The sequence below is a fragment of the Rhododendron vialii genome, chromosome 10a (assembly GCF_030253575.1).
Source record: "Rhododendron vialii isolate Sample 1 chromosome 10a, ASM3025357v1".
NCBI lineage: Eukaryota > Viridiplantae > Streptophyta > Magnoliopsida > Ericales > Ericaceae > Rhododendron > Rhododendron vialii.
In genome coordinates, this window is record NC_080566.1 from 13,064,578 (window position 1) to 13,208,756 (window position 144,179).

At 39.8% G+C, this 144,179-nt stretch overlaps 6 protein-coding genes, 1 non-coding gene and 1 pseudogene across 8 annotated transcripts; 2 read left to right on the forward strand and 6 right to left on the reverse strand.

Annotated features, from left to right (window-relative positions):
* Positions 1–3,679: 3,679 nt before the first annotated feature.
* LOC131303858 (probable N-acetyltransferase HLS1) lies at positions 3,680–6,806 on the reverse strand. The gene is made up of 3 exons (XM_058330917.1): positions 6,197–6,806; positions 5,836–6,029; positions 3,680–4,956 (listed from the first exon to the last, which is right to left on the reverse strand). Exons 1-3 carry the CDS (start codon positions 6,383–6,385, stop codon positions 4,092–4,094), a joined length of 1,248 nt encoding a protein of 415 aa, XP_058186900.1. The 5' UTR covers positions 6,386–6,806; the 3' UTR covers positions 3,680–4,091.
* A 15,661-nt stretch (positions 6,807–22,467) lies between these two features.
* Positions 22,468–22,570, reverse strand: LOC131305750 (U6 spliceosomal RNA). Its single transcript, XR_009193312.1, has one exon. It is a non-coding gene; the product is annotated as a U6 spliceosomal RNA (small nuclear RNA).
* A 3,935-nt stretch (positions 22,571–26,505) lies between these two features.
* On the reverse strand, positions 26,506–32,780 carry LOC131303422 (uncharacterized). Of its 2 annotated transcripts, none has more exons than XM_058330277.1 (7): positions 32,363–32,780; positions 30,267–30,504; positions 29,985–30,175; positions 29,666–29,901; positions 28,662–28,905; positions 28,401–28,508; positions 26,506–26,839 (listed from the first exon to the last, which is right to left on the reverse strand). In XM_058330277.1, exons 1-7 carry the CDS (start codon positions 32,579–32,581, stop codon positions 26,717–26,719), a joined length of 1,359 nt encoding a protein of 452 aa, XP_058186260.1. In that variant the 5' UTR covers positions 32,582–32,780; the 3' UTR covers positions 26,506–26,716. The 2 variants fall into 2 exon arrangements, with proteins under 2 accessions (XP_058186260.1, XP_058186261.1); XM_058330278.1 differs by lacking the exon at positions 32,363–32,780 and adding an exon at positions 31,233–31,494.
* Positions 32,781–33,495: 715 nt separating this feature from the next.
* On the reverse strand, positions 33,496–60,907 carry LOC131304340 (phospholipase D beta 1-like). The gene is made up of 8 exons (XM_058331559.1): positions 60,801–60,907; positions 36,346–36,579; positions 36,188–36,256; positions 35,945–36,092; positions 35,567–35,715; positions 35,177–35,356; positions 34,879–35,076; positions 33,496–33,846 (listed from the first exon to the last, which is right to left on the reverse strand). The coding sequence occupies exons 2-8, from the start codon at positions 36,457–36,459 to the stop codon at positions 33,547–33,549; spliced, it is 1,158 nt and encodes a 385-aa protein (XP_058187542.1). The 5' UTR covers positions 36,460–36,579; positions 60,801–60,907; the 3' UTR covers positions 33,496–33,546.
* Positions 60,908–65,149: 4,242 nt separating this feature from the next.
* Positions 65,150–67,165, reverse strand: LOC131304341 (phospholipase D gamma 1-like). Its single transcript, XM_058331560.1, has 2 exons — positions 66,957–67,165; positions 65,150–66,869 (listed from the first exon to the last, which is right to left on the reverse strand). Exon 2 carries the CDS (start codon positions 66,196–66,198, stop codon positions 65,401–65,403), a length of 798 nt encoding a protein of 265 aa, XP_058187543.1. The 5' UTR covers positions 66,199–66,869; positions 66,957–67,165; the 3' UTR covers positions 65,150–65,400.
* Positions 67,166–74,944: 7,779 nt separating this feature from the next.
* Positions 74,945–75,677, reverse strand: LOC131302902 (MDIS1-interacting receptor like kinase 2-like). The gene has a single exon (XM_058329693.1). It carries the CDS (start codon positions 75,675–75,677, stop codon positions 74,994–74,996), a length of 684 nt encoding a protein of 227 aa, XP_058185676.1. The 3' UTR covers positions 74,945–74,993.
* An 18,734-nt stretch (positions 75,678–94,411) lies between these two features.
* Positions 94,412–96,285, forward strand: LOC131303920 (scarecrow-like protein 32). Its single transcript, XM_058330984.1, has one exon. It carries the CDS (start codon positions 94,813–94,815, stop codon positions 96,226–96,228), a length of 1,416 nt encoding a protein of 471 aa, XP_058186967.1. The 5' UTR covers positions 94,412–94,812; the 3' UTR covers positions 96,229–96,285.
* A 4,634-nt stretch (positions 96,286–100,919) lies between these two features.
* LOC131302903 (scarecrow-like protein 32) lies at positions 100,920–105,989 on the forward strand (annotated as a pseudogene).
* Positions 105,990–144,179: the final 38,190 nt, after the last annotated feature.

Below are 144,179 nucleotides of genomic sequence, written 5' to 3' on the forward strand. Positions count from 1 at the left end.
GCAACTTGGCTCGTTAGTGGCTCGTTCAAGCTCGGCTCGGAAGTTAAACGAACGAGCTCGAGCCGATTTTTTCAGCTCGTTTTGTAAACGAGTCGAGCTCCAGCTAGGATAAGCTCGGCTCGAGTCGGCTCGCGAGCCGGGGTATGTATACTTAATTTTAGGATTTTTATTGTTATTTCATAATTTGTTATTTATGTTTTTACTTTCTAGTCAACTAAGGGAGGCTAGAACACACGCACGCCAGTACACCTCTGCTCCATAGGAAAATGAAAGATATATACCTTCACAATCAAAATATTTTTGGTTGTTTTAGGCCTATGCGAAGATATATATTCGTTGGTTCGTTGAAGCTCGTGAATAAGCTCGAGCTCGTGTCAAGCCAAGGCCCGCTCGACTCGAGCTCGACTCGTTAAGTTTTCACTAAGCTCGAGCTCGAGCTCGTGTTCGTTAAAAACTTAATAAACAAGCTTGAACACCGTAAAACTCGGCTCGGCTCAGCTCGTTTGCAGCCCTAGGTGCATATTGTATGCCAGATGTGCATCGTAGCCGTTCCCTAATAATGTCTTTGATTTATATAGACATCGTAAAGAACTGCATGGGGGGAAATCATGTCATTGGACAAATGCAATTTTCAAACGAAGACATAGGTAGAGTTTTTCCTTCCTATGCCGTTGCAAATATTGTTTTTCTAATTTTTGGGTGAGTATATTCGAAAGACAAATTGAGATAGCTAGGGTTCGCCAAAAATTATGCCTCAAATTGGGCCTCCTCTCAATAGCCTTCTCCACGTTAGAGTCTCCTCTCCATAATGAAAAAGTTTGAGCTCGACTTAGATAAAAACTAGCTCAACCCGAGCTTGACTAGCCAAATTTTCATTAGGCTCAAACTCGAGTCCAAACTCGCTAAAAACTTAACAAACTTAATGAAAATCCTAAAGACACCGACGGTGCAAGGGCTCACTCTGGATCCTGCACGAATAATTCGAGCTGTTCAATAATTTTTGAAAAAAATTCTATAATCTGAATGAAAAACGAAAGATTGGATCAATCACATAAACATGTTCAATTAAGCTAATTTTTCTCGGGCCCACTCGGCATATATATTTTTAAAATGATTGAACAGCTCGGATTATCTGTACGAAACCCAGAATAGGCCCCGCGTGCCTATATGTGAACCATCGGTGAACACACCGTAGGTGTCCATAGCAGTTCTGATAATTTAACTTGACTCCACTCGTCTATCCTACTATTTTATATATCTAGTAAAAAGAAGACGGACTTAGTGATCATTGTGATCTGTGCATCGACCAATATTAAAAGGAAGCAAAATGAAAACCAAATTTGACATCATAAGACAATGCCAGTTTCTTGCTCACCTTAAGTATACCTAAACCACTCACATTAGTTCAAGTCAACCAGAAAAATAGATGTGTTCGAAAGTATCAATCACTTTCTAGCCTTATTATCATATACTCCTCCTTAATATATATAAAGGTGATCTATGTTGGGGAACACCTTTTCATAGGAAACTTTGGAGAAAAGGATTTGGGAATGCTAGCATTTTGGATCTTGTTCATATTAGTAATACTATTTTGAGTTAGGCTTACTTTGGGCATGTTTCCATGAAATAACCATGGTCAAAACTTGCCAAACACTCTCTCACCAACCATGTTTCTTTCTCAAGTCTCAGGATGTCATGGCCAGCTTATGCACACCTTAACTAGCTAATTCTGAGGAAACAATCTCATTGTCCACTAATAAGAAACCCAATTATAGTTATGGCAAAGACCCGAATGAATTGACCTCATAAAAATTGATAGCATTTGAAAGATTTCAAATCATGTTGGGTTTAGTTTTGAAAAAGAGAATCCCCACGGTTAAGTAGAAAATATTGTCATTGACCAAACAAAGCTTGGTGGCGAAGTTTCTAGTTGGATCTTGAATTTCTGGCAGAAGAACAAGAGATTCTTCTTCAATGCATAAATAGGAAAGGGGGAAAAAAAAAGTACAAGAAGGAGAATCCTTTTTAGTTTTTACTCTTGTTTTTTCCTCCACAAAATTCAAATTCATATCATATCCCTCGTAATCTTAAAAAGATGGTTATAGCTATAGCGGAGGTGTGTAAACCGGTCAAGACATCTGAATTATCAAAAATACCTTAATCGCCTAGTGGACGTACTAGACAACAAAACGGTGTCACGGAGTAGTGCCACTTTCATCAATCACATTAATTTTGTCACTACAACCATGTCTACCTTCCCTTCACTTTCCTCATGAATCATATGATTTTCATTAGTGCGACACCCGTGAAGGCCATGAGTGCTTTCCTCACAACATCCTAATCCAAACACTCCCCTTTTTTTTGAGTCAATTTGTAAAACGAAATAAAATCCTACATCAGTTTTTAAAAACAAAATGGGAAATTTCACCTGAATGCATGTACCTCGCGTTGTGCGGTAGGCCCCTTAAAGACCCAACCACAACGTAGTAATCGTTGATGGCCATGATATATGGGAAAAAGAGAGACCAGTAAAACGGTGTCATGGAGTCATCGCGGCACAATTTTAAATCCAGACTTTGGGATTTACTGTGATAGATTTTTGGGAAACCATTGACACCAACTTTTCTGGCATCAGTAACTAGCAAACGGTTGCCATAAATTCTGTGAGAAATTTCGCCAAATTATTACTTCAACAGCTTAGATGGCTGATGAATGGGAGAAATTTTTGGGCCGTCCAACACACTTTTGAACAGTCTGGATGAAGAGTGCTAGGTACCTCGAAAGAATATCCAAAAATGACGCCGAAAGAATAGCCAATCAATTTCTGAGTACTCTTTCGGAGTACATAGAATTTTTCCGGCCTGAATGGGCTGCTCGGGTACCGCGTGGGCACAGCCACGTGATACCCACCCGGTACCCAAAAATTTCTGGATGAATGGACTTGCTCTCGCACGAAGAGCAAAGAAGCTAAAAGCCAAATCACCCAATCATTTCATATAAAGAAACATAGCATCCAGTAAAAGAGTATATCTTCCAAATGCCACCAAAGTTAGTCGACACAAAAAGTTAGAACCACTATAATCCCATCAATCATACGCATCCCCCACATTCCAGGTAAAATTCCTATTTTTATGTGCTCATTGTCATTGATGTAAGAAAAAATATACAACTCTTGCACAATGATATGGTGGTAAATTTTTAAAAATATCGTACGAAAAAGAAAAAAAAAAAACTCATCCCATTGCACTATCGAGACTTTGGACCATCTAGACATATTGTGTCGTGTTTACAAGAAAAAAAAAAACTCATGCACAACGATATGGCAGTGAATTTTTAAAAGATGAACAAAGTAATATCCCATGCACCGGGCCATTTGGTTAGAAAACTTTGGTTAGAAAACACTAGTGCCTCCTAAAATATTTTTACCCAAATTTATCTGGCTTAGAAAAGCAAAACTTTAACCCCATAGAATTTGGCCAAGTGAACATGAGAAAAATAATAAGTGTTTGTCTTCAACGAGATCTCATGTTCGAATTTCACGCATGCCAAACATTCGAAACCCTTGGGGCCACCTGAGGTTCGCGTTGGCCCGAACATCCGGTATACTTTTCTTCCAATTCTCATTCTATCCCACACAACTACACTACAAGAAGAAGAACAAAAAGCCTTATGGTCTCACTTTACAAAGAAAAAGAGGGATTCCACAAACCTCTTCAAAGGAACTTTCTAGTTTGGATGCACAAGATTTCATAACCACACCCATTTCCCAACCGTTAATTGCCAAAAACATAACAAACCCCACATGGAACACCCCAACTTTCTGATTTTGGTTCAAAAAGAGGATCCAAAAGGCCACATCCATTCACAAAATAAATTAAAAAAAAGGGGAGCAATTATCCATTTACAAACAAAAACCCATTACCCTCCAAAAAAGGTCAAGAACACCCCATACTTTTCATGTTTCCTCTTTTGCTCCCCCCACCACCACTACCCTCATTTAACTAAACCTAAAGTTAAACCCCAAAGAGAGACCCAAAAAAGAAAACAGAAAAACATTCTTTCGAGTTCTCAATTTAGTTTTCTTGGTTTGGTTAGAACTCTCTGGGATCAACGAAAACAGAAACTCCGGGTGGCGACTTGGTCCAGTCGCCCACGGAGCCGTCGCTGTAATCTTCCCCTAGCCTCTTGATGCACCACAGGTCCTCGGGGCACGATAGCGCCTTCCAGTGTGGAACCCCTGACTTGAGCGGGTCGTGACTCAACACCTCCGTCGCCACCACCCCACACCCGCTCTCCATAGCCAAATTGTGTGCGAATCTGCAAAGGGCCTTCATGTATTTCACCGCCATTGGGCCTTCCCCGCCCAGCCCATACAAAAAGTGCAGCCCAAAGGGCCGGAACACTTCCGGCACCGACGGGACGTGTAGCCAGGGGAAGGCCCGGTCCACTAACCGGGTCGTCCTCGCCAATCCTTTCCTCACGCGCGACGCACCACGCACCTCGAGTGTAAAAACATCCTTGCAATTCCACACGCTTAAAACCGCCCACGAACTGGGTGGGTCGGATAAGAACCGATCCGCACCCGGCCACGACCCGGGAAAACAAGTCCCTTTTGGAAAGGCAATGAAGGTGCCCAGATTGAGTTTATTGTTCAGCACCGAGTCAATGTCTCGGGGGAAGAACTCGGTGGTGGAGAAGCGGCGGCGGTAGAGGGATTCGGCCTCGGAGGGGGCGAGTTTGAGGATGGCGATTCGGGCGCTGACCCGGACCCGGTGGGCGAAAACGGGCTGGACCAGGATTGAGGGGGTACGGAACTTGGAGTAGCCGCATTTGACGGTGAAGAGGTTAACGGACGGTTTGTTGTCGTTTTCGGTTGCCATGTACGAGTATTCAGCTCCGTTTTCTCTGAACCACTCCTCTATTCTTCGAACCAGCTCCAGTCCAATTCCCATTCGCCTGCAAAATTACAAAAATCACTGTATTTTAGTTACTTATATATATAAGAGTATTGCTACGGTACAGATGTTCAATAACAACGCACGATGAACAGAGAATTCGTACGTAAAATTATTCAGAATCCTCAGAATACTGTCAAGTAATACTCCTGATCTCTTTTTACTATAGTTTGTGGTCGGATGTTAGACAAAGTGTGTAGACCCCATAGTTCATACATATTCAATCTGTGTCTAAACATGTCTCGAGGACACTTTGAAGGAACTTTTTTTTGGCTTCCTTTGTCTCATATTGTCTAGCGGCTATTTTATTGTGAAATTTTTTTGTCCTTCGCGGAAGAAAAGAGTGCGTAAATTTCTACAAATTAATCCTCAAAAATAATTAAAAGTAGTTTTCAAAGTTACAAATAAAGGGCATGTTGAAAATTGAATAAAACTTTGTAATTAGACATTCATCAAAGGTAAGTCCCATTAAATTTTTTGAAGGTTGTTTTGTACGGAACAAGTAATAAGGATTGGAGAGGGTATAAAATAGTCGTTATGAACATTTATCGTACCATAAGCAAGGATAACGCGTGAACCGCGAGAAGTGAGAACTCCATGTCCCAGTTTTTGCAAAGAGGGGTCCTCTTGGGGTCCAGAGTGTGCTCCACGTGCCCGTCAAATCATGGTCGGTTAGCACCTTTCTCCAACAGTTTTTGAACTGATGAAGAGGTGATGAAGAGGTGCTGTAGGTGAGGGGTGGTATTAGGATCGGAAGTGGGTCCCATGAACCCGTTGGTTGAAAAACCGTCGGTACCAATAGCATTACTGTATGCAAAGTCCTAATGATTGGAACGTGAGAATATGTACGTGTGTTATTAAGAGAGAGAAAGAGAGATACCGGTGAGATGGAGAGACGCGGAGGCCCAATATGTAGGCGAGTTTGGTGTAGATAGCGGTTGGGCAGTTTTTACCACTACTGCTTCTGGAGAACTTCTTGCCGCACGTAACGCTTTTGATGCACCCTCTTATCATTCCTACTATTTCTCTCTCCTCCTTATCTCCTCCTTCACCCACCTTCACTGCCTCCGCTACCTACTCAAACATATATCATATCATATCATACGTATGTATGTATGTATATACCCATATCAATATACATCTCCAAAACAGATTTTGAAAACAAAATTCGAACTAGAAAACAGCAAAATTAAAAGTGACAGTGAAGGTATGTATGTATGTATGTATGTATGTATGTATACCAGCATGAGATAGGCAGGGGAATGGCGAACCCTGCAAATGGGGTCGCCGAGGAGATCGGTGAACAGAGACAGCTTGCCGCCGGAGCCGACCTCGCACCGCCTCTCTACTTCCTCCACGCCCTTGCAATCCTTCTTCCCGTCGAACTCCCTCACCACCAAAACCGCCGTTGTTTCGCACCCCTCCACCATTTTTTTGAGATTTAAAAAATAAATAAAATTTACTTATCCGAAGCAGAACAGAGCCAAACAGGGGCCCAGTTATGGGAAGACGATCGATGTTCGCGGAACTGTGACTATTGGGCAAACGGTTGAACAGATTCTGTGTATGTGTAGAGAGAGCAGAGTGCAGAGGAAGAGGACAGAAAGGAGGGTGCAGTATTTACAGGGATTCGAAATGCTGGATGCCTACTACTCCTATGTAACGTGTATTTCAAGCAAAGGGAAAATCTCTTCGAAATTTGTGAAACTGATAAGCAGTTGAGGGGGCAGGGAAAGAGAGAGAGGGAGGAGCTCGTGAGACACGAAAGGGAGGCAGTCATGCGGCTGGGCCTTAACCTACTAGAGTAGTGACTAGTGAGTAGTTCAACATTGCTTTTGAGAGGCTCTGCTAGTGGTTGTGGTGGTGGTGCCCTTAAATACCTGATTTTCGGGCTCTCTTTTTTTTTTTTTGCCTTGCTCTAGAATCAATAATTGATTAATTGTAACGGTACTAATAGCTGAACACACACACACACACAAAAAATCCGAAATTTAATGTGGGGGCCTTTTGTTTTTTTTCTTTTGTTTTTGGCCTTTTCTATTGATTCGAACTTTTTATCTTACAGTAGAAATCAATTTCTTAACATGCCCTTATTTATATCAATAGAAGTTGGGACATACGCGATGTATGTGCTTGAATTTCGCCAAATTTTTTAACCGCAACTTTGTATTTCAAAGTCCGTTCATGGTTTAAAACCTCTTCTTTTTCTAAGAAGAAAGATGAAATTTAAAGAAAAACAAAACAAATATATAAAATGGCTAGTGATTATGGACCAATTGGCGCTGATTGTGTGAAGAAATTTGAGTGTCCAAAAGATGGAGGATATCAAATATATTTCTTCTTTGCACAGCCGTGGCGTCTCCGGCCCTCCGAGAACGTACTCCGATTGGCTTCTCCCACAACAAACTAAAATTGTACAATTAGAGGTTCAGCATTAGAGGTCTTTTTGTTGGGTTTCTAGATTAGCAGTGCTTAGAGAGGTAGAGAAGAGACATAACTTTGTAAATGATCAAAACCTTATCTCTAATCGAAATAGATAAATACTGGGAATTACACTGATGTTGCTCTCTTGCAAAATTATAAAAGCTTACCTATAATCGAATATATTCTAATTCCATTATTTTTTTTTTGGTAACATGCAATTCATTAAAAATATAATTAAGCATTTACAATTATCTCTAATGGAATTTACTCTTGAAGTGATTCCGTTTTCCATGTCTGTGCGTGGAGAAGAACAAAAAGAGTAGGGTGGACAAAATTCAAAAATTTGAATTATTTGATTCATAATATAGAAAACGAGGGTGGGCTCTTTTCTGAATTATTTTGTCAAAAGTTAAGTTGTTTCCACTAAATTGAAATGAGTTTAAAATTTTCCACCTTAGGTATAAAAAACTTGGGGTTTCCAACACCGCAAGTAGAGCTCGTGGAGCCGATCAAAAAAAAAAAAAAAAGTAGAGCTCGTGGAGTAGTATATATCTAAAAAAAATAAGCTTAATTGAATATCGATAGGTATATAAAAAATTGAATTTTGAATTATAAAATGGATGGTCGATAAGTTTAAAGCTTAATTGTCCATGACCTTATATTTTATAAACCAGAATTTAATTTTTGAAATACCTATTAATGTCTCATCAAGTTATTTTTTTGTGTGAATATATTATTTATAGGTCCTACAAGATGAACAATTTAGATTGCTGTAATAAACGTACGATGAATCTCGATCATAAAGGGTGGCAGAAGCCGGAAGGTTTCAACCTTCTGTGGAAAAAATTTAGTATACCAAACACTTTTTCAACCAACACACCCAATACGTTTTCTGCAATTTTTAGTTTAGCGATAACAAGTAGTAGTCCACAACTTCTATCTTAGCGAAAACAGACCAAATACGGAGTAAAAATTGGCCTTGTTCACTTCATAATTCTATTCAAAAAATATTTCTCAACTCAATCATTTATCTCTTTAACTTTTCAATCATTACTCTCTTTTCTCACTCTAGCTCTTTTCACTTTTTACCTCTCTTTCTAATCATTACTCTCATTTATCTATCTACTCATTTTTTAAAAGCACTATTTAAATCACAAACAAAACAAAGCATTAATGATTACAAAAGTGGTGGAGGGACATGGCGGCTATGGCTGCGCAATAGTGGCGGTGCATTCAAATTTAATCATTAATTTTCCACGGAAGGAGACTTTTGCTGTCATGATCACCCCATTCATTAGGCAATTAGGAGAATGATACCTCCACCGCGGTTTTCCCACCGAACCGCCCACTGCATGCACACAGGGCCCACTCCGGCCATCAGACGGTCGATCCGATCCGTCCAAAAATTCTATAAAAAAAAACGAGTGTGTCAACGCGAGAATCAACGGCATCCGACGTGTGTAGATGCTCGATCCGAACTTTCAAAAATCAGAGATCCGAGCCGTTAAAAGATGGAAGATTGGTTCGAGCACTTACACACGTCGGATGTCATTGATTCTCGCATTGACCCACTCGGTTTTTTTTTATAGAATTTTTGGACGAATCGGATCGGTCATCCAGTGGCCGGAGTGGACCCGGCGTGCATGCGGTGGGCGGTTCGATGCGGGAACCGCGGTGGGGGTATCATTCTCCTTTCTATAATCATTACCACAGTTTTACCAATAAATTTTGTCCCTTGTCATTCCTCTTACCATTATGAATTATAGGGTTTATCTGCGCCTAAAGGTACGGCACAATGTGTTTTGAACGTAATTAAAATGAATTATGAAATTATTGGCCACCCCTGTTAACGAAATTGATTTATACGGGAAGATTTTTACTTAGATTAGGTTCAAACAAAGTTTCTTCCGGGGCCATGAATTTAAAGACCCCGCTTTGTCTGAAAATTACAAACACAAAGAAGACCAATGTGTAGTTTAAAGATGCTCCACATTTTGGCATTCAACTCCCGTTCTTTTCTCAACTGTACAAAGCTATCAAAAGAAAGCCAGAAGATACCCATGAATTTTCCTTTGCATTGCCTACATGTTGTCTTTTCTTTCCTAGCCATTGTTTCTTTTCTTGGTATTTTTGGTTAAGAAATACGTAAAACGATTAAGGGTACTAAATGCATATGGATGACATTGTCGCCCCAATCATCTCGGATTACAATCTTGATATTTCTGTTTCGAAGTGGTTGAATCTGCACGTACAAAGTCAGTTGAGAAATGTCAAAAAAAAAAAAAAGAAGGTTCGAAGACTATAAACATTGTTTTTTAAAAAATGTAAGGGTTATACTTGTGCATTCTTGTTTGTTTCTCATGGGATAGGTTGCCTTTTCTTTCCCTTTGAGCTAGACTTTAGCTGTCAACAAATAACGGGTGTTCAAGTCTCGGATTAGAGTGGTTGTTGGATGCTAACGGAGAAAGTACAATTCTCACAGTCCCATTCCCGAAAGCCTAAAAAAATTAATAAGGTACAATTCCTAGAATAAAAATTAACTAAAATAAAGAAATAGAACTTGACAGAGAGAGAATACCTAGAATTAAAAAAAAAAGGAATGAAAAAAGATTGGTAAAAGGCTTTTCTTCCACTTTTGGACGACCAATTAGAGCAGCGATTATTTGCTGCAGGTGAGAGGGAGACGAAGAAGGGGAGAGAGAGGTGGAAACCAAAAGGTGAGGGTGGAAAGGAGAGAGGTCATCCTTTGGATTTTGTGTGAGGTAGATGTGTGTTTGAGAGAGAGAGAGAGGGGAGGGCTGCTTCAGATTTGGGGAAGAGAGTAAGAAGAGAAGACCAAACGTACTGGATTTCAAATTTTGAAAACCAAATCTTAATTTTACCAAAATGCTATTTGACCAAACTCTACAGAATTGCCCTAAATCAATTTGAGATTTCCTGAATTGCCATCTTTGTTCTCAGCCCTTAGATATATGTGGGGATAAATTTGGACCATTAATTTATGTATATAAGTTCAAATAATGAGCTCCCTTATTATATAGATTATGGGTTAAATTACACAAGCACCCCTTCATCAATTGGCTTGTATCACTGACAACACCTCAACTTTAAAAGTGGACAACGACACCACCTAATCCATCTGTGATTGGTAAAAGGCCAACTCTGTCAAAGGATAGGTCAAATGGACCATTTAACCCTCACATAACATCTATTGGTTAATTCCATTCCAACCAAGATAGAACCCACCCGCATTTTCTCTCTCCGTTTCCCTCTACACACACACATGTATATGTATATATTCACGAGTCTTCCATGAGGAAGTTGATTCCCATTCGTTGTCTCTTCTTTTCTCTTCTAATGTATGGAGATTTTAAGTATTTGGGGCTCAATTGCATTGAGAATTTTAAAGTGAATAACCCTTTAATTGCTGAAGTTCAAGAGTTGATATCGATAGGGAAGAGATACACACTTGAACTCCCACTTAATGGTGACACATACATGTTTACATAATTTTATTTGACGCATTTTTTGAGATGAACCTATAATTTAGAGTTTTGAATGCTTTATACCTTGCATATAAAAATTGGGGCATGTGGTTTTGTGTTCAAATTTTGATGAAGAGGAAGGAGAGGAGAATAGGAGAGATCTAGAGAGAGAGAGAGCGAGGGCATAGTTGTTTGGTACATTAATAAAACTATATTGAGGATGAAATAGGAATGACATAGGTTACTCCTTGGCATAGCCAAACAAGAAATTTTTAATGAATATTTCATTCTTAATTACCCATTCTCACTACTCCCTCCTTTCCCATTTATTGGTCTTTTTTTTAACATTTTTACATGTCTCAAAAAAGATTATCTCTGTTCAAAATTAATGGGTCAAAGTTAATTTTACCGTTCACTTTAATTTTAACTCAATTACTGAGGAAAAGACAACAATATGTATCTAAAAGACAAAAAGGGTGGAAAGGAATAAGAAAATATATTACAAGTGCAATGTTTAGTTTTGAAAGGACTATAGGAACGGTAGGATATTACAGTCTCAATTTCGTTCCTGCGTTCATTTCATTCTAATTAAGAAATGGATCATCTCCGGTCCAAGTTTTGGATTGGAGCAAAGAGTCGAAATCTGAACCATCCAATCCTATAATCAATGGTTTGGATCTGCCGAGACACTTTTCGAGTGAAGAATTGATTTTTTCTCATTAAGAGTTTGTAAGCAGATCTCAACCATTGATTTTTCCAATGTGTTGTCTAAATTAGGGCTGTTTTTTCCGATTTGAGTTTTGGACTAGCAAGGATCCGATTCCTTCCGGTTAACCCAACGCATCCTAAGAGTTTGGGCTAAAAGTTGTGCAACCAATATTCCTCTTTCAAGAAAAGCCAAAAGTCATAGCAATTCATGTTACTCATTCCGTCCGTGATTGATGGTCCATTTTTGGCATTTGTATCATGATTTAAATTGTCAATATCTTTTGAAAATTTCGTACAATAGAACTAATTGAAATCCATCAAATAAGATTCATATTTTACATTTTTTAAAATTCATACTGAAAGATATGTGCAATTTTTTGAGGCGTGTTAAATAATGAAAGTGAATAAACAAACGCGGACGAAGCTGATAGAATATTAAAGGGACACAGATATCATAAATTAAATGGAAGACTTGTGTGCATATTAAAAATCAAACGTCAAACATTTTTAAACAAGATAATACAAAGCTAAAAATAGTTTAAAAAGCTTACAAAAAAATAAACACGATCCAAACAACAGTTTATTATACGGGATTAGTATATGACGTACAATCGATGTTTCCATGCATTATCCTGAAAGAACAAATGCAGCTTCCACGTAAAAAAAACTTCAAATAAAATATTACTCCATCTCAATAGTCCACTTTCTGTCAGTTGTCACTATAATGCTTCTCTTATTTTACTAACAATTATTAAGGAAAATACTAGACTTATTTAGGTCCCGTTTCATTAAAGTTTTTATTGTTTAAATATTTATTTTCTGTTTTACGAGACAAGTCATTCTCAATTGTAACACAAGGGATTAGCTGGACTCTTTTAATCAGACACCAAAACAATAAGAAGGATGGGTGTGCGTAGGTGGAATTTTTTTAGTAGGAAATGGACCCAGCAGAGACGGAGTTAAGATTTTTATTAGTGGGGTCAAAAACTAGAACTATGTACAATTGATCCCGACAATTTTTCATAGATGGAAAACGATGAATATGATAGCTTCCTTTTTTCCTTTTTTTTTGGAGGGTAAAAGTATGATAGCTTCCTTTGTAATGCCATTAACTTGCGAAGAAAAAAGAATGCTTGTGCATTGTTGCATGACGTCTGATTTAGAAGAAAGCTAAGGCAACTTAAAAAAAATTCTGGGTCAAAACTCCAAAGTTTTTGGGCAAATTTTAATACTCCGTATATACTTATGAGAAATCAAAGTGGTGTCGAATGACCCCACTTGTATTATGGTAATTCTAACACCACATCCAATCACACACCCACATTCACAACAAGGGTAGAGTCCACACACATTGGGTGTGAAGTGTATGCGGGCCCCACTCTTGTTGTAAGTGTGGGTGTGTGAATAGGTGTGGAGTAGAAGGATTGCTCGTATTATGGTAGCTACGCCCTTGCTCCAGTCCCTCAAAAGGATTAAGAGAAAATGACGGTCAATGACGTGTTTTGATAATTAATACCTACCAATGATATTTTCAGCATTAACAAATGTTCTCAGCATGTCTTTGACTGGTATTAATTATCAAAACACGTCCTGGACCGTTATTTTCCCAAGGATTTAAATGGTTATACCTGGCTCCTTTTTGGGCCTTTTTTTAGGCCTAATTAACAATCAGGATTGGTCACATTTGGGACATGCTCAAGAACATTTGCCTCGTCTAAAATTATGCCGATCGGATATCATCTGATATATTTTCGGAACACATTTATCTTGAGAAAAATAAATTTTGATTCAGTATGGCAATGTTTTTGAAGACGAATGTGCTCCATAAATATATCAATCAAAATTCGATCAACATAGTTTTTGGTTGGGCTAATGTTCTTGATAAGATCTAAAAGACAGACGATTCCAACCATTCATTAATCAATCTTGAATTTTGCCATGCAATAATTGACTCTTAGACAGTGGCGGAGCTACCTTAGGGTCGCGGGTCAGGGCCATCCCAAGTCCCTTCCGAGCTTCCGAGTTTTAAAATTTTTATTTTGTACATAACTAATTTGGAATATTATTGATAATTATTCGTGTATAGTTATTTATAATCTTAATAATTTTGGTTTGATTTGATAAAAAATTTGTTATTTTACATTCTCATTTCTCAAATTTTTTCATAAATAAAAATAATCACATGACTGTTGAAGTTGCCTAATGAAAAAACAAAATGATTGGTATATTTTAACTGCATTAGACTATAATCATTTCAATATATAAATGTAATGTATTGTAAAATATAAATTTTATGATATAATAAATATACGTTCCGATAAAAAAAAATATGTCTATTTATTCAGCGCCTCCTCGGATTTAAATCCTCACTCCCCCACTGCTCTTAAACCGTCTCTATCAAAGTGTACAAGGACAGCAAAGTAGTTGGCAGCACAGTAATCACCACAGGTTAAAACAATTTCCTTGGGATGATAAATATACTACTATCAGGGCCCGATTGGATGACGTATGTGTTTGGGGTGTATTATTATGAAGGGGCGATAAGATAGTAAGAGGTATTAGTTAAGAAAGGAGAGCCCACATTGATGTGACATTTATAGAGGGGGTATTAAAAAATAGATGGTTTGGATGATGTATTAGAAGAAAGTGTAGATGATGTAAAAAACTATCAAATGACTCTTTTACCCTTATGCAGTTCCAAACTTTATTATGCCTAACATTAATTATATAATTGCAAAAGTTAATGTATTTAATGATTTTTTCCAGCCATCTATTTGTATCCATCCAACCGTTCATTTTTATTATCCTGTGTTCCAATACCCCAAATCATTTTTCTTTTTTGCCCTCGTTCTTATCGTTTACTCCGAGAGAGAGAGAGAGAGAGAGAGAGAGAGAGAGAGAAACGATGAAGAAAAAAGAAGAAGAAAAAAGAAGCAGCGGCGGCGGCAGCCACTGGTCCACTGGTCCTCACTCTCCGATCGTTTCTCTCTGTCTCTCCGATCGTCTCTCCGACCGTTTCTCTCTGTCTCTCCGATCGTCTCTCCGACCGTTTCTCTCTGTCTCTCCGATCGTCTCTCTCTCTGATATGTACGGAACCTAGGTACGTCTCTGTCTAGTCTCACATATACATACATATTTTGTGTGTGTGTGTTTTTGTGGTGATGGCGGCCTGTTCTTCTTCTTCGTTGCTATCTCTGTTAGCAGTTAGAGACAGAGAGAGGGAGAGCTGTTGGGGAGGGAATGAGGAGGGGTGTTTTGGTCAAAAATCAAACGTATACACCCGGATTAGCTATTGCTACCTGGGAGGGTAGCAATAATTTATGATTGTTCTTGGTGTATTAGTGAATACAGGGATTAATTAATACAGGGGAAGAATTGGATGCCAAATGGTGTATTGACTCCTCATCTTGGTGTATTGTGTAATACACCCACCCAATACACCATCCAATCGAGCCCTCAAGGTAAGGGATCTTGTTAAGCACTGTGTGTATCACCATAGGTTTTCTCTTTTGTACTCCCATCATCCCAAAAAGTTAGACATTTGAGAAATAGTGTGTCATTTTTAATTGCTTATATATTTTAATGTGAATATTAAAAAGGGAAATTTTTAAAAATGGTCCCTCTAGTTTGCACGAGTTTTCATTTTCGTCCCTCTACTATTAATTGTATCATTTTTAACCCTATAGTTTTCATTCCATCTCAATTTCGTCCTTCTCCCTGACGCCGTCCATGAAACAAACGGAATTGAAGGGCAAAATTGTCATTTTCTCTCACAGAAGGACCAAATTGAAATTTTATGCAAACCAGAGGGATTATTTTTAAAATTTTACATTTTACTTTTGTTTTTTGCAAATAAAATAAAAAAGACCATAAGAAATGTATTTGACAACTGAATTATTTTTTATTGGGTAATCAAACTATATTGAAAAATTTATATTTCATTACACATTACAAAAATATTAGAAAATGCACAAATCAACCCCTTAGCTAATGTCTTTGTATCATGTTCTTATAATCTTCTTATTTTTTCACCCAATAAAAAAATGTTTAAAATCCGTGTTTATTTGTTATATGAGTGATCTTATGAGTAAGTCCAAAAATAAATACACTTATACCCATATTTTAATGTATTTGATCTCTTAATATTTAATAGTGTTTCATTGCTTAATTAAACACAATTACAAAATTTCTAAATACTACTGAACAACTTTTTCTTTTTAATCATATGACAAAAAAAATAACGATAGCGAAAATTCAATTGAAAAAAAAATACAAGACCAAGACAATTAACATAAGGGTTGTTTTTTGAATTTTCTCATATTTTTTGTGATGTATATAATAAAAACTTTACAAAATTTCAACATATATTTTATTATTCACTATAAAATGAGATGAGAAATATATTATATATGATGTATTTTAAATTTATTTACAAAAACAAAAGTAAAAAACAAAATTATAGAAATAGTCCCTCTAGTTTGCATGAAATCTCAATTTAGTCCCTCTGTGAGGAGAAATGACAATTTTGTCCTCCAATTCCGTTTGTTTCATTAACGCCGTAAGTGAGAGGGACGAAATTGAGACAGAATGCAAATTATAGGACTAAAAGTAACACAATTGATACTAGAGGGACGAAAATGAAAATTCATGAAAACTAGAGGGACCATTTATAAAAATTTCCCTATTAAAAAATATGTAATATGAATGTTGTTCAATAGATTTAATCAATTCTATTAAATAAAGTTTTTAAAATCACATAAAACTCTATATATAAATTGAAAGATATAAGTAATCTAAAATGACAGATAGTATAATGGAGTATCATTTTTAATGATATGAAAATTCTTTCTTTGCTGATTAAAAAAAAAAGTTGGCATAAAAAGAAAATAATTGTTTGCCATTCATGAGGACGTATGTCCGAATTCGACGGAGGTAAAATATTCAAAATCTTAAGGCCGTTGAAAGATTAGCTCGGTTGTTAATTTTAGGGTTTCGAAATTAATCGAGTTGTCTGCGATCTAACCCCGACATCCAGTTATTATTAGAAAAAAACAAAAGTTAAGGGATCTTGTTCCCTTGTTTGTAATCTTTACTACTATTATATTATTATTATTATTTTGATCCGCTTTTATTATGATCCGTAGGTTCTTCCTTTTCCCAATCATATTGCAATGAATAGAAAGGACAAGAAGCACAGGCAAAATTGTGGGGCCAGTACGAGTATGCAATAATATTGCAATGTCCCTTCTTCGGTACTACCAACGTGGGTGTGACAAGAGAGCGATGACATAACCAATTGGGGTTAGCTCAATTGCGCATAATTCATGCATTTTACTAAAAGATTAAGAGTTTGAGTCTTTTCATTTGCGTACGAGTGTACTCTCTTTTGTATTTGTTGGAGTTATTTCTCCATTTTATGAGACTTGTAGTTGAGTTAGATTTATTAGTGATTGTGGTCTCTTTGATGGATTTATTTATCCAGCTAGTTCGGTTGTTGGGCTCGATTATCTCGTGGACGTACTCTCACACAATAAATGTAGTGTCTCGTGATTAGTATTTGTATTTCATATATGATGAAATAATCTCTCCAAACCGATTTGAAAAAAAAGAAAAGAAAGAGAGATGACATGAAATCCAAATCCTAGCTAATTAATTAAAGGGTAAATTTCATGGCAAGGGCCTGCTTTTAGCGCTGTTTGGATAGTTTAGTATTCACGTGTGTCCGGCGGTGTTCTGGTGGCCCTTGGGCTTTGAGTTGTTTTTTTTCAATTTTAATTGTATTAACAGGTTGTGTATTGTTTTGGTTTTGTTTGTTGGTACCTGTGCGGATCGTTCGTTGCCCATTGTACGAGGGGTCAAAAATCATGACCTTTCTCCTCAAGGTTCAAAATAGAGCCCAAAATATTCATGAGAATAAAATATGCTGGAGAGGTAAAGAATGATTAACGTTTAGAATGAAGAAATGGAGGAGTGATTTAGAGGGGTCGAGGAGGAAGCATAAAACACGGCCGAGCCCGAGTCATTTGGGCTGCCTACGTACCCTGGTGTACCGAGAATCAGGTCAAACGTAGTTCCATCTTCTCGGGGAGATGGTTTCTCCATCTCTCTGAAAAACTATTTTCTCTTTCTCGAGGAGATGACTCTCTCTCTCTCTAGAAATCTGTCCGCTCTCTCTAAAGGAGATGGCTCTTTCTCTCTCTCTAGAAGTCTGTTTGTCTCCTCTTTCTTTCTGTGTGTGTCTCTATCTTTGTATGTCTCTCCGTCTCTGTATACCTGCACTGGTATTTAGGACCCATCCTGCCGCGGATCTTGCCCGTTTGCGGGCTTGCCGTGGCCTTGTCTGTCTGCGGACCTGTCGCGACCCTACAGCGGCCCTGTCGCGATCCTGTTTGTTCCTGAGCCTGTTGCAGCCCTTTCTGCGGGAGCTACTTGGTCACGGGTCTATTTGGCTCAAGCCTTCCTGTTGTTGAAAGTCATCTGCATCTCCAACAGGCCCCAGCCTCTCTGTTGCGTGTCACTCATCTGCAGGTGTCACATGTCTTCTTCTGATGAGGTGGTCAAAGCTCTGACCTTGTCAAGTAAAGTAATTTTGACATTTCCTACACCCGTTAAGGGTTTGGTTTTCTGTATTCCAGAGATTTCTATCCGGTCCCCATGGATAACCCGTTTGTTGAGGTTTCTACCCAACCTAGGGCTCCAGACTCAGTTCTTATTTAGTCTTTGGGCTTTTTCTGTTTCAATGAAAACCTTTAAGGCGTAGTTTCAAATAAAAAAAGAAAGAAAGTATATTTGTCCCCATGGCTTTGAGAGCAATGCTACGTACACTTTACCGATCACTCATTTCTCATATAGGTGTCGGCCCCATACATTTAATTATGGAATGGGCTCCACACATATGTGAGAGAAGAGTGGTCAGTAGAAATATACTATACTTAGACTTATTGATTGATCGAATGATGTGCACCCTGGATCAACGAATATTATGGGATTGTTTTATAAAAGTTTGGAGTGAGATTTTTGGGGGTAATGCGTGAAAAGAGATAAATTGAAGGATATGATTACCATAGAAATTATTTATTGAGAATTGTGCTGACAATCCAATAGCTTGACCATCGATGTTCCGATCATTAAAATTAGTTTATACATTCGAGTTGGATCCTTTCCAATCCCTGATGTACTGCACTATCTAGTTTTGGCCCATTTTGGGTACTTCTTAGACCTATTTTAATGATTGGAATCGTTTACCATCTAGAATTTAGTTTTGGCCCATTTTGGGTACTTCTTAGACCTATTTTAATGATTGGAATCGTTAACCATCTAGAATTCGTCGAGGATTTCAATCGTGACCAAAATTATACTGATTGGATCATGTTTGATAGTAGGATTCTTTTAAGATAAATGTCTTTTGAAATTATATCAAGCAATTATATGCGATCAATGTGAAGTTACATGATCATGCCTTGAGATCAATGAATAATTACTCCTCTTCTTCTTGCCCTAGAATGGGGTACAGCTATGAGTGTTGGTTGAGGAGGGATTAAGAGCCCGTTCCAGAAAACAAATAAGAACTTATTTTTTGTCCAATAATAAGGGCTGTTCCAAAAAAATAAGGTGGTACTTATTTTTTCAGAATTTACATAGGTACCAATGGGCGCCGGACCGTCTCCGGCCATCGGACGGCCGATCCGAGCCGTCCAAAAATTCTATAAAAAAAAACGAGGGGGCTTACATGAGAATCAACGACATCCGAGGTGTGTAGAGTGCTTGATCCGAGCACCCCTTTTCCGTGTAGGGTGCTTGATCATATATACACGGAAAAGGGGTGCTCGGATCAAGCACCCTACACACCTCGGATGCCGTTGATTCCCACCATAGCCCCCTTCTTCTTCTTTTTTTAGAATTTTTGGACGGCTCGGATCGGCCGTTTGGTGGCCGGAGACAGCCCGGCGTGGCCGCTGGTACGATTTTCCTCTGCCGGCGCCCATTATCATAGCAACAGTTTTATTTTTTGTATAAGGCAACTTTAAGCTAAAAAATCATGTGTTTACGCAAATAATTTTCCTACCACTATGGATCTTGTTTGATAAATCTCATTGAGATCTTTAATACGGTGCAAAAAAAATTGAATTTTTTTTTCATTTACATTATTTTTGAGTTTGAAAATGTGAAAGGAACTTTTTATTTGAATTTTGTGGAATGACCCTTCTTATTTTTAAATGAAAAGTGGCAAAATAAGTACTTATTTTTTAAGAAGGTTTTCGGAACGGAGCTTAAGTTTAAGAGAACGCCGCCTAAATGCTCCTGTAAGATCATCAGGGAAAGGGAAGGGGAGAGAGGGGGACAAAGGAGGTTGGCTGAGGAGAGATAAATGCTATTGTAAGATTATCAGGGCGGAGTCAGGGCTAGTCCAATTTTTTAATCCAATCTGGTCCAATTTTGGGCTGTTGTGGGCTTCTTTCAAGCCCACATAATGATCGAAATCATTAATTTTGTAAAACTCGTCAAGTATGTCATCCACGTAAAAAATTAACTTAATCAAACATCAATAGATACACCGAAATATATTTGTACAAGAAAAGGCGCAATTATTAGCTTTAACTTAATTTTTGTCATCGCATGTTTCTCGTACAAAGCTGTTTCGTTCATGTACCTATTGATGTTCGATCAAGCTAATTTTTTCATGTGGATGACAAACTCGGCGGGCTCTATAACATGAACAATTCTAATCACTGCCGGGCCCACAACAGCCCAAGTTTGGACGAGACTGAATCATATTATAAACTGGACTGGACCTGACTCTATCAGGGAAGGGGAGAGAGAGGGGGACAAGAGAGAGAGAGAGGGGGGGAGAGAGAGATATTTAGGGTTGATGTGGTTATGAGTACTAGAGGATTGAGTGGGGGGACGTATTTAGAATGGTTGAGGTGCTGTCATCTCAGTTGATTATTTTTTTTGTTGTTGTTTTGTTTGGTTTTTTTGGGCTTTTGTGTCCGACCGGGTTTGACACCTTGCCTTAAATTATCAGCCATATCCCAAAGATCAATTATCTATGCAACGTGTCTCCTCTTTCAGACTTGCCCATAGCTACCCTAGACACACACACACACTCTCTCTCGTCTTGTGCATCCTGAAAATGACCACTCATAAGGAGTGTATCATGGGGTGAGATATTTTTTTCGACGATCAGGAGTGTTTGAGCACTTGTTACGTGTATCTCGATTCATTTTTTCTTCAATTCAATTAAATTAAGAGAGATCGTACACACCGGGACTATGAAATTTGCAAAAAAAAAAAAATTCTTCATGCTTTAAGAATCAAATCCTATCGAATATGGCTGGAGTTTTCACTTGCTAATCAACCTGGCTAACTCTTGAGTCCCATGGGGTAACTCATCGGGTGAGATACAGACAGCATTCGACTAGAATCATCCAAGTATAGATGATGCCAAAATCACGACCATCCATTTGACGTCTCAATTTGTGTCCTTTTTGTTCGACCAACTATGACTTTGACTTGCATTTCTTTGTTTCACGTGCCCATGTCTAGTTAACCGGATCCAGGGTGTTGTAGTGTACAATCGTGTAGTGCACATATAGGGTGGCACACAATCGTTGATCTCATCAATCAACGGTCTACATTAAAAATCAATTATGACCAGTAATAAATGATTCTCACTACTACAATATTGTTAAAAGATGACGCTTTAAAAAGTGAAAAGATGTCAGTTTTTAAAAAAATCGTAATTAAAAAGATTGCAATAGATAAATAATGTCAGTCATCTAAAAAATTGTGATATAATATATTTATGATGTCACTTTCTAAAATAGTGACATAACTATTCTTTCTTTTTAATGTCAGTTTCTCCTAAACTGTGATCTAATATATTTATGATGTCACTTTGTAAAATAGTGACATAACTATTCGTTCTTTTTAATGTCAGTTTATCTTAAACTGTGATATAATATATTTATGATGTCACTTTGTAAAATAGTGACATAACTATTATTTCTTTTTAATGTCGGTTTCTTCATATAAGTGATATTGAAGAATAAAAATTTATTTTTGGAGAAAACAGCGCCATCTATGAGCGTTGTTGCTCTGAAATCTCAAATCGGGAGCGGGTCATTACATATGGTATCAAAGCCTGTACCAACTGGAAATGTGAGACGGAATCTCGACCCCATACGAGGATGTGTGTTCCTAAGTGGGGGAGATTGTGACGCCCTACCGCTGGGGAGTTCCAAGTAGTGGTCAACCGGCCTGATGGCAGTTGGGACTCGTGCGAGGGGCTGTCGGATCGGTGACTAGAAGGGTCAACCGAGGGTAGTTCCACATCGCTTGGTGAAGTATAAGTTGTGTGCTATAAATAATATGAGGGTACAAGGACTTTTAAAACTATGAGGGTACCAAAGTCAATTGAAACTTCATAGTTAAGCGTGCTCACACTGGAGTAATCCTGAGATGGGTGACCTCACTTGGAGGTTTGATGGAGTTTGGTGTTCAAAACAGACAATATTATACAGGGAGGGAGCAGGTCATTACAAAAGATGACGGTTTTAAAGTACTTTAAACCGTCATTTTAAGATTCAAACTTTTAATGACAGCTCCATAGATGAAAGTTTCAAAACTGTTATCTTTCACGTTTAATGACACTTTTAAATTGTCATCTTTTATGATTATTGTAGTAGTGTCTTATCGGTCATAATTAAAAATCATATCTCAATTATTTATTGTCAAGATCGATGACCCATATGCGTCTTACAGAGCCTTGCAGGGCCTTGCATTATAGGATTTCCTAATCCCTAGTGAACTACTATAAATAAGTAGTAGTAACTTTTATAGATGAAAGATATTTGCTGGGAAGTTCTTTTTGGTAAATAAAAAAAATTGGTAAAAAAATTTTGGATTATTTCTCGATTTGTTCGTGTCATTCTTGTGTAGGGGCCATGGTAATCTTCTCTATATCATTTCAATTTAATCAGATGTTCCCGAAGGAACTATTCGCTCGGAAGTTGATTGGATAGGACATATGATTTTTCTTTTTATTCACAAATCGGCGAATGTAGTTGCATATATTTTGGCAACTTCAGATTTACAAGGTTCTGATATTCGTACTTGGAAAATTAGACCTCCTTATTGGGTATTGTGTCCTCTGTGAAACAATAATCCAAACTAGTTAAAGATTAATTAAAGCCCATAAAAAGTTCAATAAGAATAAAATAACTACTCCTCACGACCCATATTGCTTGCCCTGTACGAGAAACTCATTTTAAAATAGGACAAATTTAGCTCTTAACATTTTTCAAATAGGACAAACTCATTTTAATACCATACTATCGATTTTAATTAGCTCTTAACATTTTTATCAAATCACTTTTGGGCTTAAAAAGGGTAAAATTACACTGACCTCCACTGATGACAAATACACTGACCTGCCCTCTGGCTCTAGAAATTGTTCACATCTCTTACTTTACAAATTAATATACACATCGATCATTTGATCTCCTTGCCGTTAAAATAGGACAAAAGGTTTTAACTTTGATAAGGAAAAGATCAAAATACCATGAACACATGTGGATTAGATTGCTTTACCTCTCACACTGTATGTTAGCACATGTTATTTTAGTATATCCACATATCACAAGTATAGAAGACTATTTATTTTCTGAACATTATATAATATAAGCAACATAAGAAATTAAAAAAGTTAAATTTTGTAAGACTTTATATTGTTAATTAGTGCCTTATTTATGGTTGATACATCAGTGACAGGAATGATGGTTTCTAACACCGAAGCCTTTTTTGGTAGCTTTTGTTTTTTGTTTGTATTATGTTAAAATCTTTTGATCTTTTTTTTTTTTTTTTGTGTGTTTTTGTTATAATTTTATTTTCTATATATTGAAGTTCTTGCTTTTAAAAAGAGAGAGTAGTACTTATCAAAGTTGTCAATTCCGTAATGACAAGTGTTCCGTTTTCTCTACTAAGACGGTACATATCGTTACTAGTATGTATCTTGGTACCGTTTCAAATTGAAAAGTAAAACAATTTCTAATACTTTGATATGTCTTAACATCAATATAATAACCAATTTTAGAAGATTCACATATTGCATATCGACACCCAATTTTATTAAATTATCTTAAGATTCGAGCTTTTTTTAAGCAAGAGAAAAACATACGTATTTTTTTTTTTGTACCGGCCAAGATTTCGGTGTATGTCTAAGTATGAACCAGTACAGACCGTCTTTTGGGTTGATTGGTACACCTAGATATGTGTATCGTTGCATTACCGGTAAGATACGATTGACAACACTGGTACCTATGACCCGACCACAGAAAATGGTGACCATAAAAAGTACCTTCATAAATACTTCCATATTATTCTATGGGCAGTATAATAGGCCTTAGCCTGGAGTTCACTGCCGTACACAGGATATGACATCTTCGATCGGTCGGAAGAATCCTTATCCATATTTATATTGAGCCCATAACCTGATTGACTGCATCCCGGGCCTGTAGTCCAGCTACTTTTCCATAACTCTGCCACAAAGAAGACATCGACTGCAACTGTCAAACAAAGTCAAATTCCATATCATATTGCTGCATCCGTTTCATATTAAGAGTCCACCTTTAAAAAGTCGTGTTATTTTTTAAATTAAAAAATTAACTACTTCTGTATAAATTTTTTGAATTTTTTCGCACCAAATTAAAGTACTAATCGACATATTTAATACGGTGCAAAAAAATTTAAAAAATTATACACGAAAATAATTGATTTTTTGATTTGAAAAATAACAAGAGAGAGAAAATGAGATTCTCAATTGGAACGGAGGGAGTAGTAGGCTACTGGAGTAGCTCTTTGTCAACTTCAATTTTTTATCTGCAGTGCTACATCCACTGTTCTGTTTCATCGTTGCTTCTATCGTGGCGCTCAATCTCACCATCTATTCTTGATAAAGTCTTTTTAAAATCCGGAACGTTCAAAACACTTTTATACGGTAAAATTGAAAGCGGTAGAGGGAGCAGTAAAACATAGCCGTAGGGATAGTCTTTCTGATTTTTTATTGAAAAATGCTACAAAGACCGCTCAATGGGCTTTCATTAATGTTTAAAAAGTACTGTAATATTGAAATGGGTGAAAAATACATAAAAAGTGTGTGAAAGTGTATTGAAAAATGTAAAAAATATAATTTTTTTTGGCCATATTTTATAGTCAACAAGGGTTAGCGGGACAGTTAGATTAGCAATAGGGGAGTCCAGTAACTTTCCATAGCTCTGGGTTCCAACCACTCCCAAGAGACCTTGAACCTCTGCCTCTTGGATAGAGGAGTGTAATTTTTTTTTTTTGTCTTTTTCTTTACTTATTGACACTAGGCTGTTAATAAAAAAATACTTTATTTTATCTACTAAATAAATAAAAGGTGCAATCATATAAATAAAGAGTTCACAATCGCGGCCACTATCCAATCGGCACCAAATGAACTAGCATTACAAGGTGGATCAACATGTAAGTATGGAAATCCCCCAATGAAATCAGAACATCATTTGCTAAAGCATTTGCACATCAATTTTCCTTGCGGTAGGCATCAAACAGAGGATTTTAAAAAAATTTAACGGCACCACTTCAAACCGCTCCATGATAAACTGCGGACAGTCAAAATGTTACCCAAAGGATGACGTGCAATGTCATATTTTGTTAGTAATTGTGTGATGTCCAAAGCATCCACTTCAACTTCCAATATTCTCATAATATTCTCTTCCATTGGAAATTTCAGAGCGCGCGAAAACCAAATTTAGGCCATGATGCTTGCGTTTGCATGCATGTCCTGGTGAAAACCCCTTAACGATCTCCCGTTTGGACCCCAGATTAAGCCTTCCGTAGAGGCTTCCCCCATTCGTGAATCAAAAGCTCCATCGGTGTTGAACTTGGCAAACTTTGGATGTGGAGGTACACATCCGACAGCAATGGGTTCTCTCCCTTGGATGGGAAATTGTTGCACAACCACTCTATAGATTTTGCCAAAATTGTTTTTGCGACTTGAGTTGGTGGTTGGGCATTCGAGTTAGAGCTTGAATCGACTAAACGCTGATTTCTATTGATGCAAATATGCCAAATGGCGGAGGGAAGATAATAGTGCTCCATGGAGCTATGGATGAATGCTTGACTGGAAGGTTTGGAATTCTAAGAACCCACTCCAAGCGAGTTTCGGGTTTCAGGATGTGGTAGGGTAGTAAGGTATTCCAGGTTGCCCTCGCCCATGGACAATCGCGAAGGCAATGGCAATGGCATGCATCTTCCTTTAAATTGGAACACCATTAGCAATAGATCGTAGGGTAGTGCAAGGCATTCCGTGTTGCTAACCGTTCTTCAACAATTAACCAAACAAAGTATTGAATTCAAGGGGTGCAAGGAAGATGCCGAATTCGTTTCCAATTCAGGGAGGATGGATTGGAAGCTGTGAGGATGTTGTGGGGCGATCTAGAAGTGAACTCGCCACTGGCAGTGAATTTCTAAATAGTTCGATCAGGCAAATTGGACTTAATCCCTCCCGAATCGTGAGCGGATTTGACAATTCATTTAGTCGTATATTTTTTCTTCTGTTTTTGTGTCGACTCTGTGGATTTGGAATTGTAGGATGAACGTTTTCTTAGTATGTGCTACATAATGGATCATTGTGAGTAACTGCAAGCTGGAATACGGCGATAGAAATTCATCCAGTTTTGAGTACTGCCGAATCTTTGAAACTGGTTTTGGCCTTACAGATCTTTTTTCAAAGACGCCATTGTATTTTCTTTTTGAGTCGTGTAGCATTTCCATCGGGCTTAATGTTGAGCTACGAAACTTTCTGCCGCAATTCAATTTTGTAGAAGTTTTTTCTTAAAGTTCGAGGCAGGACCACGTAGGGGCCAGCTTCAATCAGCTACTTGCCATGATTTCAGTGCCTTACTTGAAGTTGTGAACTGATAGTCCAAACATAGTGTACAGGAGAGCTTAGAGTACATTGTTCCTCATAGTTTCAAAGTATCGCTTATTCGATTATTTCCAGCCACTAGAAAAGTACCCTGTATTTGCATTATCTCTACATGCATTAAGGGGATATTTTTGCACGATAATCTTTGCATTGCTTGCAGTTGTTGGTAGCGATTATGTAGCGGAGCAAGGGTTCTTTGTGGTTGGAAGATTGCCATCGTACGTACATTTCAGCACATCTGGATTCCTCACGAGCCGTGGCCCAACTGGCACTTTGCTGACTTTTGGACGAATATCCTGCAAGATAACGATGCGTGTTAGAAAGATCCCAAATGCATGATTCAAAATAACTGATATATGGATAATGGGTGTTCGCATAAAGAAACGTAGTTATTGAACATTTTTAGATCAAAGAAACTATGCTACCCGCTACTAATGCTTGTCACAGTGGCTAACAAGTTGGGGAGGCATTCGATGTTCATTTGCCGTATCCTAATAATGTCTCCTTTTTTCTACAATGATGTATCTTACATTCCTATCAATTTCGACAGGCATTTGACGGAAAGGCTCGGGGCGCCCCCAGTTTGCTAGTGACAACACTCCAGTATTTCATATCATAGTAGGATAAATACGGTATAATGGCACCCCTATGTAAGACCCAAAAGCTATTACTATAGTAAAATTCATCTGGGATGGGGCTCCTTATCAATCTATGTACGTTTAACCATTAGACTTTTGTAAGTTAGGCCTTAAAAATTTGTTCCAAATCAAGAGATAGGCTTCAGTACCCCACCAATTAAAAGTAAATAAAATACCCTGAAATGTATTCATAGATAATCTATAGATAGACTTTTCTTATCTATGCCTAGACTTTTCTGCTCCAAATCAGTTCAAATACTAGCATTGAAGGTTGACTCGGGAAGCCCACTTATGGATGAACAGCAGGTGGTAATCCTTAGCAAAAAGGTACTCGCGTTCGATTGATTGAAGTTTGATTCTTACTAACGGACTCTCAGATGAAGCAGGTAGGCAACTCAGTGAAAGCGCCCACTTTCTATGGAACCTTAGCTGTTGGTTAAAGACTTAACGAACTTTTGTCCATTAAAAAAAAATTACTTTCACATTTTGCATATGAAATTTTTATGGCAATGCTTAAATAGTACTCTTTCCGTCCCTTTTTAAGTGTCCTGCTTCGTAACTCCAATTTATTAAAAAGACATCATCATTACACCTTTCACATCGACTTTTTCCTCCACTTTCCCTACTTACCCATCATCATTACATTTTTACTCACTAACTTTTCAAAATAAAATCTACTTTTAGGGACAAAATAGACAATATACCAACTTTTACCCCCTAACTTTACAAAATAGACACTTATTAAGGGACAGCCCAAAATGGAATACTGGACACAAAAAAAGGGACGGAGGGAGTAATGGTTTACAATTCCTTCGCGGCCTTGCATTCTAATATATTTGTTATGCTTGAACTTTCAAGATTCTGCACCCCTAGTAGGAAAATCCTAGTTCCGCCGCTGCAAACACCTCTTCTTTAATGAAAAGTTTCGGATGCAATATTTATTCAAGTAGAGGCGCTTTTTTTATTTTATTTTTATAGATGTAATGGTTCATGAGTTTTTAACTATACCAAAAGTGAAGCAGCAAGGCACTGAGGAAAAACATGAATAACTGCTTTATTTTAGGCATTCAATGTTCGTATATTTCCAATCTGAGTAGGTCGCGGAACTTTGGGCAGTGTGTGTGGACTGTGGCGTAATGCAGTAGTTTTGGTTTTTCCCTAATTGGTTCAAATATATTCAACTTAGAAGTGTTCTAAAAAGTTGGCAGATTGTTATTACCTGATCAAAGATGGCTGTTGGGATTGCAAGGGTAGCACAAGCATTGGGGGAGTCTACTATTCCGGAAATCCTTCCTTCGCATGGGCAGCATGATAGCAAAAGATATATCTGATAACCAACATCACATATACCTCGTTAGTCAGTAACATACCGAAATCAGAAATAGCACACTCGAGGTTTTCGTATGCTTCCTACGTGTAAGCTTGTTTGAAGTGTTCTTAGAGAAAATACAGATGCTGTTTCGGGACAGAGATGTTTGACCTGTTCTTTAGAATACCCAAATTTTGACAGGTAGTCGATCGCATTGAGCACTGCACGTTTATAAGCAACACTTGCGTCGAGGTAGTGCTGCCTTCCACTTTCGTCGACACTTATTCCCTCAAATACTAACCATTCTGAGAATCTGGGCTCAACCGGACCTATCTCGAATATTGGGTTTACGTGTAGGGGAGTCGGTCCCATTGGTGTGAGGTACTCTTTCATTCCACCTCTGATGATTTCACATCTGCGAACAAGCAGAATCACCAAGGTTAAGTAATGAACATTACATATAAGTTAAGTCACGTGAGTAATCATTGATACATAATTCTTGAAGAATAGTTCAGCGCATCATGAAAACATTTCTCATGTCTTCAATTTTATGGCATTAGTACGGATGAAATTGACTCTTTTTAAACTTAAACTGTGGTCCAGACTCTAGTGTCCTAAACTTTGTGACCAAAATGAATCAAACATCACATTCTAGCTAATAACATCATCAGGTGGCCGCATATCCTGTTGTTGGATTGGTTTTTTCGGTTTAAAGCTTCTATCTAAGTAAGCCATGTTACTCACAGGTGTTTAACGAACCAATGAACTTAGGTGCTTGGTTGTAAATTGCAGCTTTTAGCTGCAGTTTCCATTCATTGATCCTGAAATTCGACAGTCATTGAATTGATTATTCAACAGATAAGCTTGTCCTAATTCTTAGCATCATCGCAACTACTTGTTCATACTCTTGTCTCTGTTGTAGAGGGTTTAAGGAGCAGTAGAACTCAAAGTTTCTTGTCCGAAACTTGATGGCAAATCCAATCTGCTTTGTTTATCTGGCCGATTTTGGTACCTCGTTGTTGGAGATTTATGACTTACAGAGTTACAGTTTAGTTTGTCATCCAATTGTGCTAATAATAGTTACTAAACTTCTTCCAAGTTATAGTTATTGTGGTGTGAGTCAGAGGTCCAGAAAATAGTGTAGAATTCTAGTAGCTGAGAGATATGAAGTGTACTTGAGTTCAAGAAAGCCACTCATCTCAATTGCCCCGCAGAACGAGACTTCACCATCGCCTTGAGAAAAGTGCATGTCTCCCGTGCTAAAATTCGCTCCCTCTACAAATACCGGGAGGTATATTTTTGATCCTCGGCTGAGATTTTTGATGTCGCAATTTCCTCCATTTTCTCTTCCTGGAATCGTCCTTGCAGCCTCGTGAGTGATTTTTTCCCATTCTGAAGTACCCTCTTTAATCTGCACCCAATCATGACCAATAAGATAACCCATTCACATAATTTTTGTTGAGAATACCACTTACTACCAGAACTAATTCATACCTTGCCAAGAAGGCAACCTTTGGGTGATGGTAGGTTTGCCAGAGGCCTAGAATGCAAAACTTCACATAATTTCAGAGTTTGAAGGCCAGTTTCTTCTACTTCCCTCTCCCTTTCATTCCATATATTTAGTAGTTCCATGGAAGGTGCAGTTCCAATAATTCCAGGGTGAGTTAAGCCAGGAAACCGTACACCTGTTGTGCAACAAAAAGTGCGTCGTAGTTTAGTAGCATAGGAAAGATATGCAAAATTCAAAATTTTGTCTCGTGTCTTTTTTTGTTTGACCTGGTATGTGAGGAGAATAGGCGTATATTCCTTCAAAATACCAGATGGCTTTTGTTGCACATGGGAAATGGTCAGTCAGAAAACCGCCCCCATTTTCTCTGTCGAACGTCGCTGTATAACCCCACTCATCCCCAGGTAGAGGACCCAAGTTGCAGATTTCAACTACAAGAAGATCTCCTGGTTTTGCCGGGGCACCATCTGCATCTGTAACTCTAATCGGCCCGCTAAGGTAATGCACCTGTACCAGTTACACTTATTTGATCATCTTGGTTTTTATGCAGGATTATCACTCGCTCTTTCTTGTAAATGGACTCCAAAACTTGTCGCGCTAGAAGAGTTGCATTTGGTGAAATTCTAAACACTAAAGGATTTGGAGTGGATTTATAAATAAGAGTGAAAATCATTCTTCAAACAGATACTATACTATCATGTTAATTACTAGTAAACATGAGACATTGCAGAATAAATTCTCCTGCTACATATTCCCACTTAATGCTACATTGTTTCTGGAGTCAGTTGTCAGTTGCCCTGCTCTGCTATGCAGTAGAGTTATCTATCTGGTCATTGGAAAATAAGTTGTACGAAAAAGAAACTACGCCCTGTTAGTACCCATTTAATGGGCCCTGAATTGGGGGATGCTGCCAAGGACCTCCTGCTAAGCGGGTGCCAAGCAGCCGTTCATCTCGACAATCGATGGCTCAGATCATTGCCGAGCAATCGACGGCTCAGTTTTGTATGCGCTCAGATTCAATCTGAGCTATTCGTGCCGAGATGAACGGCGGGATCGACCGCTTGGCAGGAATGCTGCTCGGCATCTAAAGTTACCCCACTTAGAAAACCAAATCTTTGGCATTAAATACACAAAATAGTGTACGTCGGACTCGAACCCACAAACTACCTGAAACTTTAATTGCTTGAGTCTTTTATAATAACAGTAATATACAAAGTTCATCTTCGCATACTTACGATTGAGAGGTCTATGAACTTCACATCATTTGCAGAATCATCGTCCTTTATAATGCCTCCAGTCCAGTCTAACATCTCCACTCTGATGACCTCTCCGGTCTTAACCTCTGCAACCGGCGGTATATCAGGATGCCACCGGTTGTGGAGAGGGAACTTCTGTTCCTGTGGTTGCTTTTTCAGGTCTATGGGGACTACTAGTCTTGGAGTTGGAGGAGCCATGTCCGGATCCCTAGTAGAGTAGCAGAAGTTATTGCTTTCTTTTCTGTCAGCTTATGTAGTAACCAACTTGGCATCTTTTGGAGGAAGATAGAGGTTGACTTGGATCGTTAGGTGACAAAATAGTGTGACTGTTTTTCTAAATGGTCCCCAACTACCTTTTACTATTAGACAAATTGCCGAAAAATTGTGGATCACATTTTTTTTAATAACCGATGTTTGGGTCAGCTTGTGCACACATCGATTAATTTCAGAGCCCTAAAGGTAACAACCGGATATACCCCAGTGGCCCCAAGGTTTGAAATATTTGGCCTCCGTGGGAATGGAATTTGTGACATCATGGAGGAGCACTTATTGTTTTCTCATAACCACTCGGCCAAACCCTCAGGGTTTTCTCTTCCTCTTGATGGACTATAGTTCGCTTTCGCATAACAAGAAAAAAATTACGATCGAAACCTATTTTTTTTTAATAAAGACAAAAATAAGTTAATTTTTTCTTTTTTATTAAAAAAAATTAAATTTCGATCATAATTTTTTTATTTTTTAGATTCTTCTCGTCATGATGATACAATAATCTTCAAAAAAATTAATGAAAAACTAACAAATACGAAAAAAATTTGAATAAAAACAAAAAATTAAGTAGTTGACTTATTTAGCTGAATGGGTTAGTGCCTCGTTATCTTTTCACCTGCTTTCAACTTTGAATCCTCTTTCCTCCTCTCCCTCCCCGTAAGTTGTCTGTGGATTTGGCCTTAGGGCCGAAATACAGAGTACAGGAGAGATGATGGAGGATCCACACTCGTAGTGTGTAAATTAACACTTAGATTAGTGTATCTTTTGTTGTTTTCAAACCTAGTATTTCAATACAAGTTAAAAAGATACAGAACCATAAGGAAATTGACAAAGGCACTTACAATAGAGGGGTCAGCATGTTTGATGTCTTCGGCAGAGTATTCCTTTGTTATCCTACCGCCACTGAAGTCCATCATCTCCACCCTGAAAAGCTCTCCGGTTCTAACCTCAGCGACCGGAGGTATATCCGGGTGCCACCGGTTGTGAAGGGGTAGTTTCTGCTCCCATGGCTTCTTCTTTAGATCTATGGGCAAAACTAGTCTTGCACCATATAGAGCCATGGCTTTCTATCCTAGTTGCAGATGTTATAATCTGGTTTTGAGGCAAAGGAAAGGTAGATATCTATCTCTCTCTCTTTAAGAGTATATTCCTTGGAGTGGCCATCAGCTTTCTTTTTCAGATTTGATTTTTGAGAGCCATGAGTGGGCTCCCCGCAGGATAAGGCACTCTTTTCTTTAGTGGATGGACCACTCTGAACAAATCTTGATAGAAATTGCGACCCCATTTTATGTGTTCGAATTGGGACTAGCAGCATCCCGCCTGCCGAGCACATTTGGACCGTTCAAAAGTGTTTTCAGCTGTCCGGATTGAAAAATGAACTCTTCCGGTAACTCTTCCCGGAAGAGTTTGTTTTCAATCCGGACAATTGATTGTTGGGATGGACGGTTCGGATGCGCTTGGCGGTGCTTGGCTGGGTCCCTGGGTTGTTCGAATTGGAAGTACATACAAGGCTCTGATAAGTTAGGATACTGATAAACTAACCCAGACACCTGAGTTATTAACTACTGATGGGACACTCTTATGTTTTGTCGCCAGCAAATAGAAATTGCGAAATGGGTTTTGGTGTGTAACTCTTATCTCTCACTACTCAACCACGTAATAGTCGGTATGGTTGTGTAAAATTTCTCATTGCTCAGTGACACTGACATGTGATGTTAACGTTATACCCAACAGTCACACTTGATGCTTGTAGACTGTAGTTGGGACCTTAAGCACTTCTTCCACATCTATTACATTTTTGCCCTGCTTTTGGATTCATGTTGTAGGGGATCTGGATCCGTAACGCAGCTAGTTAGCTTGTAAACGGAAACAGAAACAGAAACACGACGATATAAAATTAACTGCATTACCATCTGCTTGTTCACACAAATCTGCTTGTTCACACAAATTGCAGAACATAAATATTGAATAAGAGTCACAAATTCACTACATTGGAAGCGTTCACCACATTGGAAGCTTGATTTGATCAGATGGTGAGATTTTCGTTGATCTTAATAGGCCCGATACTCCCGGTGATTTTCCCGCCCATATCTGGAAATTCTTTGCAGCTGGGAAGAGGATTCACCTTGCCCATTTGATCAACCTCGAGTGGGTACTTCAGAAGGTGACCTTTCATTTCTGTTACTTCATCGGCCACATACTGCTTCCAGTACAGCTCACCCAGTGACCTTACCCTTCTCACGCATTCGATGCTCTCTGGTTGCTTAAAACATTCCTCAAGATCACCAATGCGCTCTTCCCATAGTGACATTCTATACCCATAGATCTGAAATCAATGAGAATAGATAGTTGCTCGAACAATTCACCAGGTTAAACAAGAATAGAACTCACTTGGCTCTAGAAAAGGAGCTAAAAAATGTTGCTGAGCTATCTTTTGACATTTTTAGAGAGGCCAAACAATTGAAAACAATTTGGCTTCTTAGCGAACAAGTTGGCGAAAACGACATGAATGAAAACTTGCATTAGAAACGAAAACAAATTTAATGACTGCTGACCATACCATGCAAGTAAACTCGGTGTAGTCGCAACTCAAGTGTGGAGTTTGCAAAACAGTATCAGAAAATGACTTAAAGAACGCAAGCGTTGAGGGTTTTTGACTCGGTATTACGTACTCAACACCTAGATGTGCAAACTTAATTGGAGATGGCCCATTTATGTCCGCTTCAGTTTCACCACAGTAATTATAATCAAATGGAAAAACTAGCCCAACCAAAAAATAAAAAATAAAAAAAAAGTTTGCAATCTTTTGATATGCATCAATGCAAAAAATATTCTCAAAAGAATTCAGGAGTTCAAAGTTACAAAGCTGGTTCTCTTTTTTTCAATTGTAAGAGATAAATCATGCCTTGGTTTTTTGTTGACTCCAATCAAGAAAATCACTTCCTTTGACCATGGAAAGTAAAATTAAAAAATAATCTGATTTTTACGAGACCAAAAACTCGTCGTGCAACGCGACCAGCTATGAAAGACCTCTAGAGGTTAACGTATTGCAGTGTCGGACATGGGGACACGGTGGGGACATGTACGTATTGAACTTATGGATGTCTTGTTTTGTTTGAATGGTATTGAAACTACGGATTTTTTGTTTTGTCCACATTTTGCCATTTAAACTTGGAAAAAATTTGAAAAAAATATAAATAAATAAATAAATATACACGTGGTGTGTCCTCCGCTGTGTCCATGTCCCCATTTTTTAGAATTCCCATGTCTCCGTGTCCGTATCCGTGCATCATAGGCGACTAGTATGGCAGTATCAAGGCATAACAATTGCACAAAATTGTATCCCCTGGAAACAAACCTGCCCATGTGGATGACAGCCCTTGCTTGCCAAAGTATGGCGAGGTTGATACGCTCCCATGGCAATCTCGGTGTCCCTTGTGCCTTCTAAGGAACGTTGGTTGATGTTTGCGGACCCCAATATCACATACTCATCATCAACTATCATGCCCTTTGAATGGACATAAATCATAAAGCGTCGGTTTTTCCTGGTCAGTGCCTGGTTTTCAATTCGACACATCAAATTGCCAAATGTTGAAGGATATGGACAATCAATTGGAAATGAGAAAGTATTAAAATTTGGAGGTAGAGAAATGTACTTGTGGAGTGTTTTCGGCATGAGCATTTCCTGCATCTAAAGTAGTGTCTTCCCCGTCTTCAGCCTCACGATTGCCAAGGCAAAAGAAATTCAAATAGTCTTGAGGCTCATATTCCTTCTCAAGCCCTTCCTCTTCCAAAGCCTTGTAAATCATTCCATACATCATTTGCATTGTATTATACTGCATAATTTACAACACGCTGGTTTACGAGATTCATGGAGCCGAAAAAACTATAAAGTAGGTAATTTACCACGAAAAAGGATGCGTACTTCATACTTCTTTTTTCTTTTGAAAGGAATAGTAGAAATAATAAAAATTGAAACAATGACACACACTAGAAGCAAATGACAGACACTGGAAGCAATGTGAAACATGCTAGTTGGAGTTTACCTGCCAAAAAAGAATCCTTTGAGTGGTGAAAAATGTGGGATCACCCTCTGGCCACATTGGGATGACAATATATACAGAAAATCTCTCCTTCGCTTTGATTTTATTTGCAATTTTGAGAGCGATTTCCATTGGTATTAAATTGTTTGCACCTGTAGATAACATGATTAGGTCGATTAAAATTTGAACTTTCAGTGGAGAAAAGATTGGAATTCCCCATCAGCTTCCCTAAGGCTTTCTTCTCTATTGATTCCAAATATCTTGCTTCCCTTCTCATGATTGTTCAAACAACCAAACATAAAAATGAAACTTTTTAAAAGTTTAAAGTAAAAGTACGGCCTTTTTTCCCCTCCCAATTTACCAAAGAGTTAGAATTTGCACCTAATTTTTTGTGTTGATTCCAGTTATATGATGACCCAAGGAAGTACTGGTTCTCAATGTAAATGAAGCGTTGGGCCGCACTGATTGCATTTACATATGCAGCATGTATACTCATGTCTATCAGGACATTCTTCCCGCATGCCAAGTTCTGTTAAATTGCAGTCAAATAAATCAGAAAATACATCCCATAGGAAAAGGAAAAAAAAGAAAAGAAGAAAGAAAAAGAAAAGAAGAAGCTCTCACCCTGCTTGTAGCATCTTTTGGGTCTTTTGGAAAACCCTTAACTGAATTGGAGTCTACCGAACGAAAAAACTGTATTTTTGAAGAAATTAGTCAAGAAAATAGAGTTGAACAAGAATTAACAAACCTAACTCAACAGCTTTTATGAACTAATAACATACCTGGACATGCCAAGTTTCTGGATCATCATCTCTTAGGCATGGCAAATCTGTCATTCCAATGATGTCCGGAATTCTATCAATCGTGAGTAATGCATCATTGTATGATTCATACATTTCTAGAAGCCCCTTGGGATTTTAAATCCTTCAGCTCTGCCATGCTACGAATTTTGAAAATTTTGTGTAATGCTGATCCACCTGTCTCTTTGAGTTTTTTAAGCCCACGGGGCTTTGAATGTAAATCTATATATCTGTATTGAAACTATTATGCGGAAAACAGATATAACAGGATCTTGAATTCAACACATCTCAAGAACAATAAATAGTGTACCTTTGTTGGCCACCGTGATTAGAGAGAACAAACCCCTTAATTAGAAACACCTTAATTCTTGGCTCACCTTCTTCTCTCTGTCTCTACTTTTCTAGAATACCCGAGTACTTTAATTGATGAAAAAACCGTATGAATAAGGGCTAAGTATTCTACCTTTTATAGAGGAGAGAAGAGAGCCTTAGAGATAATTATTAAAAGACACCTAGTCCATCAAGGTCTCTTTTATTATCATGAGTTTTTCTTAATCTATAATTCTAATTAGTTATCGTAATGAACCATATCACTTCATTGGCTTATTTGATAGTGGAGTCCCACATATACAAAACGTAAAGGCTAGTAGGCCACACTAATGGGAAAAAACTAACATTCTCCCACTTGGCCCATCAAGCCGATTGTGATGCAAAATGTATTTCTTCAAAATATGCATTTTGTTTAAAATGACTCGAGTGGGCTCCACACTAAAAAACTTTGACACGTGATCACGGATTTAAAAATAGCCAATAGGTTCAAACCAATTAGAAACTTTAATACTGTGATTAATTCAGACCACCAATGTAAGTCATAGCGGTTGTATAGCACCATGCCACATTCCCTTCTATGCACCACACCATTGATAACCTTCACTAATCAAGTCCATAATAAGAAAAATATCATTATTTAGGCTGTAATGCCTAAAGCCCCTGTAATTTGTCTTGTCAAGACATTTCCTGTTGAACATAATCCAAAATAAAATGTGCACCCATAATTGGAAACAGGAAAATCAGAAACAAATTTTTTATTTGCGCTAAACAGTGTCAATAAACAATAAGCACTCAACTACTAATATCAAGTATTGCTCAAAAGACCCATCCTAATAACATGTTCTTTGTATGTCTTTGGAGGCAATCCCTTTGTCAACGGATCAACAATCATAAGAGTGGTGCTTATGTTTTCAATAGACACTTGTTGTTTCTGGACTCGTTCTCTAACAACCAAGTAGTTTACTTCCATGTGTTTCGAACCACTAGAGTACTTTCCATTCTTAGAGAAGAAAACTGCAGCGGAATTATCACAATAAATTTGCATCGGTCTGGCAATTGAGTCGACAACACCAAGACCAGAAATGAAGTTCTGCAACCATAATGCATGACCTGTGGCCTCAAAGCACGCCACAAACTCGGCCTCCATTGTAGATGAAGCAATAATGGATTGCTTCACACTCTTCCATGACACTGCCCCACCAGCTAATAGAAAGACATAACCTGATGTAGACTTTCTGCTATCGTGATAGCCAGCAAAATCAAAGTCCGAGTATCCGATCACATCCAAATGATCCGATTTGCTATAAGTAAGCATATAGTCCTTAGTTCCTTGGAGATACCTCATAACCTTCTTCACTGCTTTCCAATGTTCCATTCCTGGATTACTTTGATATCTGCCCAGCATCCCTACTGCAAAACTAATATCCGGTCTAGTGCAAGTCTGGGCATACATCAAACTCCCTAATGTTGATGCATATGGAATTTCATCCATTTGCTTTCTTTCTAAGTCATTCTTTGGGCACTGGCTTTCATTAAATTTGTCACCCTTGACAATGGACGCATCACTTACTGAGCAAAGCTGCATATTGAATCTCTCTAGAACTCGGTTAATATATCCCTTCTGAGACAGTCCTAGTAGTCATCGAGATCGATCTCTAAAGATCTCTATGCCAATAACATAAGCTGCCTCACCCATATCAACCATTTTAAAGTTCTTCGAGAAATATCCCTTAGTTTCATGTACTAAACCAAGGTCATTACTGGCTAACAAAATATCATTCACATATAGCACCAAAATGATAAACTTACTCCCACTGACCTTCAGATATATACACTGATCAACAGCATTTTCTTTGAAACCGAAGGAGGTAATGGTATCATTAAACCTTAAGTACCATTGCCTGGAAGCTTGTTTAAGACCATATATGGATCTCTTTAATTTGCATGCCAAATGCTTTTTCCCTTTTATTGCGAATCCTTCAGGTTGCTCCATGTAAATATCCTCATCCAAACTACCATTCAGAAAAGCGGTTTTCACATCCATTTGATGCAGTTCCAAGTCATAATGAGCTACTAGAGCCAAGATGATTCTAAGTGAGTCCTTCTTTGACACAGGAGAGAAGGTCTTCTTATAGTCAATGCCTTCTTTCTGAGTGAAACCCTTGGCCACAAGTCTGGCCTTAAATCGTTCGATATTGCCTTTTGCATTGCGCTTAGTCTTAAAGACCCACTTACAGCCGACTTTCTTACAGTTAGTAGGCAATTCAACGAGATCCTAGATTTTATTCTGGTCCATTGATTTCAACTCATCATTCATAGCGTCAAACCATTTATTAGAATCATCACTATTCATGGCTTGTGAAAACGAAACCAAGTATTTCTTAATCCCAATGTCGAAATTCGATTTTTGTAGATATACCACATAATCATCTAAAATGGCAGACTTTCTTTCCCTCTGAGATCTTCTCAGAACTGCTGGTTGTGGTGGTTCTACAATACTTTCAATGGCAGTATTCTCATGAAATGAAGAATCATTACCTACATGTTGTTCATTATCCTCAACTGGTTGAGGAATAACAACTTCTCGACGAGGAAGAATTGTTGGGATATCAACTCTTTCTTCATCGAAATTAACCTTTCTTGATTTTTCACTCCCACTATTTTTGCCATTCTCTAGGAATTTCGCATTTTCGGTTTCAGCTATTCTTGTACTATGGTTAGGACAGTAAAATTTGTACCCCTTAGACTTTTCTGGATAACCAATAAAATATCCAGAAATTGTTCGAGAATCTAACTTTTTCTCTTGTGGATTATATATTCTAGCTTCTGCTGGACAACCCCAAATATGTAAATGTTTTAAACTGGGTTTCCTACCAGTCCACAACTCAAAAGGAGTAGTTGGAACTGCCTTACTAAGAACTCTATTAAGAGATACATAGCGGTCTTTAATACTTCACTCCACAAGGAAACAGGTACATTTGAAGAACTCATCATACTTTTAACCATATCCATAAGTGTACGATTACGCCTCTCAGCAACACCGTTTTGCTGTGGCGTACCAGGCATTGTGTATTGAGCACAAATGCCTCACTTTTCTAATAGTTTGGCAAATGGGCCAGGATTTTGGCCCGACTCATCATATTTTCTATAAAACTCACCACCTCTATCTGACCTCATTATTTTGACATTTCTATCTAATTGTCTATCGACCTAAGTAATGTACACCTCAAGGATGTCAACGGCTTGAGACTTTTCATGAATTAGATATACGTAACCATAACGTAAGAAGTCATCTATAAAGGTGATAAAGTATTTTTGTCCAGTAAAACATGGAATAGGACTTTCGCAAATATCAGTATGGATTATCTCAAGAAGTGCATTACTTCTAGTGGCACCTTTCTTTGTGTTTGGTTTGCTTTCCCTTAATGCAATCCACACAAATTTCAAAATCAGTGAAATTTAGGTCTTCTAAAGTCCCATTCTTCACCAATCTATCAATTCTATCATTGGAGATATGCCCCAATCGTCTATGCCACAGGGTAAATGATTTTTCATCAATTCGACCACGTTTTAAACCAACATCCGAATGCAGGGTCACTAATGATTGTGCAAACTCATGATTCAAGGCAATTTTATATAAACCATCATATAAATCACCAGAACCAACCATTATTGAATTAAACATCAATTTGAGTTTTCGACAACCAAATGAAACTCAATATCCAGAACAATCTAATCTAGATAAAGAAACCAAATTCCTAGAAATAGAGGGAACATAAAAATTGTCTTCAAGATCTATCTGATGACCCGTCTCTAAAACCAAGCGATAGGTACCAACAGCTATCACTTCAGCCTTGAGACGGTTCCCCATAAAGACAAATCTCTCACTTTCCTCCAGTTTCTGGGTTGAAAGGTATCCCTGTAAGGAATTTGTAATGTGAGTCGTAGCACCAGAATCAATCCACCAAGTATTAGAAGGAACTTCAGCAAGATTTGATTCGTAACATACAAAAGAAAGATTTTTACCCTTCTTTTCGAACCAAGCCTTACGCTTGTTACAGTCCTTCTTCACATGTCCCTTCTTGCCACAAAAGTGACACTTGACTGTGAAACCATTATTTCCATGAGCCTGGCTACTTTCCCCAGGTCCATTGGCTTTCTTTGGTGGATACTTCTTTGCTTTACCCTTTTTCTTCATAGCAACATGAGTCACTGCCAATGCAGTGTGACACCTTTCCACTCTCAATCTCACTTCCTCCTGAACACACATGTTAGTTAGCTCATTCAAACTCCACTTGTCTTTATTGGTGTTATAGTGAATTTTGATTGGGCCAAACTGTGCAGGAAGTGAGTTGAGTATAAACTGAACAAGGAAGGACTCATCCACTTTCATTCCCAAGGTTACAAGCTTTGCAGCTTTGTCAGACATGTTCAAGATGTGCTCTTGAACTCCACGACTACCATCACATTTCATGGTGGTTAATTCAGCCATAATTGTGCCAGCGAGTGACTTATCAGCAGATTTAAAGCGGTCTTCCACAACCTTTAAGTATTCTAGTGCATTAGTATTCCGTGGTAGGGAGGTTTTGATGTTATTCGCAATGGTCATCTTCATGAACATTAAATTGAGCCTGTTCGACCTTTCCCATGAATTGAAATTGAACACTTGATCCTCGGAACTTTCATCAGTAATTTCCGCAGGTTTTTCAATAAGTAAAGCCATATCAAGGTCCAATACACCCAGTGTGAATTGAATATGCTGAGACCATTCCGAAAAATTTGGTCCAGTGAGGGTTGGAACATTGGATGCATGAGAGTGCAGTGAAACAGGAACTGTAACTGAAATAAAATAGGACAATACTTAATAAGAAACTTTGAGAATTGTAAACATTTATAATGATGAACTATTGACATCACCTAGGTCCTCCTTTGGGCGAAACCTAAGCATACCTATTGTTCACTCATTAATTAGGTGCAACATAATCACCTAAGTAGGTCTAAATAATTTATACAGCTCATCAAGTTAGTCATGTTATCTTTGGATATCCAATCCTAACCTGCTAAGTTGCATAAATTACTCACCCTACCCAGTTCATAATTATTTAAATGTGACTCTCCTTTGGGCCTAATCCCATTCTTATAATTATGACTGCAGTCGAGAATATCATTGACTTAATTGTTACCCTTTTAACAAAACTTTGATGTAGTTTAATAATTATAAGTTTCACTAACCTAGGCCACTTTGGTGACTACCAAATTAGTAATTCCTATGAATATTAAATTAACCAACGATATACTCTATTCTTTTATTCGAGTTATGCGGATGTCATTTTTTTATTCAATCACTACTACCGAAAAATAAAATATACAACTAAGTATTCTTTTATGTGATTGATAATCCGTTCATGACATTCAATCTAACCATAACTCTCACATATACGGTAACACAATAATAGAAAACTTTCCCAATTTAATGCTTTAAAAAAAAAATCATACATAATTGCAGAAAACATAATCTGACAAAAAACAGATTAATTTGCAAGCATGTAGTTATGATTGTTTTTTATTTCTTTTACTGACCATGACCATAACGAAAACAATATCCATACATACATTACCAAAAACATGTATATGTTTTCCAGCCCATTAATTATGATTAGAAAAGCAATAATTCAATAAAACCGAGAGAGTCAATCAATTAACCATAAAATGATTTGCCCAATCACCACATGCGAACAGTAGCAACAACATGAGTGGAACTATTAGTTACAAAGGTGTAAAATCAATCACGGCACATCCAAAACTTTCTGGGTTCAACGATAAATAATAGAAAACCCAATATTCATGTCCAATTTTAGAAATCATGGATCTCCTTAGTCTCTACAGTAGCTAATCCAGTAACAAGTAAAACGGATTAGCCCGTTGAATCAATGACGGCAATGACAACAGTGCGTAATATGTCAATCTTCATAAACTTAATCTTATTATATATTTTATATAAGAAGACAAACTTAGGAGTAATACAAAATCTGTAACGACCCTGATTTTTGGTAAATAAAAATTTCGTTAAATATTTAAATTTTATTTTAATTACTTGGATTTGCTACTAAAAATTTCTTTTTAATTTTAATAATCTGTCATAATTAGATTTGAGACTTATAAAATTATATCTTTTCGCACCGGACAATCTAGTCATTTTCTAAAGACAAGTATGCTTGTAGAAACACTTGTACTTTTTAAAATTTTAAATCATATTTCTTAGCTAGAAATCCTACTTGACAAGTAAAATTAGTTTCCAACCAATTAGTTAGAAAATCCTAATTTCCGTTTCAATCTAGTTATAATACCCTAACCTTAGATTGGCCTTTTTGACCATCTTTGAGCCTTATGAACCCCTTCCAACCCTAGTTAAACCTGGTGGACCTTATGAACTTTCCTAGAAACCTAGTTAAACCTTTTGAACCCATGTATATATCCATTGGATAATAGAAACTAGGAAAACTATGGTCCATTGGATAATAGCATGACTTGACTATCCATCATTGTACTTTAGACTTGTCATGTCATGAATAGTGTGACATGATTACATATCCAATGGATAATAAAACCTAGGGAAGTTAGTGACCATTAGTTAAAATCATGACATCATAATACCTTTGACTTGTCATGACATGAATAGTATGACATGATTGTTTATCCATTGGGTAATAGAAAGTAGGGAAACTATTACCCATTAGTTCATGAGGTAATTAGAAGTATATGTATCACTGTACTTATCCCAACCCATGTGCCAGTGTACTTTCCCCAACTTATAGGACAGTATGCTTTCCCAAATCTATGTGTTGTTCTATCTAGAATAATCTTGACATCACCATCATCTTTTACCCTTTGGTTAATAAATGTTAGGGAAAATATTATCCCTTGAACAATAGATTCCCATGACTAGTCATATCAAATTATTACCAATATTCCTTTACCTCTTGGTCCATAATTGTTAGGAAAATTTTTATCCCTTGGTTAATAGACCTTTGACTTGCCAATAAGCATGACAAGACAAGTCATACATGGAATCTCATCATTTTGCTTTCAAAAGAAGCAAGGCTAGCTTTGCCATGCATGCACACCTATGTTCTAGCCTTAAACCTAATAATCCTAGACTTACTTTCCCAGACATACACTTATATATATATATATATATATATGTATATATATATATATATATGTATATATATATATATATATGTATATATATATATATATATATGTATGTAGACACCCCAATCTGGGCTTCCAGATTAGTTTACTTACGGTTTTTGATTCCCCGATGATGAAATGGATCAAGAACACCCTGGGAATGATAGCGTGTTTGAGCTTTGAGTGTTTGCGAAACCCTTGAACCTAACCTAGCCTAAGCCACTTCAAAAACCAAAAACCCTACTGATGTGCGCCAGGGCGCAACCATCGCGCGCCAGGGCGCACCATCGCGTGCCTGACTCACTCCATCGCGCGACAATGCGCCAGGGCGCACCATCGCGCGACACACTCACTCTGTCGCGCGATGGTCAAAGCTGTCCCCATCACCTTTATCAGCTGGGATGCTTAGCCACCAAGCAAACCTCAACCAGCCTCGTGGACTGGTTGAGCTCCTCTCCTTACACCAACCAGATTTATCACCATCCATCCCTATAAATACCCCCATTCTTCTTCCATTAAAAGGGTTAAAGAATTTCAAAAGAATATACTTTGGGTCACCATTCCCCATTTTCACACCTCAACCTTCCAAGAACAAAGCTTGTTCTTTGCTTCTACCACTCAAACTCCTCAATCAAGCCTTCAAACATCAAAGTTCAAACACCTTTCAAACTCAAAACCGAAGGTATAGCTTACCTTTATTCTATTTTCTGTTCTGATCTCTGAGGGGGGCCGGCAGGGCCAAGGCTGGTAATCAATACCAGTTCTGGTCCTAAAGCTGGCAATGTTTCAAAATCCATCATGGTAGGAACCAGCGCGCGATGGTCCCACTCTCTCGCGCGACACTCCGGTGCTGCATGAGATGGACCGCGTGGGGATTGGTGTCCTACTGTTTTGTGCTTTATTTTGTGTATAGATCACTCTGTTGAGCATGTTAAAAATCAGTTTACTGCTTTCCTTAGTATAAACTGTTAGTCTTAGTTCAATATGAGTTTCTGCTGTTTTGGAGAACCCAGAAAAGTGTAAACCAAGCACTGGTCTGGTTGCGCCAGGACGCGGCCATCCCGCGCCAGGGCGCACCATCGAGCGCCAGACTGGCTCCATTGCGCGACAGTGCGCCAAGGCGCATCCTCGCGCGCCATAGTGGCTCCATCGCGCGACAGTGCGCCAAGGCGCATCCTCGCGCGCCAGACTTGCTCCGTCGCGCGATAGTATGCCTCTGACCAGTGAGTGGCCTTGCACGGGTAGCTTAGTTTTAGGTCATTATTTTGTCCCCACACTATTTATGGGGTGTTTTATTAATTTGTAAGGCTTTACAGCCTTTAAACTGTATATTATGCTGCCTATAAACTGCGTGGTTTGTCCTGGGTGTGCACTGGTCCTTCCAGAGCCCAGATGGTTTGAGAATAAGGGCTGTGGGTTTGAGCTCACTGGCGCGCGCGTATGTTGGAGTTGTACGCGCAGGAATAAACAGTATGCAGTGACTTGTTCAGTGCATACTAGTTTATTCTTACGCACGTCACTCCAAAACAGGGGCCTCCCAGTTTGTTTAAACTCCCACAGCAATCTGTTCTCATCCTATACTAACTGCTCATGCATGCTATCCATCACATCCTGCAAACATGTTACAGTTTTAAATCCCCGATTAACTGTTCCCCTGCCCTAATTGGCTAAAAATTGATTAATCAAATAGAATCGTAAACAAACATCTTTCGCAAATGCCTAAGTAGAGACCGATCTCCGGATTGGGCGAGAGGGGTGCCATAAAACCCTTCCCCTCTCGTAACCTGGCTCCCGAACCCAGATATGGTTATGACGGACTGGTTCCTTAACTTTTTCAAATCAAACAGCGCGACAAGTGCTTCGAAATACGGTTCCTTGGGTGTCGGACCTTCAAACCCGAGTGGCGACTCTGTATTTTCGCGAGCGCTTGACGTCCAGCTAAAAAAAGCGCTCCCTCGATCCGGGCCCTCGCGTTTCGGAATCCGGAAATTCCGTAGGGCACGCTGCCCATAGTGGCGACTCTGCTGGGGATCGAATCAATATTAGTCTATACTTAGATTTTAATACGCTCGAGAACAATCCCACAAAAAGTCTGTCAAAATAGTGAGCTTCGCGCTGCTAAAGAAAGGATTGGTGATTTAACAGGACCTCGTGTCCGGCCATCCAATCTGGGGCTTTTCCGATTGTTCTCTTGTGTAGTTTCTTCTAAGTATTGATCCATAGAGAGAGCCAAATTTGAAAAGGCATTTGCGAATTTGCGATTCTATTTCATTAATCAATTTCTTTAGCATTTTTCATATGCATCGATGTGGGATAAAGCCTCGTTGGATCGTTTTGGCAATCCGGCATGGTTTACCGGAGCTTGGGGACCCCGAATGACCGATAACCTTCGACGATGATGAGTCATTCTACTGCTTGACTGTTGCTTTGCGATTACGCAGGCAGCGGGAGGTATATCTTGGCTCTAGTCCGAGGAACCCGTTATAAGCCAAAACCAGCCTTTGCATATACAAAGCATTAGAACTCTCCAAACTTGGACAGGTACCTACAGGTTAAGATTACTTGCATCTAACCCCCATATACTATTTACGTGTTACTGTTTTCCCTATCGCATGTACTGTACATACACTATTTTGCATAGGAGCATGCTTAAGGTTGTCTTGTCTTTCAAGTTTGTCATGCGCTGTCTAAGACGTTGTTGGACCCGATGAGGAGTCGCTCATTCTGTCGAATGTTCGTTATCAATCGCAAAGTCCTTAGTTCAATGAGACTTTGGAAAATCAAAATTTACTACATCCTTGGCTCATGCCCGATTAAGGATTCAACCAATAATAAGGAACAACGAAGTGGTGATGCCGTGTCACTTGCGCCACCCAGGTTGAAGTGCGTTGTCACTATACACCGCGGTGTTCAAGGTTAAGGTGTCACGCCATCAACGCCGAGTTGTTCCAAGTTCGAAGTTGAATCTTCGAAAGGGACTAGCCAAAGATTTAGTCTATTTTGACTTCTTTTAGGATCTGTCGATCTACTCAAGGACACGTCGCCGAAAAGAATTCTGAGGATTCCAGCAACGTCTGAAACTCGTGAAGCAAACTCGTCTCTGGAACTGTACATACATACATTCTGTTTTGAGTAGGAGCATGCTTAGGGCGGCTTCTAGGTTGTCTCTCTCTTTCGAGTCTGTCTTATGCTTATTAGGACGCTGCTAGACCCGATGAAGAGTCGTGCATCTCGATGGCGCACGTTGTTAATTTTTTTCAAAGCCCTTAGATCAACGAGACTTTGAGAAATCAAACCTTATTAAGTCCTTGGCTCATGCCCGATTAAGGATTTGACCGACAATAAGGAACCACAAAGTATTGATGTCGTGACATTGATATCATTCAGGTTACAAGTGCCTTGTCACTTACAACCACCCCGGCTAAAGCACAGTGTTGCTCACGCCACCCTGGTTAAGGTGCCATGTCATCAATATCGAGTTGTTTCTAATTCAAAATCGAATCTTCAAATGGGACTAGTCGAAGACTTAGTCTGTTTTGACATCTCTTAGGATCAGTTTGATCTATTCAAAGGATACACCCTTAAAAAGAATTCCGAGGATTCTGGCAGCATCCGAACATCATGAGACAGACTTGTCTCTAGTTCTAGAGTCTAGGGTTGACACCGACAACGACGTGTACATTGCATTTTGCTGAAGGAACACCACTGAGCTTTTGTCTTATTTTGCTGTCCGAAGCTTCGGGCCATTGCATCGTCGAAGAGTACCGAAAAGAAGAGCCAAACCTGCTTGGGAACATCTACCGGAGCTGTTGCACCTTTGCTTCCAAGGCCATATCACCTGCCTTGTCCATCAATTCAGAATGGCAGTACAAATGGAGCTGGCTGAGCTCAAGAAGATTGTAGAAGAATTGGGTCACAAGATGGACAAACAGATGATTATGGTCCAGGGACTCATTGGCCTCATTACCTCCACAGCCCCGTAGCCAGATATGGGGCTAGTTAAAGAACCTTCTCAAGCCTACCACCCTCCGACGGTTGGAATCAAGCTGTGCTCAGGAGATATGTTCAAAGACCTGGCTGAGTTTCATGAGGCCAGGACTCACTCGAAGGAGGATGTTGATTCCTTTGTCGAAGCCATTGCCAAAGGGGAGGACATACTTAGTGATGAATTCAGCCCCAAAGGCAAAAGAATGCATCCTATTGATGAGGCAATATGTTGCAACTGCGAAGCAAACAAGGGTTCCGCTTTGGATTCTCAGTTCACTCGCCGAAACCCACCAAGGACTTTCTCACGCTTCTCTACACCTTTGGCCTCAATGTATGAGAAGCTCCTCGATGCTGGTTCCATCAAGCCCCTCAATCCAACTCCTCTACCCAAAAATCCATCACCCAACTTCAAGTATAACCTCTATTGTGCCTACCATCAGATGCCTGGCCATCCTACCAGTGCTTGCTTCCGGCTTCGACATGCCGTTCAAGATCTCGTTGATTGTGGTATCATCACAACCCCACCACCATCAACAGCCGATGTCAATCAGGTTCAAAATGCCCAAAGCTACCGTTTCCGAACCCAGCCTCAGAATTTCTCTGTCTTCGAGGCATCTCTGTCCGCAGTGATGGAAAAACTCGTCAAGTCTGGGCATCTCAAACCCTTGACCCCAACTTCCCCGCCAAAAGTTCTACCTTCTGGTTACAAACCTCACCTCTTCTGTGCCTTCCATCAAATGCCTGGCCATCCCACTGACGCATGCTATCGTCTTCGACATGAGATTCAAGATCTCATTGACAATGGCACGGTTCAAGTTCCACCAAAGCCTAACGTCATTTCCATTTCCTTGCCTCAACACAACTCTGACCCTCTGATTGGTCAGATATCTATCACCTCTACTCAAATCAACCCTAGCTCCACCATATTCAACCCTAGCCACTATATCGTCCCAGAAAGCCAACCCAAACCAATCATATCCATCCCGTTCGAACCGGAGATTAACATGATGGCTACAGGTTGGGCAATTGAGGTCTTCACTGCCGACACCTAGATTGACAGTAATGAGGAACTTACAAAGGAGCAGACTGACGGGCTGAGGTCCATTGTTTATGGGAGCACCGAGTAGGTTTGGTCGAAGAAGCTGAGGAGGCCGAAGTGCTGTTGCTTGGGGCTGATACCCGCTGGATCCTACCTCTTTTTGTGGAAGCTATGGGTAGCTTTTTGAAATATTGCATTTTCAAACCGCGTCTAGTTTGCATTGGCTTTTGTCTGAGTCTGACACAGTATCTGTCAAGTTGTCTGAATCTAGCTCTGAGTCGGAGGTTGTGCCTCTTGGCCCTCCATGTCGTAGCGTCTATTCGAGTCTTTTGCTGTACTTGGCAGCCCCGAGGGGCTTTCTTTATGATATGCATTATCTTGCTTCTAAGTACTTTGTTGGCTTGTGAATAAACTGTGTCGACCCAGACGACGAAGGGATAGATTTCGATGGGATCATTCTCAAGGAAATGTGTTCCCTCGCCGAAAGGGAAGACGAAAGGCATGCTCAGCCTATAAATTGAAATAATAGTTTTCAAATAAACTTGAAAGATGAAGTAGACCTCCAAATGGTTCAAACTGGTTCAACACTGTCCCCAAAGGAGCATTGCGCCCGGTCAAACAAGCATCGATATTTTGACATGGTCTCTCAAATGACATGCCTAACGTAGACCCTGAGATAAAGGAACATCAAATCTTGTTGCTACCGGATGCCAAGCCAAAAAGTAGAAGCTCAAAAGGTCCAGCGCCTCATACATGTTCATGTTTGTAAGAACAGCGTTCCACCAAGTACAAGTTAGCAAGTTCAAAATTGGTCTGGAACGAGACATGTCAACCGAAGCACACTGGACTCTGCGCTATCAAAGCCGTTTTGTCTGAGGCTGTGGCCAGAGATCATCGATCTCGACGACCTCGATGGCAATCAATTTCAAATACCTTGGTCAACATGGATCAATTCAAAAGTATTTTCCCTGAGAGAAGCTCGTTGGGCTGAAAACCCCAAGGGTGGGCAGTTCCAAGCAAAAGTTAGAGCAGCCTGCTAGACCAAGAACCTATGAAGGAGGTCTAGGCAAAAGTAAAGGCAACGTTTGAAAGCTCGCTAGACCGAAAACCCGAATGGGCGGTTCTAGGCAAAAGTTAGAGCGTAAAAGGTGAGGTAAAATACTCGAGTGAACCTTAGCCTGAACTACGTTCTGACCTGATTCCCTAGCTTGGGATACGTAGGCAGTCTCTCTTTGAGACTCGGTCACATTCTATCAATTGGATCCATGGTTGACATTTCGGTACACATCAAAGGTCGAAGAGGATCGAAGATCAGATCAAGCTGCATTGGAGGAATCAGAAGGGGGAAAACCTTTGTCTTTAAATTTTATTACAAACCGCTTCTTCAATTTACAAGCTGAGCATAAGTCTTAAAATATTTGAAGCATCAAAAAGAGAACGAAATGCTAGAGGCCTTAACCGGCTCACAATTTATTCTAAATTCAGCGAAGTCTGGTATAAGCAACCGCAACGCATTTGTTCGAAGTGATGCGCGTTGGTCTCAAACCTGCGCACGCTTCTTGCAACAGACAGTAGCAGTTAGCTACTACCCTCGAATGTCATTCCAGGGGCTTTTGCCAAGTCTTGTCATACCATGCAAGTCATATGGACTTAATGTGACTGCACGGGGGTGTTGGTTTCAGTCCGGGCCTATACGAGTCATTATCTGCGTCTTATGTCTGTCTTTGCGACATTTTTCCAGCTTTTCAATCAACTGTCGTTTCGAGATGCATTTCTTGGTTTTGTTTGTACAGGTCTTTGTGCCTTTTTGCGTCTTTCGCAAGTGTCAATTTCACCTGTCTGAGGAATGTTGTGAGTTTTTGGCTCATTAATACCCAAAAATTTCATTATGTTCTGTGTGTCTAAGGGTTTGCATTATACCCTGGGGCTCTTTTTCCCTTTTCATTCGAGCTAAGCGAGTCTGTTTATGTGCACACGTCTGTGTGTCGATTCAAATCACTTGTCAATGCAAATTAGATATTAGTGGTTAGTTTTTGCATTCTCTTCAACACTTGTAAAAGAGGGTCAATAAACTGGAAAACGTAATTTTTCAATTGCTACCCTAGTATCTGTAACCCACAAGCAGTGGAATCTTGTGGACATTAAGGGCATGTCGGCCCAAGGCCAAGCAAAGCATATTTCTGGGGCTCGTCTGCCTAAGCATCGAAGAAAGGGCGTGCAGGCCCAATGCCGTTACAATGTCAACTGGGGCACGTCAGCCCGCTCAATGTCTCTCTATCTTGGTGCGCATCTCCAGGGCAAAAAGCAGTAAAGTACTTGGGCTCAGTGGTAGTCCTTAGGCGTCGTTGTCCTCGTAGGAGCCGCCCTTAGCTTGCATCTACATTTTCAATTTGTGCATTTTCTTAGTATGCATCTTTGCATATTGTATATCAAATGTTTAAAGGAGGAAAATTCTATGACGGAATCGCTTCTGTGGGTTAGTGCAAGTATGGGGGAATGCCACACGCCACTTTCCTTGTCTCATTTGCCATGGTAACTATCAAGCACACAACCTCGCTGTCCTGCTCTGTTGGCACTTAGAATGCACTTTGGGGAATCATACTTCAATCCAATTCAATGGCACGGTCATCCTGAAGCATGATTAGCCCGTCTCAAATCAACGACAGCCGGTCCTGTCCCTTTCTCAACGGCTGGATCTTTCAGTACACTGATCTTCCCGTCTCAAATCAACAACAGCCAGTCCTGTCCATTTCTCAACGGCTCGATCATTCTGCACACTGATCTGCCCGTCTCAAATCAACGACAGCCGGTCCTGTCCCTTTCTCAACGGCTGGATCTTTCAGCACACTGATCTTCCCGTCTCAAATCAACGATAGCCAGTCCTGTCCATATCTCAACGGCTGGATCTTTCAGCACACTGATCTTCCAGTCTCAAATCAACGGCAGCCGGTCCTGTCCATTTCTCAACGGCTCGATCATTCTGCACACTGATCTGCCCGTCTCAAATCAACGACAGCCGGTCCTGTCCATTTCTCAACGGCTTGATCATTCAGCACACTGATCTGCCTGTCTCAAATCAACGACAGCCGGTCCTGTCCATTTCTCAACGGCTCGATCATTCTGCACACTGATCTGCCCGTCTCAAATCAACGACAGCCGGTCCTGTCCATTTCTCAACGGCACGGTCATCCTGAAGCATGATCTGCCCGTCTCAAATCAACGACAGCCGGTCCTGTCCATTTCTCAACGGCACGGTCATCCTGAAGCATGATCTGCCCGTCTCAAATCAACGACAGTCGGTCCTGTCCCTTTCTCAACGGCTGGATCTTTCTGCACACTGATCTGCCCGTCTCAAATCAACGACAGCCAGTCCTGTCCATATCTCAACGACTGGATCTTTCTGCACACTGATCTGCCCGTCTCAAATCAACGACAGCCGGTCCTGTCCATTTCTCAACGGCTCGATCATTCTGCACACTGATCTGCCCGTCTCAAATCAACGACAGCCGGTCCTGTCCAATGTTCAATGGCTCAATCATTTTGTACGGTGATCCGCCCTTTTAAAATCAACGACAGCCAGTCCTGTCCATATCTCAACGGCTGGATCTTTCTGCACACTGATCTGCCCGTCTCAAATCAACGACAGCCAGTCCTGTCCATATCTCAACGGCTGGATCTTTCTGCACACTGATCTGCCCGTCTCAAATCAACGACAGCCGGTCCTGTCCATTTCTCAACGGCTCGATCATTCTGCACACTGATCTGCCCGTCTCAAATCAATGACAGCCGATCCTGTCCAATGTTCAACGGCTCGATCATTTTGTATGGTGATCCGCCCTTTTAAAATCAACAACAGCCAGTCCTTTCCATATCTCAACGGCTAGATCTTTCTGCACACTGATCTGCCCGTCTCAAATCAACGACAGCCAGTCCTGTCCATATCTTAACGGCTGGATCTTTCTGCACACTGATCTGCCCGTCTCAAATCAACGACAGCCGGTCCTGTCCATTTCTCAACGGCTCGATCATTCTGCACACTGATCTTCCCGTCTCAAATCAACGACAGCCGGTCCTGTCCAATGTTCAACGGCTCGATCATTTTGCATGGTGATCCGCCCTTTTAAAATCAACGACAGCCAGTCCTGTCCATATCTCAACGGCTGGATCATTCTGCACACTGATCTGCCGGTCTCAAATCAACGACAGCCAGTCCTGTCCATATCTCAACGGCTGGATCATTTTCTGCACACAGATCTGCCCGTCTCAAATCAACGACAGCCGGTCCTGTCCATTTCTCAACGGCACGGTCATCCTGAAGCATGATCTGCCCGTCTCAAATCAACAACAGCCGGTCCTGTCCATTTCTCAACGGCACGGTCATCCTGAAGCATGATCTGCCCGTCTCTAATCAACGACAGCCGGTCCTGTCCCTTTCTCAACGGCTGGATCTTTCTGCACACTGATCTGCCCGTCTCAAATCAACGACAGCCAGTCCTGTCCATATCTCAACGGCTGGATCTTTCTGCACACTGATCTGCCCGTCTCAAATCAACGACAGCTGGTCCTGTCCATTTCTCAACGGCTCGATCATTCTGCACACTGATCTGCCCATCTCAAATCAACGACAGCCGGTCCTGTCCATTTCTCAACGGCACGGTCATCCTGAAGCATGATCTGCCCGTCTCAAATCAACGACAGCCGGTCCTGTCCATTTCTCAATGGCACGGTCATCCTGAAGCATGATCTGCCCGTCTCAAATCAACGACAGCCGGTCCTGTCCATTTCTCAACGGCTGGATCTTTCTGCACACTGATCTGCCCGTCTCAAATCAACGACAGCCAGTCCTGTCCATATCTCAACGGCTGGATCTTTCTGCACACTGATCTGCCCGTCTCAAATCAACGACAGCCGGTCCTGTCCATTTCTCAACGGCTCGATCATTCTGCACACTGATCTGCCCGTCTCAAATCAACAACAGCCGGTCCTGTCCATTTCTCAACGGCTCGATCATTCTGCACACTGATCTGCCCGTCTCAAATCGACGACAGCCGGTCCTGTCCATTTCTCAATGGCACGGTCATCCTAAAGCATGATCTGCCCGTCTCAAATCAACGACAGCCGGTCCTATCCATTTCTCAACGGCACGGTCATCCTGAAGCATGATCTGCCCGTCTCAAATCAACGACAGCCGGTCCTGTCCCTTTCTCAACGGCTGGATCTTTCTGCACACTGATCTGCCCGTCTCAAATCAACGACAGCCAGTCCTGTCTATATCTCAACGGCTGGATCTTTCTGCACACTGATCTGCCCGTCTCAAATCAACGACAGCCGGTCCTGTCCATTTCTCAACGGCTCGATCATTCTGCACACTGATCTGCCCGTCTCAAATGAACGACAGCCGGTCCTGTCCATTTCTCAACGGCTCGATCATTCTGCACACTGATCTGCCCGTCTCAAATCAACTACCGCCGGTCCTGTCCATTTCTCAACGGCTCGATCATTCTGCACACTGATCCGCCCGTCTCAAATCAACGACAGCCGGTCCTGTCCATTTCTCAACGGCTCGATCATTCTGCACACTGATATGCCCGTCTCAAATCAACGACAGCCAGTCCTGTCCATTTCTCAACGGCTCGATCATTCTGCACACTGATCTTCCCGTCTCAAATCAACGACAGCCGGTCCTGTCCATTTCTCAACGGCTTGATCATTTTGCACACTGATCTTCCCATCTCAAATCAACGACAGTCGATCCTGTCCAATGTTGAACGGCTTGATCATTTATACTGATGATCGTCCCATCCTGTCAAATTCTTCAACGGTTTGATCACTCAGCTCATTGATCTCTCCGTCCGCATCCACGACAGCCGGTCCTGTCAAGTCCAATGACGGTCAGCCATATCGTCCGACCCAATCAACCCGATGGTCAGTCATATCATCAACGACGGTCAGCCATATCGTCCGATCCAATCAACCTGATGGTCAGCCATATCATCCATGACGGTCAGCCATATCAGTCATTCAACGATGGTCAGCCATATCATCCATGACGGTCAGCCATATCAGTCATTCAACGATTATCAGCCATATCATCCATAACGGTCAGCCATATCGTCTATCTCCACCAAATCAACGGCTTGATCATTCTGCACACTGATCAGCCCGTCTCCTGTCATGTCTGCAACGGTTTGATCATTTATACTGATGATCCTCCCATCCAGGCTTCAACGGTTCGATCATTTATACTGATGATCCTTCCTGTCAAATCCCCCAACGGTTTGATCATTCGGCACATTGATCTCTCCGTCCGCATTCACGACAGTTGGTCCTGTCAAATCCCCCAACGGTTTGATCATTCGGCACATTGATCTCTCCGTCCGCCTTCACGACAGCCGGTCCTGTCAAATCCACAAACAACGACCAGAACATCATTCGATGGTCCGTTCATCCGCAACTGATTGTTCCCCAGGAGAGTCCGTCTTGGCTTGTCCCGAACGACAATCACCCTCAGTCTAGCCGCAAGTGCATCTTCCAGCAGGCTTATTGCTCTGTCTCGGATGGTCTTTGATAAGGAGATTGGCTCTGATTCCCTACAGATGGAATTCAACCTGCCTGACACGACCTACCCGTGTTTGTTGGAATACTTTGTGCCGAGGATAGCTTGATCCTCAGCAACGACGGCCTGTCCCGTCCACATCTGCAGCGACAGCCTGTCCTGTCCAAATTCGATCAACAAGCGGCGATGCATTCGTCCACTTCTACTTCCATCCCCAGCGACGGTCTGTCCGTCCTCAACCAATTAGGTTCTGTAAGTATACTTGTCTACTTTGCTAGTATGCTTTGCTCTGGATTGCCTTGAGGGGTGTCTAGAATTCTTAGACGTTACTTGTACCAAGTCGATGGTGCTTCAAGTGCCGTCAAAGAGGGGCTACTGTAGACACCCCAATCTGGGCTTCCAAATTAGTTTACTTACGGTTTTTGATTTCCCGATGATGAAATGGATCAAGAACACCGTGGGAATGATAGCGTGTTTGAGCTTTGAGTGTTTGCGAAACCCTTGAACCTAACCTAGCCTAAGCCACTTCAAAAACCAAAAACCCTACTGATGTGCGCCAGGGCGCAACCATTCCACGCCAGGGCGCACCATCGCGCACCTGACTCACTCCATCGCGCGACAATGCGCCAGGGTGCACCATCGCGCGACACATTCACTCTGTCGCGCGATGGTCAAAGCTGTCCCCATCACCTTTATCAGCTGGGATGCTTAGCCACCAAGCAAACCTCAACCAGCCTCGTGGACTGGTTGAGCTCCTCTCCTTACACCAACCAGATTTATTACCATCCATCCCTATAAATACCCCCATTCTTCTTCCATTAAAAGGGTTAAAGAATTTCAAAAGAATACACTTTGGGTCACCATTCCCCATTTTCACACCTCAACCTTCCAAGAACAAAGCTTGTTCTTTGCTTCTACCACTCAAACTCCTCAATCAAGCCTTCAAACATCAAAGTTCAAACACCTTTCAAACTCAAAACCGAAGGTATAGCTTACCTTTATTCTGTTTTATGTTCTGATCTCTGAGGGGGGCCGGCAGGGCCAAGGCTGGTAATCAATACCAGTTCTGGTCCTAAAGGTGGCAAGGTTTCAAAATCCGTCATGGTAGGAACCAGCGCGCGATGGTCCCACTCTCTCGCGCGACACTCCGGTGCTGCATGAGATGGACCGCGTGGGGATTGGTGTCCTACTGTTTTGTGCTTTATTTTGTGTATAGATCACTTTGTTGAGCATGTTAAAAATCAGTTTACTGCTTTCCTTAGTATAAACTGTTAGTCTTAGTTCAATATGAGTTTCTGCTGTTTTGGAGAACCCAGAAAAGTGTAAACCAAGCACTGGTCTGGTTGCGCCAGGGCGCGGCCATCCCGCGCCAGGGTGCACCATCGCGCGCCAGGGCGCACCATCGCGCGCCAGACTGGCTCCATCGCGCGACAGTGCGCCAAGGCGCATCCTCGCGCGCCATAGTGGCTCCATCGCGCGACAGTGCGCCAAGGCGCATCCTCGCGCGCCAGACTTGCTCCGTCGCGCGATAGTATGCCTCTGACCAGTGAGTGGCCTTGCACGGGTAGCTTAGTTTTAGGTCATTATTTTGTCCTCACACTGTTTATGGGGTGTTTTATTAATTTGTAAGGCTTTACAGCCTTTAAACTGTATATTATGCTGCCTATAAACTGCGTGGTTTGTCCTGGGTGTGCACTGGTCCTTCCAGAGCCCAGATGGTTTGAGAATAAGGGCTGTGGGTTTGAGCTCACTGGCGCGCGCGTGTGTTGGAGTTGTGCGCGCAGGAATAAACAGTATGCAGTGACTTGTTCAGTGCATACTAGTTTATTCTTACGCACGTCACTCCAAAACAGGGGCCTCCCAGTTTGTTTAAACTCCCACAGCAATCTGTTCTCATCCTATACTAACTGCTCATGCATGCTATCCATCACATCCTGCAAACATGTTACAGTTTTAAATCCCCGATTAACTGTTCCCCTGCCCTAATTGGCTAAAAATTGATTAATCAAATAGAATCGTAAACAAACATCTTTCGCAAATGCCTAAGTAGAGACCGATCTCCGGATTGGGCGAGAGGGGTGCCATAAAACCCTTCCCCTCTCGTAACCTGGCTCCCGAACCCAGATATGGTTATGACGGACTGGTTCCTTAACTTTTTCAAATCAAACAGCGCGAGAAGTGCTTCGAAATACGGTTCCTTGGGTGTCGGACCTTCAAACCCGAGTGGCGACTCTGTATTTTCGCGAGCGCTTGACGTCCAGCTAAAAAAAGCGCTCCCTCGATCCGGGCCCTCGCGTTTCGGAATCCGGAAATTTCGAAGGGCACGCTGCCCACAATGTACCTAGGAGAGAGAGAGAGAGAGAGAGAGAGAGAGAGAGAGAGAGAGAGGGTCGGATGGAAAGAGAAAGAGAGAGAGACCGAGAGTGAGAGAGTGGGGTGGAGTGTGTGCATGAGTTTTGATTACTTACACAAGCAACCTTTATAGCCTTAAGCCTATTTTTGACCATGCCAACCCATTTTTAGTCTTTCAAAGTACAAAGTTAGCCAATGATTTTATTCTTTCTTACAAGCAACCTTCCTTTAGACTTGACAAGCCAAAAACCCTTCATGATCAACCTAGATTTGGCCTAGAATGGAAGTGACAAGTCATGGAAGGCTATGACTTGATTGAAAGGCTTGAAATGACAAGACAATGGAGCAAATCCATAGGAGGAAGGAGAGAGAGAGGGGCCGGCCATAGAGGAGGGAGGAGGAGCTCAAGTTTTGGCTATAAATAGCACCCCATGCCTTCCATTCAACTCACACTTTCACTCACTTCTCTCTAGAAACCATTTCCATTTTTCAGACAGCTTACTGCCCTTCACAAATCTCCATTTTTCTCCTGCTTAAAGTAGTTTTTAGAACCAACTCCCTTCGGGAAAGTTGTAGAGCACTTCGAAACCTTCATGTTAGACCCAAGAACCACCCCAATCGGTGAAGAAATGACAAAGATATTGGTATCCGAAGTTCAGTAAAAATCTCGGATTTCCATTTCCAGACAGCTTACTGTCTCTTCCTTTATCACCATTTTTCTCCTACCTAAAATAGTTTCTAGGATCAACTTTCTTCACAAAAGTTGTAGAGCACTTCGAGAGCTTCAATTTCGACCCAAGAACAATCATATTCGGCCAAATATTGACCGAGTTACTGCCATCCAAAGTTTGGTCCAGATTTGCGAGTTTCACCGCTCGTAGAAAACTTCCAACTAGCTTGTTCGGCCCCGACTAAGTTTCGGATCAAGGTAGATTTTCTCTACTCACTTCCCTAAGTATAAGTAGAATCCCTAGTCTACTAACTCTACGTATAGTATAGAATCATATGTTGAAAAGTAGAATGTCCGTAAGTTCAAAGTATAACTTTCTTGATCGTTTTCTCTAGAATAGATAAGGTTATCTTTCGTTTATATCGTTTGAAATGCATGATAGTTGACGAACTTATTTTCACTAATGGAGGTATAAGCACGTTAGAACAATCGATTGGTAACTCCGAATAAACATATGTTGTTTAGAATTTCTCAAAAAGTAAGATAGAACGATTTTCAAAAGATAAGATTTTATCGCTTGATTTGAAGTATTCATATTTGATCTTTTCGAGCAATGCTTAGTAATATTGAGTTGAATGATCTTGCTAGTGTAGTTTCAATGAATGATTCATGCTTATTTTTATGAAAAGTCCTACCGCGGAGTCTATGCATGAAAACGTGACACGAAAATCGAGAAAGTTAGAAACATGACACTTAGGGTGTGGTTAACGAAAAGGCGTGTTTTGAAAGGGTGAAATGTTTTGGAAACCGCAATGTGGCCGGACATGGTAGCCCATTGTGTGGTGTGTGTTTTGTGTGCCAATGGGAACCCGGTGCGGCGGAACCATTGTGAGGATACTCGGGAGACCGGAACGGCGGAACCGAGGTTGGGTGTGTGGCTTGGTTATCCGCGGAGAGGAGCCAATGCTAAGTGTGCCAATGGGAACCCGGTGCGGCGGAACCATTGTGAGGATACTCGGGAGACCGGAACGGCGGAACCGAGATTGGGTGTGTTAAAAAACAGATTTTGAAAATGTTGATTTGGTTATGAAAAGTGAAAATGGAGACACGGTCTACGATGAGTCGCGTAGGAGAAACTCAGAATCTTGGACACCAACGTTGATTGAATATCGAATGCGAATGTGTCATTATTAACTATTTTGGCTAGTTAAGCTTGCACTACGTGGAAATTGTTGATATTGTTTGTAAGTTAAGGGTTAAAGGGCACGGGTTATTCTATTGAGCATTCGTAGCTCACGGTGTTACCTTTGGTGACCCTGACATATTATATTGGTGGCGACGCCGGTATAATGTGTCAGATCTTATAAATGAACAGGGTGAACTTTACACCTTGGAAGCGTTTGGAGCCGAAGAGCTGGCCAGAATGGAAGAAGAGGCGGAGCAGTAGATAGGAACCCTAGTCTACCCTCCTTTTGTTTAATAAAGTACTCTTGGGAGAATTATGTTGTAATATTGAGCCAGACTCTATTTAGATTTTCAATGAAAATGTCTTCTTTAACGTACTCAAAATTGGGGGCGTTACAAAATCATTACCTTAATCATATTGATTTCAATCAGTTTACTCCAATCAAAAAAAAAAAACTAATTAATATGAAACAGTAGCCAAAAGAAAGATGTGACTGTATACTAGTAACATGAATATTGGATCCAACGATTCACGTCGTTCGTTGGTCGAGAAATCTAACAAGCCAGTATGTTTCACATAATTAAATTCCAAGATGTATCGATTCAGAAAACTATGCTCTGATACCAACTGTAAATCTATATATCTGTATTGAAACTATTATGCGGAAAACAGATATAACAGGATCTTGAATTCAACACATCTCAAGAACAATAAATAGCGTACCTTTGTTGGCCATCGTGATTAGAGAGAACAAACCCCTTAATTAGAAACACCTTAATTCTTGGCTCACCTTCTTCTCTCTGTCTCTACTTTTCTAGAATACCCGAGTACTTTAATTGATGAAAAAACCGTATGAATAAGGGCTGAGTATTCTACCTTTTATAGATGAGAGAAGAGGGCCTTAGAGATAATTATTAAAAGACACTTAGTCCATCAATGTCTCTTTTATTATCATGAGTTTTCCTTAATCTATAATTCTAATTAGTTATCGTAATGAACCATATCACTTCATTGGCTTATCTGATAGTGGAGTCCCACATATACAAAACGTGAAGGCTAGTGGGCCACACTAATGGAAAAAAGCTAACATTCTCCCACTTGGCCCATCAAGCCGATTGTGAAGCCCTTGACCAGCGCTCCTCAAAGTTGGTGAGAATATCATATGCCGCTGGGCCATCAATTCGACAGTGCAAGTCATGCCATGGTTCTCTTGGACAACCAACAACAGGCCCCTGTTCAAGTAACACCAAAGATTCAGAAATGGAAGTTATGACTTGATATGAATGGTTTACATCACTGTTTGAAAATAGTGGGTGGTACATTGGGAATTTACTTGACAAAGCCTATGGAAATTAATACGTTTTTGATCTAACTGATCCCTTGAAATTAGGATTATTGTAGTCATCTTTGTGCACAGTTTGCAGAGTTCGAAAGATGGAATGATTGGGAGTGTCGTATCTTCCCTTGCATAGGTCAAGGCCCCCAATGAAGGCTATAATCTTTCTCTGATAATGACCTGCATCAGCATCCACGATCACAGTTTTCTGATGATGGGTGTAGACTTTTCCTGCTTCCTGATTGTAAAAGCCAATAGAACATATGTAAAAGATCCTAAATCTTGATATCATGCAAACAAATTGACAGTTTTGGGGAAAAATTATAATATACTATAATATTTTGGTTGACATATTTTGGTCTCGTACTTAGTCTGTGTTTGCTACGGAACCTTGGTAGACAACTATAGAGAATACACCACAAAAGGTTAAGATATCACTTCTGAACTATATACGCCGAAACATTATATCTGAACATAACATAAAATTCAGTTCGGCTAGCTATTAGTGTAACGACCCTAATTTTTTCGAATAAAATTTAGTGAGCATACCCCTAAATTATTAATTGATTAGAATGATTTATGTAATTAAGTGTATTTGACCTTATAACTATAACCCCAACAAACTGAACCATATCATCCTAATTGAACCGACACCCAAAAACTCCATTACTGCCTAACTTAACACATCATCTCCCTTTCTATCAACCCATCAACTCCTTCCAGCACAGTGCTTAGCCATTTTTGGTATTTCCTTTTCTCTAGCCAATAAGAACTCAACACACTTCCTAAAAGCTTTCCTCTAACCTTGGGTCTAAGCCTTAAATCCTACACTACATTACCCACCAGATTTGTACCTAGCCAAACTAATACACCCCATATCCTTTCCCCATTATTTTCGGCAGTGAGCAAGAGAGAGAGGATCAAGAAATCATCCAACCTTGCCTCTTTTATTTTGTTCTTCCTTGTCAGCTTGTTCTTTCTTATTTTGTTTCATCTGTACAGAAAAGCTACCCCTCCTTTTGCTTTCCTTTCTTTTTGTTTTACCTTGCCTAGAGAGGGAGGGAGAGAAATTGCTGGGAAAAGAGTAAGAAAAAGGAGAAAAGAAGAAGAAACGGAAAGGGAAAGAGAAAGAGAAGGGGAGACCACCGTTGCCGCAACCAAGCTCCGCTATTTTTATCCATTCTTAGCTTAAAACTTCCAAGACCAAGGTAGATTTTTCATTATCCCTTAACTCTAAGTATATTATCTCGATTTCGAAGCATATATGTAATCGGGGCTTAGCTTGAGCCCACGCAAAATAAAATCGAAACTAGAAAACCCTTTCGAACTGGGTTCATCCGCAATGTGCGAACTTAATTTAAGGCCGTAGCATACGAGTTCTGTCCAATACGTTTTATATGCTTATGTGTTGAATCTGATTTGCTATTGACCAAACCTTATGGCCTCCACCCATGGACCTCACGCCTGCTATCTTCGATATCGGGTCTGAAATGTACTTCTTGAACAGTTTTTTTTCCTTTTAAAGTTGGTGATCATTCATGAGCTATGTTATTACTATTAAATTATTATTTACTGATCCAGGATTGTTTGGTACTAGATTAAATTGTACTGAAATGTGGACTACCTAAAAACATGTTATTATGTTAGGTTGACACTTGTATAAAAATTGATTTGTATAATTATGTGGGTAACGAGCCTATAGTGCCTTGTTTTGAAACTACATGTGTAATAGACTTATATAAGTAAAATTAAATAGATTATCTTTTCATTACCAGAAAGAAAACGAAACCATTAGGAGGAAATAGAGTAAAATAAAGAATTTAATTTAAATGGTACTCTGTAGTTGAGTTAGTTCGGTTATAACTAGTAACATGCAGTTTATAAAGAAAATGTTAATACATTGGAAATGTAAGTTTTGTGCCATCCTATGAATAAAAAGATTTTGTAAATAAAAGAGAAAGTAGTTTAAAATAATAAGTAATACATTAGTTGCCTAATCAGGTTTTATTTTTAAGAAACTGACTATGTTAAATTAATTACCAGAGTAATCCTAAGGCCTATGGGATAACTTTTAAATCCTCAAGCTTTAAAGTTTACGTACTAAAGTGAACCTATGTTCTAAATCGTAATAAAACCAAAAGTCACAAGGACAAATCCAAACACTTAATGTGTTGCTTAAATGTTCTTATCAATTGTTTTCCTTGAAATTGCCGAGCAAAAAAAAAAAAATTGTTTTCCTTGAAATTATTGATCGTATTATGTTTGTCAAGTTTACCTATTTGATGAATATGTTGAGACTGTAGCGAGCTAGATTGAATTTAGGTTCATGGAATTGGTATACGTATGTAGAAAGGTCACATAGACGTTGTTAAGTTGATGGAGAGAGGAAAATGCGTAAGTTGTTGGTGGGACTCGGTATAAGAGGCTGGTGACTGATGTTGTCATGCACTATTGTACGTAATGTACTGTATTATAGTTGCACTATTGTACTTGGAGTACTGAATTATAGTTGTGCTATGGTGCTTAATGTAGGAATTATAGTTGCATCCACACTATGGTACTCGACATACAGAATTATGGTTACACTGTGGTATATATTATAGATGTACCATGGTAGTCGATATACATAATAATAGTTGTGATCCCAAGAACCATGATGTTCCTTGTGGATTAGTTTTGTCCCTTGGGAATGGCAGTAGAGGAATCTAAATAAATAGAATTATGAGGATGCTTAGTCTTGAGGTTAACAGGAGTGATATCACTAAGTTGTTGGAATGTTTATTGAAGTTGAGAATCTGATATCTACTTAAGTTGATGGTTAGACAATGAACACGTTTTGTGCTTTCAATTCTTCTTTCGTTTATTATAAATGTATTTACTTGTAGAGTAAGGGTTAACAGGTAGGATTTATCTACTGAGTGTCAAAACTCATTTTAGTGCTGTTTGGCCTGGCGTTTCATGCCCGGTATACAAGGGACGAGAGGTGATCAACACTTTGAGGAAGAGAAACCAGTTGCTGAGACTGGGCAAGAAGAAGCTTGGAATCCGCCGTATGAGAATTAGAGTTCTGCTCTACCCTTTTGTTAAATTAAGTTGTCAGACTTCTGTACTCATACCCTTAGATGCTCTGATCTATTTTTAGTACTAATTTCAAGTTCCAAGAAATGTAATCTTAAGTGATTAACTTCTTTTTTTGTAAGACTCAAATTATATTTATCTTTAATTCAAATTTTAAGACTTCCGATGTTAAACTTTGTTTTGATGAATAATTACACTAAAATCATTTTAAAATTTATTAAATCAATTGAAAATGATTTAATTAACGTTTTCGAAAATTGGGGCGTTACAATTAGTCACTTGACTTTTCACATGACAGGATACATTTTACCTCTCTTCTTACTAGGACGATATTTATGATGCGCGAACTGTAGAAACTCACCATCACCTGATTCACATCTACGCAATACATATACATATGCAAGACTACTGTTCTGTCAAACATATTGATCAAGACCCCTCTTCAACTCACAAAATATTAGTAGTAGAATCTCAAGTGAAAAAAGCTGCTTCCGATGTTTCAAAGCAAATCAGAGAAACAACAACGTAAAACAGAGAGATGGCATATCTGACCCGTTTTTTGACCCAGCTATGTCCATTTTGACAAGATGATCGGGGACAAAGTAGAGCTTTCAATTCACTGAAGAATGCTTGAAAAACTTCCGAACCTCCTCATCACTTGTATGCATAAGTCCATCCTATCAAAAAAGTGATAACTATCAAGTATGTTGTGCTGTCAAACAGATTATAAACCTATCACACTCACACTAGACAAAATACAATGTTGGTATTTGCACTTGAAAAAATAACATGACATCACAGCTCAAAATCACAACAATCAGCATCAAAGGAGTGGGAAAGGATGAAGATTTGGGCACATTTACTTATTTTCATACCCTAACAAAACATAAGATTCCTCAATGATAGCTAGTCAATGGAGTCCAAAATAGGGCAAAGCTAGGATTTTGGTTCGGGGGGTAGATTTTCATCCATAAAATGCACTCACTATATGATATACGATTTGTGTTCCTTTATAATACACTGTACCAACATCATGTTAACTAAAGCAACAATAAATGTACGAAATTATTTTGTACTCATTCTTTGGATAACTAAAACACCCATGTACTTATTTCTTTGTCTATCAAAAAACTAAGGGAAAAAAAAAAACTGTAATATTTTGACTATATGAAACCAAAATTGTTTAGATTGTAAAGGGCTAAAATACTAATTATTTAGTACAAAATAATCTATATTAACTTAATAAAATTTTGGTACTCTTTTGCCCCCGCCCATATGTAGTTCGCTTTTGGTCCAAATATAGCACACATTAGGTTTTGTTCCTTAAATTGTGATAACCAAGAATGTTCCGAGAAAAAGGATCATCCCCTACAAGGAGCAAGACTCTCACGCCTTCCTGTGACTTGGTTTTGAGAAGTTCCCCAAGAGTGACTTCTGCTGATTTATCATTTTCGCGAACAAGTCTAACTTGGTGGTATACAGACCACCCTGTAATGTATATCAAACGGCGTGCCTGACTAATTGCATCAAATATGTCCCGCCAACAATTCCCATGCTTATACTGCATGTCATGGTCGAGTCTCAAATTTGGAAGGAACCCATCGTGGACATTGGCATATTGATAAAGCATAACCTTTCCACCCTTCCGCAGTGGAAAATATGTTCCAGGCACCCCACTGTTTAACATTGTCATTTCCCCAATTGGGATGTATTGAATTGATAGACTCAAGACAGCTCTGACTTCCCATAGCTTTCCGTTTGTGTCTATAATTGGGAAGGTACCTTCGATTTTTGTACTTGACAATAGTTGCTCCACTGGTATCCCAACCACCCCGATAATCCGAGATCCCAAAACATCATTGTCCTTGACTACAAAGTGCACCTCTGCAGCAGAATGTGCAATGGGTACATAAAAATGTTGTGTCCAAACTGGGTTCTCGCAGTTACTGATCACAAAAGTCCTCCCAATTACAGAATTGCAGACTGTGATTGCAACATACGGATCACTTGTTATCATTTTATTAGGAATGGTTCCATCAAATTTGCGCCTAACTTTTTCCTTCATTAGCTTGAACATGTCTGGAATTTTGGCGGGGTCAGTATCCATGTTAGGAAGTTTCCTGGCCTCTTTTACCCATATGTTGATGCAGGAGCATAATAATTTTAATCTGGAATACGAAGGGTTATCTTAATTAGTTCAACGTGTCTTTTAGTTTCTAGTCAATGTCTTTAAATTTTTGGTCTAAGAATATGTGTCTTAACTATCTAGTAAGTTGTGTCTTTGGTTAATAGTTGTCTAGGTATTTGAAAGGTCTGTCTAGGAAATTGTCTAGTCTTTATTGAGTCTTGTTGAGTCATCTTGTGTGATGCCTATTTATACGAGTTCTAATGAAATGAAAATCAGAGTTTGAGTTTATGAAAATATTATGGAAGTATTTCTTGCTTGAGAGTGAGTGATTCCTCCGACAATCAAGTGTGTGACTTGGTCGCGTGAGTGTCTTCCGCGATTAGCAACGTTGAGTGATTCCGTTGCCCCCGGTGAGTGGCTTCCCGGGACTATCCCATCCTTCGCGGGTTTCGGCCTGCATATGTCTAAACTCCCGTGTAACAAAAAATCTTTCAAAGATGCATTTCGGGTTTTTTAGGGAACATGCAGCACACCCTGATTATGGCATGAGCCTTCATAGCACGAATCTTCATGAATAGATTCAGCCATATAAGAAACACTCCTCTAGTTCCAAATGATTGAATTCCCTAAATGTGCTCCTATGACTCAACCTACACAACAAGAAACATTTCACACAATTGAAAAAATCTATAGTAACAAACAGCTTAATGGAAGTGAAACCAAATTTTGAAAAATACCCTTTTTGTCTAAGCTCCGGATTGACTTCTTGTAGTAATAGCACTTCAAAGAAGGCAATGATCAAACAGGCGGTGGCCAATAACCCGATGGATGAAAGATAAAACGACCCAGGTGAAAGTGTGAATGAGTTGTCGAATTTACAAGGATAGCAGAGATTTTGCAATGGGATCGAACATGTACGAGTATGAGTAAGAGTACGTGGGAATGACAAGGCAATATATAGGAGGAACCAGAAACCCGAGGAGAGAGAGAGAGAGAGAGAGAGAGAGAGTAACTTGTCTTGAGTCGTGTTTCACATAACTGTGATGTGAAATTCTGAAGTAATTGCTATTAATTTTCCATCTCTACCATTCTCTTTGTAATAGTCATCGATCAAATGACCTGAGTAGTTCCAAGTCTCTCTCTTTCAGATAACATTTGTAAACAGTCATTCAAAACATGCCTACGGAACATGACTTATTCACACACCTATCACTGTCATGAAGGGTTCGAGGATCATGATTGTGGACTCAAGAATTACTCATATGTTAATCAAAATACACTATCAGCCAACTACTGTCTTAGCCTCATTGACACAACATAATTTGTTTAAAAAATTGGTGGGAGGTCCACTATAGCATATTTGTAACCCACTAAGGGGCTGTTTGATAAAACTGAAAACTGAAACTGAAAGCTGAAAAATTAAGTACTGAAAACTGAATGCTGAAATTTTTAAGCTGAAAAGCTGTTTGATAAATATATTAAGTACTGAATTAAAAAAATGATGAATTAATTTTGTTCCAATTCTATCTTAATTTACTAACGGTCACAATATACTTTTGGTAATGGTGGTGGAGTGGTGGTGGGGGAGTGGTGGAGGTAGTAGGAGTGCTGGTAGTGGTGGTGGTGGTGTAGTGGTGGCGGTGGTGGTGGAGTGGCGGTGGTGGTGATGGTGGTGGAGTGGTGGAGGTGGTGGTAGGAGCGGTGGTGTGTGGTGGTGTAATGATGGTAGTGGTGGAGTGGTGGTGGTGATGTGGTGGCGGTGGTGGTGGTGGTGGAGGAAGTGGTGGTGGGGGTGGTGGAGTGGTGGTGGTGGTGTAGTGGTAGGGGAGTGGCGGTGGTGGTGATGGTGGTGGAGTGGTGGTGGTGGTGGTGGTAGGAGCGGTGGTGTAGTGATGGTAGTGGTGGTGGTTGTGGTGGAGTTGTGGTGGTGGTGGAGTGGTGGAGCTGATGTGGTGGTGGTGGTGGTGGTAGTGGAGGAAGAGGTGGTGGTGGAGTTGCTGGTGGTGATGTGGTGGTAGCGGAGGGAGTGGTGGTGGTGGTGATGTGGTGGAGGAGGAGTGGTGGTAGTGGAGGTGGTGGTGGTGGAGTGGTGGAGGTGGTGGTGGTGGTGGTAGTGGTGGTGGTGGTGGAGTGGTGGAGGTGTTGGTAGAAGTGGTTGTGGTGGTGGTATGACGGTTGAATGTAAGTACACAAAAATTCAACCAGAATTAAGTAGCTCAAAGCTACTTAATTTTTTTCAACTTTTTAGCCTATATTTTAAGTGGTACTTAATTTGTTAAGTAATATGAAATGTGGTTATCAAACCTACTGAATCACTTATTATTTAATTGATTCAGTATTAAGTGCTGAATTTAGGTTATCAAACAAGCCCTAAGTCCACTTCTAACTTTCATAACCCCTCTAGTCCGCTAATTAGGTTTTGGTGAGGCCTTAAGTCCAATTCATTTTAAAAAGGAATTAATTCAAGTCCAAAATACCATTGCCTTTAAAAACTGTAAATCTGATATATTTCGCTCCAATATATATATATATATATATATATATATATATATATATATATATATAGAGAGAGAGAGAGAGAGAGAGAGAGAGAGAGAGAGAGAGAGAGAGAGAGAGAGAGAGAGAGAGAGAGCTTGTATTGACATAAAAAAATATTTCAATTTGCATAGAGAACATATAATGTTGTATATGAGATTTGGTCCTGTAAAATTCAAAAAAAAAAGAAGAACTAGTAACGTTATATGTTCTCTTATTGAATAGGTCCGCGCAACGGCCTCTCAAAAGCACATATGGATAAATCCATATATTATCAGAAGCAAGTCGAAGAGGCCGCTACGCAGACCAATTCAATAAGTGATGGACAACGGAGCATATAATGTTATATGTGAACTTCTGTTATGTATAATATGTGCTTTTCCTAGGGTTAGACATATAATATTCAGAAATGATAGAGGTACAGAAAAGGGGGAGAGATTTCGTACCGACGGCCGCCGGTGGGCCATCTCTGGCCACCGGACGGCCGATCCGAGCCGTCCAAAAATTCTAAAAAAAAAACCGAGGGGCCTCTACGCGGGAATCAATGGCATTCGAGGTGTGTAGGGTGCTTGATCGGAGCACCCCTTTTCGTGTGTATATGTAAAGTAGAGGCCCCTCGGTTTTTTTTTTAGAATTTTTGGACGGCTCGGATCGGCCGTCCGGTGGCCGGAGATGGCCCACCGGCGGCCGTCGGTACGAAATCTCTCCCCCTTTTTCGGTACATATAGCAACACTCTATAATATTATATCTTGTTTTTGAGATATATTAATATTGTTTATGTTGTTTTGAATATGTATATATGTAGATATAGAGGTTATGAGAATGCTATTCGGAGGCAGAAAATCACAAATTTTGAAGGATTCGATAAAGGTTTTGATGAAGAAATGGTGAAAAAATGAAGTTCGACCCCATGTGGCCTCATCAGCATTCAACTTGGGATTCAAGGCGCGACTGAAAATAAGGATAATGGTGGCATGATATGTGAACATATAATGTTATTTTTTGAGATATATAATATTGTTGGAAAGATATGATGTTGTTTTAAGAACATATAATTTTATATGTCATGTTTTGTGAGACTTAGAACTATAGAAGCTCAGATACAATGTTTTATATTCTGTTTTTTTGTGAGATTTAGAACTACAAAAACTCACATAAAATGTTTTATGTTCTGTTCTATTTTTTTTGTGAGATTCAGAGAGCAGAAGCTCAAATATAATGTTATATGTTCTATTTTTTTTTGGGCGATATTTAGATATTAAAAAACTCACATATAATGTTATATATTTTGTATGGACCAGCATATAATGTTAAAGACTAAAAATAAGAAAAATAAAAAAGAAATGTTGCATGTTAGAAATTTTTTGCCACACATATAATGTTGTATGTTAGGAAATTTTTATAACTCATATAACGTTAAAAAATCAATACAAGAAAAATAGGAAAAAATAAAAAGAGAAATTTGTCACATATATAACGTTAAATGTTAAGTCTAGCGGATTCAATAAAAAAAATCGAGAAAAATGAAAAAATACGTTTTTTGTTACACATATAACGTTATATGTGGCGTGATAGCAGCGGCGACAGTGGTAGTGGCGGCGGCTGCAGCGGTGGTGGCAGCGGCGGTTGCGGTGGCAGCGGTGGTGGTAGCGGCGGCGAATTGATTGCAACAAAAACGAAAAAAAATGGAAAAAATATATTTTCGTGTTAGCCAAACAAGACCCTTGTTTCTTAGGTTGAGTATTTTTGTCATTAAAATTATTAGTGGACTTAGTGGGTTATGAAACTTAGAAGTGGACTAGATGGGTTTGGAAAGTGCTATAATGGACTTATGAAAAATTCTCCCTAATTTGTTCGGTTCCATCATATGTTACACGTGTTAGCCCAAAGGTTTCTGTGGAATACCTTATTGATTTTGATGATAACAAAATATATGTTTTATTGAAAAGAAATATAATTAATATTGTGATATTTGGAATACCTTAATGTTTATTTTGTAGATTTGGTTGAAGTGCACATGAGAAGATTGCTACACCAAATCACTATCTTCAATGGTCAAGATAAATTGAAAGGAGGAAGATTAAGGACAAATCTTCTCCTATTTTTTAATTAGCTACAAAGGATTTTATGGAAAGCAAAATGCTAATCAAGGAGGAAGATTAAAGATTACTTGGAGCTTCATTATCTCTAACGGCTAGTTGATGGGCTAAGTAAGTGGCATATTTGATTTCTAGTTTGAAGAAGCAAACAAGTCAAGTGGAAGAAATCATTGTCTGCCTTAAAGGTATGACTACCTAAATTGTTCCTAAATGGCTAGTTGAAATTTGGATGGAAGAATTAATGGTGGAGATAAATTAGGAGGAAAGAAATCAAGTTTGGAGGTTGATTCTTTCCATCGGCTATTTTGGTTCTTGAAGGATAAATACTAAAAAAGAGGAAGACAAGGGTGCAGAGAGAACTCTTGAAGAAAATTGCCGTGAGCCATCACTTGAAAATCTATCAATCATATTTTGAGCTTTCATCTTGATATCTTTACATTTGTGTGAGAGAGTTCTTATTTTGATCTTTATTGTAAAAGGAATTGTACACCCTTATTCATACTCTTGTGAGTGATTTTGGAGAGAAAATCACTTGGTGATTAGGTGTTACTAGCACTGGAGTCAAAACTAGTTGGGTTAGGTGTGACAAGCACCGGAGTCAAAATTAGTCGGAGCGATTGAGGATAGATTGCTCGTTGTAAATGTTGTCTAGTACCTGCGAAGCTAGAAGATTGTAACTATTGGAGATAGTGCAGCAAATCCCGAGTTGGACACTTGGGGAGTGGACTAGGCCGTGAAGTTACGGACCGAACCACTATAAATCCTTGCGTTTGATTTTCTCTTCCCTACTCTCTTTACTTTCAGTTTTGCATATCTATATCGCATGAGTAAATTGATATATTATTGAATAACAAGTTGTGGTAGAATATCTTGAATAATCAGTCAATTAGTTTTTTAAATTCCGCATTATATTTGAGATACCCAATTACCCCACCTCTTGGGTTGCTATTTGGACCAACAACACGCTTCTCGTGTTTCAGCAATCGATTATCAGTGCTCGCAAAGGTTTTAAGATTAAAACTTCGAAGTGTTTCAAAAAATAAGACAACGAATTCTAGACATGAATTACATATGCAGAAACAAAAATACCTAGAATCGGTTCGGATATGCGCCTAGCTATTTCTTGAGATATTCTAACCTGGATTTCTACATCTTATCGTTAGGAAAAGATCCTCAGTTGGAAAATTCCTGCTACAAAACAAAACAAAAGATTTTTTAATTGGAAGAGAATGCAACTTGTTGCCAAGTTGATGGGAATGGTAACAGAAAGTTCATTGCCAACTTGTTTTTCAGTCTTTAGTCTTCTGCTCTTTGAGTATTCTTCACTTCCAAAATGTTATAGTCATTGACTTGAGCGATGACTTGCCAAGCCACAGATGAGAGAGAGAGAGAGAGAGAGAGAGAGAGAGAGAGATACTTGTCTTGAGTCATGTTTCACATAACTGTGATGTGAAATTCTGAAGTAACTGCTATGAATTTTCCATCTCTACCATTCTCTTTGTAATAGTCACGATCAAATGACCTAAGTAGTTCCAAGTCTCTCTCTTAACATTTGTAAACAGTCATTCAAAACACGCCTACGGAACACAACTTATTCACACACCTATCACTGTCATGAAGGGTTCGAGGATTATGATTGTGGAATCAAGAATTACTCATCTGTTAATCAAAATACACTATCAGCCAACTACTGTCTTAGCCTCATTGACACGACATAATTTGTTTGGTTCCTTCATACGTTACACGCTTCCCGTGTTTCATCAATTGATTATCAGTGCTCGCAAAAGGTTTTAAGATTAAAACTTTGAAGTGTTTCAAAAAATAAAACAACAAATTCTAGACATGAATTACACATGCAAAAACAAAAATACCTAGAATTGGTTTGGATGTGCGCCTAGCTATTTCTTGAGATGTTCTAACCTGGATTTCTGCATCTTCTCGTTAGAAAAAGATCCTCAGTTGGAAAATTCTTGCTACAAAACAAAACAGAAAGATTTTTTAATTGGAAGAGAATGCAACTTGTTGCCAAGTTGATGGGGATGGTAACAGAAAGTTCATTGCCAACTTGTTTTCCAGTCTTTAGTCTTCCGCTCTCTGAGTATTCTTCACTTCCAAAATGTTATAGTCATTGACTTGAGTGATGACTTGCCAAGCCACTGATGAGAGAGAGAGAGAGAGAGAGAGAGAGAGAGAGAGAGAGAGAGAGAGTTGCTATCAGTGATTCAGCATCGCTCGTTTCCATAATCGTGGCAATGAGACAAAAAAAACAAACTACAAGGCACAGAGAAATCAAAATTAGCCCTATTATGGAATAGCTAATTAATTCGGCATCGCTAGATTCCATAATCTTTTACAACATTTGTACTTTTGAATTTCCATCATCAATTGTCTGTGCTCCAAAATTCTTGAGAGTAGAACTACGAATATTTCTACGGACGGATGTAGTATTTCAAAATTGGGTGGACAAACATTGAAAAAAGTTTTGTAACATATGAAAGGTGATATCAAATTTTCCAATAAAATTTGTGAAAATAAGTTTAAAAAGATTATCATATACATATTTTTAATCAACCTATTCAATTACTAAAATCCAGTCATATATATAATATAATTATAAATTCAGACATGTGCATCCCTATCCATTTTAAAAAGCAAAGCAATCAATCTAAGTGTCGCTAAAAATGAGTAAAAATAGCTTTACTTTTTGCAAATTCTTAGGTTGGGCGGGTATTATAATGTTCAAAACAATATCGGGCAGACGAACTTATATAAAATTAAACTACTATAATTCTTATATAAATTTGAAACCGGCCCTCCTTTGTATGATTCCCTGTAAAAATTAATGGGTAAACACACATGAAGTAATTAGCTCTTTCCTCGGAAATAATTGTCATGCATGGTACGAATTTTCCTTCTACCCTTCTAATGTAATTGTTAAGAGAAAGGAAGAGAAAATTAAAAAAAAAAAATCTCCCAACATTTTGGTTTGGAGAGAAAGAGGAGAGAAATTAAATAGAAAAATATAGAATTGTGGATAGTTCAATTTTTCTCGATTTTCTTTTTTCTTCTTTTCTCTCACGTTCCTTATCTTCTAAACAAAGACTTTCAAGTTTTAAAGTCTTTCTCTTTCAATAATGGGTAGAGTAGTCTTATATGGGGAACTGTCCAATTTGCACGGCCCTACTTTGGGGTCCCGTGCAAATGATCCAAACCGTTGATTATTTTTGAATATTTCTTCAATAAGCATGTAAAATCTTAGGTTAATCGGATGACTATAAGTGCTCAATCCAATGTTCAATTTTTGTTTCACAGTTTAGGATCCTGAATTTTGAAAGAAACATTTGACATGTGGATCATGCACTTACATTTATACAATTGATCTAAAATTTTACAAGGACACTAAAAAAAATTTTAAAAAAATAATCTATGGTTTGAATCGTGTGGGAACCCAAACTGGATCCCACAATTGGTCGGTCCCTGTACAAGGACCTGTGTTCACATGCCCTTAAGAGAATACACTCTATGATGATCCATCAACAATCATTTAAAAACGCGCCTACAACAAAGCAATAACCATAAACCATAAGGTGTTTGGTTCACTGACACAAACTAGAAACGGTTTGGTCCTTATAGCTTCTCTTAAATTCACAATAATCATAACAACTAAGGCCAGAAAAAGGATGTAAAAATCTCTTTTCAAACTTGGGCATTGATCACTTGCTCATTTGATTGGTGGACAAAGTCTATTTTCCAATTCCACAGATTCCACAATGATACTGTACGAAGGGGTGCAGCCAGAGCCTTCCGACAAGAAAGAAACTCTTGAGACAGGTATAGCATCGACGGTCGGGACTTGGGCTGAGGATGTAAACATGCAAATGCCATTGTAGCAATTAGAACAATGTCCCCTGTAGCTATTGGATTAGTTGGAGGCAGAAGGCGCGAATCTAGGACATCGGTTATCATCATGTTTTCGCTTGGAGGTGATGTCAAGGACGATAGGAGGTCTCCCAGATGCCTCCACATGATTGTTTCTAATGCCACGACTCCAAAGCTATAAACATCACACTTTTCAGTCACAACCATAGGCAAGTTCTGCACAAACACAAAGATATATGGATTTTGAAAACCATAGATGTTTACTTTGATAAAACAAAGGTAGCACTCGTACCTGGTGCAATATATCCATAAGTGCCTGCAATAACGCTTCGGTTGGATGAATCAAGGTGCAATAGTATGGCAGTTCTAAAGTCAACGACAAAAGCCTCAAGTTGAGAGTTCAACAGAATGTTGTTGCTCAATATGTCCCGATGAATAATTGGCATGGTGCAATCGTGATACAAGTAGGATAAAGCATGTGTCATTGCTTCAACAATTTTTACCATTTGAGTCCATTCAATTTCTAAAGCTTCGACATCGAATCTCAGGGTGCAAAATAAGCTTCTTTTTTTCATGTACTCATACACCAAGAACATGCATTTGTTGTGCAAACAAAATCTATAAAGCTTCATGATGTTTCTGTGTCGTACATTAGTCAACATTTGGACCTCATTCGTGAAACAATGGTTGAAAGATGGGTCTTCTGCTTCAAAACCGTGAAGTTTCTTTAAGGCTACTACTTTGGCGCTTGGCAACTGAGCTCCGTAGACGCTACCATATTTGCCTATTCCAATGCAATATCTAATATCGAAGTCATTTGTAACTTTGATGATGTCTTCATATGCAATTCTTCCATCGTAATTCCATATGGAGAAAATGTCCCCATGTTTTCGTTGCTTTTTCTTCACTTTGTGTTTTTCGGTCTTACATGAACTAAAGTTCATGGCAGACTGTTTGTCTTTTTGTTTTACTTGTTGTCGATGGTCGACAGAGAAATATTCTAAGTACTAGAATGTGGATGTTTATAGTGGTGGAGTTTGGTTCCTTGTTGTATTTCAGGACTTCTCTGGAAGTAAATGTAATGAAGTGAATGAAACTGGATGAAGAATACCAAATGGACTTTATTATTCTTCAAAGTAGAAGTCGATCGACAATGTAAATATAGTCGAGTGGGTGATTACGTTACAAGCTACTCCTAAAACAAGAAAAGTAAAGTATAGATAAAAAATAGAAGCATTTGGGCGATTGTGTGGGGATTCTAAATGTCTTTTGTTCTTTTATTGTCACGACCCAAAACCGACCCTGGAAGTCGTGACCGGCCAAGCGGGTGTTAAGCCGCCGAAGGCCTGCTCATAATCCAGTTTAGGGATTTCTAACATCGTCGTCTTTTTAAACCATAGAATTCCAAGTGTGCGGAAGCGTAGAATAAATAAGATAATCCAAGAACTTCTAAGTGTACAAGTATAATAAATACAAACCATTAGACACCACTTGATTCTCCATGGTTATTCTAGAAACCCATTCAGTCCACAACTTGCTATCTACCTTAACTTGAAAAATTGGAAAAGGTTTTTCATAAGCCGAAGCTCGGGTGAGAAACGTATACGAAAGTTACAAGTTTGACCATGGAAATAACCCACATTATAAAACAGTTCAAAGCAACAATTCAAATATTTCGTTGACCATCCAGTTCAAGCATCTTTGTCCGAAAGCTCATTTCTTCGGTCCAAGAAATGGACCCTTTTCATTTCATTTCTCTTTCAACTTTGCACTTTTGAGTGATAATAGCATTCAACGGTATTTTTGCCAGTCGGTTGGGGAGCGACCCCATTGAAGAGTGGTAAGATATATCATTACCCGGTGATGCCTGGCTATATCTCCTACCTTATTTCTTCACGCCACTAGTATCTTTACCCGTCCCCTAGTGCTCGGGACACCGTTCGAATGAATCATATTATCACGAGCATGTACTAGCAACCAGTAACATTCAAATTTCCAAAACATATTGCCATGGTCTACTTTAACTAAACTCAAAAGATTTATAAACCAGCCATCGCATGCACTAACATCATTTAAACCAAGTAGGAAGTTCAAATCCCATATTTTCCAGCAAAATCAAGCAATGGCATCTCATTCCAAAATTTTAGAAAACACATGTAACTAAGGTATGCGCAACTCACCAAAAAGAAGTAGCGGTCACTTTACACACGTCACCTCACTTCACAGTTCTTGCACCTAAACACGTAATATATACTGGTATCAGCTAAGAATCCACGGAATGGAGAATCTCAAACTGATTTAATTGTTGGTCCGACAGTGCAAACAAAGCGGTGCGTGAGCTCTTTATTTGTGAAGTCTCAATATGGTCCCCTTTTTTTTAGTCTAGACGTCTCAATATGGTTTGCAAGGCCAGTAATGGCTCTGATGTTTTCTTGGTGACCTCCACCATATTTTGGTATTTAACTAAGTAATGACACCAAATTTATTTGGACAACTCTTTGTTTCCTTAAAAATCCATTCCTTGAATTTCTTCTTAAAAAGAAAGCTCTAAACCAAACTACGACTAATCGGGATGGCTCGAGGGGCCGGTAGCCGTGGCCACCGCTTTCCGACCTGTCGTGCAGTATGCGTGGGGTTTTATTATTATTATTTTTTTCGTGGTGAATGTACATGTTGTGACTAATTACTCCAATAATTATACGAGTAATAATTTTTCTAGCTACATAAATTAGGGAGTGAGGTGAAAGATACCAGGAGAGAATTATGGAATTTTCCAGCAACGTTGGTCGGAACGGCGAGCGGTGACTCAACGAGGAACTACTGTTACAGTCAAACGTTTTTCTTTTGCCTTTCCTTTCTAATTTTGTTTTTTTCTAATGCAAGGTTTGATTAGCACCTAAGAATTATATACATATATACTTCGGTGGTCAAATGGTGAGTCAGCACCATATTTTCTTTGCAAAGGACACCTGTGGTTCCTTGTCGTCCCATTGCAACACATAGCACCCCGCGTCCAATCATCACAAATTATGTCCGAACGCGTTCAGATTTCTGTCTCCAAAAATTCTCATAATTTCAACATAAACAAATAAAAATATGAGGATCATTGTAGCGGTGTTCGATTTTTAAGGAAAAATCCTAACATAGAATAACTCGTACAGTGTATCGATATAATTTAATTGTGCCATAGTTTTTTTGAAATAAATTGAAATTCACATTTTTTTATACCACGATACACTTCACTTAGCCTGCCTTACTATTCGGATTAAATTAAAGTGTCAGTTCTTATTCGGACCACATAACTAAAATTTCAAAAGTCAGGATTTTACATTTATTTACAGGCTGTCTTCTAGACTTGAAATTCAAACTTGACAAAGTTTCCTTTTTTAATTTGAATCAAGCTGTTACTTCTCTTGTTCTTCCTTTTCTTTCTCCACGTCCTGAGGCAGATAGTTATCCGACATGATGCCAAATTGTGCATGTCTTTTTCAACTGCCTTCGTCAACTGTCTCAATCACAATCTGCTTGTTCTTTACCATCTGACATGTGTCCTAGATTATGAAAACACGTTTTTAATAGTCGATCAGTCCGTTCAATTCTCCGACATGCATAAATTATGCTCAAACTAGTCCGAATGTTGTTAACACATGTCACGATTTGTCCTAGTCAATCAATATTGACTAATTTGCTAAATTATGGTGTAAACAATGCTCCCATATTTACCTGAGTTGAGGATTAATTTTGGTAAATATATCTCTTAGTATTCACCGCCTATATAAAGTAGAGCACTTTCAAAATTAGGGCACAAAACCTTTAACGCCAAATTCCGAAGTCGTTTGATCAACTATGGCCCCTAAAGTGAAACTGACAACTCTCAACGATCATGCTGAAAATCCAATCGCGTAGCCAGAGATGGAAAGTGTTCCTAACTTTCTAGATTCTTATCGAGACGAGGCGAGTCAAAACACCAAGGTTTTTATTCACAACGAGAATGTTAGTTCTCTTTGCACGCTAGGTCCGATTTTTGCGTCATCCTTCCCGGATAACCGTAATGGAATGTGATCACCTCCTCCTTCAACATTCATCACATGAATGGTTAGGTTGGGACAAGAATTCCTACCTTCGCTCCTGGCCCTTCACCGTCGAAATAGGATGGACGGAATGGGTAAGGCGTATGACGAAATTTCTTTTCAAAGATTGGAAACAAATGGGAATTTGTGAGACTATTGAGCTCTCTCAATTCTCATTGGAAATGAACCTTGAACTTCTAGTAGCTGCAACTTGTTTTTGGTCCAAGTCATCCAATACTTCGATTCTGCCTAGTGGATTGTTGCCTCCTATTGTTTTAGACATCACTCACTTAACCGGCCTCTCTTCATTAAGTCGTGAAGTAAATGCTTTACTTACCCGTGATTCATATGATCCTCGCTTATTGTTTCAGCAAAGGGGGTGAGCTATTCACAATGGTTGAAAACTCATTATAAATCAAAAGCGTCTGCTCCTTCTTTTCACGAGAAGATTGCATTTTATTTGTTTTGGATCTGCAGATTTCTTTTGTCAATTCCTGGTCTTAGGGTTACCAAAGAATAACTTAACTCAGCCATATGCTTGGCGCAAGTGAAAAAACTGGCTTTAGCCCCATTTGTTCTTGGGACTTTATATAAAGGAATATTCTCCTTTGTAGACAAGAAGATAACAGATTCCTGTGGTGGCCCTTTTTGGATATTCCAAGCTTGGTTATATGCGTATTTTCTGCAACTCAAACCTAAATTAGATAATCCCCTTAGGGTAGATGAGGACCGTCCAACATGTCGTAGTTATGTTGAACACCTTTTAGGTTTTAGAACTGACAGAGAAGAATCATCTTTCCAGAGATATTTCACCTTCTTTTATGAGGACAATAAAGATAACTGGCCTGTATTCTACCCGTTCGACAAATTTGAATATGCCTCCCAGAGATTAAGGACATATTTTGAAGATACCTCCTCATCCTCTTCTACAGCTTTGGTGAAAATAATGGAGGCGAAACGGTTGTTTTGGGCTAGCATTCTCATTCCAAGACTCATTTCTGTTGGTTTTGCCTTGAATAACACTCCTTTTGGGCATTGTAGCTTTGAAAACTATTCCCCATGTCAATTTGCTCGGCAATTTGGATTCATGCAAGGCATTCCTATGCCTTTTGTTCACCCAGAAATCACTGAGATGGCCTCAAATAGGCTATCGATTAAGTTAAAGGATGTAAAGATGATCTCTTTGATGGTGAGCAATTTTCACCATCATGTGCAAGCCTTTAAGCTTCTAGAATTCAAAATTTGTGGTGGGACTTCTGCTACTTTTGATGGTTGGTGGTCGGTCATGAAAGTCATCTACTTTGGCTCATCAATTCCTGACTGTCTTTATAGACTTGATCCAGAATATAAGTCCCTTCATGATAAAGTAGGTAATTGTATATTGTGATGTCATTTGCATGTGTTATTAGACTCTTCTGTTTCTAAAACTGTTTTCCTTTATAGAAGAAATTGCTCAACTGTCCAATGATGTTTCCACAGCCATTGTTCCCCATGCAGAAGATGCTATCCCTCTGTCTTTAGTTCCTAGTGAGAATACTAGGAAACGAAAGGCAAAAGTGGTTCTGGATGCAGAATCAAGGACAAGAAAGAAGTCCCTCAAAGCCATTTCGATTGGCTCAATTCAGAAAACTTAAAAAGCACCTTAATCTCAGAGAGGCCTAAAAGAAAGGCTATCACTGCCAAAACTCCTACTCCAACAAAGAAGTCTCAAACTGAGAAGTTAGTTGGCTCGTCAAGTGCTAAAAAGCCTACCAAAAAGGTATGTTTACTGTTAGCTTTCTATTCTTTGTATTGTCATTTTCTTATTCTCTTTTCTTTCACTATAGAAAATCAAAAGAACAAGAATTGTTGATGTCATTGAAGCAGTAGAGGAAGAAAACTCTTCCAAATCATCACAAATTCAGAAGTCCTCCTTTTCACCAGAAGAAATTGAAATTACTGATAAGGTAATCGACCAATTCAAATTTGGAGATGAGCTGTTTCTGACTCTTTGCTTCAAGATGATGAGAACCCATTTTTGCAGGAAAACCCTATGTTATAAGAGAATCCCTTGCTGCAAGATGATGATAATTCTCTTTTGCAGGTCAACGAAAGCACGATGTCAGATAATCCAGTACTTAATGAAACAGATCTTGGGAAAGATAATGCTTCCAAGCAACCATTAAAGAATAATCAAGAGCCAAATTCAGCAGGTGCTGGACAAGATCAAACCCTATTAGTACCACCTTTTCTAGCTAAGGGAGTGAGTAATATAGGTATTGAATCCCAAATGCCTCAAACAATCACAGGTATTGATCTAAACCAACAAGATGAAAACATGGGTGAAGTGAATATTGACTTGTTGAAGAATGTGTCTATTTTAGAAGGCAATTCTATCATGAATCAATCACCTTCAAGTGAGGGGAAACCAAAAAAGGATCCCACATAAGTTCCTACCCATGTGGAGGAAACCCAAATTATGTTTACTCAAGAAGAAAACCAAGGCCTGTAAGGCGTGGCTGCTAGCCCTATTGGGAACCAGACTCATCCTAAACCTAGAACAACTATTCATGTTCCTTTAACTGTTACGACATGTGCTAACCTTAAAGCATCCCCTCGTTTAGCGAATAAGATTGGTGTAGCTCTCACTGAGACAGATAGTCAAACACAGGCCAAGTCTTCAAGCGATACACTGGACCATCTGATGGATGAAATAAGGTCTACTTCTCAGACCTTCTGATCTTTAATAGAGGTTTCAAAGTTTAGTACTTCTTTCTTTTCCCTCCAATACAGTGATGAGACACAGAAAGAAATCAATGATTTCTTTGATTTTTTGAAGATTCCCTTTGATGAGTTGGCAACAGAAAAATTTGCGGAATTCACTTCGCGCATTGTCATTGGCTCAAAAGCATGTATTTCCTCTGAAGGAACATATTGTACTTGAGAATTTTGCATCTTCTTTGAATGATACCATTAGTCTATTATGGTATTTCAAGGGAGAAATTTGCAAAAAGCAAGAGTTAATAAACAATCTGTCTAATGTTACGGCCAAGCTATCGACTATGCATAACTGTCACGCCCTCGATTTTCAACATAAATAAATAATCCATTTCAATAAAAGATTCTCGCATAAGGTAAATAATACCAAAAAGAGTTCCCACCTGTTTAATTTACAATTCATGTCGCCAAGTTTAAAGATATACAACATTGGCACTTCTGCCCAAATTAAGCTTAAGTAAAAGTACAGACAAGTTCTTAAGTTACAAACGAATTAGTTAAAGAAATTCTAGAGGAGTAAGATACAAACACATCTTTATCAAAAGAAAGTTATTACAAAGATGTTTAAGTAACTACATGAAGTTTGCTTCCAAAAGTCTTCACATCTCAACACACGATGCATGCAAGCTATTGTCCAGCATTTGAACTTAAAAATAATAATAGGTTGAGCTACATTAGTCCAGTAAGAAAATCTTTACAAATTCTATGTGCAAAATATGATGATAAGTGCAGAAGGAGGAATACATGAAGGTATAATTCAATCAGAGGATAGCGATCAACTCACAGGTATGCCAATCATTCACTACAATCATTCTAAGACATGCCACTATCATAAATTGGCCATATTATCCATAAGACTCAAGCAACTCTATGGTTTCAACACGATTTACTATCTCTAATCTCCACCGTCTGTATTTTCACCCCTTGCGTTACAGTATAACACCACGAGGGTTATCATATTGCCACCCTTTGCGTTACAAAGAACCCTAACCACTTGAATCACCGTATTATCACCATTTGCATTACGAGACTCCCTATCCCAACTTTCAACCCAAACAACTACTTTCTTACTCAATATGTAAACTAGGACTTTCTCATGATCACATTCATGCAAGAAACATCATACGTTATGCCACTAATTTGCCACAAATATTCTCAAGTAATCAATCAATCCATAAGTTGCATTTCGACGCAGTTTTAACCAAGTGAATTCCTATTCGTTCCTACTAACGGAAGGCCAACAGATCAAGGATGACCTCAAATAGTTGAAGGAAGTCAATGGAACATGCTTGGAATAGGTTAGGAGGTGTCCAAAAAGGTTTAGAAGTGATCGTGAATCAAAACGGTCGAATCGTAAGTAACATGTGCAAAACTGCCCAGAAAACCAAGGAGTATCAATACAATAATAATTGTATTGATATGGGAACGCTACAACAGATTCTGGAGCTATTGGAATGCAGGTTTCTTCAGAGTATTGATAAACAAATACTTGTATCGATACAGGGACAATACGAGCAGCGATTTTGTGCAGAAATTCAAAGGCCAACACAACAAATCAACCAACGATCGAAGACACGATTTCTACACTTAGTCAACGTCTAAACATATAAAAGAGGTAAAGAAGCCCCTACCTCGCAACAAAGGCCAAGATCCATGCGATACAAGCGAGCTCTAGCTCCACAAACTTCAAAATCAACAAAAGCTTTCCTCCGAGCTTGACCCAACGAAATCCGAGCTCAAGAACAAGCAAGATAGAATGGAGGTGGATCTTGTGAACTTTTGAGGGATTAAGTGGAGTTTCATGTGGGAAAGCGAGAGAGAGATACGGTTGAAAGAGAGAGAAGCATGACAGATGAGAGAGAAACGGGTGGGTGTTGTGATCTCCTACACACACTCACCCCAATATATACCAACACACCTGCAAAATCACACAAGCACTCCCTCTATTAGCCATTCCAACACTTTAAACCTCAAATCAAATAATCACACACTTTTCTCATTATCGACATTTATACGATCTTTAAATATTTTCTAGAAATACGGGTATCTACAATAACGATGCCTCAACTTTGAAGTTAATACTTGTGGCAATCAACCAGGAAGAGCAAGAACTCTTGCACCGACTGGGCCAATTGCAGATCGAGAAAAAGGGTCTTCTTGCGACAGTGAGCCAACTTGACCAGGATTTCAACGCTTAGCAGAAGAGGGCTAAGGTGTCTCAGTTCATGTCTCTACTGCACATGCTGATCTGCATAGGAATAGCCTTAAACGTGATGAGCTTCTGGCTAAATGGGATACTTTCATATCTTTCTTTTCCCACGCATGACTTTGGTTTGTAGTAATCGACTATGATTTTTCCTTATTAGGCGCAGACTTATGAGTTCTGCTGACATATGTCTAATATTTGCCTTTTGTTAATAGGCTTATTTTGACTTATTATGCAGGTAAAAAATGAAATCTAGACCTTTCCAAGGCCTCTGTATTACTTCCTTCTGTTGCAAATGTTTGAGACTTATTACAACTAATCAATCCCTTTATAAGTCAGGAATTAATAGTGCTATTCTTTCAACTATAGAAAATAACTTTCCGTTTCAATTGAAAAAGCTCAATCATAGTTAATCTCTTCAACCATCATTATATGATACAGTCGTAATTTAATTTAATTTTTTCACATTTGTTTATTTTGCGTCAATTTTTTTTGTAGATTATTAGTATGTCTTAACCAATTGGGACTAACTCAGTTGATTATGATTGTTAAATCTCCATTATTTTTTAATAGACAAAAATAATTCAAGAATATTATTGTCTTTATTCACCAAATATATAGTTTTGAACGTAACTTTACTTTTTTTTATTCATCTCGTTGAGACTAATTAATAATTCATAAAAATTGATACAACACCAAGTAAAATTTTTTAAATAAAGGAAAAAATAAATCCAAATTATTAAGCCAAAATAAATTCACTGGACAGTTGATATAATCACCAAATTTTTTTATTTTTATTTTTTCCAATATTCCATACATCAATGGGGGTAATCGGGAAATTAGCGAGTTAACAACTAAAAGGGGTATGATGTTTTTCCATAGACTCCAACGCACACTTTTTTCATAAAAGTAAAGAGGTACAATCAGATGAGCTTAGGCTCCGTTCCAGAAATCTTCTTAAAAAATAAGTAGCTTATTTTACATTTTTAAACTCAAAAATAATGTAAATGAAAAATAATTTCTTAATTTTTTTTTGTATCGTATAAAAGATCTCAATGAGATCTTTCAAACAAAATCCATATTGCATATTTTTAAATTTCAATAAGCCCATAATTTTTGAACTTGAAATTGCCTTCTTAAAAAATAAGGACTTTCTCTTCATTCTGAAACCTGTTGGAGGAGAAGCTAGATTCCAATAAAAAATTGGAATTCGTAATTTGGATACCCGATTGCAAACATTATGGACAACAATAGCAACTATAGCCCCATCAAGGATTCGTGGATCACAACCAGACTTCACAGTGGGATCAATTACGACAGGGTGTCGTTAGCACGACTCAAATTCGTGACCTCCTGGCTAGCTCCTAACCACCCAAACCCTATGAGAGTGAGCCATGAGTTACTAGGCTACCACCTCTGGTGGTTAACTTTACTTGATTCTCCTTATATGCTTCCCTGTGAGAGTTCGATTCTTCTTATGATGTTCCTTGGTTTCTTGCTTTTTGTGGTAAAATGGTAGCAATATTCTGGAAGTTATGCAAAGAGATATAAAAAAAAAATTAAAAAAGGGAAAGAAAAGCTACAGTACACACTCTATATTTCTGTGTACGTATATATGGTATGCATATAAATTAAATTATACCATCCGGATGTCGTTTCATAACATCAATTGTAAATTCATAATTAAATACATTTGCACGTCATTAGTTTTCGCATGACGCTACGAATTTTGATGGAAATATCATCAATTTCTATGCAAAAGCTATTATATATACATATACATAAATTATACATAGGGCTCGCCCAAGATATTTGTGTTGTGCCGAAAATGAAATTGAGAATATAAACAAAACAACAAGCGAAAATCAAGAACACAAGATTTACGTGATTCCCCAAACTGGGTACGTCCACAAGAGAAGAGCAAGAGGATCCACTATAAATGGGGAGATAACACACAGAGCTGGCTATACCCGTAACTATTGTTGAAGCATCCAATTACAGATATCTAGGGACAAATCTCTGGCGGAACCCGATAGGGATACTAAAACCCTAGGTGGAACCCAATAGAGTATAAACCAAAACCCTAATATCTAATCTTCAACATGAGAGACCCCCTGGGGGCCTCTCCAAAGGGATTCACTCAAGAAGTCCAAAATCTAATGAAGAGAATAAGGCTATATTTATAGCCACAGAGTCCTTCCTAAAACCAATACTTGCCCAAACAAAATTCTTCGCACCCAAAGTCTAAACCAACAAGGAATCAAATCTTTTAGGAAGTCAAATATCTTTTCGACCATCCAAATTTCAAGGCATATTTTCAACAAATCTCCACCTTGACTTTAATTCTCTCGAACTCAACACTATAGGCAATCCTCTCCTTCAATCGCTCATCTCCCCAAAAGCCCCCCACGGGGCAATCACTAACGGCACAAATGAGCAAGGCTCAAGCACACCTGCTTGACCTTGTAAACGCGACTCAGGAAACTCAGCTGCACATGCCTCCCAATTGAGCCTCTATCTTCCAATGGCCACCTCCCACCCAACGCATCCCTCCCGGATACACACGAAGATCTGCTCAAACTCCACACGGAGTTAATTACCGACTCCACCACGGAGTTACTTACCGAACGAGTATACCGATAAATATAGTCTCCTCCTCAAACTCTTGACAAACTTTATACATCTCCTCCAACAAAAAACCCTTGAATAATCTTTGTTGAACAAACTTCTCAACTTCGTAATAAGTCGCCATTGAAACGATCACCAATTGCATAGTCCACAGCGGAAAATGAAAGCCTCGAATTGAAAACCCGGAGCTTTGATACCAGTTTGTTGTGCCGAAAATGAAATTGAGAATATAAACAAAACAACAAGCGAAAATCAAGAACACAAGATTTACGTGGTTCCCCAAATTGGGTACGTCCACGGGAGAAGAGCAAGATGATCCACTATAAACGGGGAGATAACACACAGAGCCGACTATACCCTTAACTCTCGTTGAAGCATCTAATTACAGATATCTAGGGACAAATCTCTGGCGGAACCCGATAGGGATACTAAAACTCTAGGTGGAACCCAATAGAGCATAAACCAAAATCCTAATATCTAATCTTCAACATGAGAGACCCCCTGGGGGACCTCTCCATAGGGATTCACTCAAAAAGTCCAAAACCTAATGAAGAGAATAAGGCTATATTTATAGTCACAGAGTCATTTCTAAAACCAATACTTGCCCAAACAAAATTCTGTGCACCCAAAGTCTAAACCAACAGGGAAACAAATCTTTTAGGAAGTCAAATATCTTTTCAACCATCCCAAATTCAAGGCATATTTCCAACAATTTGGGCGCCCAATGTCTGTTCTAAGAATAGTGCCCTAAACGCTTGACAATTTTTACGGAATAGTGCCCTAAACGCTTGACAATTTTTACGGAAAAAAAAATTAGTTAGAGAAAGCCAAAACTATAGTGTATTAAATCCACTTTGCCAATTGAGCATTTCCTCTGTCGATGTGGGATAAACAAGTTGTAAAACAAAGCCTCCCACCTGTAGTCTCACATCGCTAGTTGAAAGAAACAATGAAAGTAAAGAATCTTTTATAAATAGAAAATCCTACTGCCTCAATATCAATACTCAAGAGACTGGATATTGCTTCTGAAACTTGGACTGAGCGTTTCCTAAAAAGAGTCCTACCCAATCCAAATACTAAAAAATTTGGGCATCCCCAAGGCCCACAAGGCCCTGCCTGGGCCGGCTGTGATTATACACATGTTAAAGGCGATTTAATGAGGCATATACCATAAGGGGAGTGAAGTGCAGATAGTGTCTCCCTTATACTTCCATGCACATGGGCAGAGTTTGATTTCCGCAAGCACTCGTCCTCCTCTCTAAGTCCCGTAGGATAGAGTAGATTAGGCTTAATGAATGATAAAAAATAAAATAAAATAATGAGGCATATACCAAACGCACCAAAGTAGGAAGAAAAATAGACTCCGGGACACTAGATAAAATCCATTTTTACCCTTTTTTCTCAAGAAAAAATGTGTTCTAAAAGTTTGTGTTTACATATATTACATATGTGCATGATATTAAAAAATATTTTTTATGGAGGGCTCCATGAATTGAGAGTTACGGAGCTCGATTGCGCGCGTTCAAAGTGTTTTTGGACGGTCCAGATTGGAAACCAATTTAGACCTGTAAAAATTATTTTTTACCAGTCAAAATTGAAAATGAATTTCAACCATTGATTGCATGAATGGACGATTGTGATTGCGCCGCTCTGTAAATAACCTGTACACGGAGCCTCCGTAAATTAGTTTCTCTTGCATGATATATATGCATCTAGGACAAAAGTTTAGGAGAAAAAAAGAGTTGGTGAGTCAGCTTTCTTTACAGGCCGCTTTTTGCTCCAAAATGAATGCCTGTAACACTTTTAAAAAAAATAGAGTGTAGAAAACAACAAGATCTCGATTGAAAAAACTTCACAGAAAAATTGGGCATACTTAACAGAATAACTTTTCAATAGAAAAATAAATATATGATTCGTGTCTTGTAGCATTTTGGACCTTGGAACCCTGCAGAAGAATATTATTGGGCTGATGATGATTAAACCAATGATTCCATTTTAATATGAAGCCTAGAGGATGCTGGGTAATATTTATCATCTTGGGAAAGGTATACCGTATACTCATCAGAAGGGGTCCGATCTTCTTTATCCCAAAAATTTCAGTGCCTCGAAAGGTTTTACGGCCGTTGAATTGTGTAATTTTTTTTAATGTTTTAAATCCAACAACCGGATCTAAAATCTAAAATCTCTTGGCATATAGTCGTGGAAGTTTTCGGCACAAAAGATCATGCCTCTATTAAAAGATGTTGTGTGTCATTTAGCACACATGACAATATAATCCAATTGTTAGTCTTGGAGCTAATAGATCCAATAGCATAACAACAGAATAGGCAGATTAATTTCATGCTGAATTAGAGAAGCTTTTGCAGTCAATTTATGAGATTTAGTCATAGTTTGTACTAAATTAGTTAAGTCGGGTTATTTTTGTCTTTTGAGAATTTTTATTAGTTATTGGTCAAATGTTTGTGCTTCTTAATTAGATTTTCATCTCGCCGGGAGGAATTTAAATACTATAATATTATTAGTTCTAAAGTTAGAAAGCAATTCAATAAAGACCAAAGAAATCAATACATTTTTTTCCCTTTTCTGAATTTGTCAAAATTAAGATGATTTTCTTTTTCCTTTTGCATTTCTCGTCGAGACGGAGTTGAAAATCAAATATTTATACAAAAAGTTCAAATATGCTGTCACGTACAAAACACAAATTAATTAATTCAGTCCAAATTAAATCAAACTCTTAATTTGCCTAAAACGGAATACGTAGGAGACCCTCTATTTTCTGAATTTTATGTCCCCATGTATGCTCTTCCGGGAAAACAATACGCGATTGAACTCAACTTGCGAAAATGGGGTTGGGTAAAGAGGACGTGGTTGTGACAAAGGGCTTGTAGCCCAATAGCATTTCATGCATGTTCCTTCCTTAATTTGTGGGAGGCTAGGGTGTGAGCCTCATAGAGTCGTTGGTGGTTCAGGGCTACGGACAACCTTTGAATCCCTTGTGGATAAGTAACTTATTAACTACTCCATAACCCCCCGCTGATATATACCGCTTGGCAAGAAAAATGGTAGTAGCTGGCTAGTTACTAATAGTGTTTTTTGGTAAGTATTTTTTTTCCCCCTCACTTACACTTGGTACTATCGAAAGGCCTAAATGCCGCATGTGAAAACAAGCACGAATTCTATGACAGTGATAAGGCCTAAACGCCGCATGTGAAAACAAGCACGAATTCTATGACAGTGATAACACTGCAAGTAAAGATTTGCGGGGCTCCCAAAATGGCGATCTTTTTCCCTCCAGGTAAATGCAGGCAGCAGTTTTAATTTCTGCTTCTGAGGGAGGAAATTAAATCGAATGTACTCTTTTTTTCTTCTTCTTCTTCTTTTTTTGTTTTTTTTGATCTTTGTGGTGGGCATGCATGGTCGAGTAGTCTGTTTCTAAGGTGGGCCGAGTTGATGAGCTGGTTATAATACGATTACTATATTCAAAAATAGAGCGGGACTATCACGTGCTTTGGGTGCAGTGCCAGAAGCTCCAAGTGATAATATGTACTACGTACATAACAAGTCCCCTTCCTATGATGGCATTCTCATTTTAAATAAAATGCGGACGTCCTATTTTTTCCTTTTTTCCGATCAAATTTCGATGATCCAAGCAACTCAATGTGTTCAGGACGTGATTTTAAAGGTATCCATGAGAAATTAGTAAAAAAAATAACCAGGAATGGCTTGATTTGAGCAGTTTTTATTTGAACCGTTCGATAAAATAAAAACGAAAATTGCTCGGATCAAGCCCTTTCCGATATTTTTTTCATTGATTTCTTGCGAGTACCCGTAAAATCATGTTCTGAACATATAGAGCAGCTCGGATCATTGCAAATTAGTCGGTAAAGGGACACCCTTAATTTAAGTTAATGGCGCTCTTATTGGAAGTTTTGTGTGTATATATATACATATGTATATATATATATATGTATATGTATGTATTCAGATTGAAATATGGACCATTTCCAAAAGGAATGTGATCGACCTTTCACATGTTATTGCCCATTTGTCGTCCTCTTACGTCAATTACATGCTGCAGGTTCTTATATTTTTTATGATTCGTTATCCGGCACAATGAACCGAGTAATTTCGGGTGAAATAATTTTCACCGTCTACTAGCGGTGTCCTTGATAGGCAAATGTGAGTGTCAAACACCTTAATCGATCTTAGACTAAAAGACTTTCTGAGATCCATAATTACTATCGTACATGACTATAATGGTGCTAGAGCATCTCCAACAAGAGATGTCAAAGCTGAGGTGACATCTCGAGCTATCACTTTTGGCATAAATGGACAATCCAACAGATATGCTTTCACTCATGTCAAAGTTGAGCTGGCTTTGATATCTCCCACTCCCATGCCAATTTTGACATCTACCTCTCCACATGCCAATTTTCAAAAACTTACCTTTGCAAGTTCAAAAACTTACCGGTGAAGTTAAAAAGAAATTCTTCCATTTGAGTTTTTATTTCCCCCAAGTTTAAGCTCTATTTTTTTGACATAAGGATTGGAGAGAGAGAGCTTGATGTCAAATTGAAGATGTTAAAGTGCCACATAAGCCTTCAAAAAAAAATTGACATTACCAATTTGACAATCTCCTGATGGAAATCAAATAAATTGGGGGTTGACCTGTTGGTCAAAGGCCGGTAACTTAGGAGTTTGTTTTCTCCTAATCTATCATGTTCGAAACCTCGTAGGTGTTATTAAACCTCCAAATACAAATGGGCTTAGTCGAGGTTAGGTAAGTTGGCCCCAGGGGCAGAGCTATGTTGGGGCCTGAGGGGCACTGGACCTCCAGCCCTAGCCTCCCGAGGTTTCGAATTTTAAAATTTTTATTTAGTATATTATTGATAATTATTCGTGTATACCTACTTATAATTAATCTTAATAATTTCGGTTTGATTTGATAAAAAACACAGTTGTTTTACACTCTCATTTCTCAATTTCTTTCATAACTAAAAATATGTATGTGACGGTTAAATTAGCCTAAAGGAAAAAATAAAATGATTAGTATATTTTAACTGCATTGAGCTAGAATCATTTTAATGTACAAATGTAATGTATTGAAAAATAAAAACTTTATAATATAATAAGTATATGTTCCGATAAAAAACATATGTCTCCTAAACCGGCCCCCAAGATCAAAATCCCGACTCCGCCATTGATTGGCCCGTACATGTGAGTTATAAAGAAAATCAAACAAATGTTCCCAGGTTGTATATATATATGGGAATGAGAGATGCTGTCAAGTATCTTCTTGTAGAACGGCCGACCCGGCCGCTCATCTCGATCGGCAATCGACGTACAGTTGAGATTTGTATGCGATTTATATGCACTCAGATTCAATTTGAACTGTCTGTACCGAAAAGAACGACCAGATCGACCGCTCAGCAGCATCCCGCGGTATATGTTAGCACTAGATATGACGATATGTGGATATATTGGGGTGTGCGAACGTGGGAAAAAGTGAGAGAGATGCTTATTTTAGCTATTACTGGAATAGATTTTAATATTGAGTATTCCAGTACAAAAGCATTAAAACAAATTAGTTACGTACGCAGTCCCTAGAGAGTAGAGAGACTGTGTGTTAGGTGGAAAGTTACAGCGTAATTAAAAAAGAAGTGTTGGATTATTGAGTTTGGATTATTACCCATGCATGACAACTAGCTAGAAAGCAGACATTTACCATGGGACTGTTGGTTGGGTTCTTGCGCAATTGAGCCACAGATTTCGCATGTCTAGATAGGAGGAATGCATCTCTAACGGAAGATGTTAAATTGGCGATGTTAAATTTTTTTTGAAAGCTTATGTGGCATTTTGACATTTTCAATTTGACATCAAGTTTTCCCTTTTCAACCCTCTTGTGTCAAAAAAATATAGCTCAAACTTAAAAGGAAAAAAAGAAAAAGAAAAAAAAGAAATCCTCAAATGGCAGAATTTTTTTTGAACTTCCATTGGTAGTTTTTGAAATTTGGCATGTGGAGAGGTAGATGTCAAAATTGGCATGTGAGTGAGAACTGTCAAAGCTACATCAACTTTGGCATGAGTGAAGGCAGATGTGTTGGATTGAAAGTTGATGTCAAAAAGACCGTTAACTTGTCCACCTCAGTTTTGACCCAACAGGATATATATGCGAGCATTTTGGAAAGGGGTGTGGGTTTTGTTCGGTTTTCTTTGTTTTTTCGATTGAAGTAAAAAACAATGACTGAGCTAGGATTTTTACTCCAGGTGGACTAGCTTCATAGATATATTTTCTATCCAAACCTATACTTATTGTATATTATAAAGTTTTTTTTTTTGCAATACATTACTTTTGTTCAATTTTAGCCTAATGCGGTTAAAGTATACCGATTATTTTATTTTATTTCTTTAGGCTACTTCAACTATCACCTGCTTATTTTTCACTTATGAAAGGGATTGAAAAATGAAAATGTAAGATAACCAATTTTTTTGTCAAATCAAACTAAACCAAAATTATTAAGATTGTAAGTAGTTATATGCGAATAATTATCAATAATATTCAAAATCAAGTATATACAAAATTAAAAAATTAAAAACCTGGGAGCTCAGGGGACTGGGTACCGGGAGGGTGGGGCTCCCCCGGACCCCAACATAGCTCCACCACTGGTCAAAAAGATGTAATGTTATAGTACAAGGAAGGTTTTTTTTTTTTTTTTTTGTGGGTTTTTCATTTCAAAGTGTAAAGGATTCAGCTTGTTTGTCACTGCGAAGTCATGCGTCCATGGATCCATTAGTTAGAAGTACCGGCACATCCTTGATTAGAGTCGTCCATCGTATATGGTCTACTGAATAGTAATCATCACAGAGAGAGAGAGGGATTGAATGAATCCTCCAAAGCAAAGAATAGACGAAGGGTTTCTGACTTTCTGTAGTGCACTAATGCACTACGGAATTGTAGTGTGTCTCGATATGCTTTACCTTAGATCTTTACGTTATAGTATATGTTTCAAACTGTTCAGTTTGTAGATCGAGTTTGTTGAGCACTCCAATTATAATCAAGGTAATTGGGCATTAGTAATTAACCATAGGATTAATTGGGCTCCTTGAAATGACTCCGGGAAGCCAAAATCTTTTTTCAGGCAAATAGATGAGGCAAAGAGGAACGGTTTCGCCAATGATTATTGAGAATTACTTAAACAGAAATACCAATCAATCCCTTGTGCTTGTTATAGCAAATCGACCCCACTGAATAGACCACAAAATGTCTTTTGGAACGGCTGATTGTATATACAGCACGAGTGTCGTTTTTTGCATCAGGCTCAATGTTTGAGTCGAGGTGGAAGACATCGACTACCTTGTGTTTTTCTCGTTTATAATTAGTTAGATGATTAGTTTGGCTTTGTCTAGGATTTTCGTAATGAACTGCGTTATGTAAGTGCGCTGTTGGGCTATTACTAACATAATCTTTTCATTTTTTGACCCAAAAAAAAAAAAAAATTAGACGAACAAAAACAACACAAAATTAAGAGAAATTGAAAACCCAAAAAATTTCACACTATGAATTCAGTCTAACTATTAAGTGCTCCCGGAGCACAATCACGGGTTGATGTTTTGGGATACTATAGCACCACACGTTCTTATAGAACGATGACAAAGTTAATGAACTCCACGTTATTATATGGTGTGAATTGAAGCACGCTATGTGCCTGTACTCTGGACTACTGAATTATTATTACTCATGAATTCATGTCAACTACACAAGTCACATAGAAAAAGCATAAAAATGATTTTGTTCATGATATGTGTGTATATATTCCCGTGAGTGAGCCAAAACAAACTGCCTCCAATCCCTCCTCCACTCGCTAGATAACAAAAAATCCCAACTCCCACACAGAGACAACTCCATGGCAGGCCACACACCTCACATGCCTACCCAAATCCAACAAAATCCCCACTCTCTCTCTCTCTCTCTCTCTCTCTCTTTTTCTGTCTCTCTTACCTGCATAGAAGAAAAGCAGTAAGACCCTTTTGTAGCCATGAAAAGTTCTTCACATTAGCTAGCTGCTTCTCAAAAGTTGCTGAGAAAAAAAGATTTACCTTATACCATTTGACTTGTCATGGGTTCTTTTTCTGCCATTGGGATGAGATGAATTTAATTCCTCATTCTAATTTGTCATACAATACAAAGGACAAGAAAAAGTAAATCTCCAGGTAATATAAAAAGCTGAAAAGTTCATTTTTCCTCTAAATCCAATTTCAAGCAAAGTTCAATAATGGACTGTCACCCAATATTCCGCAGGTACCACTACTAGTCTAGTCCCTTTCCCCCTCCTGATTCAATTTCTCTGTCTCCCATTCTTCCTCTCAATTCTATAATCCAATATATTTCCCTCTCTCTCTCTCCTCCCCTCTCTCTAGATGATGCAATTCACGGAGACCCCACCCCCACCACCACCACTCTACCAAATCTCCACATTCACAACCCTGATCCCCATGACCAAAACCCAAATAATCCACCGCAGCCGCCCGTGGCCCATTGGTTTCCCCACGCCCGCTGCGGCTTTCGGCGCAGGAGGAAACAGCGGACTGGGCGACGCCAACTGCATGGAACAACTGCTCGTCCAATGCGCGACCGCCATCGAGGCCAACGACGCCACCCTGGCGCAACAAATTCTCTGGGTCCTCAACAACATCGCCCCGCCAGATGGCGACTCCACCCAGCGCCTCGCCTCCGCCTTCCTCCGGGCCCTCATCTCGCGCGCCGCCAAATCCGGCACGTGCATGATGCTTGCCGCCGCGGTCGCGAGCTCGAGCCCCGCGATCTCCACGCACAAGTTCTCCGTGACCGAGCTGGCCTCCTTCGTCGACCTAACCCCGTGGCACCGATTCGGATTCACCGCGGCCAATTCGGCGATTCTAGACGCGGTCGAGGGGTTTTCCATCATTCACATTGTCGACTTGAGCTTGACGCATTGCATGCAGATACCCACTCTCATCGATGCCGTCGCCAGCCGGTTAGCGGGCCCACCGCTGATAAAGCTCACGGTGGCCGGCGCCACCGAAGACATCCCGCCAATGCTTGACCTCTCCTACGACGAGTTGGGAGCGAAACTAGTCAATTTTGCCCAGTCAAAAAACGTGAACATGGAATTCCGCGTCATCCCGTCTAGTTGTACCGACGGATTTTCTTCATTTATCGAAGAAATCCGGTCGGAACAACTAGTCCGGGGAAACAACTTTACAAACGAGGCATTGGTTGTAAATTGTCACATGATGCTCCACTACATACCCGAAGGAACCCTGTCCTCGATTTCTTCATTCGATGCGGCCGGTTCTCCTAACTCGTCCTACCGCACGACGTTTCTAAAAAACCTCCGGAGACTAGACCCGACGGCAGTGGTTCTGGTGGACGAAGATGCGGATTTCACCTCCAATGATATGGTTTCTAGACTGAAATCGGCATTCAATTATTTGTGGATACCGTACGACACAATGGACACGTTCCTACTGCGTGGTCGTGGGGGTGGCGACAGTGGCGGTAGCAAGGAAAGGGAATGGTACGAAGGGGATTTGTGCTGGAAGATAGAGAACGTGGTGGCGCAGGAGGGGGCGAAGAGGGTGGAGAGGGCAGAACCGAAGGGGCGGTGGGCGCAACGGATGAGGAACGCCGGGTTTAGGGGCGCTGGGTTTAGCGAAGATGGGGTGGCGGAGGTGAAGGGCATGCTCGAGGAGCACGCGGCGGGGTGGGGGTTGAAGAGGGAGGAAGAGGATCTTGTGCTCACTTGGAAAGGGCATAATGTTGTTTTTGCTACTGTTTGGGTACCTACTAGCTAGCCAGTTGATTTGGTTTTATTAATTCGTTCTTTGATCCCAATTCTTCGTTTCTCTTCCATTTTATCGGTTCACTTTTCTATTAGTTTTGATGTAGATGAGAGCTCAATTTGTTTGATAAGTCCGAATTTAGGTTAATTGACCGACTAATTTGCAAGATCAATTGCATTAGCCACACCAACGGAAGGCCAAATCCAAGGCGACAAGGCCGGCTCTGGAGTGGAGCCGGAGGTGCGGACACTTTAGGCCTCTGAATTTTGTGCAAAAACTAAGGCCCCGTTTTCCATATAACACATTTATAAATTAAATACAAGTTGTTCCATGTATCATAATAAGATGATTTCTATCCTAAGGCCATGTTTCACTAATTAAAAAAAATAGGTACTTTTTAAAAAACTAATACTTATTTTACTTAGCGAAACGAAGCCTAAGTGGCGCATGCAAACCCAATGAAACCAAGAGGTAATGTCTCTCGTTCAAACCCCAGAGGGCTTTTTTTTGGCAAATTATTATTATTTTTTTGTTATTTTCCTAATGAATCTAGGTGTAGATAATATACTTGCACCTCTTGTTTTATAAATTACTTATGCTTTAATAGTTCTACGTTTTATTCAAGACCAATGTTCCTTTTGCATACCATAATGTTTTGATTATTTTTTTATTTTTTTAATTTTACTTGAACAGTTAATATCAAATTCACAAATAAAACACTATCGAATAAAAATAAACCAAAAATATTTATTTTTACTCGACAAACTTTGATTAAAAAAATGTAAAATATTCGTTAAAGAAAACGTAGACTACAGCACCAGCCCGAAAGTCGGTCTGGTTGGGTAGATCGGATTCGAAAACGCCAGACCCGCTCCCTGCCCGAAACCTGTGATTTCATTAAAACTCAGACCGGCAACCGATCGCTCATGGTTTCTAAACAGCTCGTAGCATGTCGGATTGGGTCGGACTAGACTGGTTGGTCAGTTCTTTAGGATCTGAGCTCACCCCTAAACATAGTGTATGAGTGGTACTTCGTTATGTTTGATTCATATTTTTCTAATGGTATAATTTTTTTATAAAGTTTAGTTTAGTTAAATTACGAAGCTAAAATACCATGTTTAATCAAGTATATTGAATTTTTCCTTGAAAAAAAATCTAGGGCCTCATTTTAAAATTCGCTTGAGGCCTCTAAAATATTAGAGCCAACCCTGCAAGGCGAAGTAGGTCTTTCTTTTGCATAATTGGCGTTACCGGGTACTTATAATTAAATAAATTGATAGTACTTTACGTAAATAATGACAGAAAATTAATGCAGTAGAGCTTTTCTTCACCAAGTCCCCGTCAGATGCATACCCTTTCTTGTTAGGCTTTCAATTAATTTTGATTGGGATGTTAAGAGTTGATTTATAAGAGTAGTATGTGACTCTAGCTAGAAGACATGTGAACTTACTAGTTCTATTTTGATTTACTCTCATCGTGCCCACGAATACGCTTTACCCATTATTAGCACCAAGTCACCAACTGTCGCGTTGTCGCAAAGTATCGTGTGGCATTGTCATGTATGTAGTACTTCCCATAAATAAAATATCGTCAGCACACAATATGAGTCATTCATTCTCTCCCAAATTACCTAACAAAAGTGAATGATAAATATCCCTATCTCATAAACTGTTGATATGAAAGTGATTGGGAGTATCCCGTAGGACATGTCACGTGGTATTCCGGGAATACTCAATAATTACTCCATTATTAGGAAGTACTATACTAATGGCTATGTAACTTTGAATAACACACGTACAACCAAAGGCTATGTAACTTTAAATTGGACGTCTGCCTGAAGTTAGGGGGTTATCAAATGAACAAGCTAACGGATTAATCAAGTTTAACTTGAAACTCTAACGTTACTATATATCCAACTTGGACTTGTTTATCAAGCAAATTGATTTCGAATGAGTTTTAAAAGATCCCATCATGAGTTGTATCTCAAGTAGTTTGTATTTTTTTACACCTCGTAAGTTGAATGAGACAAATAATAACTTGTTTAAAAGCTTAACAAGTTTAAAACAAATAGAAGTTTGGTTTGTTCAAATAGAAAAAACGACCTCAAACTAGCTCTTAATGAGTCGAAAGCTAGCTAGCTTAAACTCAAGTAGCTTGGTTCATCAATCAAACGTATAGCTAAAGTAATCACCAAATCAAAAATCATTTGCCGAAGTACAAGATAACTAGTTTGATTTAATCAAGTATAACTGATCGAATATGTTTAGGTATCCTAAACAAAGAAATCTTCTTCAATCATTAACTAATTAAAGATCAAAATCAGTTTTTACTATCCAAGCCATGCATGATTGAAAGGATCATAAGTTGTGGACACACTTGAGCAAATAAAACTGTCTCTAGTAATATCATTGTATATGAAAAGAGAATAAATTATATACACCGGCCGTGTACACATTAGTTTCCTCTAAATCAATTACATTGTGCCATGTTGTCAAAACAGTGGTTCCAATTAATGGAACATAGCAACGTGGCGCAATATAATTAATTTGGAGGAAACAAATGTTTATACCCACGGTGTAAGTTGCCCCTTGGTTTCACCTTGTTTGCGATCATATAATTAACCAGTCCAACAAGTCCCTTCTTTTGAAGAGAATCACTAACCTTCTGCTTACCTCCTTCCTGTATATTTCGTATCCTGTTCCTCCATCTTCCCAATTTGTATTGCCCCCAAGCTATGCTTATAAGCCAACACACAACTCGTACTCCCTGAGTGAAATCTCCAACTGTCCCAGCAGTAGCATTCGTCTACACTCTCTAATCTCCTATCTTCGAACCCGTAGGAATAAACGGATTTGTTTACATGTAGAATCACCATATCTGACCCGGGATTGTACCCGATGATCATGAACCTAACGACGGGCATCGCCTTTCTCTTGATGTGCAGGGCCTCTGAATTCATCGTCGAGATAACTTGGCTCAAGGTTTCAAACACTTTTCCATCTTCACGGTTCCATGTCATGATCTCATTTTTCTCATTGGTGTGTAGACGCCAAGCAGGAAATTCATCAGCAAACCCGTGGCAATAACAGAGAAGTTGGTTCCGGAATGTCCACAAACACCTTCCGAGTGGAGCACGCGGAGCCTCGATCAAGTCATAACAACGTCGCGATTTCTTCGAGTTCAAGTGGCATACTAGAATTTTATCTTCCAAACAATCCCAAAAAAGGCTCCCATCGAAAAACACTTTGGAACCCATCACGGTTTTGTCGTGCAATTCCGGAAGCCTTTCTTCTATCTCCTCCCAAATACCGATTTCCGATGACAGAACCAATAACTCGGTACCCGAGTCTGTATCTTTAGGCCTAAAGAGACACACAACCTTGTATTGAAGGTACCCATGGCTATTGAAATCTGCAATTAACGAATATAAAAGCCGAGTTGACCTACGACAAGGATGAGGAAGGGCTACTTTTTCAGTTGTCAAAGGGTTACATACGAAACAAGTCGTTTTAAAAGTGACTGAATCCGTTTTGCTGCATAGAAGGAGGCCATTACATGAGTCAATGAGCTCGATAATATCATCACTCCTCCGTTTCAAGAATTTGAGGGAAGGATCCGGGAGGCAACCGGATTCGGATCCTATTACGGGTGTGAATGCAACATCACCCCATACCAACTCCATAAGCACATCTTGATCAGGATATGGTACTCTCTGCTGGAAAAACTCTATTGAACTAGTACTAGCAATGGGTTTATAATTATGGGAGTGTTTGGCTGTGAAATTGGGTTGTCTTGTTAGATCAGATATGGTTTTGGACACACACTTGAATTTGGTAACAGTTTTTGGAGGTAACCGGGAGAGGATTTCTAGTACTATTTCATCTTTTGCTGGCAGTTTTGTGAATATGTCCGCTGTGATCGTCTCTCTCTTTTCTACTTCTCCTCCTACTTCGATGGCGATTGATTCTTCTTTATTTTTCTCGCGAGGAATTTCAGGGTGGTGATTTTTCTCTTCCTCTATGAATGGCGCTAGCAAATCACTTTGAGTGGCGGCCTCGCTACCACAATCCATGTTTCCCTGCATGAAGTTGAATAAAAAATCATCTCAATATCAATTACCATGCATGAGAGTGCGATTTATAACCAAAAAGTTACCAAGGGGCACAAGTAACAGTCTCGTTGGCAGTAAGTTTTTTGTTCGACTCTCGCTAAAAGCAAAATTTTTTATGGCACCCGTTAGAAGAAAATTGTGCCAGAATAACTGAGAAACACGATACGGCCGCCACTCGACATAAAATCGTCGTTAGTCATATCAGTGAGGGAAAAATACGTACAAAGAGGAACCGATATGACTGTATAATAATTCGATGATAAAACTCCATTGAAAAACAAATAAAAGCTTACAAAGAATAAAAGTATTGTTGCCCAAAGGCTTTGTTTCTCCTTCTAGCTAGTTCCTGGTGTCCAGCCAGAGCCAGATGCTTGTCTCTGCGCGGTGATCTCTCCTCCCTCAATAAAGCCCTACTGCCCTCCTCTTTTTATACTGCTAGTGAGCCGAGACCTACACTTTAAAGAGAGCCCTAAATTTCCAAAACTCACAGACCAAGAATCCCCTTCCTTTTAAAATACCATTCAGTACCAATAACTGTGGGACCCAATTTCCTCTGGCTCCAGTCACATATCGTGGACAAAACTTTAGGGGCATGGCTGATCCAAGTTTCCTTGCCGAGAAAAACTTGTTTATAGAAGGTTTCCATAAAGGGTAGTCCTATGATACACACTCTTTATTAGGGGGTGTACCGTACGCACTATGATTTTAAATCTTTGAATTTCAAAGTGAATAATCCGGACCATTCATTTATTAAATCAATTAATAAAATAAAAAAAGAGCTTAGCAGGTTCTTAACTTTCTCTCCCTCTTCCTCATATGTAAAATACTATAAATTATATAACAAAACTACAATTGTTATGACAACACAAAAAATTGACATTTTCTTACCACAATGTATCGTACCAAAAGAAATCGATCAAATGATACTTGATACAAGACCAAAATATGTAGTAGCACAATCAATAATTACTATACTCAAGCAAGATACATGTCTAAAATATCACAAATTAAATATCGTATAACTTGACATCCTAACAGCCCTGATTGATCATTCTAAAAATACACTCACTAACAACATTTGGATTGTACATTCAATTTATATTTAATATGAAACCTAGTCCTCTGTTGTAGTTGAATGTAAGGTAGCCATGCAACCGTAACACAATAATGACAATTAAATCCGTTGAATTTTTTATGTTTGTTGATTAAGTTACCTGCGTAAATTTTTGCATCAATGAGGTTTAGGAAGCTCCATCATCGGCACGCAGATTGAATAATAGAATGATATTTTCCTTCCAATTAAGTGTCTAGCTATAAGCAATAACTTTATTCTTGGTACGAATGGCCTAATTGATATTATGTAAATTGTAAAAGATTGACGATTTTGATTAAAAAAAAACACCTTACGTGGGGCTTAGATGGTGTATTATTAGATTTTAATGTTGTATTGAAATTGCACGACGAGATTTGTTGAAGTATGAAACTTCAAGAACTAACTATGTAATTTATCCTAAAAAATAACAACATTCTTTTAAAAAAAATAGGAATGAAGGGTGCAAGACTTGAACCCCAGATCTTTTAGATAAATGTCCAAACTCCAACACCTTATCACTATGGTACACAATTGAGAATTTGTAATACTAAAGGCTATTAATTCTATAATACTTTCTTGTACGTAGGGGCTCTATTTCCTAGCTGAAAATTTGAAAAGATAATGGCTTCAAATGCCTCTGTCCTAGTGTTGGGCATGCACTTATGAATCATATTATAGCCTATGTCATTGGTGTAAATCACTATGTCAACTATAATAATTTTTTTGAAAGAAAGTACAATGACAATAAATTTATAAAATTATTTAGATTGTACTTCCACGACCTAGTCCAGGGACCACCATTAAATTTGAATTGGTATGCATAGGGTAAAAGTTTGGCACCGATCCACGTGTCAAATATATAGTGCCAATTGTTAAGTGCACCGCCTTGAATATTGATAAGATTGGTAGTAATATAATTAATTTCACCAATTACAAAAAGGGGAGTAATTTTCACTCTATTTTTTTATATTCACACATATTTTTTTGTACTCCATTTTAGTGTCGAAAGTGTATGTATTTGAGATAGTTAGATAATTATCTTTTTTAGTGACATCTCATTTTTCCACAAAAGAATTTTGATTTTTTGAATTAAATTTTGTAGAGAAAGAATTTGATTTAGACTAATATTTTGAGAGAAAATTGTAGTTGTATTCAAAAATTTGGGTATAGTACTTAGTTTTTGGTGAATTTCTTGGATGAAAATTTTGAGCAAGAACTTTATTTTTAGTTTAAATTATTGAGGTATTGTGTAGGAAAAATTAAAATTTGAAAAAATAGTGTGGAGGAATTGAAAATCAAGATAATATGATCGAACTTTTCAAAATTTGAAAAAATTTATATGGTGCGAATTATATTTGTAATTATTTTATTCAATATTTGGTATTTAATTTACGTATATATTTTACTTCGGTATAACTATTATGGATTTTTTACGACATATTTTTATTTTTTTATGGAATATATCATCACCAAAAAAAAATACGATAATATTTTATTATACCAATTGTGGTTATATTATTTAATTATGGTATGGTATTTTGCAGATTATAACTATCGTTAACTAAACAAGCTAATTGAATTTTTTTATACGACACGTTGTGGATATGAAAATATCAATTTAGGATGTTGTCATAACAAATTTGGTTATATTACTGAATTTGTGGTATTTTAGACATGTCTTATTATGAAATATTTTAATTAATTTCCTTTGGTATGACACATTGTGGTAAGAAAACGTCAATTTATGGTATTGTCATAACAATTGTGGCTTGTTATATAATTTGTGGTATTTACATATGTTTTCATTTGATATGACACGTTGTGGTAAGATAATGACAATTTTAGGTGTTATTATAACAATTGTGGTTATTTTATAAAAATTTTGGTATTTTACAAATATTTTTTGGCTTAGGTATAACAATTGTTGATTCTAGTACGATAGTTTTTGATTTTGTTACGGAATTCATACGAGTCAAAGAATTTTTGGTACGACTCATTGTGGTAAGAAAATACCAATTTATGGTGTTATTATAACATTAATGGGTAGTATTATTTAATTTTTGATATTGTACACATATATTTGGTTGGGATACAAGTATTATGGATTTTGGTACGAATAATTATGATTACATAATAACAATATTTTTTAATTATGGATAACCTACTGATGACCTGTTCAACAGGTAAATTTTAAAGTACAAGTCGTAACTAGCATCATAAATATGCATTAGAAAACTAAAAATCGGCATAATGAAAATCACAAATTGTCGTAATTTAGACATACGGTATACCCTGTGTATCATAGCTTTTCCATAAGGAACTAAGTTTACAGCGCTCAATTTCGAGCGATCTGGATTTTACAAGAACTCTTTTCTAGAAGAGTTTTTTAAAATTTGGACCATTAATTATTGAGACGGACGGGTGTGATCGTCTGCCTCCGTAAATAACTTATTCAAGGAGGAGCCGTGTCCTGCGTGAATAAGTATCTTTGTTCCTTGCCATGTTCAAATTCTAGCAAAGCTTGAAGTTTCCAATTAGCTTTCAAATTTTTTTTTTTTTGTCATACGGTATACATCAACGGGAATTAGGGGAGTTAGTAAATTAGTAGGCAAGTCCACATGGGTCCTAAAGGCTATCTACAGCCTCTAAACCCCAAACACGCCCCACGGGCCTCAAACCTATGCCTCCACTTCCCCAATACCTCACACCAACTGCACTGCCGTGGGTTTGGCGCTTTCAACTTTACACCACCGAACGTATTTGTACTGATTAACATCTCCAATGGGATTCATATTTGATTTAATTTCCATAATTGCTTACGAATTGGACCTATCACTTGACCTATTTTGATCCGCTCCCTTCGTAGTTCCACTAAGTAAATCCAACGGCTGAAATAATTTGATTATCATCTTTCCTGCAAAATTCAATAATATAATACAAACGATCGAAAAGATGGATGCAATTAAGCACAATTAAAACCTAACAATATACTAGATCAGAAGTTATATGTGGTGCCCGCTCGGCGCATCTGAGCCGTCCATTGCATTTTTGGATGGCTTGGATTTGGAGAGAGAAAGTGTTGGGATGAGAAGAGAGAGAGGGTTTCAATCTGAGCCGTCCAAAAATGTATTGGACAGCTCGGATTTGCCAAACGGGTACCACGTGTGATATATCCACCCAGCACCGAAAAATTTCTCGTACGAAAGATTTATCAATGGTTAATTTTATTTTCTTGCATGCCGCTTGATGTTGTTAAGCAAGAATCCCTGAATGTGATTTCTCATGTGATAACAAAATAATTAAGAGTTGCCATGATTATCTTGTCCTTCGTTTTGTAAGTGTGATACATCTATCATGCATGTAAAAAACCAAGTTGATCTAATACCGGTATGTTTTGAATGATGTTTTTATTTTTCGAACTACAAAAAAGAAATTTTATTAATCTTTGTAGTAGTTACAAAGACTAAAAAGAACAAGGATTCACGGCATCATATACCTAAACAAAACTAAGAACAATCCTAAATGATGTTTTTATAACAAGAGAAATGACTCGGACAAGCCTTGCTAGATGTTCGATCAACTTGATGTAAAATGAATGACTCAGGATGAAGTTATTAAACGAGTGTACGAGTTCTATAATATGAAGTATAAACAGTTTGAATCATGGAATAACGCTACAATAAGCCTTATTTAGCTTCACTCGATCGAGGATCACGTGAGGGATCTTACTTCGATGGTGTCACCCCATCCCATTAACTGATACATTTGATAAAGCTCACGGTGGCCGGTGCCACTGGACATCCCACCAATGCTCGACCTCTCCTACGACGAGTTGGGAGCAAATTGACTAATTTCGCGCGGTCGAAAAATGTGAACATGGAATTCCGAGTCATTCCGTCTAGTTTTACCGACGGATTTTTTTCGTTTATCGAAGAAATCCGGTCGGAACTACTAGTCCAGGAAAACAACTTAAAAAATGAGGCATTGGTTTTAAATTGTCACATGATGCTCCACTACATTACCCGAAGAAACCCTGTCCTCGATTTCTTCGTTCGATGCGGCCGGTTCTCCTAACTCGTCCTACCGCACGACGTTTATAGAAAAACCTCCCGAGACTAGACCCGACAGAGGTGGTTCTGGTTTACGAAGACGCGGATTTCACCTCCAATGATATGGTTTCTAGACTAAAATCGGCGTTCAATTATTTGGGGATACCGTACGACATGATGAACACGTTTCTACCGTGTGGTGGTGGTGGTGGCGGCAGTGCCAGCAGCAAGGAAATGGAGTGGTACAGGGGGGATTTGTGTTGGAAGATAGAGAACGTGGTGGCGCAGGCGTAGGAGGGGGCGAAGAGGGGGAGAGGGCGGAGCCGAAGGGGCGGTGGGTGCAGCGGATGAGGAACGCTGGGTTCCGGGGCGTCAAGTTCGACGAAGATAGTTGGCGGAGGTGAAGGGCATGCTCGAGGAGCACGCGGCCGGGTGGGGGCTGAAGAGGGAGGGGGAGGATTTTGTGCTTACTTGGAGAGGACATAATGTCGTATTTGCTATTGTATGGGTATCTAGCTAGCTATTTGATTTTGGTTTTCTTAATTCTAATTTAGGGTTATTTCCAAGGACACTCTTTCTACTATATATCACGTTTTGTCAACATGATCCCTTCATGTTCAAAACTCATCAACCTCACCCCCTCCACTTTCATTTCCATCAACTCCATCCCTCCACTCACTTCTGTTAAAAATTTGGACGGAAACGAAGAAAAAGACTAAATTACCCCTTTAGGTTAAAATTAGTTTTTGGACTTGAAAGAAATTCAACCCAAATCTCATATCCTCTCTCTCTCTCTCTCTCTCTCTCTCTCTCTATCTCTTTTATATATATATATATATATATATATATATATATATATATATACACACACACACACACACACACACACACACATACACAGTTCGTATCCCGTAAAGACCACCTCATTTTAATAAAATGCGGACTTCCCATTTTCCAATCGAATTTCGATGATCTGAGTCGCTTAATGTGTTTAAAACATGATTTTAAAAGTACTCGCGAGAAATTAGCAAAAAAAGACCGAAAAAGGATTCATTCGAGCAGTTTTTGTTTGTTTTTTATCGAACGGTTCAAATAAAAACTGCTCGGATGTAGCTTTTCCCGATCTTTTTTTTTTTGCTGATTTCTCACAGGGGGTCCTCATTTTAGTTAAAATGTGGACCTCCTCATTTCTCCCATTTTCCGATTGAATTTCGATGATTCGAGCAGCTCAATGTGTTCAGAATATGATTTTAAGGGTACCCGCGAGAAATCATCAAAAAAAAAAGATTGGAAAGAGCTTTGAGCAGATTTTATTTGAACCGTTCGATAAAAATCAAATAAAAACTACTCGGATGAAGCCCTTCCTGGTCTTTCTTTTTTTTTTTTGCTAATTTCTCGCGGGTACCCTTAAAATTACATTTTGAATACATTGAGCGGCTCAGATGATTAAAATTCGATCGGAAAATGGGAGGTCCGAATTTTATTAAAATAAGGTGGTCCTTACGAGAGACGGACCTCTGTGTGTGTATATGTATATATATCATGCCGAACTGGATAACAAGCCCACTGCTGTGGCAAGGTCGGCATCTGCGAGGGAGCGGACAGCGGACAGCGGGGTGGGGGAGAAGGGCGGGCTGGAGGGTGTTGAGGAGCTGGGGTCGCATGAAGGACGAGATGATCTTGCGGGCGTCGTTGAGGGTGAGGTTAGGGTTTGGTGGGGTAGGAAGAGCGGTGTCAATTTTGAAGGGGGTGAATAATGCAGTGTCGTTCTCGTCGGCTCTACGTTTCTTCGAGTTGTGCTATAGAGTGAGAGTAATAACCCGAGAGAGATAGAGAGGAGGGGAGGGGGGTGGAAGGCAAAGGTTTTAGAACTGGCGGTTAATAGATTTTTGGGGTTTTAAGGTGCAGGGAAAATGGCGTGGGTTTGGGGCAGACGATACACTAATACATGAGTACACGGGTAACATGTCGCCGCCTCGGGATGATAAATCTGGGTAAATCTGAGGGACTCGGATCCCCTGTCCGATTATCCCTGTCCCACTCCTCTGTCCTACTCTTTAAATGCTGACACGTGTTCTCTCAGCAAAAATTAAAAGACCTCACCGCACCCAATTCCTCCTTTGTCTTCTCCCCTCCTACCTCTGCCCCAAAAACCTCAGGAACCTCTCCACTAGCGATTGCAGCACCGCTACAACCTCTTCAAACGGCCATTTTGCGTTGCCCCTTTCCCACTCCTCGTTTCTCCCCTCCCTACTCTTGTAAAACCACCATGATTTCTCTATGGCAAATTGTGATCTCCCTCATCAATTTTTCCATCTCACTCAACCCCCACGAGATTGAAAACCTGATGGAACAAGCCCTTGCTTCATTTTCCAGAATCAAGTAATGAATTGTTAAAATATTAAACAAAGAGAGAAATTTAGTAAAAAAATCTGAATTGGAAACACATCCTTTATGATTTCATGTATTTAGATACATATATATACACACACACACATAGAGAGAGAGAGAGAGAGAGGGAGAGAGAGAGAGAGAGAGAAAGACAGAGATATTTCAACGGTGAGGTTATGGTGGAGTGGGCCGGAGGGAGAGGGTAGAGACGAGGAGTGGTCGAGATCGGCGCTGAGTGGTCATGAATTTTTTGTGGCAGAGGTAGGAGAGGAGAAGACAAAGGAGGGATTGAGTGTGGTGTGGTCTTTTAATTTTTGCTGGGAGGACACGTGTTAGCGTTTAAAGAGTAGGACAGAGGAATGGGACAAGGATGGTCGGACAGAGGATCCCAAGCCAAATCTGAGACCCCGAGACCCCGATCGTCTTCGATTTTTACCTGGGTAAATCTGGGTTATCTCTGACCTTGTCTATGTGTTTATAGCAAAACTCCCCTTTGTTAATTTCTTTCCAAAACAAGTAGTTTCTGTTGTAGTATTTGAAAAGGAGGAGAAGATGGGGTATCAATGCCTTCCATTTTGTTTTTCGAAAAATTTGTTTGCTCATACAGTGGTTGAGGTTTTGACATGTGGTTTGTTTTGTAATTATTGTATTGTGGGTTTGTGAATGTAAATTAGTTAGCTTTTTACTATTACGAGAACACTAAAGTTTTCAAAGAAACTGAATGATTTTGTTCGAAAAATTTGGGTTGAAATTTGGGTTTGGAGTTTGGGGGAGATCGGAGATCAGTGAGGGAGGAGAGGAGATGGGAGATGGCCAAGGGCATTTCAGGGTTAATTTTTTTTTCCGTCCAAGTTACTTCTTTTTCGTCCAAAATGTTAACATTAATTAACAGAATTGGACGGAAGGGATGTAGTTGATGAGTTTTTGGTAGATGAAGGGGTGATGTTGATGACTTTTAAACATGAGGGGGTCATGTTGACAAACGCGATAGTTGAAGGGGTGTCTTTGCAAATAACCCTTCCAATTTAATCTCAATTCTTAGTTTTGGGGGCGACTTTCGCAGCCCTGTATTTTCTTCCATAGCCCGTTAAAAATTCTAATTATACTCGACAGTTAGTTACCGAAATTGAGATGCATTTTCAGCATACAATTACTGAAAAATATTATTTTTTTCAACAGCTATTTATCAAAAATGTATGTTCAGCAGTTGTTTACTGAAGGTTGAACATATTTTCGACATGTAGTTACCGAAATCTAATCTTGTTTTCAACAGCTATTTACCGAAATGTTATGTATGATTTTCAACAACTATTTACAGAAATATAGTGGGCTAAGGGAGAAAATACTGGGTTGCGAATAGTCGCCCCCTTAGTTTTTGGTTCACCTTTCTACTATTAGTTAAGTAGATAAGAGATCAACTTTATTTTAATAGACCGACTAATTTGAAAGATCAATCCCGTAAGTCACACTATCGGAAGGCCAAATAAAAGGCGAAGTAGATTTTTCTTTTGCATAATTGGCATTACCTAGTACTCATAATTAAATAAATTACTACTTTATATAAATGATGACAGAAAATGCAGTAGAGCTTTTCTTGTTAAAACTGATTACTTTATGTATGCCCTTTCTTGTTAGGCTTTGAATTTTGATTGGGATGTTAAGAGTTGGTTTATAGGAGTAGTATGTGACTCTATCTAGAATACATGTGAACTATTTCAGTTTTGAACTCGGGGATCTATGGGTGTTGTTTCCATCCGGATCGGTCATTTCGGTAATGGATGATTCAGATTTTATCTCAACTGAACAATCTCAGCTGCATGTCCATCCTTTCATTGGGTAACTATTGGGTACTTATTGCAGAGTATCATGTGACATTATCATACAGTAGTCACCGCATACCCATTATTAATTAGCACCAACTATTGGGTACTGACAGAGTATCACGTGACATTGTCATATAGTTGTACTTCCCGCAAATAAAATATCGTCAGCACACAACATGGGTCATTCATTCTCTCCAGCCCAAACCACCTAACAAACATGAATGATAAATATCTCTACCACATAAATTGTTGACATGTAAATGATTAGGAGTATCCCGCAGGCAATGCCACGTATTATTCCGAGAATGCTCAATAATTACTCCATTATTAGACACTAAACTAATGGCTATGTAACTTTGAATAACACACAATCAAAGCCTATGTAACTTTAAATTGGATGTCTGGCTGAAGTTAGCTAGGGGTTATTAAAACTTCATGAAGCTGAAGTTAGCTAGGGGTTATTAAAACTTCATGAACGTTTACTGTATATCCAAGTTTGATTTGTTAATTTAATTATCAAGCAAATTGATTTCGAAATGAGTTTTAAAAGATCCCATTATGAGTCTTATCTCAAGTAACTTGAACTTTTTAACACTTCATAAGCTAAATGAGCCAAATAATAGTTTGTTTAAGCTTTGCTTAAAAGCTTAACGAGTTTAAAACAAATACAAGTTTCGTTTGTCCAAGTAAAAAAAAACAACCTCAAACTAGCTCTTGATGAGTCTAAAGCTAGCTAATTTAAACTCAAGTAGTTTGGTCAATATATCAACTGTATGTAAAGTAATAACTAAATCTAAGCCATTTACCGAAGTATGAGATAACTAGATTGATTTAATCAGGTACAAGTAAATATGTTAGGTATCCTAAACAGTGAAATCTTCTTCAACCATTAACGACTAATTAAAGTTTTTTTTTCTCCCCCTCCAACTAATTAAAGATCAAAATCAGTTTTTACTATCCAAGCCATGCATGATGAAAGGATCATGAGTTGTAGACACTAATTCAAAAGGCTACTTTTTTTCTTAACAAAAGAAATTTATTAATCTTCATAAAAGATTACAAAAATTAAACGGATCAAGGACACACCGGCAAAAAGTCACCTGAGACCGAAGGAAGGCAAAACGCCAACCAAAACACCAAAACCAAAAGAGACACCACAAACAAACACCTAAAGAAGACAGACACCAAACCATCCAAAAACTCAAAAACAAACCCTCAACAACCAAAAACCTGAAGGCCAAAACACCCAACACCAAACACCTAACCAAAACCAGCAACAAAACCAACAAGCATCCCAAACATCGATCCAAAACAAACCAAAAAGCCAAAAACCAAAACACCTAAAACATAAGCAAAATCCACAAAGTAGCCAAAGCGAAAACTAGAACTCCAAATAAAGTGAAGCATCTTCTTTCCTATCAGCAAATTCTCCCTCTTCTAACTCTGCGTAATTCTTCAAAGCTTCCTCCCTATCAGCGATTTCCTTCTTCCATCTCAACCAAACGCTTTGAATTAAAAGTCCTTGCCCCTACGAGTTTAATACCTAGCACAACACCTACATCCAACATCTTACGAGCATTCTTGAATAACAAAGAGTTTCTATTCCGAAAATCGGAGAAAGATAAAGAAGAAGACGAAGAAACCATTTTATAATAAATCGGATAATAAATAAACATGTTTGACTAAAGAAAACTGTCTCTGGTAATACTCATTGTATATGAAAAAGCTACTCACCCCATGGCCTCGATCAGAACTCAAAATTACTACTATGTGTTCCCCCTTGGTTTCACCTTGTTTGCCAAATCCTCATATAAACACTCCAGTTCAACAAGTTCCTCCTTTTGGAGAGAATCACTAACCTTCTGCTTATCTTCTTCCAGATCTATTTCCCTTTCTTCCTCTTCCTCCATCTTCCTAATTTGTATTGCCCCAGAGCTATGCTTATAAGCCAACACACAACTCCTTGAGTGCAATCTCCATATCCAATTGTCGCACCAGTGCACACTGCATCCTCCCACCCTCTCTAACCTCCTATCCTTGAACCCGTAGGAGAAAAAGGATTCACGTACCCAAAGAAACACCCGTTCTGACACGGGGTTGTACCCGATGATCTTAAACCTAACGATGGGCATCGCCTTTCTCTTGACGTCCCAGCCCTCTAAATTCATCGTCGAGATAACTTGGCTCAAGGTTTCAAACTCTTTTCCATCTTCGCGCTTCCATGTCATGATCTCATTTTTCTCATCGGTGTGTAGACGCCAAGCTGGAAATTCATCAGCAAACCCGTGGCAATAACAGAGAAGTTGGTTCCGGAATGTCCACAAACACCTTCCGAGTGGAGCACGCGGAGCCTCGATCAAATCATAAAAACGTCGCGATTTCTTCGGGTTCAAGTGGCATACTAGAATTTTATCTTCAAAACAATCCCAAAAAAGGCTCCCGTCGAAAAACACCTTGGAACCCATCACGGTTTCATGGTGCAATTCCGGAAGCCTTTCCTCTATCTCCTCCCAAACACCGGTTTCCGATGATAGAACCAACAATTTGGAACCGGAGTCTGCACCTTCTGGCCTAGAAAGACACACAACCCGATACTGAATGTACCCATGGCTATTCAAATCTGCAATTAATGAATAGGAAACCCGATTCGAACCACGACAAGAAGGATGAGGAAGGGCTACGTTTTCTCTTGTCAAAGGGTTACATACGAAATAAGTCGTAACAAAATAGACCAAATCGGTGTTGCTGCATAGAAGGAGACCATTACAGGAGTCGACGAGGTCGACAAAATCTTCATCGCCCCTCTGTTTCAAGAAATTGAGAGAAGGATCCGGGAGGCGACTGGGGTTGGATCCTATGACGGGTGTGAATTCAATATCATTTGATTCCAAATCCATGAATACGTCTTGATCCGGACATGTTATTCTCTGGTGGAAAAACCCTGTTGGACTACTACTACTACTACTACTACTAATGGGTTTGTACTTATGGGAGTGCTTGGTTTTGAAATTTGATTCTCTTGTTAGATCACAGTCCATGTTTTCCTGCATGGATTTGAATACAAAAAAATTGTCTTTAGAATGCACGAGATATATACGATGATGAATAAAAACAATCACGAAGAAAGTAAAAGTTTTTAGTGCGACTCTCACTTAGAGCACCTTTCCTGTAAGCGAAAATTTGTGTGAAATAACTGAGAAGGGACTACTTCGGTTCACGATACAGCCACACGACCGAAGGTTGCGGTTGGTCGGATAGATCCCGGATTAAGAAAATACTAGTAAACCACATAAAAAGAGAAACAGGGCAATGGAAGTGTATGATGGCACAATAATAATAATAATAATAAGAGAAACAGGGCAATGGAAGTGTATGATAGCACAATAATAATAATAGAAAAGAAGTGCTTCTCTTACAAGATCAAACACAGAAAGAAGATTGCTTAAGTACCCACCAGTTTTTTGCTGCTGCTACTTCGATCAATTGATACTTGGCCGTGGAAGTGGAAACCCTTGTTTGTTGGACGCAGATGTTTTATTGGGACAGGTAATTATTACAGTATGTTATATATAGACATTGAATGAATTGAATGTTCAACTTAGGAAGTTAAATCAAATTAGAAATTGGATGGGAAAGGAAAGTTCTATTAGGACATTGATTCTTGAACCATATATATTTGGAGGTTGGATCGATCCTTTTAGGGGTTGGATTCCAACCAAGGAAATTCTTCAATACACACATTTAATTTAAACACACCTCCTATGCATCCAATTAAGGGTACAGGTCGGACCGCATCATCTTAATGTTACCTCAAGAGCCGTCATGTCATATTATGTTAGGCTGATTTCTCTTACGTAATAATAGCTTAAAATCCGTGCTATGCATAGAACATATATAGAAAACTCAAACAATGAAAAAACTACACTCTTTTCGTTCACAGATTTATTTAGTAATTCGAAAACACAAACAATCTAAAATACTTGAGCATATTTGTTCAATTTAACTACAAACGTAGTACACTATAAATAAATTCCCAAAATAAAGGGAAAAAAAAAAAAGAAAAAGAAAAAATACGTACCAGACTCATTATAGTTATATATAGACGATTGTGAACGAGTTCTCTTTGATTTACCCTAGGGGTGGCAAATTGAACCCAGACCTATTAGCAAATCCAGACCCATCAACTAAAAAATATACCCAACCCAACCCATTTATTAGCTGGGTAAGAATGGGTCCAAACCCAACTAACCCATTATTAGTTGGGTCTTAATTGGGCATTAATTGGGTCAACTAAAATGACCCAATGGGCATGAAAGTAACCCTTAAAAAATTTTCATCTTTTACCAGATTCCCAATGAATGCAGCCCACCCCCTACCACGCCGCCACCGCCGCCACCACCACGCCACCCTCACCACCCCCACCACCACGCCACCACCACCGCTGCCGCCACCGCCGTCTCCGTTACCACCACCACCGCGCCACCACCACCGCCACCGCCACCGCCACCACCATAATGTCGCCGCCGCCGCCACCACCTCAACCACCGCGCCACACCCACCGCCACCACCACCACCCCTACCATGCCACCATCGCCACGCCACCACCACCACCACCACCACCACGACACCGCCGCCACTACCACGCCACCCTCACCACCCCCACCACAATGCCACCGCCGCCGCCACCACCACCGCCGCCGCCGCCGCCACCACCACGCCACCTCACCACCCCCACCACAACACCGCCGCCGCCACCACCACCACCACCACCACCACTACGGCCACCATCGCCGCCGCCGCCACCACCACCACCCCACCATCGCCACGCCACCACCACCGCCGCCGCCGCCGCCACCACCACCACGACACCACCGCCACTACCACGCCACCTTCACCACCCCCACCACAATGCCACCACCGCCACCACCACCACCACCACTGATAGGCGCGTGGAATTCATGAATTTAAGCGCCTAAGTAGGGAAATTAGCGCGTTAGACGTGCATTTAATTCTCATTTTTCCATTTAATGCGTGCACGAGGTTGGATTTTGTGTTTGTGCCTAATTTGCAGGAAATTGAGATGTTTTGGCGCTAATGAGAAGTACCCGGTAGGTCGTGATAGAGCTTGTGAGCGAGAAAGGCTGTGGAGACTAAGTGTTGGAGTGAAATTGACGAGGAAATCACCGTAGTCATTCGCGAGCGCTACAAGAAAGTGGTATAGCGCTCAGAAGTGGATAGCAAAGTCCTCGAGGAGATCAGAGAGTTTGCGAGCGCTATACCCTTTTGGGTATAGTGCTACCTAAAAGCTAAGAGGGTCAACGGCCAACGTCAGCAGTCAACGTCGTACACGTCATAAGCCATTCGCGAGCGCTACACCAATTTGGGTGTAGCGCTACCGAGGGGATTAGTGGACATTCAAACGGTGTCGTTTTGGGTCATTTAGGGTCCGATTACGATTTAATTTAGGATTTTAATTGTTTTATTAAAGGGATTACTATTTAAACCCCTTTTTAACTCAAGATTAGGGTTACACGTTTGATAGTTTTTACGTTCGTTTAACTTTTGGCTGCTGTTTTCTAAGTTCTTTATTGCAGATTCAAGTTTTACTCTCAGTTCTTCAAGATTTCCGGTTGTTAATTCTTGTTCCTCTTCGGTATTCGAATCCATTGCTCTTCCGTAAGTCTGCGGAATCGTGTTTTTATTTCTATTTCGATTGTTCGAAGCATGTTTAGATCTAGGGTTTTAATTATTACTGCGTTTAATAGAATCATGAGTGAGTAGTTCTGTAGAGTGCGGTCACGGGGCAAAGGCGTCTCGTAGCTAGTTTAATCAATGTTTTACCTCGGGGTCGAATTAATTTAATCTTTAAGCAGTTTTAGAAGACGAAAACTCTTCTAACAAACAAAACCCAGGCATCGCCGGAATTCGAATGCGCACGGATACTGGTGACAGGTGGTGCGCATTTGTTAGGGATCCTTTTTCCTATTCTAAAATCAACAAAGTGAATAATTGTGGCCCGAGTAAATATTGGTTAGGCTAGTTGCGGACGCTGAGTTCCCACGGCTGTACTCTCCTTTTTAAATCTTTATTTCATTAATTTAGTTGGGTAATTTAGTTAGTTAATCAAACTCTTTGAACTAGGGGTGGCTACCTAAGAGCCAGGATAAAATAGAATTCAACACTTTTGAGTCAGCACTGTCCGTCCGTTTCTGTGGTTCGACTCCGGTACTTCCGGATTTTGTGCTACACTGGTCGAGAGTCCTACGCTTGGGACGCGTCTTTATTTTAATACACCCGACAGTTCAAGCATACCACCACCACGCCACCCTCACCACAACACTGCCGCCACCACCACCACCCCTACCACGCCACTATCGCCACGCCGCCACCACCATTGCTGCCACCACCACCACCGCCACCATGCCACCCTCACCGCCGCCACCACCACCACCACTACGGCCATCGCCGCCGCGCCACCCTCACCACCCCCACCACCACCGCTGCGACGACCACCACCGCCACGACCACCACCACCACCACCGCGCCGCCGCCATGATGGTGGTGGTGGCGGCTCGGTGGGGGCAGCGGCGGCGACGGTGGTCGTGGTGGTGGCGATGGTGGTGGGGGTGGTGAGGGTGGCGTGGCGGCGGCGGCCGTAGTGGCGGTGAGGGTGGCGTGGTGGTGGCAGCGTTGTGGTGGTGGTGGTGGCAGCGATGGTGGTGGCGGCGGTGAGGTTGGTGTGGAGGTGGTGGCGGCGGCGGCGTTGTGGTGGTGGTGGTAGCGATGGTGGTGACCGCGGTGGTGGTGGCGGCGGTGGCCGTGGTGGTGGCGGCGGGGTGGTGGTGAGGGTGGGGTGGTGGCGCGGTGGTGGTGGTGGCGGCGGTGTGGTGGTGGCGTGGTGGTGGGGGTGGCGTGATTGCGGCGGCGGCGGTGGCCGTGGTGGTGGTGGCGGCGGCGGCGGTGAGGGTGGCGTGGTGGCGGCGGCGTTGTGGTGGTGGTGAGTAATTGGGTTAATGGGCGGGTCGGGTTTGATTTTAAATAAATGGGTCGGGTTGGGTATGGGTAATTGAACTCATAATTAATGGGTCTAAATGGGTCAATGACCCATTAAAGACCCAACCCACTTATAACTTGCCCATTTTGACCCAAACCCGCCCATTTGACACTCCTAATTTACCCTCATCGGGTCCACGTACACACTGGCCCACTATAGTTTCTTTTCTTGCATGCGCTTGATGTTGTTAAGAAAGGATCCCCACATGCAATTTCTCATGTGACACAAAATAGGAGTCTCGAGACTCCAGACTCGCCACGTTTTATCTCGTCCTTCATTTTGTAGGTATAATATGTTTATCGAGCATGTAAAAAACCGAGTTCATCTAATACCGGTATTTGAATGATGTTATAACAAGAGATAAAACGACTCGAACAAGTCTTGATAGATGTTCGATCAACCTGATTTGTTATATGAATGACCCAGAATAAAGTTATTAAACCAGTATACAAGTTCTACAATATAAACAGTTCTGGATCATCGAACAAAGCCACAATAAGCCTTATTTAGCTTCACTCGAGGATCACATGAGGGATCTTGCTTCGATGGTGTTACCCCATCTAATTACCTGATACATTTGAATTTGAGACCGAAAAACCACTTGTGCTGAACAAGAGTTGCTTGCTGGGGTGGGTGGTTTCCCAGTCGAAGGCTATGTAACCTTTAATTGGATGACTGAAAGTAATGGGTCGATCCGGGGATCCTGTAGCGCCACAATGCAGCGCTTCATCCGACTGTCTGTCTCTGAAATCTGGACCATTCAAAACACTTTTGGACGGTAAGATTGAGCGCTTGCACCATCTCGCCTTCCGAAAGTAATCACCCATAACCGACTTAGTATGAGATAACTAGTCTGAAATGATCAACTAGCACTGGATATGTTTAGGGAAAAACACAGAAATATTCTTCTGTTGTGAATTAATCAACTTAAATCTAGCTTACCCAAGAACGAGATCATCAGTACTCTAATAAACAGAATCCCGTAGTTAAAATTGCAAATCTAACTATTCTAAGAATACTACTCCCTCCGTCCCTTTTTTTATGTCCAGTATTCCATTTTGGGCTGTCCCTTAATAAGTGTCCACTTTGTAAAGTTAGGAGGGTAAAAGTTGGTGTATTGTCTATTTTGTCCCTAAAAGTATATTTTATTTTGAAAAGTTAGTGAGTAAAAGTGTAATGATGATGGGTAAGTAGGGAAAGTGGAGGAAAAAGTGGATGTGAAAGGTGTAATGATGATGTCTTTTTAATAAGTTGGAGTTACGAAGCAGGACACTTAAAAAGGGACGGAGGGAGTAACTTTCACCGATTAAAAAAAATATTGCCTCCAATCATGTCCGCGGTATACACAAAAACTACCCACTCCATGGACTAAGAACTCAAACTACTTTTTCTTGCCTCTTGGTTTCACCTTGTTTGCTAAATTCTCATACAAAGACACCAGTTCAACAAATTCCTCCTTTTCAACAGAATCATTACTCTTCTGCTTATCTTCTTCATCTATTTCCCTTTCTTCCTCTTCCTCCTTCTTCTCAATTTGGATTGCCCCCAAGATATGCTTATAAGCCACCACACAACTCCTTGAGTGGAGTCTCCATATCCAATTTTCCCACCATGGGACACCGCATCCTCCCACCCATTCTAATCTCCTATCCTCGAACGCATAGGAGAAAACGGATTCATGTACTTACAGAAACACCATTTCTGACCCGGAATTGTACCCGATGATCTTAAACCTAACAACGGGCATCGCATTTCTCTTGATGTGCCAGCCCTCTGAATTCATTGTTAATATATCTTGGCTCAAGTTTTCAAACTCTTTTCCATCTTCGCGCTTCCATGGCAATTCATTTTTCTCATTGGTTTGTAGACGCCAAGCCGGAAATTCATCAGCAAACCCGTGGCAATAACAGAGTAGCTGCTTCTTACATTCCCACAAACACCTTCCCAGAGGAGCACGCAGAGCCTCGATCAACTCATGAAAACGTCGCGATTTCTTGGAGTTCAAGTGGCAACCTAGAATTTTGTCTTCCAAACAGTCCCAAAAAAGGCTCCCGTTTAAAAACACCTTGGAACCCATCACGGTTTCGTGTTGCAATTCCGGAAGCCTTCCTTCAATCTCCTCCCAAGTACCGGTCTCTGCTGAGAAAACCAACAATTCGGTACCCTGGTCTGTACCTTTAGGCCTAAAGGGACACACAACCTTGTACTGAAGGTACCCATGTGTTTACCAATTTTTCCCTCGATCGAAATCGACGGAGATTTCGGGAAACAAAGCCAACAACAAAAGTAAAGGCGAATGCGGCTTGTCTCCACAAACGGATTTGAGGTTCTTTGCCGTATTTCAGGACAACACCGGAAAAGAAATGGTGAATGAATCGAATGCTATTTTTTGGTGGTGATGAATTGACTTGTAAAAGAAGACCGTCACCCGCCAATCTTCAAGAACGGAATCGACCCATCGATTGGGCGGAGTGGATTGATGGTTTAGTAAAGTGGGGTGTAGCGGAAGAAAAATAACAAATGGACTTTGTTATTTTCCAAGGTAGATTTACAATCAAAAAGGACGGATCCTCATTGAAAGCAAGAGAGTTAAGTTAATCCTACTCCTAGGAAGACAAAAATAAGAACAAAGTGTAGACTTTGATTTGTTGAAAGGGTTTACAATGAAGCCAAAAGAGGCTATTTATAGAAAATACAATGTGTAGGAAATAACTTCCTAACTTCTCACTACTCTTCATCATCTTCCAAGTGTCCAAATAACTTCCCACAAACTCCAAAGTGTGTAGGAGCATGCCACTTGTCCAAATAACTTCTTTTCAACCTCAAAGTGTGTAGGACAATGACAAGTGTTTTTTTAACTTCCAAATGTATAGGAGCATGCCAAGTGTCCTGCACTTTATTAAAATACAAACAAATAAAAACTAGTTATATTATTAATACGAAATAATAAAATAGGAAGCATTCCCATAAACGCCACCTTTCGGTCGATCGACAGGCGGTGAAATATGGTACAAACACCATGGCTATTCAAATCAGCAATTAATAAATATAAAACCCGAGTCGACCTATGACAAGGATGGGGAATGACAACTTTTTCCCTTGTCAAAGGGTTACGTACGAAACAAGTCGTAACAAAATGGATTGAATCCGTGTTGCTGCATAGAAGGAGGCCATTACATGAGTCAATGAGCTCGGTAAAATTTTCATCAACCCTCTGTTTCAAGAAATTGAGGGAAGGATCCGTGAGGCAACCGGGTTCGGATCATATTACGGGTGTGAATTCAACATCCCCTAATACCGAATCCATAAGCAGGTCTTGATCAGTACATGTGACTTTCTGGTGGAAAAACCCAGTTGAACTAGTACTACTTGCAATGGGTTTATAATTACGCGCGCGAGTGTTTGGCTGTGAAATTGGGTTGCCTTGTTCGATCAGATATGGTTTTGGATACACACTTGAATTTGGAAACAGTTTTTGGTGGTAACCGGGAGAAGATTTCTAGTACGATTTCATTTTTCGCTGGCAGTTATGTGAATATCTCTGCTGTTATCGTCTCTCTCTTTTCTTCTTCTCCTCCTTCTTCGACGATGATTGATTCGTCTTTATTTTTTTCCAGAGGAATTGTAGAGTGGTGATTTTGTTCTTCGGTTGTAACGGGTGCTGCTGGCAAGTCAGCTTTAGGCCGAGTGGCCTCGCTATCAGAATCCATGTTTTCCTGCATGAGAGGTATGACAAAATTTAAAAAACATAAAATACAAAGAGAGCAGAAGTAATTGTCTCATGATAAGCACAAGTTTTTAGTTCGACTATCATTAAGACAAAATTCTTCGGGTCACCTACCCTCATTAGCCAAAACTTGTGTCAAATAACTGAGAAACACGATACAGCCACCCGACTTAAGATTGCGATTGGTCATATTGGTTCCGGAGTGAGAAAACAACACATACAAAGAGGAACAAAGCGATAGAAGTTTATAATGGCATAATAAACGATACAGTTTTTCTCTTTTGGTTTTTCTCAGACAAGATCAAATTAACACAGAAAGAAGATTTCAAACCCACCAGTTTTTGGCTGTGGAATTGAAGGAGACCTTAGTATATTGAACAAGGATGCTTAGTTGGGACTTGGGACAAGTTTTGTTGTATGTGGACATTGAATGTTAAACCGTCTTCGGAAGTAAAATCAAATTAGAAATTGGAGTCCAATTGAAAGGAAAAATGGGGGAAATAACGGTCCAAGACATGTTTTGATAGTTAATACCCGTCAAGAACAATTTAAGAATATTTGTTAATGCTGAAAATGAACTTAGGTTGTTCTTGGCGGGTATTAACTATCAAAACACGTCATGGGCCTTCATTTTCCCAATAAGTATTTAGAGTATCCACAATACTAGAATTAAAAGTAAAAACGTTTTTAAAGTTAACAATGTTGGTGCAAAATATGGCTCACAATGCTATAATCAAACTTAACAACCTCTTTAGAAATAATCAAATTTTGGGCTTTGGCTAAACCAAAATTAGCAACCTTTTGACAATAATCAAATTTAATAGACCCTCTACATTTTCAATCAAATACACAAATCATTATAAAAAAAATGTTGTATCTCTCTTTCCTTTTCCTCTCTCTCTTTCTTTTCGAACAATATTTTCGGACTAAATTTTTATTTTTTTTTAGAAAACAATTTTTTAAAAATAGTTTTTTTCCACAAAAAAAAAAGTTATCAGAAACTTTTTCTATTTCTAGTAAAGAGTTTTTATTAGTTTCAAAACTATTTTCGACTATTCATAGTTTTTAGTTTTTTGTAGTTTGAAAAGATGATGTGATAAGTTTTGGTTATCCAATTTTGATTATGTCATTGTAGGTATCAACATTGCTAACCTGAACAATCTCTTAAATAAATAATCAACAGCTGATTTGACAATTTTTGGTTATCAATTTTTGATTATAGCATTGTGGATACGCTTACTTGTAATTTTCAAACTTAAAAATAATGTATTTACAAAAAAAAATAATTTTGCAATATGGAACTGAAAGATTGAAAGATTACAATCTACTGTACGCATCTAATACAACTAAAAGACGACCTAGTGCACACGAGTGAGACAAATAATACATCCAATCAAATAAAGGAAAAACCAACGATAAATACACCACCACAACCCCTCTACCACCACTACGTTCTCAATCTTTTTGGATTGAGAATATTCTCAATGTAAAAAATCACCACCACTACTTTACAACCGCGACTTACACCACTACGAAAACTCATTGAGAATAGACTTTTCAACTTTTTTTCCGTAATTCCGATAGTCTCCTACCATCTAAATCCTTCAAATTGATAACAGAAATAGTGTGGTGGTGTTGTGGTAAATTTAGAAAAACGAATTGAGAAAATTCTCAATATTTGTTGCTATTGAGAATATTCTCAGCTTGTTTTAGGAGTGGTGCTAGAAGTTGTTCTTTGTTTTGATATGGTACATTAACAAAGATAGAATTAAGAAAATCTCAATTTCTTGGATTGAGAATATTCTCAACTTGTTATGAGCCTGGTGGTGGAAGTGATTGTGGTTTTGTTATGACGAATTTTTAAAAAATAATTGAGAAAATTCTCAGTATTCTTTGTTATTGAAAATATTCCCAACTTGTTTTAGGAGTGGTGGTGAAATTGTTTCTTTATTTTGAATTTTTGATGTGGCGAATTATAAAATGGAATTAAGAAATTCTCAATATTTTTGATTGAGAATATGCCAAAAATATTAATAGATCTGGTTATTTCTTAAGCTCAAAATAAGTTGAAAATATTGTCAATCCAAAATATTGAGAATTTCTTAAACTCAAAAGAAGTTGAGAATATTCTCAAATAATCCAAAAAATTGAGAATTTCATAAGCTCAAAACAAAATGAGAATATTCTCAATCCAAAAAATTAAGAATTTTTTAAGCTCAAAACAAGATGAGAACATTCAAAACAAGTTGAGAGGCTTATTTGTACGGATGGTCCCCAAAGTATTTTCGAAATGTCAATTTGGTCCTCAATATACAAATCGTGTCTATTGCGTCCCCAATGTTAACAATGTGTATTTAAACGGTCCCTAAGACTAACTCTGTCAGCACTCACCGTCAAATGCAGGGGTGCTTCGTTCGCTCTGATATAAGGAATAACGCCCCAAGTGTAGGGCTTAATACGTTAGTTGAAACATAATAATCCGGAAGACCAGGATTGTACCCACGGGAATAATTAATATGGCTTTGCTGGATTTGTAGATGTAAGCTCAGGTTTTCAGCTTTTAGGCAGCAAACTTGGTTTTACGTTTGCAGTGGGAAGTAAAAGGGGTTAAATTGAAAAGCAAATAAACTAAGATAAAAAGCAAGTTAGGTCTAGGAATTACTAACACTCACGACTTGAGTTAAACTACATTTCTCACCTAATTACGCGGTTCAGGATACACAATTAAGGTTCCCAAACCGGAAAATAAGATGGTTCGATTACCAAGCTAGATCTAGAATTTATTTAGCAAATGCCTCGTGCGACAGAGCTCCAAGCATCATGTGTTGTAAGTAGACGATGCTCTTACCTACACATGATCAAGGAGATTAACACCTTAGCGATTTGACAAATAAACCCGTATCCCACATCGATTCTCGAACCAAAGGTTTAAACTTTATGGTGAAAAACGCAATTTTACTTGAGCCATGAGGTGCTAATCACCGCATGCCCTAACCTTGAAAAACTACTCACACATATCTATTGAGATAAGAGCAAGCAAAAATCTACTTAGCATAATTGAAATAACAACACTAGAGAAAATTAGATTAAACGATAGATCGAGGGATTTGCTACAACTTTAATGAAAACGACAACAGCAAAAACTAATTAATTAAGACAGAAAATTTAAAGATTCAAAGCTGGAAATTGAAGAACAACCAAGAACAATTCAAAATCTAGATCTAGATCTAAAAAATGATGCAATCAAATCTATTCTACTTGTTTGTACAATGTGACATTACGGCTTTTATATCCTCCAAGTACGCGCACGGAATATTCTTCAGGAGATCCAAAAATCCATCTCTGAGGCCCTTGGTATAGATGGCAAAGGGCTTAAGCTGCTGTTGAAAGAAGCTCGGTACCGATGGAATAAATGAACTCCTATCGATGCCGAGGTTGCTAATGGAAATCGCTGGGACGCTCACTATCGATTGAAAGCTTCAGATTCTACCGATGCCGAGGCTGCGTGAGCTAGCTTTTGAGTAGTTCGGTACCGATTGAACTTGTCAATTCCTACCGATGCCGAGAGCTTATCTTCCAGTACTTGGTTCTTGCTCCGTGGCTTGCCCTTCTCAAGCCGTCGGGTCGCTTTCGTCTCTTGACATCCCTTATGCCGTAAAAACTCCTGTTATTAGGAAAATTCCTACAACACAAACTAAACTACTTTACGAGCAAAAGCGATTAAAACAACTAAGTTTAAGCGATTAAATAAACTAAAACTAAATAATTAGCGCACCCTCTCTTGCATAATCAGGTGCTTATCACACTCCCCAACTTGAGATTTGTTAGTCCCTAGCAAATAAACTACGAAAAATTTGAAAACTAACGTCCTTGCAATCCATTCCGCTATCATAACTTAGAACATGCTCAACATTGTAAACTAACAAGAGTTCAATCAATCTAGCTTTTTATTTCATTCCTACGATTCACAATTTCAGCATCCAATTAAACAGGTCAATACATCAAGCAAGTCTAAGAGCAAGCATAAAAAGGTTTGTGTCCTCGAACAAAGGGAGGATACGGGACACAAAACCTGCGAATTCAAACTAGTAATCATTTCCCACGAAGAAGTGCTTTACCAACAGGCAACAGCGAACAAGAAATACTATGCCTCAAACAATGAAAGCACTTTATTCAACAGAATTAACAGCTAAAGATGAAAATTGGATAGCGACGGGAAAGCATACCATGCAACTAATTATGCAATTATCAAATAATCAAACATTAAGGAATCCATGCGCGCTAAGAATCAACTAAAGACTTTTTAAGCTTTTAATGACTTTGGTTACAAAGAACAGGTTAGCAAAAAAATGGGCGACGGTCTATTTCTGGCTTGGTTAACTACCCGGGTGACCGCCGCCAACTCAAAATGAACCAAGTCAAGGGCCAAATCGGCCAAACCAATAAACCAACTACTAATAATGTGCAAAACTAAACTATAAACTGAAATGCAACAAAACAAAAGGATAAAGTGGTTGGCATGTCAACCAACCTAGATCCCGACCAAGTAAGGGGATTTCTAACCACCGACTCACTAACTCCTCACATCATCATACCACCATCTCAATCAGCCAATTCTTCACTCTCATACCCTGCAAAATCGTCACTGACTTCCCCCTCATCCACTGGCTCCGGATCATATTTCACCCCGTGCTGTTGCTCCAGAATCGATGTCTGCCAGGCTATCTCTCTCTTCTGCTTCTCCAAATCCCTCATAATCTATCTCCTTTCAACCTTCTCCTTTCTTTGCGAATTAATGAGTGCCACCCCTTGACAAAATAACTTCTTAATCCAAGACGTTTGCTTCTTCTTTTTGGACGGCATTGTGGTCAAATAATCCCCCCTTGAACATGTTTATCCTTAGCAGCATGGGTTTGGGACAAGCTCTTCTCATCAAATGTATCATCAAATGGGCCTGGCGAGAGTTCTTCAAACTTTTCATAAGCCCACCACTTAACTCCTTGTTCTCTGCACAAACTAGTAATCATACAGGGGAAGGGCATGCTAGCAGTAATCAGAGTATTGGCCCTAAAATCACGCAACTGAGTAAAGATGAACATGGCCCAATCCACTATCAAATCATTAGCCGTGAATGCATACAGAATCTCTCCAGTTTTCCTAGTTGGTCTATGATCTGAGCCTCGGGGGTATAAATTACAATGAATTACTTTATTCAAAAATCTAAAGCTAGCCTTGAAGTTCCCGGGCACATGGGGTACTGTAGCTTTCGAGGGGTCACTATAAAGAACCCTATTCACCACCTGCTCATCAAGCCTCTCATCTTTCCAAGGATAATTCACCAAATCAGGAGGGGGGCGCTGAATTCTCAAATATCTCGCAATATCATCGGGAGTAATCACAACATCAGTGCCCCCTACTTGAGAAATAATTCTAACAGCCGGGTCACTTTCCCAATTGCCCTAAGGAATTTGCATGTATTTGTAAAACTCAATAACAGCAATTTTATTATATCCAACTAACGGTTCAGTCCAAAATTGCAAACCTTTGCGCATAATGTATCGGAGACCCGTTTGATCAGGCTTGAATTTCCCGGCATCCACTTGACGCTCATTCTTGAATTTCCGGCCAGCAAAACTGCCCTCCCAAGTTTTTCTTTTGTCTGCTGCAATTTCGACTGGAGTCCTACGCCTTTTCCTACTCCGAGAACCCGAGGCTTCCTCCGGCTGACTTTCCTCCTCCTCTACCACAAAGTCATCTTCCTCCTCAATCTCCAGTTGAGAAGAAGGAGCACGGTGCGCTGTCTGTTTAATCCTTGGCATTGTAGAGTGGAAGGATTTTTGGGTATTTTCGGATTTTTATTGGGTTTTTTCTAGGGTTTTTGATTTTTGGTTGAAAAATGGTGAATTTAGGCTAGAATATGGTGTAGAAAGGGTATATGAGTGAAAAGTACGAAGAAAGTAGGAATTTTTATGGGAGAAACAAAAAATTTCAGATTTAAAAGAGGAAAAAGGGATTTACCTCTTTTTGGCTTGAAAATCACGAAATTGGTGGATGAATCTTGAGTTTTGTTGAGGGAGATGGGGAATTTGGGTGTTTTGTGGGAAAATATGGAAGATTGAGTGGGTGATTGAAGGTTTAGGGTTAGGGTTTTTGGTTGATAATGGAGGTTAGAGAGGGAGGGGTCGGCTGTTGAAGATGAAGTGGAAAGATCGGGCTCTAGACTGGACTGATCTGTTGCTGATAGAAGGTCGGTACCGATAGATTGAATTACTTTCCATCGATGCTGACGTGCTTAGCTCGAATCCCTGAAATCACTTCGGTACCGATGGAAACTTTTAACTTCAATCGATGCCGAACCATTTATTCTATTTTTGCCAAACCACTCGCTACCGATGCATTAGTTTTTATCCCATTGATCCCGAGCCTGCTAATTCAAAATTTCTGCCTTTCTTCAATTTGGTCCCCGGATTTTCCAACAACTCCTCCAATAACCTCCCAAAACACCTTTTGAACAATGAACATACATCCCGACAACCCTCCAAACAACTGGTCACCTAGGTTAAAGCAAAGAACAGAAAAAGACAGGATGCAAAGTAGGACGAGGTGACACATATGTGGTATGATCATGCAAAGAATGCCTTGTATCCTTTCCTAAGTGCGCCTTGGATTCCAAAATGATTGAAAATCGACATTCAAACACAATTAGAGATGGACATGCGATTATGCACCTACACTACAAGTATGTTTATTGAAAGATGGGGATATGGGCCAAAACTTGCTCAAAAACTTACTCAAGACCTAAACAATTCAATTGTCAACTAAGCATGCGAATTGAGAAGCACAAAATTTCTTAGGATTGCTACGAACTCTTGCCAACTAACAATTATTGAGCATGCAACAAGTCATGAAAAAAAACTAAAAACTATGACAAAAGGAAGGATTGCAAGTAAAAACCTTCCATTTATTTTTGAAAGTTTTCAATTTTCTCATGTTTTTGGATTTTTAATTTTCATTGTTTTTGAATTTTTCAAATTTTCACAAAATCAAACAGATAGCAATAGCACAAAGCTAACCCCTCCCCCCCGACTTAAAGCGATGCTATGCCCTCATAGCATGAAGAACAAGAATGAAGAGAGGAAGAGTGCGCGAATGTACCGTCCAAGGAGAATGTCAACCCCTAAATACCTCAACCAAGTTGGAGGATTTCATGTTAATGTCTTGCTCCAGTCAGATTAGATGCTTCCAGGGTTTACTCATTCAGTTCTACCAACTTGGAACCATAGCTAGTCACACTGGGCCATATCCAAAGCTTTATTAGACTAACAACCGCGGCGCTTAGCCGCACCCATGCTTAGGGCTCCTGAACGCCTCACTCATTCCAACTTTAGACCCAAACTACCAAGACTGGTGTGGTAGCAAATAAACCTTGCAGAAGACTTGAGAGAACGACTTTTCACAAAATAAATGACATTAGAACCACCGGCCCGTGTTATCCGGCTTCAAAACAAAACAAAAGTGAAAAGATAGAAAATAAAGAAAACACGAAGAAAACACACAAAACAATTAAAAACATGCAAAACAAAATGAAATGCAATGCACCACCCGATCTTCACGCGATCACACGAGTCATACTTTTCTTCCCATTTCTTATCGGTGGGGTAAGAAATGGGTGGCTATACTAGACCGTCGAAAATTTGTTATGCTAGCACCCGTAATAAAATTTATCGCTTGACCTCGCCAAACAACTAAGTTCAGCGTCCCCTAGGATCAAAACAAAGTAAGATACAATACATTCTAGCATGCACTCCAGGCAATATTAAACCTCACTCACAAACCTAAGTTGCCTCCGATTAGGGGCAATCGCGGAGAGCATAGATCATTAACGATAAACTATTACCAAGAAGAACTAATGAAAGCCCTTTTTACACTAACACATTGGTGAAATCTTTTGCATGTGAGGTGTCTCTAAGACTTTATTCAAAACAAGAAAAACATCACATAACCAAACAAAACATGCATACTAAACAAAATATGGCAAAACAAGAAGGAAAAGCAAATATGTACAATATATATAATTTAATATAAGAACTCGGAGCGTCAAAGTCACAGCTAGACTCCGCCAAACAATGAAGTCCAGCGTCCCCTAAGATCGTAACTAGGCAAGCAACAAGATAGAGTTAAGTGCGTTAGCATGGGAATATCAAGGCCTAACCTATGGATCTATACCGCCCCCGTTGGGGCTAATCTGGAAGACGTGAGTGTTTTACTGTGAATTACTCCTATCAGAAAAGCTAATGAAAGCCCTATGTCATTGATATTAAATGATTTGCCCTTCGAACTAGAGCTGGGCACACGATCCTTCTTTTAGTAGCGGCGTGCGAAGCTACATATACCCAAGTCAATGGTGGGTACCCCCTACCCGGAGGCCGGGTCCGACAAACAATTAAGTTCAGCGGTTACGCTTTCGCTCCCCGTGCAAATATAGTGAAGACAAGCTAGATCAACGGATCGACCGTGTAAACTGGATCGATCAACTCCTCATCTGGTTCTCCAACCTCAAAAATACCAAGAAATGGTTTAAGTTTTTGACCATTTACTTTAAAAGATTTACCATTAATTGGATTCAAAACATCAACAGCACCATGAGAATAAACATGTTCAACGACATACGGGCCAGCCCAACGAGAACGTAATTTACCAGGGAACAAATGAAGCTTAGAATTATATAAGAGTACCTTCTGGCCAACCTCAAAGTCTTTCCGGTGGATTCACTTGTCGTGGTAAGCCTTGACTTTTGCATTGTATATGGCGGTGTCGTCATAAGCATCTCTCCGAATCTCTTCAAGCTCGTTGAGTTGTAGCCTTCTATGTGCCCCGGCGGCCGGTAAACGATAATTCAGTGTCTTGATTGCCCAATATGCTTTGTGCTCGAGCTCCACCGGAAGATGGCATGCTTTTCCAAAAACCAAACGATACGGCAAAGCTCCCAAGATGGTCTTGTATGCGGTGCGATAAGCCCATAGTGCATCGGTCAAACGAAGACTCCAATCTTTACGGTTCGGATTCACCATTTTTTCCAAGATATGCTTGATTTCCCTATTTGCCAATTCTGCTTGCCCATTCGTTTGAGGATGATAAGCGGTGGAGACCTTATGAGTGATACCATACTGTAGGGAGGTATTCCCGAACAGGTGCAAAATGAGCCCGAGCACGGTCAACAAAGGGTCAACGCACTGTGGACCAGTGATATGAGAAGTCAATGGTCCAGAGAGGTTGTACGATTCTCGGTGCAATAACATGAGACGTTATTAGGACCAAATACAAGGAAAATGACATGAGATGCCACTGTTCATAGAAACTTGTTCGGCAAGATAGAGCCGAACAGGAGGAGAGTTCCTTACAAAGGATATGGTTCAAATTGTTTCCTTAGGACCAGTAACACGTGAGGTAATTGGTCCAGGCCATCTGTTCGGCCATGAGATGGCCGAACAGAGAAAGAAGTACTATTTGAGGGAACATTCTGGAAGGTTCCAGAGTAGTCATGTCCCATAAAGGGATAAAGATCCTAAGAATATAGGATCTGAGAAAGATACCCAACAACTATGGGATGTTCGGCTCTTAAAGGAAAAGAATCCTAAAAGGACTCTTTTCCATAAACTGATAAAGGAAACGAGACTCCTTGATATCCTGGGTTTCCTATACGAGTTAGGAATCCTATGGTAACATGGATGCTTGGACAGCAAACATCCATAAATCTATAAATATGAGGTAAACCTAGAGGTGAGAGGTACGCAATACACTGCATTCTATTTGCTTTCCTATTGATAATTAGGGTTTGATTGCTAGTACGTGATACTAACAAAGTCATCGGAGGGCCTTTGCCACGAGAGGCAAAGGTGCACTCACTCCTTGTCTGTTTTGCAGGACAGGGGTTTCATTGACAAATTAGGGTTACGTTCAAGAGGCACGTGAAGCCGTTGCATTCCAGTGCTGTTTATAGCACTACTTGAATTTATCCACCTACAATTGGCGCCGTCTGTGGGAAACGAAAGAGTTCCCTTTGAAATACGACCATGGTGGAAGTAGAGCCAGTAACGCCACACGACCCGAAGGATGTGCTAATTGGAGGAGGGGATAAGTCTCCACCCGGGGCTCCGAGAAAGCCCGAAGGAGGACACAGAAGGACCACGAGTAAGGGCCACCCCCTTACTATCCATGTCAACTCCAGAAATAGAGATGGAGAGACGGCATCAAAGTCCACGAGAAGGACTAAATCCCATCGAGGGGATGAATCGATTGCACACTCCAGGAGTGTATACCGTAGCGAAGACGTTCTTGATAAGAAGAGACAAGAAATCGAGGAGTATACTCGTTTGATCAAAAAATGAGAACATGAGATCAGAGAATTAGAGAAAATCAGAGAACATCCGGAGGACTCTGGACTATCTCGAAGAAATTCTAGAGGTAGTCAATACGCTCTGGTGCAGTATCAAAAGGCTCCTTCACGAGGAAGGAGGAGCAGAAGCAAAAGTCTGACCCCGAGGCGACATAAAACTTCTCCACGAAAAGGGAGGAGCAGGATCCGAACACCCGAGCGAAGGAGGATATCTCCAAGAAAGAGGAGAAGCAGAGGTCGGAGTTCTACCCCCGAAGAAGAAGGGAGTAGAAAACATCATAGGGACAGGTACGAGAGACCTGATTCCGATTGGGAACGAATTAGGTCCAAGAAAGGACCGGAGGATGAAGCCATGACTGCACGGGAAGCAGCACGGAAAGCACTGCAGAATATAGCATCTTCCCCTTTTGCAAGAAAGTTACAGGAGGCTAGATTGCCGACCAGGGTAAAGCACGGGACATTCATCCTCTACGAGACAGATGCTGATCCCGTGGCCCATATACAGCATTACCAGCAAGCGATGTTTATGCATGAAGGGGATGATGCAATCATGTGCAAGATGTTCCCGTCGAGTTTGGGGAAGGTTGCTCTGTCCTGGTTCCACAAACTGGGCTCGCGCTCCATCCGAACACGGGTGCAATTGGCCGAGGAATTCACTGCACGGTTCTTGACGAGCAGGAAAGCTCCCAAAACCTTTGAGAGTCTTTCTTTTATGAGACAGGGAGAGGACGAGCCGATCAGGACTTATGCAAAGAAGTACTGGGAAACCTTCAACGAAATTGAAGGATGTAGTGAAGAGTACGCAATAGCCACGTTCAAAACGGGTTTACCTGTTCGGGGGGAACTGCGTAAGTCTCTAAACATGAGTCCCGTGCAGACATTGGCAAAATTAATGGAGAGGATTGAGCAGCACGCCAGGAACGAGGATGACATCCTACGAGAGGATGGAAAGTTGGCCGCCGAGCAAGTAAAGGGGCCTATAAAGAAAGCTGACAAGCCAGAGCCCAAAACTTATCGTGAAAGGAAAGATTATGGGCAGGCGAAGAAAGAGCAGTACAAGGATAAACAAACCCCGGATCCCAAGTCATTCTTTTCAATAAACACGGTCTGGAAAGAGCCCATTTACAGGATTCTTTATCGAATAAAGAATCAACCATACTTCAAATGGCCCCCAACTCTTGGTGGGAATAAAGATGCAAAATGTACTACGAATCAGCACTGCAGTTACCATAAGGATTGGGGTCACATGACAGAGGACTGTGAGATGTTTAAACGACATCTTGATGATTTGGTCTCACGAGGTTACCTTAAAGAATTTATCCAAGAAGATTCCAAGGATAAAGACAAAGCAATGGAATTGGATTACGAACAGATTCCAAAAGGGGTAATCCATATGATACATGGACTAGCCAAACCTTATACGAGAAATGATGTGAGATTGCTTCAGAGGCAAGTAAAACATGACCAACATGTAATGCAGTTGGGGAAGAAAAGAGGGCGCGACGAAAGGGCAAGTAATGAGGGCATAGTTTTTACAGATGAAGATCTGGGAGGAGTCCAGGTATCTCACAATGATGCTTTGGTCATAACCCTACGAGTTGGGGAATATGATATGGAAAGAATCCTGGTGGATTCAGGGAGTTGCACCGAAGTGCTGTACTATGATGCATTTAAGAAACTGGGGCTCACACAAGAAGATTTGGTACAATCAGTAACTCCATTGGTCGGATTTGGAGCAGGAGCAGTTTGGCCGTTAGGCAAGGTAACTCTGCCTGTTCGGACTGGGACAGTGGTGCTACGAACCGACTTCTTAGTGGTGGATGTACCGTCTTCCTATAACGTGATTATAGGAAGAACATGGTTGCACAAGATGAGGGCAATCTCTTCAACTTTCCATCAGATGGTAAAGTTCCCAGGGTCTAATGGGATTGAGCACATCAAAGGTAACCAAAAGATAGCTCAACAATGTTTGGTATCCATCATTAAAAGAGTCCATAATGCCCACCATATTAATACTGTGGAAACTCCGGATCTGCCGACCATTGAGGATATCGGAAAAGACCCAACCGAGAGGGTGGTTGAGGATTTGAAGAAAACACTGATCAACGAGACTGATCCAGATAGGTATTTTCTAATTGGGGAATCACTGCCAGAAGAGGAAGAGAATGAACTGATTAGTTTTTTGAAAACTTATGTCGATGTATTTGCTTGGACACCAGAGGAGATGCTTGGGGTGAATGCAGATGTTATCTGCCATCATTTGAATATAGATCCACAGCATAAACCGGTCATTCAAAAGAAACGAAGGGCAGCCGTACAGCACGTTGACGCTGTAATTGAAGAAGTGGATCACTTGTTGGAAGCCAAGGCAATAAGGGAAGTTTATTATCCAGAGTGGCTATCAAACACTGTTGTCGTCAAGAAAAAAAACGGAAAATGGCGTGTATGTGTTGACTTCACAGATTTAAACAAGGCGTGTCCTAAAGACAGTTTTCCTCTTCCAAGGATTGACCAGTTGGTTGATGCAACAGCAGGATATGGACGGATGAGTTTTCTCGATGCATATCGAGGATACCATCAAATTGCAATGTTTGGGCCAGATCAGGAGAAGACGTCTTTTATTACACCACGAGGGTTGTACTGTTATAATGTCATGCCTTTTGGATTGAAGAATGCAGGGGCAACGTATCAGAGACTGGCGACCATCATGTTTAGAAAATTGCTCGGCAAAACTATGGAGGTCTACATAGATGACATGGTGGTAAAGAGTAAATCTGGGCAAGGCCATATTGCAGATTTGAGAGAAGCTTTCGAGATTTTGAGGAGATATAAGTTGAAACTCAACGCCTCGAAGTGTGCGTTTGGAGTCGGCTCTGGAAAGTTTTTGGGCCATCTTGTAACTCTAAGGGGAATAGAGGCAAATCCCGACCAGATAAAGGCCTTACAAAATCTGGAAAGTCCTCGGACAACGAAAGAAGTCCAACGATTAACCGGGATGGCAGCAGCTCTTAATCGATTTATTAGCCGATCAAGTGACAAGTGCAGACCTTTCTTTCAGCTGTTAAAGAAAAGGGAAGGGTTCGAATGGGGAGCAGAATGTGAACAAGCCTTTCAGGATCTAAAGGGATACTTGGCCTCTCCTCCCCTTCTTTCGACTCCAGAAACAGGTGAGTCTCTAATTTTATACTTAGCTGTTTCTGAGCATGCCGTAAGTGCAGTACTTTTAAGAGATAAGGGATCCGAGCAAATCCCAGTCTATTATGTGAGCAAAACTTTGTTAGATGCCGAAACAAGGTATTTGCCCCTCGAGAAATTGGTTCTAGCACTAAGGACAGCAACTAGAAAATTGCCACATTATTTCCAGAGCCATAAAGTTGTGGTTTACACTGAGTTCCCATTAAAATCATTGCTCCGAAAGGCAGATTTCTCGGGAAGGATCTCAACTTGGTCCGTTGAGTTGAGCCAATATGACATCGACTATCAGCCGCGCACAGCAATCAAAGGCCAGGTGTTGGCAGATTTTGTGGTAGAATTCTCACCTGCGGTTGCACCTCTGCCTCCTACGAGAAAGGAGTGTGAAGCAAAGTCTCCTGTAACGAAGAAACAGGCATTAGCCGAACAAGATCCCCTGGAATGGAAGCTGTTTGTTGATGGGTCAGCTTGCAACACCGGTTCAGGAATTGGAGTTGTGCTTTTACCCCCTGAAGGGTCAATGTTAGAATTATCTGTTCGGCTAGGGTTCAATGCATCAAATAATGTGGCAGAGTATGAGGCACTCTTAGCTGGTTTGAGAAGTGCAAAAACCCTAAAAGCTGAACGAGTTAGGGTGTATTCTGATTCACAGCTCGTAGTCCATCAACTGTCCGGGCAATATGAAACCCGGAGAGAGAAGATGGCGGCATATGTACAGGTGACCAGAGATCTGCTCGATACCTTCGAAAGGGTGTATATTGAACAGATAAGTTCTGGAAAGAATGCTCATGCAGATTCATTGGCATGGTTAGCCGCAACTGTGCCATCTGAGTTTAAAAGAAAAATAACCGTAGAGTATTTAACTGAGCCGAGCATTGGCAGAAGTGTAGAGATGGTCCTGGACGTGAACCAAGGACCAAGTTGGATGGACCCAATAGTGGAGTTTTTACGAGATGAAGTACTCCCTTTGGACAAAAAGGAGGCACATAAAATCAGGACCAAATCTGCTCGGTTCTGGTTATCCCCAGAGGGAAAACTATATAGGAAGTCTTTTACAGGACCCTACTTGCTTTGTGTGCATCCTGAGATGGTGCAAAAGTTCCTCCACGAAATTCACGAGGGGGCTTGTGGAAGCCATGCTGGTGGTCGGTCCATAGCCCACCGAGCAATCACCCAAGGGTATTGGTGGCCGTACATGCAAGAAGATGCTAAGGTGTAAGTAAAAATTTGTGAGAAGTGTCAGAAATTTTCACCAATGATTCGAACACCAGCCGAGGACCTGGTGCCGCTGACAAGTCCCTGGCCGTTTGCTCAATGGGGAATGGACATAGTGGGTCCACTACACAAGGCAACTGGGAATCGAAAATTCCTATTAGTTGCAACAGATTACTTCACTAAGTGGATTGAGGCTGAGCCGTTGGCCAAGATTACTGAACCTATGATAGAAAGGTTTGTGTGGAAAAGCATCATAACTCGCTTTGGGGTACCTTATTCGTTGATTACAGACAATGGGTCGCAATTTCAGAAGAAATTCAAAACTTTCTGTGCCCAGTATGGGATAAGAAATTATTATTCGACTCCAGCTTACCCTCAAAGCAACGGACAAGCAGAGGCTTCAAACAAAACAATCCTTGATGGGATTAAGAAACGTTTGGATAAAGCAAAGGGGAAATGGCCCGATGAATTGCCATTGGTCCTATGGGCATACCGAACAACGCCTAGGAGGTCTAAGGGAGAGACCCCCTATTCATTAGCATATGGAACAGAGGCTGTTATTCCATTAGAAATAGGTCTGCCGACCAACAGGACCACTTTGGTTGAAAGTGGAGGAAATGACAAAGCCTTGGAGATTGAGTTAGACTTTGCCGAGGAACGACGAGAACGGGCCTTGGTGCACTTGGCCTCATACCAAGAGCAGCTCATCAAAAGTTATAACAAGAATGTACACCCACGAGAGTTTGGTGTTGGAGACCTTGTGCTACGAAAAGTGCTCGGCAATACTAAAGTGGCTAATGAGGGAAAGCTAGGGGCAAATTGGGAAGGCCCATATCGAGTTACAGAAATCGCAGGCATTGGGGCTTATCGATTGGCAGACTTGGATGGGAACCCAGTGCCAAGACCTTGGAATGTCCATAATCTAAGAAAGTTTTTTATATAATTTTTCTTTATGCACATCGTGATTGTGTGGGAGTTACGAATAAAACTCTCTTGTGTTCTAGTTTTGTTATTTTTACAAGGGATACGAGTAACGCCCTCTTGGGTTTTACAGTTTATGAATGAAGTTACGTTTTTTGTCTAGACTGCTGTTTTCTTGGTATTTGTTTTGAATACGAATCACGACATTGGTTTCCCTCATTCGTATTGGGGAGCAGGGTATAGGATATCCATTTAAGTACGTGATACTTTAAAGTACGTGACACTTGTGAGAACGCAAGTACAAAATACTTGAGAATTGTTCTAAGCACGAGAAACAATTGTATGAAATTGAAGTACGAGAAACTTGGACAGATATGCATAAACTTTAAACAAGTATATGTTAGCCATGAGATATTCAAAGTACGAGAACCCTTACGGTGCATACGAATACATGCATAAAAGCATACGAGTATATGCACCAACAGTCCACAGCATACGAAAATATGCACAAACTTGAAAGCATACGAATATATGCATAAAAGTACGTGAAACTTTTAAACTTTAAACGATTTAAGTACGAAATACTTAAACATCTTAAAACACCCATGACAGAAACATATGGAAAAGGTATCTTGACAGGAATAATTCAAAAACAGATGTGAAGAACGACAGAGCTCATTCATCTTCTGTGAGATCTTGGACAGCTGCAGGAGTAATTATAGGAGCTACTGGAGCAGCCAACTCTTCTGTGGGATTTTCATCTCCAAGTTGACCATCACTGACTTCCTTTTGGCCAGGATTGGTCATATCAACTTGAGGCTCCATTTCAGACACAGGTTGCTCAGCAGACACGTTCACCTCCTGCTCATCATTTATCTCCTCAGCAACATCCTCCTCTTGACTAGCAGCACTGGGTAGTTCAATATTGGTCCACAGAGGAGATGATTCAGGAATCTCAACTTTGGCAAGACAAGCTGTCCAAGAGGCCACCCAGACTTGGTCTTGTATCCCAGGCATTCGGCTAGTGTAGCTTTCCGTGGCAATCTTGATTCCTTCATTATATCCTTTCTCAAAAGCAGCTTTGGCTTCAGTCTGGGTCGTCTCAAGCTCCTTCAAAGTTTGAGCAAGACTGTCCTCCGCCCCCTTCAGTTGTCCCTTTAACCCATCTGCCACTACCAAGGCTTGGTTCCTTTCTTTCTCAAGCCTGATGATGGTACGTTGAAGCTTGGTATTCTCACTTGCAAGCTTGACACGTTGAGGCTCAGACTGGCTAAGCTTTTGAGCCATAGCCACCATTTTTTGCATCACCTGGAACGATCAAAATAGTTAAACATGGATACCAAATGCTATGGTATGCTATGATTTACAAAAGCGAACTTTTTACCTTGGCATTGTGAGACATGAATGAGCTTAGAAGGTTGTCAGGCGAGCTTGCCACCTCCTTCTGCATATCTCCTGGCAGCAGAAAAGCTTGAGACAAGGCAAGGGCAGTGCCTTCTGACTCAACACTGTCCCGAGCAGTGATAGCTCGGCTCCCGTGTGAGAATGGAGGAGCCCAGAGGGGAGCAGGAGATGAGGAGGATGTAGGGGGTCTTTCTTGAGTTTCCTCCACTCGTTGACGTTTTTCACGGTGAAGGGCTTCAATCTCTTCAAGGGAAAATCCAGGGGGAGCATCTGTTTGAGTTTGGAGGCGACGACCACGACCTTGAACACTTTGGCCCCGACCACGACCTCTACCAGGAATGGTGAGGAGGCTGCCCAAGTCAATTGGCCGGTTCATCTTTAAAGTTGAGAAGGTACGGCCGCTGGAAGACGAGTTGGATGTGGAACTGGAAGCTTCCTCAGCAAGAGGGATAGGCTCGTCAGAGATTGGAGGAGTCTGGGAACGCCTCTCTTCTTGTTCGGGGACTGGTCTTGAAGGACCAGCTATTGCAGAGATGTCAGCTGCTCGGGTTCTCCGATCAATAAACCCACCGTACGAAGCTTTGTAGCTGAGAAGTACTTGAGCTGCTCTTGCTCGGCCTGCAAGGTATGTCCCTTCGCCGTTGAATGCAAGTGCTCGTTTGATATCAGCTACGTGAACTTGTGGGGTTATGATGTTATAACCACGGTTAATATTTGATGCTGAAACAAAGCATAAGCAATTAGAAGCACGAAAAAGCTTTTCCTATGAAAGAGGACAAAACCAATGAAATTAAGGGAGAGCACTAACGTGGGCTCCCGTATGTGAGGGGCATGAAAACCAATCACTTGGTCGTCCTCGTCTCTGGGTTCGAAGTTGCCCGTAACGATCAGAAAGTCGTCATCATCCCCTCGAGCAGAGTCAGGGAGTTCGAGAACGAGCTTCTTTCTAGAATCCCTACTCTTTAAATAATACGTAAGGGCGTCCCCAGTTCTGGAAATGCTATATAGATGATGGATATCATACAAGCCTAGAGAAGTCCCTAACATTTGGTTTAGGGTATTTATACCCATAACTACTCGGAAGAAATTAGCAGAAACTTGCATTGGCGAAAGCCTGTAATATGCTAAAACTTGGCGGAGTAGAGGGGCTAAGGGAAACCTAACTCCGCCTTCGACGACGGCTACTACTGGAATATGAAGTGTGTCGAAATCGAAGCTTTCGCGAATGGCATCCTCAGGAGCCAAAACAGTAGCTACGTTGTCAGGAATCCCATATCGAGATCTGAAACTTGTCATGGTTTGAGGAGTATTACAGTGTCTACGGAATCTCCCCATTACCAGAAAAACTTTTAGGGTTCTTTGAAGTATAAAGAAAGAGGACGATAAAACCCTAAAACGAGATTGTAAACAATCCACTAGAGAAAGGGAGTTGTAAGAAGAAGAAGTGATGACTTACGAGAATAGTCGATGGAATCCCTAAAGAGCAGAAAAGAAGAGGCCTTGAGACGATGAACAGAGCTTCAATGGCGGGGAAGAGCTTGAACCATTTGTTTCCTGTAGAAGGAGTCTAAGAGAGAGATTGGGGTTTTTTAAAAAATGGGACGAAAACCCAAAAATACCCTAAAAGTAGGTGGCGTACGTGAAACGTCACCCAGACGCCGTTTTGAGCGTTCCGTTTTCCAATAAACACGTCTGTTCGTATTTGATGTAAAAGCAATACGATGATCGACACGTGTAAAAATTAAGGCTAAAAGCCTGTGGCAACCACAAGAAAAGATGATCTTTTCTTAGCAACGTGATGAAACAACGCACCAATATATAAAATAGGGTGCAAAAACAAAATAAATTTGTTCGGTAAAAAGCTTTACTCATCATCTGAAGTAAAATATAAACGAGCAAAGCTGGGGAGCAATTGTAGGGAGGTATTCCCGAACAGGTGCAAAATGAGCCCGAGCACGGTCAACAAAGGGTCAACGCACTGTGGACCAGTGATATGAGAAGTCAATGGTCCAGAGAGGTTGTACGATTCTCGGTGCAATAACATGAGACGTTATTAGGACCAAATACAAGGAAAATGACATGAGATGCCACTGTTCATAGAAACTTGTTCGGCAAGAGAGAGCCGAACAGGAGGAGAGTTCCTTACAAAGGATATGGTTCAAATTGTTTCCTTAGGACCAGTAACACGTGAGGTAATTGGTCCAGGCCATCTGTTCGGCCATGAGATGGCCGAACAGAGAGAGAAGTACTATTTGAGGGAACATTCTGGAAGGTTCCAGAGTAGTCATGTCCCATAAAGGGATAAAGATCCTAAGAATATAGGATCTGAGAAAGATACCCAACAACTATGGGATGTTCGGCTCTTAAAGGAAAAGAATCCTAAAAGGACTCTTTTCCATAAACTGATAAAGGAAACGAGACTCCTTGATATCCTGGGTTTCCTATATGAGTTAGGAATCCTATGGTAACATGGATGCTTGGACAGCAAGCATCCATAAATCTATAAATATGAGGTAAACCTAGAGGTGAGAGGTACGCAATACACTGCATTCTATTTGCTTTCCTATTGATAATTAGGGTTTGATTGCTAGTACGTGATACTAACAAAGGCATCGGAGGGCCTTTGCCACGAGAGGCAAAGGTGCACTCACTCCTTGTCTGTTTTGCAGGACAGGGGTTTCATTGACAAATTAGGGTTACGTTCAAGAGGCACGTGAAGCCGTTGCATTCCAGTGCTGTTTATAGCACTACTTGAATTTATCCACCTACACATACTTCTTCATCAAGGCTTCAAAAATGCGATTGCAAAAGTGGGTGCCATGATCGCTGATGATAGCTCTTGGCATTCCGAAGCGTGACAAAATATTATCCTTAAGGAACTCCACCTCCACCTTGGCATCATTGGTACGCGTTGCAATTGCTTAAACCCATTTCGATACATAATCAACTGCCAACAGGATGTACAAATTCCCGAAAGAAACAGGAAACGGTCCCATGAAGTCAATGCCCCAACAATCAAAAATCTCGACTACTGGAATATTTCTTAGTGGCATTTCGTCCTTCCGAGTCACACTTCCAAGCTTTTGACAACGTTCACAAGCGACGCAAAAGTGATAAGCATCCTTGTGCAAACTTGGCCAATAAAACCCACATTGTAGCACCTTGGCGGAAGTCTTCTTAGATGAGTAGTGGCCCCCACAAGCTTCCAAATGGCAAAACTCGAGAATTCTTCGTTGATCTGAGTCTGAAACTTAACAGCGCACTATTTGATCTTGACAATACTTGAAAAGATAAGGGTCGTCATATGAGAACATCCGTACTTTATGAAGGAAATGACGACATTCTTGAGGAGACCAATGCGGTGGTAAGAGACCCATAGCCAAATAATTCACAATGTCAGCAAACCATAGGGTACTCGAAACGGCCAGCAATTGTTCATCCGGGAACGTGTCCATAATCAGAAGATTCGGAGTAGGATCCTCAAACTGCAGCCTCGATAAATGATCGGCTACCACATTTTGGACACCCTTCTTATCCTTAATGGTCAAATTGAATTCTTGGAGAAGTAGAATTCACCTTATCAAATGAGCTTTGGCATCTTGCTTGGTGAGTAAATACTTGAGAGCAGAGTGGTCCGTATAAATGGTAATAGGAGCGCCACCGATCAAGTATGACCAGAATTTGTCAAGAGCAAACACCAAGGCAAGTAACTCCTTTTTTGTGGTAGTGTAATTCATCTACGCGTCATTCAACGTCTTGCTTGCATAATGGATCACATAGGGGTGTTTGTCCTTCCTTTGCCCCAAGACAACACCTACATCATAGTCACTTGCATCACACATAAGCTCAAACGGAAGGCTCCAATCGAGTGGTTGAACAATTGGAGGAGAAGTGAGACTATCTTTCAACTTGACAAAGGCTTGCTCGCATGTGGGAGACCACTCAAACGGTACATCTTTGGCAAGAAGATGGCACAAGGGTCGAGAAATAACACTAAAATCCTTTATGAGACGTCGATAAAACCCAGCATGCCCCAAGAAAGAACAGATGTCTTTGACACACTTCGGAGTAGGGAGATTCCCAATTAAATCAACCTTGGCCTTATCCACCTCAATTCTCTTTGACGATACAATGTGGCCCAAAACGATACCCTGAGTAACCATGAAATGAGATTTCTCCCAGTTTAGCACCAAATTCTTTTCCTCACATCTTGTCAGAACTTTCTCTAAATTGGACAAGCAAGCTTCGAATGAGTCACCAAAAATAGAGAAATCATCCATGAAAACCTCTACAATCTTCTCGACCATGTCACTAAAAATCCCCATCATACACCTTGAAAACGTTCTCGGAGCATTTCACAAACCAAACAGCATACGTCGATAAGTGAAAGTCGTTTTCTCTTGATCCTCTAGAGGAACTTCGATTTGATTGTAACCGGAATAACCATCTAAGAAACAATAGAATGCATGTCCGGCTATCCTTTCCAAGATCTGATCGATAAACGGCAAAGGGAAATGATCCTTTCTTGTGCTTGCGTTGAGTTTCTGATAATCAATACAGACTCTCCATCCCGCCTGAACTCGTGCTGGCACTAGCTCATTCTTCTTATTACGCACAACTGTAACTCCGGATTCTTCGGTACAACTTGAATCGAGCTCACCCATTTACTATCAGCGATGGGATAAATGATCCCAACATCCAAGAGCTTCAAAACTTCAGCACGTACTACATCCTTCATAATAGGGTTCAAGCGGCGCTGGGGTTGGCGAGACGGCTTGACATTATCCTTCAAAGCAATATGGTGAGAGCAAAGAGTAGCATCAATCCCTTTGATACCCGCAATGGTCCATCCTATAGCCTTCATGTGTCTCCTCAATAAATTAATCAACTTCATCTCTCGGAGATTCCCAAGAGAGGAGGAAATAACCACAGGATAGGTCTCATTGTCTCCAAGGAAAGCATACTTCAAAGTGTCGAGCAGGGGCTTTAACTCCAACTTCGGTGGCGCAACACTAGATGGAAGAACCTTATTCTTGAGAATTCATAGCACAAGCTTCATCTTCCTCATCAAGCAATGAACACAAATAACTCACTTCAGAAGACTCGAGAAATTCGACCTCATCGGCTGTAAGAGCAACTTCCAAAGGATCACTATAGAGTAGCTTGTCCACGTGTTCTTCTACAAGAGTATCAATAAGGCTCACTTCATTCACGTTCTCGTCATCTCCCATTTGACTGCCCACATTAAAAACATTGACCTCCATCTTCATGTTACCGAAGGTCATATTGAGAAGTCCATTTGGATAGTTGATAACTACATCCGCCGTAGCTAAGAAGGATCATCCAAGAATCACTGGAGTATAAGCAGCAGAAGAGTCGGTCGGATTTGTATCGAGAATCACAAAATCCACCGGATAGACAAACTGATCAACTTGGACTTGAACATCTTCCACTACTCCCCTTGGTACACAAACACTTCGATCGGCCAACTGAAGGGTAACACGAGTAGGTTTCATCTTTCCCAACCCAAGCTCTTAATAAACATAGTACGAAAATAGATTAACGCTAGCACCAAGATCAAGTAAGGCTTGTTCGATACGCTTTCCTCCAATTGTGACAATGATAGTAGGGCTCCCGGGATCCTTGTACTTAGGCGTGATATTCGTTTAAATGATAGAACTCACTTGCTCAGTAAGGAATATCTTCTTTTGAACATTAAGCTTGCGCTTCCGAGTACACAAATCCTTAAGAAACTTGGCATATGAGGGAATTTGCTTGACTGCATCCATGAGAGGAATGTTGATCTTCACTTGATTGAATAATTCATGCAACTCCGCATTGTAGTTTGGTTTCGCCAAAGCCTTCAAACGATTAGGATACGGAGCCGGTGTTGGAATAACTTAAGGTTCCAATACATTTTCCTTTTTCTTGCCTTTGTCCTTTCCTTCTTCTTCAAGAGTCTCCTTGCTTGTTTCCTTGGGAGATTCCCCAAGGGTTGGAATTGAACGTTCGATAGACGAAGGTAACAAGGTAGGTTTCGGAGGCATCACCACTTGATTATCCACCGTCTTGCCACTTCGAAGAGAAATAATAGCCTTTTGCTTGCTCGGGGAAAGTCACCGAAGAGCTAGCAAAGTGAAGACCTTGAGAAGACGGATTAGAATGCGGTTGCGGATTAGGTTGAGGTTGAGTAGGAAACTTCCCATTCTCTTGTTGTAACAAACCCACCGTAGTTGTCAACTTCCCCAACTGGTTTCTGATATCATTCATCATCTGAGTTTGTTGCTCATTGATAGCAGTTTGACCTTACAAAAGAGCACTGAATTGATCTTCCCAAGAACGCTTTGGTGGTTTTTGGTGAAACTGGGCAGGTGGCTATTGAAATTGGTTTGCATGTGGGAACGGAGCAGAGGGAGCAAAACCAGGCGAACCTTGAGCTTGAGGGAAACGGAAAGCATTCTGGGGTTGTTTCCAAGGTAATTGAGGAGCGGGGGGTGGAACTTGAGAAGAACTCCCTTCATTAGAATGATTCCAACGGAAAGCTAGATGTTGCCTTGTCCCCGGATTATAAGATTGAGAATAAGGGT

Excerpts from the sequence above, each read along its gene's own strand:
- LOC131303858 (XM_058330917.1), bottom strand. The coding sequence starts at position 6,385 with ATGGTGGAGGGGTGCGAAACAACGGCGGTTTTGGTGGTGAGGGAGTTC. Across the intron at positions 6,030-6,196 it reads CCCCTGCCTATCTCATGCTG|GTAGCGGAGGCAGTGAAGGT; the intron begins GTATACATACAT and ends ATGTTTGAGTAG. Across the intron at positions 4,957-5,835 it reads CGCGTCTCTCCATCTCACCG|GCGAATGGGAATTGGACTGG; the intron begins GTATCTCTCTTT and ends GTAATTTTGCAG.
- LOC131303422 (XM_058330277.1), bottom strand. The coding sequence starts at position 32,581 with ATGGCTCTATATGGTGCAAGACTAGTTTTGCCCATAGATCTAAAGAAG. Across the intron at positions 28,509-28,661 it reads TTGGGTATTCTAAAGAACAG|ATATATCTTTTGCTATCATG; the intron begins GTCAAACATCTC and ends GTTGGTTATCAG. Across the intron at positions 26,840-28,400 it reads CAACAGCCATCTTTGATCAG|GATATTCGTCCAAAAGTCAG; the intron begins GTAATAACAATC and ends GTTATCTTGCAG.
- LOC131304340 (XM_058331559.1), bottom strand. The coding sequence starts at position 36,459 with ATGTATGAATCATACAATGATGCATTACTCACGATTGATAGAATTCCG. Across the intron at positions 35,357-35,566 it reads AAAGGATTCTTTTTTGGCAG|TATAATACAATGCAAATGAT; the intron begins GTAAACTCCAAC and ends TAAATTATGCAG. Across the intron at positions 33,847-34,878 it reads GCTGTCATCCACATGGGCAG|ATCTATGGGTATAGAATGTC; the intron begins GTTTGTTTCCAG and ends CATTGATTTCAG.
- LOC131304341 (XM_058331560.1), bottom strand. The coding sequence starts at position 66,198 with ATGGATACTGACCCCGCCAAAATTCCAGACATGTTCAAGCTAATGAAG.
- LOC131302902 (XM_058329693.1), bottom strand. The coding sequence starts at position 75,677 with ATGAACTTTAGTTCATGTAAGACCGAAAAACACAAAGTGAAGAAAAAG.
- LOC131303920 (XM_058330984.1), top strand. The coding sequence starts at position 94,813 with ATGATGCAATTCACGGAGACCCCACCCCCACCACCACCACTCTACCAA.